The sequence below is a fragment of the Akebia trifoliata genome, chromosome 13 (assembly GCF_017979445.1).
Source record: "Akebia trifoliata isolate Shusen 1 chromosome 13, ASM1797944v1, whole genome shotgun sequence".
NCBI lineage: Eukaryota > Viridiplantae > Streptophyta > Magnoliopsida > Ranunculales > Lardizabalaceae > Akebia > Akebia trifoliata.
This window is the reverse complement of record NC_141387.1, coordinates 18,108,963-18,253,141: the sequence shown is the minus strand read 5'-3', so window position 1 is coordinate 18,253,141 and position 144,179 is coordinate 18,108,963. Positions and strand designations below refer to the sequence as shown.

The 144,179-nt window shown below is 34.5% G+C and overlaps 1 protein-coding gene across 3 annotated transcripts; it reads left to right on the top strand.

The window, feature by feature from the left end:
• The first annotated feature begins 51,571 nt into the window (after positions 1-51,571).
• On the top strand, positions 51,572-118,010 carry CCC1 (cation-chloride co-transporter 1). 3 transcript variants are annotated; one of them, XM_086420185.1, is made up of 13 exons: positions 51,572-51,916; positions 55,646-55,795; positions 56,036-56,114; positions 62,960-63,051; positions 66,468-66,582; positions 88,512-88,612; positions 88,799-88,860; positions 89,109-89,339; positions 93,632-93,743; positions 94,891-95,085; positions 105,945-106,345; positions 114,925-115,086; positions 116,651-118,010. In XM_086420185.1, the coding sequence occupies exons 1-13, from the start codon at positions 51,750-51,752 to the stop codon at positions 117,739-117,741; spliced, it is 2,958 nt and encodes a 985-aa protein (XP_086276311.1). In that variant the 5' UTR covers positions 51,572-51,749; the 3' UTR covers positions 117,742-118,010. The 3 variants fall into 3 exon arrangements, with proteins under 3 accessions (XP_086276311.1, XP_086276310.1, XP_086276312.1); XM_086420184.1 differs by having other exon boundaries at positions 51,574-51,916; positions 93,629-93,743; XM_086420186.1 differs by lacking the exons at positions 51,572-51,916; positions 66,468-66,582 and having other exon boundaries at positions 55,733-55,795; positions 93,629-93,743.
• The last annotated feature ends 26,169 nt before the right edge of the window (positions 118,011-144,179 follow it).

Below are 144,179 nucleotides of genomic sequence, written 5' to 3'. Positions count from 1 at the left end.
TTTATCTGGCTACCCTTGCCCAAGCACACCTATATACCTCTCGATACGTGGTGACTTGGTTTAATATACCGTATAGGTGATAATCTAAAACCTCAACTCACTTCTCTGAAGCCAAAAACAGCCCGTTTGATCTCCAGTTGAGAAGTGGCGCACAATGCTGAGCAAGGGCCCACTTAAATACCTCTCGTCTAGAATAGACGTAGTCTATCCCCCTCGTACAGTAGGGTACAGCGGGGCAAGATCTTGCTTAGGCACCGGTTTTGACCAAGAAGTGCAATTGATATACTCATATTATCTTTTACATACTTATGGGTACGAGTCAAGAGTTGTAGCTTTCATAAATGGTTTGGCATCCCACGAGGGGACCGACCACGTAGTAGTACTACGTTGGCAATCGGGACGTGTGACTGTGTGGCTTACAATAGGTCAAAGGCTCAGGTCGCTCCAGCCTGGGTGCATCAATATACCTCTCAGAATCACTTGATCAGACGGTGTTGATGCCCCAGTTTGATATACCCTAAGGTACGTGACTGGAGTTGTGGTTTTCATGAATGACGTCGCATCTCCGAGGAGACTGGACCACGCACTAGTGCCACGTTGGCTATATGGGACGTGTAAGTGGGTAAAACAGTAAACGTGCATGTGGTTTGTGCAAAACAAGGTGGGGTGTGCCCGGGGCCTTTTTTTTTAAACACATGGGCCGATGGGCCCAATCAATCCAATCATTATAACTTGAGTTGCATGAATATTTAATTGAAATAAACACTATCCCAATCATAATCAAGATCAACACCATTCAAATCACATGAATATTTAATCAAAATCAATACCATTCCGATCTCATAAGTAAAGATAAACACATTAAGCATATACCGATATTAGAAACAAGCATTTAATCCAACATTATTTCCTTATGTATTCCAATCAAGGGTTATTTCGAGTGATTCTAAAACAATTCGAGACTTCTCAAACATTGAGCCGATGATAAGTTATGGAATAATAGTTATTGGAGTATGGGGCGATGTACCCTTTTATTTTTATCTTAAAAAAAACAAATTGATTTTTATTTTTCTAAAACATCAAGATCTTTATTTAATCAATTGATGTAAAAAAAAACTAAAAAAAAACTTATTACTAAAATAAATCAAAAAAACACAACCCAACACGATTGGTATGCCAATAAATAAAACCCCAAAAACTCTTACAATCAAACTCAAGACTGTCCGTCAATTATCATTTTTTTTTATTCTCTTTATATTTCTGATTTTGTTTTGAGAAAAAAAAAATTAAATAAACCAAACTATACATCTGAACACACAGAAAACCCCTTTTCATCATTCAAACCCTCTTGACTCATTTGACAGTTGTGACAATTCACAATCAGCTTCACTATAATAAGCCCGAACTTAAGATCTCAAAGCGAAATAATAGTGATAAATTTCGTTCTGATTCCTAACCGTAGGACTGTTTCCTAGTCTTGGTTACATGTAAAAAACAATTCATTGTCAGCGATCCATTCATGCTGGAGGTTTTACCAAAATAGCTAGATCGAGAAAAAAAAACAAGTTTATTCTGATAGATCAGAACGAACAGAGAGAAACGTCTCATAGTCCATTCGAAGAACAGATGGGTTTTGAAAATCGTAAAAAAAACAAAATCTCTCCTTGAAACGAGTTCCTCGTTTCTTTGATGTGCGTTTCGGCAACACGGCACTGCAGCCTTCAAGATCTTTCTTTTCCCTTTTTTTTTTAAAAGAAACGATGAGATTTAAGATCCCAAAAGGGGTTCCTTCGGTAAAAAACTCCCCCCATTCCCTCGATTGATCGAAGATTCTTGTAGCAAAGGGGGTGTAAGGTTATAAATCTGTTGAAATAGAGCTTTCAAATCAATAGGGCTGGAGAGACTAAGTCGACCGATTTCTGATTAGAACCAGTCGGTTCTTGTTGAAGACGACGAAGTCCGAGCGACTTTGTGGAGGAGCCATCGAGTTGACGCTCCATACCACTCCATTGGAGGAAATCGATTGAGTTGATTAGTGTTGACTGGGTTGGGAGACCAAAATCGATCGGTCTCTGCTTTGGTTCGGTTGAAGAAGATGAATTTAACAGAAGAGAAATGAAAGAGAAAAAGATTCATTTTAAAATAATGGGTTTAAGATAAAAACAAACTTTTTACTCGATGCACACCATTCCCATTATTTATCATTACTGTTACCAATAGCACACCCATGCTTTTTTTTTTAAAAACGCATAATAAAAAACTCCCATGTTAAAACTTCTTTTTATGTATATTTTCTTTGGTAAGCACAGTCTCTTTATCAAAACAAAACGATAATAAAAAAAGATAAAAAAAAATAAATAGAAAGAAAAAAAAAACAGAAATTCTCACACACCTGCAAAAATTAATCAAAGGATTTTCCCACCTAATCAACATTAATCAAAAAACGTCCAAGCTTAACCAACGTGTGCCCAATTAAAAATTAAAAAAAATCGCGATCCCCCCGCTTCAAGCACCATTAATCCATTAATAACCTTTTTAGAATTTTGCATTATTTAGGATCACCCTAAACAACCCTCAATTGGATAAAAATAATTAAATTTGCCCGATTTGAATCATAACAGTGATATGCTAAAATACCAAATATTCAAAGTCCAAACGCATAATTAGTAATCGAACCAAGATAACAACAAATAGATAAAATAAACAGTTGAACAAACTAAATAAAACATTCTAGGTTGATTTAACAATGCTCCCATACTTGGGGTTTTTCAAGTTTCATCCTCAATGTCCCCAGTGGAGTCGCCACTGAAAGCGCCCTCGATCCGCGGGGTGCGCGGATCCGCTTTTGACCCTTGAGGTTTGAGAGTTGCCACCTAGTTATTATGGTCTAGGAACCGATCAATGACTCTAAACGGATAAAGAACTAATCTAGAACAGAAAAAAAAAACTGAATTCGGGGATCATGTTACGGGGTTGTAAGGTGTTAAGCACCAACCCCGCCCGACCAAAGCCGGTCTCTACTAATTTTTCAAATAAGTTACATTGCTAAAAAAAAATCAAGATAATTAAAAAAAAGGAAAAACTTATACCTTTCCGATAGCAAAGACCTTGTTCCCTCAGATCCGACAAAAACTACTCCTTGTACCATATTCCTTGCTTCGTTCTGTCTCCGGATTTGATTTCTGATCTCCGAGGCAAGGTATCTCCTTTTTTGATCTGGATTCTTCGAGTTTATTATGGCTTTTGGGGTGTTTTGGAAGGACTTTTAAGTGTTTTTTAGGCTAAAATCGAAAAAGGGGTGTTAGGTAAGGAGTTGGGACTCCAAAACTAGGGTTTATGGGAGGCTAGGGGGGCTTTTAGACCTACTTCTATTAGGGTTTATAATTTGATACGAAAATAGGGTGTGAGGACCTCTATTTATAGATTTTTTTAAGGGTTGATTTAGATAGCATTAGTGTTTGATTAGAATTCTTTTAGTTAGAGTTGTATTTTAGTTAGAATTATTTTAGGCAGAGTTGTTTTTTAATTAGAATTGTTTTAGGTAGAGTTGTATTTTAGTTATAACTCTATTAAATAGAGTTATTATTTAATTAGAACTCTATTAGGATTTTAACTTTTGGTCTTATTTGATTGAATTTTAATATTTTGACTTTAGTCTTACTTGATTGACTTTTAATATATTGACTTTAGTCTTGTTTAATTGACTTTAATTTTGACTTTAGTCTTACTTGATTGACTTTTAATATCTTGACTTTAGTCTTGCTTGATTGACTTTAAATTTTTGGAGAACCCCCCTCTATTATATCTTTAATTATTTGGACCCCCAAATGGAGGGGTCCTTAAAGAAATATCTCACGAACCCTCAACAATTTTTCATGAGAGCCCGATTGATCGATTTTTTTTTAGTTCAAAATTTTAAATTAATTTCATTAATGTTTCACTTTTAATTATTTAATATTTTATTTATTAATTTCAAATTTTTTAATTATGAAAATTGTGAAATTACCGTTTGACCCCTAGAGAGGATTTTTTACGTTTTAAGTCGGTTTTTAATGTTCTATGATGTTTTAGAATCGATTTTTCGTAAGGAATTCAATGAAAATATAGTTTGTGTCATTTATGAAATTTTTTGTGTGAAATGGTCATGAACTTTATGAGGAGCATATTCGTAATTTTGTCGAATTCTGTTAAAATTGGTGAAATGATTTATTTGGTTTCGCTTTGTTGTTTTATGTATTCGAAAGGGTTTTCCTAAACCTAACGTAGGCTTTAGGGTTATTTTGATGTTAGGGGTATTTTGGTAATTTGGTCAATTTTTAGTGATTTTTATCGTTAAACTTCTTTTTGGGTCTGCAAGATGATGATTGTTATATTTCTGGAGTCGTATTTTCCTAGCGTAGCGTGATTTCTAAGGTTTTGTCAATTCAAAATACCTCATCCGAATTTCTGAAACATTTCTGGTAACAAAATAAAGCAATGGAATAAACATCCATCATTGGAAATCATTGCGATCGGGTTGACGAGTTGATTAATCAGGGGAGTGCAAAAATGAGGTGTCTACAGTATCTATTCCATGTCAGATAACACCCAAGCTTGCACTTAACATATCCTCATCGGATCACGTGAATAGGTCTTTTGAAATTTCTAAGTAAATTCATTATCCTCTCGTGTTCCTTTAGGGATAGGATAATTTCTATATGAATTTCTCTAGGAATTATTTTCTATTCCGAAGTCAATGACATTTTCTTCCTCGATTAAATGTTGAGCCCGACTCTTATCTTTTTGTTCAAAAGAGAAATTTATCCTTGAAGCCAGATCAGTAGTTAATCCAATAATGTGTTCGAGATATTCAAAATTTCATTTATCCAATCAAATTCATATGGGGTGACAAATACCTCTATAGACTCGACAAACTAACTCGACTCAACAGAAAAAAAAAGTAGACTCGATCTAAAGAAGAGATGACCTTATTGGAAAAAAAAAGAACTTGAACTATCCCAAATGACTCATGAAAACTCAAGAAAACTACCCACAACGGGCTTGATTAGGATTGAGGATTGAGACATTTCTTACGACCGGAGGGAATAAGGTACTGTGATCTTCAAGGCACAACTGTGTAATTTTGAGGTCATTTCTGACGATTCATTTGGTGTTGACACTTGTTCTAACTGACCAGACTAGCGACCCAAACAAAATGGTAAACGATTGAGCTTAGGTGTAATGATTACCTTATAACCCTATTGAAGGTAAATTTAATCAATTTCAGTGTTACCTCTTTGATAACATTTTAAATGAACCCTAAGATTTTATTGAATTATGTGTACCAATCCATTAAACAATTCATCCATTCACTGATTATTCAGAAGGAAAATAATTTTATTGCACTCTTGAAAATTATTGGAAAATAATGTTTTAATTATATAAAATTTTTTACAAATCTGATTATTTTTTGCAATCATTTTCTTTAAAAAAAACATATTTTAGTAATTTTTCGAGGTCCATGCAAAAAATAATTTTTTTGAAAAAACATATTTCAAAAATTTTCCGTGCAGAAATAAATCTTTTGTAAATCATTTTCCTTCATTTTCTTTTCTTTTGGAAAATATTTTTTCTGAAAAATATTCTTCTTTCAAATTTTTTTTTTCTTCTTTTAAAATGGATTGAAACCCGAATTAGTAAAGAATTTGAATTCCATTTTGATTTAAATGATCTGGCCCATCATGATCATTGGATCGAGATGGACTGGATCATTATGAACTATTGCCAAGTTTTAAAATAAATTCTTTATTGGGTTGGTGCACCCAGTGATATGATAACCTAGAGTTAAATTAAACAAAAATTTGACTTGAGGAAAAAATCAAAATTTCCTGATCTCAATATTTGAAAAGTTCATTTCCGCAAAGCAACCCGGGAATACCCATGTTAAGTTCGAGTTGTGACCTATAGGGAGGTTTCTAGACTTTTGGTTTATTACGTGTAATGCAATTTATCCGGCCACCCTTGCCCAAGTACACCTATATACTTCTCGAACGTACGCAATCAGATGGTACGTGGTGACTTTGTTTGATATACCGTATAGGTGATAATTTAAGACTCCAACTCAAATCCCTGAAGTCAAAAGCAGCCAGTGTAATCCCAGTTGAGAGGTAGCGCACGATGCTGAGTAAGGGCACTCTTAAGTCTCCTCTCTTCTAGAATAGACGTAGTCTATCCCCCTTGTACCGGGGATATGATCTCGTTTAGGCACTGATTTTAACCAAGAAGTGTAGTTGGTGAACTTAGATTAATTTTGATGTACCGTATATGTACGAGTCTAGGGTTGGCGATTGGGACATGTGACTGTGCGGCTTATAATAGGACAAAAGGTTCAGGTCACCCCAGCATGGTGCATCAATATACATTTTAATGTCTTCTAATTAAACGGCACTGATGCCCCAGTTTAATATACCCTAAGGTACATGGATAGAGTTGTGGTTTTCATTAATGACTCCGCATCTCCGAGGAGACCGGGCCATACACTAGTGCCACGTTGGCTATAAGGGACATGCAAGCGTGCAATGCAATAAAATAAACGTGCTAGTGGTGTATGCAATATAGGGTAGGGTGTGTCTGGGGCATTTTTAAACAAATGGGCCCATGGGCCTGATCATACTATTACGATATTGATATCACATGAATGTTAATCATGAAAAATACCAACCCAATCCCATCACATTAACATTATGATAAAAATAAACACATCAAACACATATCTCAATAAAGATTATGGCACGTCGAATAGGAAAAATTATGGCACAAAAATAATCGATCATAGGCCAATCGATGAAATAGGCACAAGAAAATTTTATTTTTTTTTCAAAACGAACTAAAAACAAAATGACTCTTTCTCTATGGTCCAATCAAGGGTTACTTTGGATGATCCAAAATAAATTGAGATTTTATTGAATATTGAATCAAGGATAGGATAATAATCATTGAGATAAGGGGTGATGATTTTTTTCTTTTTTTTTTTTGCGATTTTTTTTTGGAATCCTTTCCTGATCACGAACATTAAAAAAAAAACAGTTTATTTGTTTCTTAGCGCATCACTCACAAATAATTTATTTAACAATAGGATGAAAAATAAAAAATCGTTTTCTACTAACAGCACAAACCGCATAATTTTTTTTTTTTTTGCTATTTTTTATTAGAATCCTCTCCTCATCACGGACAACATTAAAAAAAGTAATTTTTTTGTTTCTTAGAGCATCACTCACAAATAATTTATTTGAGAAGAAGATGAAAAATAAAAAATCGTTTTCTACTAACGTCAAACCACACATAAAAATAATTTTTTTTGTGATTTTTTATTTGAATCTTCTTCTCATCACGAACAACATTAAAAAAAAATTTGTTTCATAGCATATCACTCACAAATAATTTATTTGAGAAGAAGATGAAAAATAAAAAATCATTTTCTACTAATGGCACACCACTCATAAAAATAAAGTTTTTTTTTGAATTTTTGTTTGTGATTTTTTATTGGAATATTCTCCTCATCACGAACAATATTTAAAAAATAATAATTTTTTTCTTAGTGCATCACTCACAAATAATTTATTTGAGAAGAAGATGAAAAATAAAAAATTATTTTCTACTAACGGCACATCAATCATAAAAATAATTTTTTTTTTAATTTTTTTGATTTTTTTATTGGAATCCTTTCCTCATCACAAACATTAAAAAATAATTTTTTTATTTCTTAGCACATCACTCACAAATAATTTATTTTCACAACTTATCACCCATGCATATTAACATACTAAAAAAAAAATTCATCCAAAAATAAATTCCTTTTAAAAGTCTATGGCTCCTCGTCCCAACCACCATCATTTCATCCTCAATTCATATGTCAATTTAAATATTTCATTGTTTAGAGTCATCCCAAAATGATCCTAGATTGAATCATAGAAAGTGATACTCCAAAATAACATACCCAAAATCAATCCAAATAATGCCAAGAGAAGATAATACAAACTAAAAATATAAAATAAACTAGATAAAAGAAAATGGGTCAACAATCAATATTTCATATCATTACCCTATTGAAATCCTGTATTATTTAGGATTATTCCGAGTGACCCTAGATTGAACCATAGAAAATGTGCTAAAACAAAATATTCACTATTCAAACAAGTAATCAATAATCGAGCAAAAAAGAATGATAAAAAACAAAAATAAACAAAGAAACAAATAACTAAAAATAAAATAAAAAATTAGGTCATTCTGGTAATGCTTCCCATACTTGGGGATTTTCAAGTCTGATCCTTAATAATCCCCAATGGAGTCGCCACTGAAAGCGCACTCAATCCGTTGGGTGTGCGGATCCGTTTTTGATTTTTGAGGTTTGGGAGTTACCATCTAGTTATTACGGTATAGGAACCGAACATTGACTCTAACAGATAAAAACAACTAATCTACGAAAGAAACTATGGTCTGGGGATCACTTTACGAGGTTGGAAGGTGTTAGGCACCAGCCCCGCCCGACAAACGCCAATCTCTACTATTTCTCAAAAAGGGTTACATTGCTCGCAGACCTAAAATAAGTAAATAAAACAAATAGAATAAAAAAATATACCTATACGACGATAGCAACAATTTGGTCCCTCAGAATTGGTAGAATGGTTCATCGTAAAATACTCCTCGCTTTGTTTCCGTCACTCGATTTACTTCGGATTTCCAAGATGAAGTACCTTCTTCTTAAATATGAGTATTTCCTAAATTTTCTTAAGGGATTTCTGAGTTTTTTTAGAGAGTTTTTGGAAGTTTTTCTATAAAACTTAGGGTTTGGATGATAAGTAGTCAGTTAGGACTTCAAAATCAAGGTTTGGGGAAGGCTATGGGGACTTTTTGACCTATTTTTTCTAGGATTTATTTTGACCTGTGAAATTAGGTTGTGGAGGCTCTATATTTATAGAGTCGTTTGGAAGAATTAGGATTTAACTAGGTTTCCTTTTAGATAAGGTGAATTAGGATTTTCACTTAAGTTTTATTTGATTGACTAGGTTTTTTTAGATTAGAGTTTTAGTTAGGGTTTTGACTTAAGTCAATTGACTTGATCTTTTAAATTAGGTTTTTAAATCTTGCGTACCATGAAAGAATATATTTTATAGTTTTTTGGGGAACTCCCTAATTATATATTTAATTATTTGTACCTCAGATGGAAGGGTCTTTTAATAAATATCAGGGGGCTCCACGTAAATAAGTGGGCAACCATCAACAATTTTGCCTGAGAGCTTGATTGATTAAATTTCTTGATTCAGATTTTTAGATTAATTTTATTAAGGTTTCACTTTACGTTAATTACTGATTTATTTATTAATTTCAAAATTTGAAATTATTAAAATTAGAATATTACTGTTTTACCCTCGAAGAGAACTTTTGCGTTTCAAGTCGTTTTTCGATGTTCCGGGATGTTCTGGAATCGATTTTTCGTAAGAAATTCAATGGAATTATGGGTTTGTATCATTTATGGATTTTTTGTTTGAAATGATCATGGACCCTATGAAGGGCATTTTTGTAATTTTGTCAAATTTGGTGAAAATTGGCATAATGATTTATTTGATTTCAATTTGTTATTTTATGGGTTTGAAAGGATTTTCTTAAGCAAAATGTAGGCTCCAAGGATGTTTTGATGTTAGGGGTATTTTGGTAATTTAGTCTTTTTTTGTGATTTTTATCGTAAAGCTTCTTTTTATTTGCAAAATGATGATTTTTATCTTTTTAGGTTTGTATTTTCCTAGCGTAACGTGGTTTCTACAGTTTGGTTAGTTTGAGATACCTTATCCGAATTTCTGAAATATATCTAGTAACAAAATAGAGCATTGGAATAATCATCCATCATTGAGAACCATCGCAATCGAGTTGACGAGTTGATTAATCAGGTGAGTGCAAAAATGGGGTGTCTATAGTTGTAGACACCATTTTTCGACCGATTGATTTGACAACTCCTCACCTGGTTATTGTGGATCCCTATTAATGAGTAAATGATAACTGCAAGAACCAAAAGCTCGGGAAAGGACTTTTCTCATTTCATTTTCCGATCCTTCCCTATTTTCTCTTTTCTCGAAACATGTAACTTAGAAATTATCAATGCTTAAGATCATTGCACATTTACACTCGACGTATAAAATATATATGCTTAGATTTTTTATACGTTTTGATGACCTAAGGACCTCATATTATTAGGAAAATGAGATTTTAAAACTTAAAAAGAATCACATTGTGACTAAACGAAACCATTCTTTAAATTTCATAAAATTAACAAAATGATAAAAATACCCCTCGTAGTTCCCTCACCTCCAGAATGTCTCGAAAGTACCTTTATTAGTTTCGAAATGAGATTTTGAGAATAATGAGACTAAAATCATTGAAAATGGAGAAGTTTATAAAAAAATTACAAAATAATGAAAATACCCATTTACGTTCGACTTTTAATTAGAAATCTCTATTCATATGAAAAAATGATTGAAAATAAATTTTTTACAATCTTCACGTACATTGAGAAAATTTAAAGATCCTCTACTTAGAAAAACCTAAAATTTTCTCATAAAATAATATTTTCACATAAAATGACAACTTTTTTACAAGAAATAATTAATTTTTTCAGATAAAATGTTGAACCTTTGCACATAAAATGATGATTTTCACTATGTGGAATGACACCTCTCAAAGAATGATCCCCGTCACATGAAATAACGATGTTGTAATATGAAATAACGAATTTCATCGCATGAAATAAAAATAATTATCTCAAATAAAATATTTAAATTTTCACATGAAATGACAAATTTTGACAAATGAAATAACCAATTCCGATAAATTAAAATTTTAAGTCAAAATTTTTAAAGCTCGAAATTAAGTTTTGGACCCTTGTCATTCGAAATTTAAATTTTTACTTATTGCATCCCACTTTTCCAATGGAATGATGAATTGAGTAAAACATAAGGTGGCCAATAGCATTTCTTTGAATTAGAAAATCAGGACTCATTATTTGAAAATCATAATTGTCTGTTAAATTTAATCAATAACCAATCAATTAATAAATTTCATAAATAAACTCGAATATTTGACAAAAAAGATTGGACCCCAAAATTTTAATTGAATCAATAGATATCCTTTAGACTTTAACCAATTAAATTGTTTAAATCGATTAGAATCCATCAACAAATTCAATTTTGACCAATTCAATCAATCATCGTTTTCAATTGAAATTAAATTTCATAAAATATCGAGCGACAACTTAAAATCGACCTTAGCAAATTAATAATTTCAATTTCGATTGAATCATCGTCAATCAATCGACCAACTAATGACAAAATTAAAACATTAAACCTGATTATCAACCAATTAATTATCCATCGTACCAATCAAATCAGGGGAGGAAGTGATGCAAAGTGGATGAAATTCGTGGCATCATCATCCACACAATAGAAATGTGCATGGAGCCTCATACATGTTTAGCCAAAAATCAAATTTTGAGAGTAGAGGGAGTCTCATAGGGACTCAACCTCTATGAAGTTCAGCTAAGAGAGGAGTCCCAATGGGAATCTACCTTACCTTCACCTCCTCTCTATAAAATTAGCCCATTCACCCCCTCATAAGAAGAGTAAAAAAAATTGGCAACATGTGCTTCATCAAAAAAATTCCAAACAAAAAACGCGAAGAATAGAGAAAGAGAATAGGAAGACTCACTTCATCAAACCATTGTAGTTTTCTTCTTCTCATCTTCATCCATTTCATCGCTTCATCTTAATTTTTCCTCCTCTTGATCGAACCACCATTAACACTCTTCTTTTTCTCTTTACTAGCCCAATATTATCACCACTATCGTTCTCTTATGATTATCTCTCTTACTATCAGCAACAGATGTAGACATGGATGTTTCATTTTCGAAGATCTCTACTACTAAGATTTGGAGTCGTCGCCATTCTTTTTAGAAAAAGGGTATGCATAAGCATTGATGTCGTCATTGTCATCTCATCAAAAATTAATATTCATACTTTTCGTAGCTTGTAGGTAAGTGAGGGATCAAACCCAAGAGAAAGAGGTAATGTTGCCAACTTACCTAGAAATGAAATTAATCTAAATTATAATTCAAACCTATTTTTGTATTTTTTGTATAACAAAATAGAGAGTAAAATGTTGTTGGAAATTAAAATAATAGTTGAGAAAATTATACCAAATAAACAAAAGATAAAACACCCATTAGTGATTATAATAGCCTAGCATTCAGCAGAAAAAGTTGTATTTGAGTTTATTCTTCTTTGCACTTAACCATATGGGCTTGGTGTGAGCTCCTTGAGTTGAAAGATATTATATAAAGCTTTTTGAGAAAACACTATAGTAATGACTCCTTCACTCATTAATGTATGAAGTCCCTACCACCAAATATCTAGTTTAAGCATGTTATATTTTGATTATATCTAAGAATAAAATATCTAAGTTAAGCATATGAGGTATATAGATTCAACTAAAGCTTTGATCCATTAGAGTTGGATAAAACCTTGAAGTGAATCTTATAAATATTATAAAAAAACATAGAAGGATAAAGAAATAATACAAAATTAAAGCTTGCTCCTATGCTTCATCCTCTTACTAATGGAGGGAGTCTAGCCTATGGTCATGGTAAGGATACAAGAAGAAGTAAAAGAAACAACACTTGTATCATGAAAACCAAGATATACTATTTTCTTAAGAAATTATAGAAGTAGTTGAAATAAAACTTAACTACTAAATAAAAATTAAAAAAAAAATACCAAGGGCATTAGGGGAGAAGAAGAGAAGGGACAAGAGCCTAAATACTCTTTAATAATTAGAAAAATAATCAATTTATAGACTTAGGGTATTCTAGAAGGATCCAAATATAATTGCCATCACTCTTGCATATAATCTCATGTGCAAAGCAAACAGAAGAAATTCTAGGGTGATCCAACTAATGTGGACTCACATTAAGGGGGGTTGACTGCGTCACATTACTCTAAAGACCTCTAGATCTCAATTTTTCACTGATTGCTTAATCTGACATCTTGATTGCAGTGTATTCTCGCTTAAATTATGTGGTATTTATCTGGATGAGTTGATTATTGACCTGTACAGTGGACACATGGAGTTAGTTTTCCAAAATTTACAATTATTTTATGCAATGAAGCCTAATTAATATGGTATAATATAAAATATGATAATTTGAGGGTTAATATACTTATTTATCTAATATAACGAAATAAGGACGGAAATTGAGATAAATGCTTGGGAAAAGTATGGATAAATCTGTGTTTTGAGATACTGATCACACCCTCAAATTTATCTTTTTCTAGTCCATTAGAAAATAAAATTGTCACTTTCGCTGGCACCTCGATTGCATTTAGCTAATACAACAAGTCTTTAAACTGCTAGTTTACCCCTAATGGATGAGTTTGACTTGTGAGGATTTTAGAGAATACACCTAAAAAATTTGTAATAACTTTTAAAGTAATAATGGTTAAAATCAACACTTATATCTAAAAGTACAAGTTATTTTAAGATTTGTCAATCATTTGAAAGTAATACTTGGTATGGAGTCTCAACTCTTATTTCTTTATGACAAAACTTAAATTCAGGTTGACCTTTAGATATAGTGATTCTAACTTATAAACTTTCGAGATTCGATTTCCTAAAGTGAGTTTTAACCTCTAATTAATTCGGAATAATTGAATTAACTTAGGGCTTAAATTTAAACTTACTATCTTGTCTAGGATAGTGAGAAGTGTAAATGTTCACTTTAATACCTCTAAGGGGCTTTATCTGTGATATTCCAATGTACTCACATTTTTACACTTGATGGCTTTCACCTTACTGAAACTATAAATTTTTCTACTTTAAATCTTTTAAATCTTCTTTTTCGTCTCGAGGGTTCTTTTTTTTTCTTTTTCTTGTTCTTTTGATTTTTCTTTTTCTTTTGTAAAACTCTGAGTTTTCGATTTGTATCTCGAAGAAAGATAAATAGGAGAATTTTAAGAAAATCCTAAAAGTGGGACTTAGGATAAAATTGTAGGATTTTGTTTTGATCATTTTTAATAAAATCTGACCTCATCATTAGAATAAAAATGGTCGAAAAACATACTTTAGCCTGTAAGCACCCTCAAATGCGAGTCCGAACAGAAAAGTTTCAAAACCTCGATTACCGAGTCGGACTAGGCTAAAGTAATGACTTTTTACTAGAGCAAGAAATTTTAAAATTCAATTACACCATTGGGTTCATTACAAAAAATTATAGAAAATAGACTATTTATTTATCATTTTTGAAGCACAGAAAGTCGAATTATCGTAAAAAATGAAAACGATGTCAATTTTAGGGTCCCATTGGGCCAAAAAAATAAATTTTTACTAGAGACAAAATTTGTCAAATTAGACCACACCATTAGATCTGGAATGAAAAATTAGACAAAATAGAGTATTCACTTGTTACTTTTGGAGTCTGGACAGTCAAGTTATCGTCAAACGAAACAATATGTAAAATATCGATTTCGTCCAAAAAAATTATATAAATAAATTTAAATTTTTTTCACTATTAATCTTCCGAAGTCATCCAAAAACTAGCCAAAGAGTTTTAAAAAAAATTGATTTTCTTCCCAATTTTCAAACTCCGATTCGCCGCAAACGGTCTGTCTTCGACTACCGACGCAAAAGGGAGAAACGTCTGCAACCTCATCCTCTAAAACACTTACCTAAGTTCCTTCCGTTTTCTCGCCTTTTCACCCCGTATAGTAAAAAATAAGTCGTATATATATACGAGGGTTTCGTAACTTCGACCTCGGATTTCAGCTGTTTCGAGGTCAAATCGTCATCCGTTGCAAAAAGGAGAAAGACAACAGCGTCGAGATCTTCGAAACCACCGGGTCAAACTAAAAAATAACTCACCTCGATGTTTAATCCACCTCGATTTTCACGCTAATCGTCTCGATTTTCATGCACGCACTTCAATCCTTTTGCATAGAGATAGTAAGGACTCTCAATCTCTATCGTAACCGCAGATTTATGAAAATTGCATTTATGATTTTATCGAAAATTTATTATATATTTCAGAAATATAAAATTCTTTTTCGTTATTTCAAATTCACGTCAAAACTTGTATATTTAATATGTTTAATTGTATTTTATAACAAATTATACATGGGTAGGATATTTCACCGGCTTATTTCCATCAGCTGAGTCCTGTGCATTGTTCGGACCCCGTTTTGATCTAAGTTTTGTCATTTTTCATTATTATTGATAAAAATGAATTTCATAGTTGAAAAAATGATTTAATATTCAATGAACTCATATTCAGTTGATGAATATCATAAAGTGGATATTTTGTTTGAGAGATTGAATACTGTAAAAATCAGAAAAAGGGAAAAAAGGTATGAAACGGTAAAATATCAGTCACACCCGAAGGGTGGTGTCTGCATTTTACATTGTTGTATTGTGTGTAGGTTGATGAATGGATATCCAGGGATAATGTTATTAGTTGCATGTTTATTTACTTTTTCTTAACGCGAAGCATTGTTTACTTTTCCGTTCTGTTTTTTATTTTAGGCTGGGTGGCTACAGTTGCATGGTAGGAAACTGGATATCTATTATCAACCTTGTATTATTAATTTCTCTTTTGTTTTCAAATGAAAATAATATATATATATATATATATATATATATATATATATATATATAGCTATTTTGTTAGTTGTTAAAGAGTCTGTGAATGCCTGAAAGGATAGTGTGTCAGATCATCCGGAGTGGTGTACTATCTTGGGATGTACGGTTGAGGCCACCAAGCTCATACGTGGTATGAGACGCGTTGAGAGTGGAGTCACAACTGGAATCTGGGTTTATTCTTCTCTATCTTTACCAGTGAACTTGTAATCTAAAGGTGGTCGTATACGAATGGATTATATATTTGGGAATCACATGCACGCCTGATGGGCATAAACAAAGTTGATTAATCAGTGATCACTAACAATTTATAGTAGTCGAATGTTCTGACACATCGAAAAGAGACCCATTTCTTACGGTCAAGTCAAACGACCAGTCTGAGCTGGATAAATGATCCCGCAAGTGTGGTAAATAGCGACTAGTCACAAAATCAGGAACTAATACTTTATTATATCATGTCCCGACTGGGAGTGATGTTGTCGTGAATCCTAACTCTCTAATTCCACTACTCCACCATTGTGTATGTATTTGTTGCCTTATTTTGATATATAAAATGAAATGCATGTTTAATATTTTCATTTGGTCAATTAGATTTGTATAAAAAGAAAATGTTATAGTGAGTACTGCTGATGATGTAATGTGAGTTTTAAAATATTTAGTTGCTCATCCCTGGCTATATATACCAGTTAATCGTAATTTCTTTTGTAAAACTTTGCATATGTTAAAATGTTTTAGTATGTTTATTCATTCATCTTAGGAGAGGTTATTGGCAGAAATTATTTGCTTCCCTACTGGATAACAATTGTTACTCACCGTTTCCTTTTCCATTTTTTTAATTTCAAATTCAGAGTTTGGCGAGGCAGGTATAGAGTACAAGTAAGGATCATCTGGTGGGTTAGATAGTCAACCAGAGTCCGTCACCTGATAAGTATTGGGGTTATACTCAATTTGTCCAGGAGTATTACAGATTTGTACTGAGCGTTATGACTTTTTTTAGAGTGAGAACTTTTTGTATAATCCCGTATATAAATTTCTTCTTCTACACTCTGATCTATCGTATATTATTAGATGTATATAGGCCTCCGCTAATATTATATTTTGTCTGTATATATGGAAGATAGTGTATGTGATTTATCAGGTGCAGGTTGATCGCCTTGGAATGCTAACATAAATAGATGAGACCATGCCGAAATTTCAAGGTGCCTCCTACTGCGTCGAGATCTAACATGGGGCTTTGTGTTAGCGTTTGGCAGGGCGCCACATCTTTTATTTTTTTCTTTTCTATTCTTCTTTCTAAGAAAAGTAAAAAACCTTTTCAAGGTACTCAGTCTAATTCAATGGTTTCTACTCAAGACATATTCAACCATGTTCTGTTTTTCTTCTAATCAGCCAACCAAATGAAAGAAAAAAGTCAAAGTTCATCAAACCTCGATTTTTCCTTATATTTTAGGTAGAAAGAAGCTAACAAGATCACTCCATTCAACCTAGACTCGTGGTAACCTTATTAGTAGTAACTATAAACAAAATGTAAGTTTGTTATAACTCTTGCCTAAGAGAAACACGAATGAAAACTCCAGATTAAAGCTTTCAACCAAAAACTGATTTAGTATTTTTAACTAAGTGTTTAAAAGACACAAGTTAAGATTTTGAACAAAATACAATAAAGTTTCCAAATTTTATATTTTTTAAAATTTTTAAATTTTTATGAGTTTTTAATAGAAAAAAAGAAAATAGGTGGAAATTCGACCCTACACCCTCAAACGTAAACATAATATTCACCTTAATATTTTAGTATGCACATGCAAATGCAAAATTGAAATTGATAAAAGGAAATAAAATGGGTTAGATAGCACCGAAAAAATGATCCTACAGTCATGTGATATTAACACATTGTCTCTTGAAATGAGACAACATACCACTCACCACTGTCACAACGTCGATTGCATCCGTCGTATTAATTGTGATCATGTTGTATGATGCTAGAAGCACCACGAAAGATATTGTCATCATATTTTAGGTAATTGATTCCTAAGTTATGTCGAAAAAACACATACCAGTATTTTCAACCTACATTATGTAAACTAGCACAAAACAAAATAATTACAAAAAAAAAAAAAAAAAATTCTGAAAAATACTACAAGTAGAAACTATTTTTGAATAAAACATGGTTAGTACAACATTCAGATAACACAAAAAACAACTACTTAATAAGGCAAAGTAAACCTAATAGCATAAAAAACTAATAAAACCTCATAATGAAAATATAAAATCAAGCGTCTAATCCCTTTGAGATCTGCCTTTAACAATGGCTATCTTGAACTCTTTCACTCTCGCATTATTCAGTTGCATCGAGTCGCTACTCTAAAGTCTTATGTCCTTTGTACAGCTTACCCGTTCCATTGAAAATTTTTGTAAACGTTTTTTTGCTAGGGACGTGGTTTGACATCATCCAAGAAGGATGTGTCCTCAAAATTTGGACTAGATGACCTAGCTTCGCTCACTCCAGCCTTGTTAAATTCTTATCCTAGCCTCTAATAACCATAAGAGTTTTTATGCTCTTCAAAGTGTTCTGGTATCGGTTGTCATAAACCCAGTGCACACTCTTCAAAAGACCATACATCCTTGAATTTCAAAAGTTGGACCATCTCCCCTTGGGGTGCTAGCACTATCATTGGCACTCCCATTCACTTCTCAAGAATCTGATAGACTTAGTATGGGAAAATTAACGAATGACCCTTCTTCGACTTGACATAAGCATCAATTAGAGTTTTTTAATATGAGACGGGATACGCAAAAAATCGAATCAATCGTTTGGATCACGTGCATGATGTACATGTGCTTTGTGAAAAGCAACGTATTGTTCTGCGTCCCCAAGATGTTAGATGCCAGCCACCACCAATAGAAATATTGATTAGCTTGAAAGCTTTTTGATAATAATCCTACACTCCTCTTGCTAATGCATTGTGACTCAAAACCCAATTGTGTGAAAGAATTCAAATAGATGACATGTCTGAAAAGTTTCATCCTCGACCTCCACAATTCCCAAGATTACATTGATGTCTTCAAAACCAATGCCAAGCATGATGCCACAAAACTTAATTGTAAGGAACGAAACGATGGGATTGCCTGAAACTACGAAAGCATAAAATTTTCTCACCAACTCCTTGTAATAAACTTTGGAACCGGTGCAGATCAAATTGTTCCATCTTTGATCGATGATAGTCTTGCGAAACAATTTTTTACGAATGTGCTTATCGAGATATAATTTTGTATTTTCTTTGTATTTTTTAGCACAATAATAAGAGTCATTTCTTATCTCTTCTAATTCATCAATTTGTAATTTGTGATGTTCATCGACTTTGTTGAGATCAAAGTTGAGGCGCTTGATCGCCCAATATGTTCGATGCTCAAGTTTTACAATGTGACGCCCCGCCAAACGCTAACAAAATCCCAAGGCCACCTTGAGGCACTAAGTAGCGCCTCAAAATTTCGGCATGGTCTCCTCTGTTTATGTTAGCATTCAACGGAACACAAACCCTGATAATCCAAGTTATAACAGAATCTGTATATAAAGATGTAAATACAGGAAAATAACAGCGGAAGACTAATTACATCTAATATGTCAATAGATCAGAGTGCGGAAGTTTAGCGATATACATGATTACAAAAATTTAACCTCACTCTAACACAAGCCTAACACTCAACTTCAAAATATGTATACACCTGGACAAACTAACTACACAAAAGGGGTATGGCCCTAGTGCTCATCGTGCAACAAATTTTGGTCGTCGATCTGACCAAACAGGTACTCCTCACTTATCGACTCTGTGCCTGCTTCCGTAACTACAAGTGCTAAAGCTAAAAAAAATAGGAAGAAAAGGGTGAGTAACAATGGTTATCCAGTAGGTCCACAAACAATTCCTACTAATAACCTCACCTAACGTGATCGAATAATCATGCTGCATCGTTTCAAAACATGCAAGTTTTACAATTGAAACTACGATTAACTAGTAAATACGGCAAGGGATAAGCAACTAAACAGTTTAAAAGTTACACATAACATCAATCATTCATACTCATTATACATTTGTCCTTTTATGCAGATACAGTTGACAACATTGAAATAATAGACATGCTTTGCAATTTATAATTCGAAATATAACAACAGATACATAATACAAGTGGTGAAGTAATGGAATTTGAGCGTTGGGATTCACGACTGGATCGATTTCTAGTCGAAGCATGATGTTACTATGTAAATTTGTCTTTTAGTTCCTGATTTTGTGGCTGGTCGTGTCTACCACGCTTGCGAGACCATTTATCCGGCTCAAGTTGGCCGTTTGATGTGATCGTAAGCAATGGGTCTCTTTTCGATGTATCAAAATGTTCGATTACTACTAGAGTATTAGTGATCACTGAGCAATCATCTTCGTCTATGCCTATAAGGCGTGCATGTGATACCCAAAATAACACTTCACTCGTATACGACCACCTTAACAATACACGTTCATTGGTAAGATAAGAAAGGAATGAACCCAGATTCCAGTTGTGACTCCACTTTCATACGCGTCTTATACCATGTATGAGCTTGGTGGTCCCTGCCATACATCCCAGGATAGTGCACCACCCCTCCGGATGATGTGACGCATTATCCCTTCAGGCATTCACAAACCCTTTAACAGCTCACAAAATAACTACGTATATATATGATTTTTCATTTAAAATAAAATGGGAATTAACAGAACAGGGTTGAGAATGGATATCCAGTTCCTACCATACAACCCTTTCATTAATAACCTGGATATCCTTTCACCAACCTACACACAACATACAATGTAAAATATAGACATCACCCCTCGTGTGTAATTCTGGCATTTTACCGTTCGTCCCTTTTTTCATTCTCTCGACATTCTCACTTTTCGTCTTTTCAAATCAAATCATTCATTTCCAATCTTTTAAAGTCATTTTGGGTCTTTCCATCGAAAAACATCAGGGTTTATTCTAAACAAGGTCCCGGCGATATACGGAACCAAGGCTGTTAAAAATAAAGAAAACTGGTGAAAATTTGTCTAAGTGTCGGAAACTCAATTTTTCAAAATTCTCAAAATTGAAAATGGGTTTTTGAAAATGAAAGCCTCGATCACGAGATTCGACACCATATAATTTTTGAAATCTAATTCAAAGTAATGCGAAAGTTATTACATTTTGAAAATTTGCCGAAAACGTCGAAATTTAGGTTTTATTTTTGAAATCAAAATTCAAATTTTGATCCTTTGAGATTTGGATCTTGAAACCATTCCCATTATTCCGAAATAGGGGGTAAAACATTAATTTCATTAAAGAACATAAAGTAAATGAAGGGTGGGAAATCAAGTATAGGCAATGGGGAAGTCAAGCCAAGAGTCAGAGTCTATTTTTGACTCAAAAAGATGCTATCGGCGGTAGAAGCTTGTTCTGTCGGTGGAACTCACAGTTCCTGCAGACAGAAGATACTTATCGGCGGCAGAAGCTTCATTCTGTCGATGGAACCGACAGAATGGTCATCGGTGGGTATTGGTGGGACCGACGGTCCTACCGACAGTACTGAACTTCCTCGCGATTTTTGGGTTTTTCGATCCCTTCTTTGGATCTTTGTTCCGTTCTTTAAACCCCTCATCCCACCAACGAATTCAACATTAAAAGCATAGATAAAACACATCAAATCCTTATTTCTAGCATGAATTTCAATTCAAATAAGGATTTCTATGATTTAAAACAAACAATAAGTTTTGTTAAAACAACCTAAATGCACATTTTTCAGAAATCTAAAGTTACCAATAGGAATTGGAAGTCCCCTACTTGTTTGTGGCTGTCAATGGTAATGAATCAATACTAAGGATTAATATTTGGCAGCTCGAAGTTTTGAAAGTGGTTGAACTCGGGTGCCAACGGTGTGGTTGGTTGTGAAACCCTCTTTGAAGGTGTTCTTCCCCTTCCTAATGACCAACAATGACCCTCCTATGATTTGGATGAGGTTCCAAGTAATTATAAACAAACCCACTTGCTAATTCTTGTGGGAGACCAAGAGAAAAGAAAAGCAAATGGAGGTTGCATGGGGTGAGGACGTAGAGCTCGACAACGCCGACAATATTGCCCTCTTCGTCGAGGTTCAACTCGGCTTCGTTTGCATTAGAACTTGATGGAAATGGGTTGAAACCCTTGGGTTGAAAAGTGGCTGTCATTTTGGATTTCTTAGAAAAGAAGATAAATGAATGTAATAAAAGAAAATCAGATTTCTTTTATAACAAATCTGAGGGCATACTTGTAATTTTCCCATCATTTCCAGTTTCGATTGTAACTTAACTATTCGGACTCGAAAATTGACAAGTGAGTATACCATTTCGGATAATTTTTCGTTGCGGACCTAACGGTGTCATCAAATCTTTTCGACTCTCACTCTAACAAAATTTTACTGTTTTGGATCCCACTTAACACAAAATTCGAGGATTTTATAACTTTTTCATCTGAACTCGAATTCGAACTTGCTTACAGGCTAATGTATATATTTCGATCCTTTTAAATCTAATGGCGAAGTCGATTTTCCTTAAAATTAATCATAGCAATCTTTGAGTATTTTACTCTAAGTCTTTCCTTCGATACTTTCCTCCAAATCTCACCATTTAATTTTCTCGAGATATGAGTTGAAAATCGGGGGTATTACATACAAGGAGATGACAAGCCTTGCCAAAAACTAATCAGTAAGGAGATAACCCTATTGGTGTTTTGAAAGCAATTCAATAAGTCCATAATGCATCATTTAATCTCTAAGACCAATCTTTCCATAAAGGATTGTCCATTTTTTTTTAAATGGTCATGATTTCCCTATTATAAATCTCTACCTATTCACATGTTTGTGGATGGTAAGGTATTGAAATTTTATGAGTTACGAGGTATTTCATCATCACTTATGCAAAGATTTTATTGTAGAAATGCAAGCTACCATCACTTATGATAGCTCACGGAGTACTGAATCTTGCTAAGATGGTTTCTTTGGAAAAGTTAATCACTACCTTGTGATCATTTGTTTTACATGCCATAGCTTCTACCCATTTGGATATGTAATCAACTGCAAAAAAGATATACTGAAAATCCTAAGAGATAGGAAAGGGTCCCATAAAATTTATGCCCCAAACGTCAAAAATCTTAATGGTCAGAATAGGATTCTGAGGTATTTCATTTCTCTTAGAAAATTTTTCTAGTTTTTGACATCAACTACAGGATTTGCTAAAATCATGGGCATCTCGAAAAATGGTTGGCTAGAAGAACTTGCATTGTTAGATTTTTGCAACGGCCTTTTTACCATTGAAGTGCCCTCCGCAGACATGATTATAGCAAAACTCTAAGATATTGGATTGTTCACAGGTTGGAACACAACGTCTAATAATCTGATCGGGACAATATTTGAATAAGTATGGATAATCCTATAAATATCATTTGGCTTTAAAAAAGAAACATAATTTCTCTTGCCTAATCATTGAGATTGGCAATTAACCTGTAACTAAGTAGTTGACAATGTCAGCATACCACAAAATGTTAAAATTGAAGATTTGCATAAGTTACTCATCAAAAAACGACTTAGAAATGGGTAAAGATTCCTCAGATGACTAAGTAACAATCCTCGATATGTGATCAATTACGATTTTCCTGCACCATTTTTGTCTTGCATTTCAAGATCAAACTCTTGTAAGAGAAGAATCCAACGGATTAACCTTGGTTTAATATCCTTCTTAGATAAAAGGTACTTCAAAGTAGCATGGTCTGTGCAGACCATGAATTTCGATCCTTTTAGATAGGGGTAAAATTTATCAACAACATAGACCACTGTTAGCATTTCCTTTTTTGATGTAGAGTAGTTAAGTTGAGCATCACTAGGGATTTTATTAGCGTATTGTACATACCCCATTTTGATACTAACTCGATTAATCCACTCATCAACCTGATTGTAATGGTTCCTAATGATAAATGAATATTTTAATGTTTTTTGTTGTTACTAGATATGTTTCAGAAATTCGGATAAGGTATTTTAAGAAAGAAAAACTTTTGAAATTATGCTACGTTAGGAAAATAAGACCCAAAACATAGAAATCATCATTTCAAACAAAAAAAAACTTTCTGAGAAAAATCATCGAAATATCCCTGACATCAAAACATCCCTAGAGCCAACATTATGCTTAGGAAAATCTATTTAAATACATAAAACTAAAATCAAATAAACTGTTTCGCCAATTTTCACAAAATTTGACAAAATTACGAAAATGCCCTCATAAGACATACAATCATTTCATGCCAAAAACCCGTAAGTGACACAAACTGATACTCTCATTGAATTCTTTACGAAAAATCGATTCCTAAATATCAAAAATTAACATCTCTTCTCAAAAGCTCTTTTTGAGGGCAAAATAATAATTTTCTGACCCTTAAATTCAAAATCTTGAAATTAATAATTAAAAAATTCATTAACATAAAGTGAAATATTAATAAATCAAATTAAAAATTTTTAAACAAATAAAACCAATCAATTAAGCCTATGAGACAAGTTTCAAGTAGTAGCCCATTTATTTAAGTGGGGCCCACATGATATTTATAAAAAATCCCTTCACCGGGGGTCCCAAAGAATTAATAATATAATTGGGGGGTTCTCCAAAAAACTAAAAAGTAATTTCATTCTACGTAAGATTCAAAACCCTAATTAAACAACTTAAAGAGACCAAGTAAAACTGAAAACCTCTATAAAAAGGAGCTTCCACAACCTAAATTCGGAGGTAAAAAAAAACCTTAGGAAAGAGAGGCCAAAAACTCTCTCAAGCCTTCCCAAAATCCTAAATCTGAAACCATAAGTCCTTACCTTATCTAGATCTAGGAGGAGAATACCTTATCCTAGAGATCGGAATCGGATCTAATGAAGGAGACAAAACAAGAAGATTCACACAGGGAACGCTAGTTCTAAGGGAATCAATCGTTGTTATCACCTAGGTAAAAAAATATTTTTATTTTTATTTTTATTTTTTAGATTATTTTTGCAATGTAATTATTTTTGAGAATAGTAGAAACTGGTGTTCGTAGGGCGGGTTGGTGCCTAACACCTTCCAATTCAGTAACGTAATCCTCGGGCCCATTTTCTTTTGTAATTTAATATCATTTATCTGTTTAGAGTCATGTTTCGGTTCCTAAACCGTAAAACTAGGTGGCGATTCCCAAAACACCAAAAAGTGGATCCGCACCAACGGATCGAGGGTGCTTTCAGTGGCGACTCCTCTTGGGATAGTATTGAGGATCAAACTTGAAAATCCCAAATATTGGTGCATTGCCCAATCGACCTAGTTTTTCTTTTATTTATTTATTTATTTATTATTCTTTTGGCTTGAATGTTTATCATTTGATTGGATTTTTAGTATTTTATTTTTGATTTTTTTAATGATCCAATCAAGGGTCACTTTTGATGATCCTAAATAATTGAAAAGTTCAAAAAAAAAGTTAATGAATTGAGGAAGAAATGAGGGTTGTTGAGCGATGAAAATTTTTGGAATTTTTTTTGGGGTACGTGCGGCTGTCTTTTGGTAGTAAAAATTAAAAAAAAAATCGAGAGAGTGAGATGTAGTGTGCTTCTAAATAAAAGGTTTTTATTACAAACATTTTTTTATCTGTGTGAAGAAGGGGCAGTAAAGAGAGAGACGTCTCTCTCTCTTGCCCTACTTATCAAAGCCAAGTTTTTCAAAAGTCTCAAGAAATATTGTATTATTCTTGTAAAAGTTTAATACTCAATGGTATAAATCTACTTATTTAAATTCCAATTATTTTCACTTTTGTAAAGTCAAAGGTAGATAACACAGGGCTCCATCACCGTTGGACCGAAGTTGGCTTTCATCGATTATCTATATGATAATCTGTCGAAGCCTCCTGGTTTATCCTTTTGATTCTATATCGGAATAATTCTGTATTCTTGTATTTGTTATTGCTTACTGTATTTTCTTTTATTGTTTTACTTACGGTTTCATTAAAATCAAAAGTCGATTTTAAAAAAAAATTAGATCTAGGTTCGAGGCTTATTAGCCGAGTAGTAAAACTTGCAATTTGAGTTCAGTAAGACGAGTAATAAATCCTTGACTAGCCGCTATAAATAAAATATTTTAAAATCCTTATTTGGTTTAAATGGCAATGATTTTAAAATCTTTTAAAAGAAAAATACAAATAGAGAATACTTCTTCTCAAATAGGACCAATAAGAATAATATATGTTAAACAAAATGATGAAGTCTCACATGAAAATATAGAACAATCTATAAAAAAACTGGACTATTCCAAAAGTACCTATAAAAGAAATTTATAAAAATAAATTAAAATTAAAAAATGATTATATCATAAATACAATAAAACAATCCATGCCTATTTCTACAAAATTAGAAAATATATATAATTACGTCATCATGATCTAATAGAAAAACTTCAAAATAAAAATTATAATTATATTCATTTTGGCCTAATTCAGGTAGCAAGCGTTCCTTTAACAAGAATAGGCTTAAATACCTCCACTCTAGCTCATGTTAGAGATAGAAGATATCTCAAATTTTTTGATCAGTTACAAGCACCATTAAATGATGGTCTTGTATTCTTTAACTGTTTTCTAAACATTTCTATCTCTTTGACAGACCCAACGATATCAAATCTTTAATTTTAGGAGTACAGACAAAATGATTAAATATGTCAAACTTAGAAAATATTACCATAATTTATAAAATTTACTATAAATTTATGATGTCCTTAATACCAAATATACATAATCAAAGTCAAACAAAAGGTTTAACCACTCTATTCTTGACAAATTTTAGAAATACGGTCATAACATCAAAATAAATTCAATGGGATACCATTGATTTAAACAATTCTTGAAAAATAGAAGAAGCCAAAGAATCAGTACCAAAAGAAGAAGATCAAATAGAAAGCATAGTAGAATACTCTGATGGCACTATTGAAATTAATTTCAACACTGTTAGTCAAAAAAATTATATGATCTGTAGACCGTCTACGAGTTTATCCAGAAAATCATTTGATCAAATGACAAATAAAACTTATAATACTGTGCCAACTCATATATCTTATCCAATTTATATAAAATAAAAACAACTCGAAACATAATACAATCCTATTGAATCTGACTTCAGAAGTCCACCTACAGAAGTTAATATAATAAGTCTAGAAAATAATAATTTTACTATAAATAGGGAACTACTAAAACAAGACATCTTAAAAAATCCTTTAAATAAATGTTTTTTTAAGAATTTTTCTAATACAGAACAAAAAATAATCAAGGAAAAATGATTTGAAGAGATGAATAAGAAACAAACCCATATTCTTTTATTTATATGGTTAGAAACAAAGACAAATTCAAATCAAAAGTTTTCGGTAAATATATTAAAACAAAAAATACAAATATGAGAGACCACAAAAAATGAAAAATTGAATCAATATTTTCCCCTTTAGAGCAATAAAAACCATGAGATCTGTTGTAACTCCTTTTAAATCAGAAATACAATTTCAAAAAGAAGTTCCATATATGCAAAAGGATTTTTCTCATGTGATAAAGCAAAATAATTATACAAACACTTATCTTAACCAATTAGGACAATAGATAAGATCAGTATCTGATAAGTTAAAAATATATGCAAAAAGACCAACATCAATAGGATCATCATTTTCCACGACTACAAAAGTAAAAAATCCTTTATACAACACGGATTACCTTATGTAGAAACAATATCTTCTTTTTTAAAAGTGAAAGCGCTCTCGATCCGCGGGGTGCGCGGATCCGCTTTTGACCCTTGAGGTTTGTGAGTCGCCACCTAGTTATTACGGTCTAGGAACCGAATACTGACTTTAAACGGATAAAAAACTAATCTACTAAAGAAAAACTGAATCCGAGGATCACATTACGGGGTTGGAAGGTGTTAGGCACCAACCTCGCCCGGCCAATGCCGATCTCTACTTATCCCAAATAAGATTACATTGCTAAAAATAAAACCTAGATAGTAAAATAACAGAAATTTTACCTTTGATATGTAAAAATCTTGTTTCCTCAGATCCGACAAAAACTGCTCCTTGTACCGTACTCCTTGCTTCGTTCTATTTCCGGATCTGATTTCTGATCTCCGAGGTAAGGTATCTCTTTCTTGGATCTGAATTCTTCGAATTCGTTATAGATTTTGGGGTGTTTTTGAAGGGCTTCTACGTGTTTTTCAAGCTAAAATTGAAGTATGGGTGTTAGATAAGGAGTTGGGACTCCAAAACTAGGGTTTATGGGAGGCTAGGGAGGCTTCTTGACCTACTTCTCTTAGGGTTTATGATTTGATATGAAAATAGGGTGTGTGGACCCCTATTTATAGATTTTTTTAAGGATTGATTTAGATAGAATTAGTGTTTAGTTAGAATTCTTTTAGTTAGAGTGGTATTTTAGTTAGAATTATTTTACGTAGAGTTGTATTTTTATTAGAATTGTTTTAGGTAGAGTTATATTTTAGTTAGAACTCTATTAAATAGAGTTATCATTTAATTGGAATTCTATTAGGATTTTAACTTTTGGTCTTATTTGATTGACTTTAAGATTTTGACTTTAGTCTTAATTGATTGACTTTAATATCTTGACTTTAGTCTTACTTAATTGACTTTAATTTTGACTTTAGTCTTATTTGATTGACTTTAATATCTTGACTTTAGTCTTGCTTGATTGACTTTAATTTTTTGGAGAACCTCCCTTTATTATATCTTTAATTCTTTGGACTTCCAAATGGAGGGGTCCGAACCCTCGACAATTTTGCCTAAGAGCCTGATTGATCGATTTTTTTAGTTCAAAATTTTAAATTAATTTCATTAATGTTTCACTTTAATTATTTAATATTTTATTTATTAATTTTAAAATTTTTAATTATTAAAATTGTGAAATTACCGTTTTGCCCTTAGAGAGGAGTTTTCGCGTTTTAAATCGATTTTTAATGTTCTAAGATGTTTTAGAATCGATTTTTCGTAAGGAATTCAATGGAAATATTGGTTTGTATCATTTATAAAGTTTTTTATGTGAAATGGTTGTGAACTTTATGAGGGGCATTTTTATAATTTTGTCAAATTCTGTAAAAAATGGCGAAATGATTTATTTGGTTTCGATTTGTTGTTTTACGTATTTGAAGGGATTTTTCTAAGCGTAATGTAGGCTCTAAGGATATTTTGATGTTAGGGGTATTTTGGTAATTTGATAATTTTTTAGTGATTTTTATCGTGAAACTTCTTTTTGTCTGTAAAATGATGATTTCTATGTTTCTGGAGTCGTATTTTCCTAGCGTAACGTGGTTTCTACAGTTTTATCAGTTCAAGATACCTCATCCGGATTTTTGAAATATTTCTAGTAACAAAATAAAGCAATGGAAATAACATCCATCATTGGGAATCATTGCGATCGGGTTGACAAGTTGATTAATCAGGCGGATGCAAAAATGGGGTGTCTACAAAAAGAAATAACAAAAAGACTACAAGGAAATCTAAAAATAAATGTCTTAATAGAAAATCCAAACACATGAGACATAGAAGAAATAATTGAAAAAGAAGAAGAATTTTTTGAAACATCTTCAAATAGTGCAATAGAGAAAATAGAATCGCAATTTTTAAATCAAGAAAATCCTCAAATAAATAAAATCAAAAGATCTAAATATCCAAGAATAAATTATTTTAGACCAAATTATTATAATAAAATAAAAAATTATTATAGAGGATCAATACAAGTTGATGTCCAATTTGAAGAAAGGATAAATCCAACTAAATATTATAATGAAAACGAAATATATGAATGGAATATTGATGAACAAACATACTATCAAATTATGAATACTCTATCTCAAATGATTGTATTTGGAAATGCTTGTACTCGATATAATCTATTAATAGAACATATGACCAAAGCTATGGTTGGTGGTTTCACCGGTCAATTATACGATTGGTGGTATAATATGTTAAGTAATACTGACCGAAATGATATATTAACACATGTCAAGCTAAACGAACATGGCGAACTAGAATTAGATAAAGATGGAAAAAAACAACCAAGTAGTTTTATAACCTTAATATCAACAATTTACCTCTATTTTAATGAAAAATTAGATGAATTAAGACAAAAAGATAGAGAAATATTAATGAATTTGAAATGTCTAACATTAACTGATTTTAGATGGTATAAAAATGTATATTTGTCAAAATTATATTAATTAACCAACGGATGTAATGATATGTTTTGGAAAGAAACATTTATATCTGGATTGCCAAAACTATTCGCAGACAAAGTAAGAAAAAGTCTCAAAGGTAATGAAGATAGTATAAACTATTATCAATATTCATTTAGAATACTTATACAAAAAGTCAGTATAACAGGATTAAAACTTTGCTCGAAGTTAAAACTTAAAAAACAACTAGAAAAACAAAAATCTCAAAAAGAATTAGAAAAGTTCTGTTATCAATTTGGAAAAGAAATGTTCAGAGCACCTTCATAACAAAAAAAAAATAGAAGACCTAAGAAACTTAAAAGAACCTCAACAAGAGATCCTCTAAGATTTCAAATAAAATTTTTAAAATGAAAAAGAGATTGAAATACTAAAGTAAAAAATAGAAAAGGAATTTAAACCATTAATCTGTTACAAATGTGGAAACCTGGACATACAACAAATAGATGTCATCTAAAATTTTTTAAGAAAAAAGTAAATGAATTACAAATATCCTCTTCAGAAAATGATTGTGGATGTCCAGGGCATCTAGACTCTGTCTTTTCCGCATCATCTTCCATAATTATGCTTCAATTAAATATGCTATCAGAAAATGAAAAATTAATGTTAAAAATACCTGATGAAATACCAGACAAAGATCAACGAAATCAACATCTAATTCAAATAATGGAAAATATAAAAAATCAAGACCAAAACAATAAACTTGAAAAAGAAAAAGCTCAAAAAAATTTAACATCTACCCAGTTATATTCCTTAAAAGATGTTTATTCAAGAGTAAATAAAATTTATTCCAAAGAATCTACTTCTTTAATAACCCTTTCAAGTTTACAACAACAAATTAACTAATTAAAAGAATAAATTAAAGACTTGAAAGAACAAATATTTGAGTTACAAATATATTCAAATCTTCTACAAGAATTAAAAAAAAATTCTGACATAGAAGAACAAACTAATCAATTCCTTAATACAATTACTCACTATAAGTATTAAAAGTGATATACTACAATAAGTATAAAAAATAAAAAATTCTCTAAAAATTTATAGTCTCATTAGATTCAGGTGCTGATCTAAATTGTGTACAAGAATGATTAATTATTATATTTTATTGTGAAGCAACTCAAGCTTCTCTAATGACAGCAAACGAAAAAAGTATGTATATAAAATACAAATTAACAGACGCTTTTGTTTGTAAAGAAAAAGTCTGTATTCATGTTCCCTTCTTTGTTGTACCTAATCTTTAACAAGAAATAATATTAAGAAATCATTTTCTAAATCAAATACAACCATTCATAATGACTCTAGAAGGAATCCTCTACAAAATAGGAGATACTGAAGTACTCTTTAACTTCATATCACCTCCCATTTTTGGACAAGTCGAATCACTAATAAACCTAAGTCAATATAAAGAAAAACAATTTGATTTTGTAAATAAATAAAAATAATTTCAAAAGATAAAACAAGATGTTAATAACCTGAAACTACAAACAAAAATAAAAAAATTTTAGGAAGCATTAATAAAAAAAAATTGTTTTTCAGACGTTCCTAATACTTTTTAGCATAGGAAATTTCACCATTAGATATGGAACGAAAAATTAGACAAAATAGAGTATTCATTCGTCGTTTTTGGAGTCCGGACGGTTAAGTTATCGTCGAACAAAACAATAAGAAAAATGTTGATTTCGTCTTGTATTTATATAAATTATTTTTTTAATAAAAAAACTATTCATCATCACTTTAAATCGTTAAAAACCAATAGAAAGATTTAACGAAAATAAATTTATTTTTTTCAAATCTTCAAACTCTAATTCATCGCGAATGGTTCGTCTTCGACCTCCGACACAAAAGGAAAAAATGTCCGCAGCCTCGTCCTCTATAAAATCCACCCAGTTTCATTTCATTTCCTCTTCTTTTCATCCTATATCATTAAAAATCAATTGTATATGATACGGCATCGAGATCTTCGAAACCACCCGATTTGATTAAAAAATTAGCCATCTCAACATTAAATCAGCCTCGATTTCCATGTCAATCATCGTAATTTTCACGCACGTGCTTCAATTCTATCGCCTAGAGATTTGTAAGGACTCTCAATTTATATTAATAACTATAGATTATGAAAACTGTATTTTGAATTTTTATCAAAAACTTATATTGGGATTAAAAATTGTAGAATTCTTTTTGTTATTTCAAGTTCATACCAGAACTTGCATATTTGATATGTTTAATTGTATTTTATAACAAATTATAGGTAGGTATGATATTTCACCGGGTTATTTTCGTCAGTTGGGTCTTGTGCACCGCTCGAACCCCATTTTCATTTAAGTTTTGTATTTTTTCAATGTTATTGAAAAAATGAATTGAATAGTTAAAAAAATGATTCAATATTCATTGAACTCATATTGAGTTAATAAATATAAAAAAGTAAATATTTTTTTTTTAAGATTGGGAGCTACGAAAGTTAGAAAAAAGCCAAAAGCAGATGAAACGGTAAAATGTCAGAATCACACCCGAGGGGTGATGTCTGCCTTTTACATCCAAAAAAATGGGATGTCAAACCCCATGCATGCACCAAATTAGGCCTATGATCAGTTGGGATAGCGATGTGGTAGCAGTGCTACACATGGCAGGCATCATGAGCTGACACGTAGTTGCGGGTAGAAAATACAGATAATGAGTAATGACTGCATTTTACATTGTTGTGTTGTGTGTAGGTTGGTGAACGAATATCCAGGGATAATGTTATTGGTTGTTTGTTTATTCACTTTCTATGAGTGCGAGGCGCTGTTTACTTTTTTGTTATTTTATTTATTTTAGGTCGGGTGGCCACAGTTGCATGGTAGGAAACTGGATATCCATTCTCAACCTTTTATTATTAATTTCTCTTTTGTTTTCAAATGAAAATAATATATATATATATATATGGAAAATGTTCAGCAACAAACATTTTGGCAAAACATTTTTCAAAACATGGGTTAGAGATCTTAGAATGGGCTAATTTTTGGTGAGGATGATCTCTACGGTGAGGAGATCATCATCACCAAAAATCAGCCCATTCCAAAACTTCTAACCACATCACAAATGGTTTACAAAAAATGGACGGTCCACGATTTTTCAACTTGTAAACTGGGGCTAGAAGTTTTAGAATGGGCTGATTTTTGGTGAGGATGATCTCCTCACCGTAGAGATCAACCTCACTAAAAATCAGCCCATTCCAAAACCTCTAACTCATGTTTTGAAAAATGTTTTGCCAAAATGTTTGTTGTTGAACGGGACCCTATATATATATATAGCTATTTTATTACTGTTAAAGAATCTGTGAATGCTTGAAGGGATAGTGCGTCATATCATTCGGAGTGGTGTATTATCTTGGGATGTATGGTAGGAACTACTAAACTTATATGTAGTATGAGAGTAAAGTCACAATTGGAATCCAGATTTATTCTTCTCTATCTTTACTAGTGAATTTGTAATGTAAAGGTGGTCATATACAAATGGATTGTATATTTGGGATTCACATGCACGCCTGATAGGCATAGACAAAAATGATTAATCATTGATCACTAGCAATCTATAGTAATCGAATGTTCTGACACATCCAAAAGAGACCCATTGCTTACAATCACGTTAAATGGCCAGCATGAGCCGGATAAATGATCCCGCAAGTGTGGTAAATAGTGACCAGCAACAAAATCAGGAACTAATATTTTATTATGAAACATCATGTCTCAACTGGGAACGATCTAGTCGTGAATCTCAACTCTCTAATTCCATTACTCCACCATTGTATAATATGTATATGTTGCCTTATTTTGATATATAAAATGAAATGCATATTTAATGTTTCTATTTGACAAAGTAAATTTGTATAAAAAAATGTTATAGTAAGTACTACTGATCGATGTAACGTGAGTTTTAAAATATTTAATTTCTCATCCCTGCCTATATGTACCAGTTAATCGTAGTTTCTTCTACAAAATTTTACATATTTTAAAATGATTTAGTATGTTTATTCGTTCATGTTAGGAAAGGTTATTGGTAGAAATTGTTTGTTTCCCTACTAGGTAACCATTATTACTCACCCTTTCCTTATCCATTTTTTAATTTCAGATTCGGAGCTTGGTGAGGCAGATGTAGAAACTGAGTGAGGACTATCTGGTAGGTCAGATAGACAACCAGAGTCCGTTACCTAGTGAGTATTGAGGTTATACCCCCTAGTAGTGTTAGTTCGTTCAAGTACTATTATGGGTCTTATATTGAGTATTTGGACTTTTGTTAGAGTGATGAATATTTGTATAATTTTGTATTTTATTTATCCTTCGGCACTCTGATATATCGTACGTTATTAGATGTATATACGCTTCCACTTGTATTATATTTTGTATATATATATATGCAAGATAATGTATGTTGTTTATCAGGTATAGGTTGAATGCCTTGGAATGCTAATATAAACAGAGGAGACCATGTCGAATATTTTGAAACGCCACCTAGTGCCTCGAGATTTGACATAGGACTTTGTGTTAACATTTGGCAGGTGCAACATGAGGTTTCTCTCAAATTTTTCTTAGACCCGTCGAGATTGAGATTCTTTTCGGATTTTGCTTAGACTCGTCGAGATTTTTCTCGAATTTTGCTCAGACCCGCTGAGGCTCTTCTCGGATTTTGCTCAAACCTGCCGAGGTTCTTTCCGCTGAGATATCTCTCGGATTTTGCTCAACCCTTCTGAGATTTTTCTTAGACCTTTATCAAATTTTGCTTAGATTTACTCAGACCTTACTTAGATTTATCATACTCAGTTTTTCATTTTGAAATTCATCATTCTCTTATCATGAATGCCAAAATGGAGGAGCACCTTTTTAAAACAATCATTACACTATTGCACACACGTGTACATTCATTACATTTATATTAGTTAGGGAGAATTTTCTAAAATTCAAGGATTTGACACCGTTAGTGAGAGTTTAGGCTCGAGGACCTGACAATTTTTAGTTCGGGAGAGTTTTACCTTCAAATATCCAAACGGCCCGACAAATTGCTAAATTAGACTGTAAAATGAACTGTCAATAACTTTGGCATTCGGATATCACATTATTTACCAAAGTAGATTTGCTATCTAGTTTCCTTCAACCCTCTACAAAAGAGCGACATCTGTAGACACCCCATTTTCACACTTGCTTGATTAATCAACTCGTCAACTTAATGATGATGGTTCCCAATGATGGATGAATATTCCAATGCTTTTTATTGTTAGTAGATATGTTTCAGAAATTCGAATGAGGTATTTCAAGCAAGCAAAACTTTAGAAACCACGCTACACTAGGAAAATATGAATCAAAACATAAAAATCATCATTTTAGACAAAAAGAAGTTTTACGAGAAAAATCATCAAAAAATTATCAAATTATCAAAATATCCCTGACATCAAAACATCCCTATAGCTTACATTATACTTAGGAAAATCTTTTCGAATACATAAAACAACAAACTAAAATCAAATAAACTATTTTGCTAGTTTTTGTAAAATTTAACAAAATTACGAAAATGCCTTCATAATGCACACAATCATTTCATGCCAAAAATATGTAAATGATACAAACAAATACTCTCATTGCATTCCTTACAAAAAATCGATTTCAAAATATTTCAAAAGGTTGAAAATCAACCTCTCAACTCAAAAGTTTTCTTTGAGGGCAAAACAATAATTTTCTGACCCTAAAATTCAAAATTTTGAAATTAATAATTAAAACATTAATTAACGTAAAGTGAAATATTAATAAATAATATTAAAAAAATTTAAATAAATAAAATCAATTAATTAAGCTTACGGGACAAATTTCAAGTGATGGCCAATTTATTTAAGTGGGGCCCACATGATATTTATAAAAGACCCTTCTACCGGAGGTCCCAAAGAATTGAAAATATAATTTGGGGGTACTGAAAAAAATTAAAAAATATTTTCATTCTACGTAACATTTAAAACCCTAATTAAACAACTTAAAGAGACCTAGTCAAATTGAAAAACTCCCAAAAAGCTCTATAAAAAGGAGCCTCCACAACCTAAATTTGGAGGTCAAGAAAAATCTTAGGAAAGAGTGGCTAAAAAATCTCCCAAGTCTTCTCAAAACTTTAAATCTGAAGCTCCAAGTCCCTACCTAACACCCAAGCCTCATTTTTTATTCAAAAAACACCCATAAATCTTCAAAAATACTTAGAAACCATCTAAAACACCTCAAAAAGTCAAAAAATATTCAGATGTAGGAAGAGAATACTTTATCTTGGAGATCGGAAGGGGATCTAGTGACAGAGACAAAAATATGAAGATTTACACGAGGAATACTCTCCGCTAGTTCTGAAAGAATCAACCGTTGCTATCACCTAGGTAAAAAATGTATATTTTTATTTTAATTTTTTTAGGATATTTTTGCAATGTAATTATTTTTGGGAATAATAGAGGCCGGCGTTTGCCGGGCGGGGTTGGTACCTAACACCTTCCAATCCCATAACGTGTTCCTTGGACCTATTTTCTTTTGTAGTTCAGTATTTTTTATCTGTTTAGAGTAATGTTTTAGTTCCTAGACCGTAAAACTAGGCAGCGACTCCCAAAACATCAAAAAACAGATTCGTACCCGCGGACGAGGGCACTTTCATGTACTAGATAATGTGATGATGTTTATCAATTTACTAACCCAAAATAGCGCATATCGCATAATCTGAAGCGTTGCACATAACCTCAAATGGAACATTTCAATTTAAAGGTTAAATGATTGGTACCGAGGTTAATTCGGACTTATGCTTGTTAAACACAAAAATGCATGATTTTGAGAAGTTGAAAAGAACATTATTGTCTAAGAGTTCACATAAAGACTTCAAGATCTTTTTGAAATCTTTAATAAATCTAAGGTAGAAACCTGTATGGCCTAAGAATGACCTAATTTCTTTAATAGTCTTAGGAGGTGGTAACTTTTCAATTAAACCTACCTTTGTTTTATCTCCTTCAATCCTTTTTGCAGACACAATGTGCCCTGACACAATTCTAGATATTATCATAAATTTACATTTTTCCTAATTAAGTACTTTGACTTTTTTACAACACACGAGGACCAAAGTCAAGTGATGGAGACAATCTTCAAAACTTGAATCGAATACTGAAAAATCGTCTATGAACACTTCGAGATATTTTTCTATTATGTTTGAAAATATACTCATCATACACTAATGAAAAGTAGTTGGTACATTGTATAACCCAAAGGGCTTGCGACGATACGCGAAAGTTCCGAAGAGACAAGTAAAATTATTTTCTCCTGATTGGTAGGAGCAATGGGTATTTTGTTGTACCTGAAGTAACTATTTAAGAAGCAATAATGAAAATGTCTTGTTAGGACTCTAACATTTGGCCAATGAAAGGTATCGAAAAGTGATATTTAGGAGTCATTAAATTGAGTTTCCTATAATTGATACATACTCTCCATCCGGTTTGGATTTGAGTGAAAATTAATTCGTTGTTTTGGTTCACTACCATAGTGATACCAGACTTTTTATGAACAACCTAAATGGGACTCACCCAACAACTATCAAAAATAGGATACATGATACTCGCATCTAATAATTTTATTACTTCACTCTGAACTACATCATTTATGATAAGATTTAGCCGTTTCTAAGGTTCTAAGGAAGGCTTAGCGAAATTCTCTAAACGAATGTGGTGCATTACCACAGATGGACTAATTATCTTAATGTCAACTATAGTCCAACCAATAGCTTCTTGATGTTCTACAAAAAAATTTAATAACTTTTCCTCTTGGACTACATTGAGGTGAAAGGAAATTATAATAAGCAAAGTTTTATTTTTTCCAATAAATGCGTATCTCAAAGTCACTAGAAGTACTTTGAGTTCTAATGTAGAAGGCTCGATTTGGGAAGGAATGAGAGTGGGAGTACAAACAAGAAGATTTTTTATTTTTGTGTGCAAATGCGTAAAGTTTATGTAAAGACTGATTTAAGTAAAACATTGATTTTGCTTATGAACTCATCTTTGTCAAAATCTTATCCAAAATGGATCAAACATCTTTCTAGGGGATCAAAATACTTTAAATCTTGACTCGTTTAATTGACTAGTGTATCTAACATGTTCACTTATTCCACATCATCATCTATATCAATTCCTTGAAAATTGTGGAAGACGTTAAATTTGACTTTCATATCCCCAAATGTTTGGGCTGCCATGATGTGCACATTTTGAAAAACTTTGAGGACACCCTCGAATTGTTTACTCTTCTTATTGTCTCTAAAACGATGGGGAAATTGAGCTTTAGGAATTGGTGGAATGATGAAAAATTTCTCTAAATCTTTCTCCTTTTCCTTAGGAGATTTTCTATGATTTCTCTACTTGAACTTTGTTATTCTCTAGGATATCATCTTCCTCGTTGTAGACACCCCATTTTTGCATCCGCCTGATTAATCAATTCGTCAACCCGATCGCAAGGATTCCCAATGATGGATGTGTATTCCATTGCTTTACTTTGTTACCAGATTTGTTTCAGAAATCCAGATGAGGTATCTCGAATTGACAAAACCTTAGAAATCATGCTACGCTAGGAAAACACAATCCCAGAAACATAGAAATCATCATCTTGCGGACCAAAAAGAAGCTTCACGATAAAAATCACTAAAAATTGATCAAATTACCAAAATACCCCTGACATCAAAACAATCCTAGAGCCTACGTTACGCTTAGGAAAACTCTCTCGAACACATAAAATAACAAATCGAAATCAAATAGATCATTTCACCAATTTTAACAGAATTTGACAAAATTACGAAAATGCCCCTCATAAAGTTCACAATCATTTCACATAAAAATTTTCATAAATGATACAAACCAACATTTCCATTAAATTCCTTACGAAAAACTGATTCTAAAACATCCTAGAACATCAAAAACTGACTTAAAATGTGAAAAGTCCTCTCCGGGGGCAAAACGGTAATTTCACAATTTTCATAATTAAAAAATTCGAAATTAATAAATAAAATATTAAATAATTAAAGTAAAACATTAATGAAATTAATTTAAACTTTTGAACCTAAAAAATTGATTAATCGGACTCTCAGGCAAAATTGTTGAGGTTCGTGGGATATTTCTTTAAGGACCCCTCCATTTGGGGGTCCAAAGAATTAAAGATATTTTAGAGGGGGGTTCTCCAAAAATTAAAAGTAAATCAAGCAAGACTGAAGTCAAGGTATTAAAGTCAATCAAGTGAGACTGATGTCAAAATTAAAGTCAATTAAGCAAGACTAAAGTCAAGATATTAAAAGTCAATCAATTAAGACTAAAGTCAAAACATTAAAAGTCAATCAAATAAGACCAAAAGTCATAATAGAATTATAATTGATTAATAACTCTATCTAATAGAGTTCTAACTTAAAAACAATTCTACCTAAAACAATTTGAATTAGAACACAATTCTACCTAAAACAATTCTAATTAAAACACAATTCTACCTAAAACAAGTCAAACTAAAACACAACTCTAATTAAAAAATCTCTAATTAAACACTAACTCTATCCAAATCAACCCCTAAAAACATCTATAAATAGAGGTGCTCACACCCTATTTTCGTATCAAATTATAAACCCTAAGAGAAGTAGGTCTAGAAGCTTCCCTAGCCCCCCATAAACCCTAGTTTTGAAGCCCCAACTCCTTAGCTAACATCCCTCCTTCAATTTTAGTCTAGAAAACACCCAAAAGCCTTCTAAAAACATCCCCAAATCCGCAACGAACTTGAAGAGTTCAGATTCAAAAAACAAGGAGATACCTTGCCTCGGAGATCCGAAGTCAAATCCGAAGCAGAACGAAGCAAGGGAGCACGGTACAAGGAGTTCTTTTTGTCAGATCTGAGGGAACCAAGTCCTTGCCATTGGAAAGGTAAACCTTTTATTTTTATTTATTTTCTTATCTAGGTTTTAGCAATGTAATTTACTTGGGAATTTAGTAGAGACCGGCTTTGGCCGGGCGGGGTTGGTGCCTAACACCTTCCAACCCCGTAACTTGATCCCCGAATTCAGTTTTTTTTGGTTTTAGATTAGTTTTTATCCGTTTAGAGTCATTGATCGGTTCCTAGACCGTAATAACTAGGTGGCGACTCCCAAACCTCAAGGGTCAAAAGCGGATCCGCGCACTCCGCGGATCGAGGGCGCTTTCAGTGGCGACTCCACTGGGGACTATTGAGGATCAGACTTGAAAAACCCCAAGTATGGGGACATTGCCAATGACCTAGTTTTATTTGTTTTACTTATTTTATTTAATTTTTAGTTAGTTTCATGTTATTGTTTCTTTATTATTTTTATTCTTGTTGGTACGTCATTGATTGTTTGATTCTACTTGGAGCACTTTGATTTAACATATCATCTCTATGGTTTAATCAAGGGCCATTCGGAATGATCCTAAATAATATGAGATTTCAAAGGAATAATCTTATTGAGGATGGGATAAGGTTTTTAGACCATGATTTTTTTTTACACGTGTAAGTATATTTCGATTAAAATTTAGGTGTGTGCTTGATTCGGTATTTGACCGGTTTCCTTAAAAAAAAAAAAAAAAAAAAAAAAAAATTAGGTGCGGCCGACAGAAACAGCATGCTGTTTGTGAAGTGTGCCACGAGTAATTATGTTATTTTGTTTGTCTCACACTGCTTTGACTGCCACAACGCTGATATTTGATAAGTGTGTCATACACAAAGTAAGTACATTCCTTTTTACACACCATCTTCTTGAAAAAAATAAGAAACAAAAAAATCAGTTTTGCTTCAGCGTTTTCTAACAGAGAAACCGAACCAATCTCTCCATTCGATCGGCTGGAATCTCAGCCCCACCGATTTGTAACTCTTGGTTGAAATAGCCGATTCTTCTTGATCAAGAGTTTGGAACAAATAGTTCCTGTCGAAACCAACTCAAGTGATGAGATTTCATCGATCTCCCTTCCTTCGGTTGAATAAAAATTCAGAGATGTCGTTTCAGATTAACAGGAAATCGTTGATCCAAAGTGGGGAATAGATCTCGTACGGAACAAAAATCAGATTTTGTTGGATCGAAGAATTTAATCAAGTTGTTAAAGTTTGGTTTTGGACGATCAAAATCAGGGAAGATCTGATTTCAGATCCGCTCATTCGATGCCACTGAGGAATAACGAGAGGTTGAATCTGTCGAAATTTAAGAGGAAAACTCTTTGTTTTCATCGGTAAGATTTCTATATAAAAAAGGGGGGCGGGTTCTTATACGACTTTTCCTCTCTTTTTCTTCCGATTTGAATTCTAACCCACTGTTGCGGATGTTCATCTCGACGATGAGCTCAACGGATCTTTGATGTTTTGTTCTCATTCTTAATGTTTTTCATTCAACAAAAAAGGCAGGGGAAGAAAGAATCTAATCTCGAGCTGCAATGGCAGCACCGGTTGAACGTTAATCCATATAAAAATCAGATTTTTTGGTGTTCTGTTTCTTTTATTACCTTGTGTGATTTCAAATCGAATGCTGTAATAACAACGCGAATCAAACGGACACAAATTAATGTGGTTAGAAATAAAGAGATTCGGGGATTTGATTCGGGTTGTATCCAAGCTTGATGAACATAACCATGCATATTTGCCTTTTGGCTGGGTTAAGATCATAGAGTAAAGGCTGCGTTCAAATGCAATTTTTAAGCAAACCAGTACATTTTCTTTTGAATTCCAGTGAATGTAATTTTTTAAGCAAAGCAGCACACATTGTTTTGAACTCCAGTAAAGGAAATGTGTTGTTTTTTGTTAAAAAAAAAAAAGGAAAAGCTAGCATCACTAGCATGGTAAGATAATGCTTACTAAAAGACTTTGGGCTCACCATGTGACACCCCAAACCATGGTCCAAGTCCATAGGCTCGTGGAGAACGAAATTCTTAGTCTTTTTCAACAAAAAAAACTTTTTCATGTCTTTGATCTCAAATAGATAACCCATTGGGTATTAGTTCTATTTGGAGATCACTCGAACGGGAGGTTTTGGGTTTAAACCATTTCAGAAATTTTTCTAAATTATTTTGGAGGTAAAAAAATATCGTGGATCCAACAAGAAACCATGGTTGAATGATTTTTTTTATTTATTATGGAGAAATTGTGGTTGCATGGTTGATCTCATCTTGGGCAAACCTTGACTCACCAATTGTTCTAAGGCCTCCTTAATGATTTACATGGAAATCGGGGTGACGCTAGTAAAAGTTGGTTTGTCAACAACGATCCACTTGTTGGTTAGTTTTTTTTTAGGATTTTGTTTTTGTTTTATTTTAAAGAGGGCATTTGATTTTAAAATCTCTATCCTAACGTATATCCAGTCATCCTCAAGTCATTATGTTTTGAAATTCTGAATTATTTCGGGCCATCCGAAATAACCCTTGATCGAAATACATAAGGAAGTAATGTCAGATTAAATATTTGCTTCTAACATGGATATATGTGCTTGATATGCTTAATGTGCTTATGCGATTTGGAATAGTGTTGATTTTGATTCATATGATTTGAATGATTTTTTAATATTCATGTATGATGGTATGATCAGGGCCATGGGCCCATTTACTTGAAAAAGGCCCTGGGCACACCCCACCCTGTTTTGCACACACCACATGCACGTTTACCGCTTTACTCACTTACACGTCCCATTTAGCCAACGTGGCACTAGTGCGTGGCCCGGTCTCTTCGGAGATGCGACGTCATTCATGAAACCCACAACTCCAGTCACGTGCCTTAGGGTATATCGAACTGAGGCATCAATACCGTCTGATCAGGTGATTCTGAGAGATGTATTGATGCACCCAGGCTGGAGCGACCTGAGCCTTTGACCTATTGTAAGCCACACAGTCACATGTCCCAATTGCCAACGTAGTACTAGTACGTGGTCGGTCCCCTCGTAGGATGCCAAACCATTTATGAAAGCTACAACTCTTGACTCGTACCCGTAGGTATAAAAGATAGTCTAAGTATATCAATTGCACTTCTTGGTCAAAACCGGTGCCTAAGCAAGATCTTGCCCCGCTGTACCCTACTGTACGAGGGGGATAGACTACGTCTATTCTAGACGAGAGGTATTTAAGTGGGCCCTTGCTCAGCATTGTGCGCCACCTCTCAACTGGAGATCAAACTGGCTGTTTTGGCTTCAGAGAAGTGAATTGAGATTTTAGATTATCACCTACACGGTATATCAAACCAAGTCACCACGTATCGAACGGTATATAGGTGTGCTTGGGCAAGGGTGGCCAGATAAAAATGCATTGCACGTAGCAAGCCTAGAGTCTAGAAACCTTCCCCATAGGTCACGACTCGAACTTATCGTGGGTGTTCCCGGGTTGTTTATTGAATGAATGTCTGTTGTTGGATGAATGTATGTGAGTGATGTGAATGATGAGATCAAAGTGCATGATTGTCCTCAAGGATCAAAGAAATTTTATTTTTGAAAATTAAAATGGGTGCACCGACCCAGTAAAAAATCCATTCTTTTACAATAATGACCCAGTCCATCCCGATCCAACAATCATGATGGACCAGGCCATTTAAATCAAAATGAAAATCGAATTTTTAAAGAAGAAAAAGAAAGTATTTTCTAGGAAAAAATGTTTTCTAAAAGAAGTGTTTTCCAGAAAAAGTGTTATTCTCTAGAAAAAAATATTTTCTAAGAAAAAAATGTTTTCTAGAAAATGTTTTCCATAAGAACAAGATTTTCCAAGAAAAAATATTTTCCAAATAAAAACTATTTTTCAAAGAAAAAATATTTTCCAAAAGAAAAGAAAATGAAGGAAAAATGATTTACAAAAGATATATATTTGCATGAAAAATTATTGAAATATGTTTGAAGTTGTTATTCAATGAAAACATTATTTGTCAATATCTTTCAAGAGTGCAGTAAATTATTTTTCTTCTGAATAATCATTAAATGGATGAATTTTTTAACGGATTGGTGCACAAAATTCTATAAAATCTCAGGGTTCATTTAAAATGTTATCAAGGGGGTGACACTGAAATTGGTTAAATTCACCTTCAAAGAGGTTTTAAGGGTTATCATTGTATCTAAGCTCAATCGTCTATCGTCTAGCTAGGGTTGTAAATCCGGTCAGTTAGAGTAAACGTCAATATCAAGTCAACAGTCAGAAATGACCTCAAAATTTCTCAACATCATCCAATTGTTATTTGAAAATCATAGTGCTTCAATCCTACCGGTTGTAAGCAATGTCTCAGTTATCATCAAGCCCGTTTTGGGTAGTCTTGAGTTTTCATGGGTCATTTGGGTTAGCTCGAGTCTTTTTTTTTTCTTCTAGCAAGGTCATGTCTTCCTTAGATTGAGCCTACTCTTTCTTATTGAGTCAAGTTAGTTCGTCGAGTTATAGAGGTGTCTGTCGCTCCTTCTGAATTGATCGTACAAAAGAAATTTTTGAATATCTCGAGCGCATTAGCGAATTAACTAATAATCTAGCTTCAAAGACAAGAAGATAAGAGTCGGGCTCAAGAAAGCAAAGGTCATTGACCTCGGAACAGAAATAAATTCCTAAAGAGATTCAAATAGAAACCATCTTATCTCTAGAGGAACACAATGGGATAATGAATTTTCTCAGAAATTTCAAAAGACTTGTTCGTGTGATCATATGAGGGTATGTTAGGTACAAGCTTGAGTGTTGTTCAACATGGACTAGATACTCGTCTATATCAATGGAATCAAATGAGATGTTATAAAATGTATCAGTATTATCCTCACTACATCTTAAGTTGCAAATCATATATTATCAGTCGATATGGGGATACCTTTTGAATCGATATCTGATAATGGGTCGTACTTCAAAGCATAAATCACTACTCTGTGTTTAAAGTTGAAGATCCAGAATCACAAATCATCCCCCTACCGTCCTCAGATCGATGGAACGGTTGAAGCAGTTAGTAAGAGTCTCAAGACTATCATCAGGAAAATGTGTCAATCACATCGAGATTGGTCAGAAAAATTATCATTCACGCTATGGACATATCGAACCTCAATTCGATACTTCACCGGAGCTACTCCCTACTCCTTAGTGTATGGCATAGAAGCAGTCTTGCCAGTTGAAATGGAGATTTTGTCTCTCACGGTTCTGTTAGAAAGTCAGTTGTCAGAAGCAGACTGGGTTCGTCAGCAGTAGGAAGAATTAAACTTGATCGAAGAAAACGAGTTAAAGCCCTGTACCATGTGCAAGCTTATCTAAGAAAAATCATTCGTGCATTTGACAAAAAGGTCAAAGCTCATCATTTACAAGTCAAGGATTTAACTATCAGACTTCAAAGAAAATTGAACACTCCTCCTCGACTATAAGAGAAAGTCTGAACCCAATTGGAGAAATTCATTCATTAAGGAAATACTGTCTGGAAAAGTCGTCAGACTTCAAGATCATGATGGAAGTGAACTATCAGAGTCAACCAACCTTGACCAGATCAAATGGTACTACATTTAAGGAGGCCATCTTTGGCCGAATTAATTTTCCTGCTATCCAGTTCATTATCTCCTTTCTCAGCTCTTTGCAGCCTTTTTAGAAAAAACATGATGCCTTTTTCTTTCTCAGCCCGATCACCTAACCTAGGGGAGGGAAGATTCGAACTACGTTTTGGTCTGATCCCAAAATTCTGGGGTACGTAGGCAACCTGAGAAATTACTTCAGGCCCGACCACATCAATAAAAAAAAAAGTCTATATTCCCTGACAAGGAAAAAATCAAGAAAAAAATTCAAAAGAAAAGAAATATCATCCAAAATGAGGAATAAAATTTAAAGAAAAATGAATAATTTAAAAGGAAATGCCACACAAGGGGCATTTGGGTTTTTGAGCCTCAAAATTCCTTTATTTTTATACCCAGTCCCAAGCCTACCTATAAAAGTCCTCCTAAGTACCGTACGAGAAGTCAAGGAAGATAACAAAGCATGATTAGACAGCGACTCCAGAAGTTCAGAAGAGAAGAAAAAGATAAAAAATGATGAAGCCTGCTAAGTTGAAAACCCGAAAAGGGCGACTTAGGCCAAAATTAAGGCAAGCTCGCAAGGTTGAAAATCTGAAAGGACAACTTTGGCAACAATTAGAACAAAGAAAAAGAGAAGAGCTCGCTAGATCGAAAACCTGAAAAAGCGATCTAGGCAAAAGCTAGAGCAAGCTCGCTAGATTGAAAACCTGAAAAGGCGATCTAGGCAAAAGTTAGAGCAACAAAGAAAAATAGAAGAAAATCCCAAGCTGAGAGCGGTCCGAGCTGAAACATCAGAAGTCCGAATAATCAAGCTCAATACTTAGCTTAAACCAGGCATAGACTCAGAAGCCACAAGTATCTTGTCTACGATCGATCTGAAAATGTTTACTACCCCAAGTGAACCAAGGGAGATAAGGGTGAATTCTATGATGAGTCTCGAAAGGAAATAATTTTGTACTCTTGAGCCTGACTCAAAACCTTCAATAAAATTAATCAAAATTAAAAGTTGAGTCTTTATTGCGCTTGTGGTAATCAATTATTTCAAACCTTCATACAAGGGGCATTTTCTTTCTTTTGTTAATGTAACTTTTCCCCCTTATACTAGGGGCATTTTTTTTTATGTGTTCAATTATCTTCAATGTCACATATATTGTCAAACTAGAGGCATTTTGTCTTCGAGCAATGTTAATCCTATAAAAATAATAGGAACCCCAAACTTAAGGTTACCCTCTTGATAACAGTTCTTTTTCGAAAAACTTTTTGAGGTTCAAAAGAAATAAAAACTCATGTTTTAAATTCATAAAACTTTTTGATACATCCTTGAGGTTCAAACAAAAGCATTTTGGATCTCACATAGGAGATATGGCATTCTTTCATTCTCCAGATTCTTTTCAGATCCAATCATTCTTGGAATCGATCATTTCTCTTCCAGATTCATTGTCTTCCAGATTTATTCGTTCTCCGGTTCGTTCCAATCAGTTTTTTCCAAATTCATTCATTCCTCTGTCAGTTTTGCTCAGATGCCGCCAAGGGTTGACTTGGATTTTGTTCAGATGCCGCCAAGGGTTATCTTGGATTGTACTCAATTTCCGCCAAGGGTTATCTTGGATTTTGCTCAGTCCCCACCAAGGGTTATCTTGGATTCCGCCAAGGGTTATCTTGGATTTTGCTCAGTCTCCGCCAAGGGTTATCTTGGATTTTGCTCAGTTGCCGCCAAGGGTTATCTTGGATTTTGCTCAGTTTCCGCCAAGGGTTATCTTGGATTATGCTCAGATACCGCCGAGGTTTTCTCGGAACTATGCTCAGATACCGCCGAGGGTTTTCTCGGAATTATGCTCAGATACCGCCGGGGGTTTTCTCGGAATTATGCTCAGATACGCCGAGGGTTTTCTCGGAACTATGCTCAGATACCGCCGAGGGTTTTCTCGGAATTATGCTCAGATACCGCCGAGGGTTTTCTCGGAACTATGCTCAGATACCGCCGAGGGTTTTCTCGGAATTATGCTCAGATACCGCCGAGGGTTTTCTCGGAACTATGCTCAGATACCGCCGAGGGTTTTCTCGGAATTATGCTCAGATACCGCCGAGGGTTTTCTCGGAACTATGCTCAGATACCGCCGAGGGTTTTCTCGGAATTATGCTCAGATACCGCCGAGGGTTTTCTCGGAACTATGCTCAGATACCGCCGAGGGTTTTCTCGGAACTATGCTCAGATTATATTCAAATTATGCTCAGTTTATATTCAAATTATGCTCAGTTTATACTCAGATTATGCTAAATTTATGCTCAGGTTTTACTCAGTTTCACACAGTGCACACACTTGCACATTTGCAATTTTTAGTCAGGGAGAATTCTCTAAAATTCAAGGATCTGACACTGTTAGTGAGAGTTTGCGCTCAAGGACCTGACAATCTTTTAATTCGGGGAGTGCTTTACCCTCAAGGATCCGAACACCCCGACGAATTGCTAAATCAGGCTGCAAAATGAACTGTCACTAGCTTTGGCATTCAGATATCGCACTATCTACCAAAATAGATTTGCTATCTAGTTTGCTTCAACCCTCTGCCAAAGAGGGGCATCTGTAGACACCCCATTTTTGCATCCGCCTGATTAATCAATTCGTCAACCCGATCGCAAGGATTCCCAATGATGAATGTGTATTCCATTGCTTTACTTTGTTACCAGATTTGTTTTAGAAATCCAGATGAGGTATCTCGAATTGACAAAACCTTAGAAATCACGCTACGCTAGGAAAACACAACCCCAGAAACATAGAAATCATCATCTTGCAGACCAAAAAGAAGCTTCACGATAAAAATCACTAAAATTGATCAAATTACCAAAATACCCCTGACATCAAAACAACCCTAGAGCCTACGTTACGCTTAGGAAAACTCTCTCGAACACATAAAATAAAAAATCGAAACCAAATAGATCATTTCACCAATTTTAACAGAATTTGACAAAATTACGAAAATGCCCCTCATAAAGTTCACAATCATTTCACATAAAAATTTCATAAATGATACAAACCAACATTTCCATTGAATTCCTTACGAAAAACTGATTCTAAAACATCCTAGAACATTAAAAACTGACTTAAAATGTGAAAAGTCCTCTCGGGGGCAAAACGGTAATTTCACAATTTTCATAATTAAAAAATTCGAAATTAATAAATAAAATATTAAATAATTAAAGTAAAACATTAATGAAATTAATTTAAAATTTTGAACCTAAAAAATCGATTAATCGGACTCTCAGGCAAAATTGTTGAGGGTTCGTGGGATATTTCTTTAAGGACCCCTCCATTTGGGGGTCCAAAGAATTAAAGATATATTTAGAGGGGGGTTCTCCAAAAATTAAAAGTAAATCAAGCAAGACTGAAGTCAAGGTATTAAAGTCAATCAAGTGAGACTGAAGTCAAAATTAAAGTCAATTAAGCAAGACTAAAGTCAAGATATTAAAAGTCAATCAATTAAGACTAAAGTCAAAACATTAAAAGTCAATCAAATAAGACCAAAAGTCATAATAGAATTATAATTGATTAATAACTCTATCTAATAGAGTTCTAACTTAAAAACAATTCTACCTAAAACAATTTGAATTAAAACACAATTCTACTTAAAACAATTCTAATTAAAACACAATTCTACCTAAACAAGTCAAACTAAAACACAACTCTAATTAAAAAATCTCTAATTAAACACTAACTCTATCCAAATCAACCCCTAAAAACATCTATAAATAGAGGTGCTCACACCCTATTTTCGTATCAAATTATAAACCCTAAGAGAAGTAGGTCTAGAAGCTCCCCTAGCCCCCCATAAACCCTAGTTTTGGAGCCCCAACTCCTTAGCTAACATCCCTCCTTCATTTTAGTCTAGAAAACACCCAAAAGCCTTCTAAAAACATCCAAATCCGCAACGAACTTGAAGAGTTCAGATTCAAAAAACAAGGAGATACCTTGCCTCGGAGATCCGAAGTCAAATCCGGAAGCAGAACGAAACAAGGGAGCACGGTACAAGGAGCTCTTTTTGTCAGATCTGAGGGAACCAAGTCCTTGCCATCGGAAAGGTAAACCTTTTATTTTTATTTATTTTCTTATCTAGGTTTTAGCAATGTAATTTACTTGGGAATTTAGTAGAGACCGGCTTTGGCCGGGCGGGGTTGGTGCCTAACACCTTCCAACCCCGTAACTTGATCCCCGAATTCAGTTTTTTTTTGTTTTAGATTAGTTTTTATCCGTTTAGAGTCATTGATCGGTTCCTAGACCGTAATAACTAGGTGGCGACTCCCAAACCTCAAGGGTCAAAAGTGGATCCGCGCACCCCGCGGATCGAGGGCGCTTTCACTCGTCAATAAGCTGGACTTTGTTGTCCACCTTCTTTTATAACCTTAAGGTGTGGATAGCTTGGACAGAGTCCTGTTGATCTCCAAAATGACTTCCTACCTCATATTGACCTTTCGATCCATTGGGAACTGTAGGTTGACCTTTAGGTTTGGGAATAGTTTGACTGGGGAATTGTCATTTTTCTCTCCCTCTAAGAAAAAGAGCTAATTGACCCAACTGAAGTTCCATCTTAGTCATGGATTGAACAGTGACCTGATTAATCTGAGTTTGATTTTGATTGGTCTGTTGTTGAGTTTGGATGAGCTGCTATTGTTACTTTATCAACTTTGCCATCATAGATTTAAAAGATAACTATTGTTGGCCAGATGAATTGTAATTGGGCATGAAATCTGGAATTATGGCTCTACAGTCAGTAGATTGTTGAGATTGATACAGGACTTGTGGAATAATGGCTTAATTCATAGAAGGACCGACTTATTTAAGATAACTTCTATTGTAACCTGGTGGACCATTAAATTGAATAGGTTTGTTTTATTTGTATGAAATTTTTTGATGGAACCTATCATCTGGATGATACGGTTGGTTATAAGAATTCTGAGTATGCTTCTTAAAAGCACTATAGCTATTAATAGCATTGGCCTATTCAGCCTAAATATATGGCAAGTTGGGACAACTTTTAACAAATTGTCATTGTAGTCGCATAAGACATATAAAGAAATTTACTCGACTAAAACTTATGAAAGTAAACGAGAATCATAGTGAAGAATAGATGTTGAGATGTTGAAAGTATCTAACTTTTTTGTAAGACTGTACATATTACTCACTAAATTGGACATAATATTTTTGAGATCAGGGTTTACCTTCATCTTGTACATTCTTACCTTCTTAACAGGATCTTCTCTATCAAATTCTTCGTTATTAATACTCCAATTTTGAGCACTCTCAACTAGTTTAACTAGAAAATCATATGCTTAGTTGGGAGTTTAATTCATGAATTGACTTTTATGCATAGACTCAACTAAGGTATGTTGATTCATTATTAATTCTCAATAGAAGTATTACATCAACTGTGTTTTGTCAATATCATGGTGTGGGCAACTGAGTGATAAGCCGATCTAAGCATTTTAACACTAAGTTAATTGGAGACAAATTACGATGTATGATTATAAATTGATAGTGAATGGATATTTTAACCGTAAGCAATTCGATTAGTTCACATTAGAGTCAGCGACATAGTTTTTAAACTCATTCGAGACTGAGACGTATTGCCCGAGTTAACTCAGTATCGGAGCCTAACGAGACGAACTCACAAAGTGTTTTGAGACGACCGCGTATCGTGAGATAAGTGAGTCATCTCAGATGATATTTTCCAATATCTCGGGCGATACGAATGAGACAGTGCAGAAAATATATAACTTGTGAGTTAAACGAGACGTATCAGACAAGATTTTAAAAATCTAGTTTGAGTTAACGGAGACAAACGAGTTAAAGCCTCAACTCTCTATTATTTTTCACCTAAATTGATTTTTTTTTATTTTTTAATAGGAATCATTTCTGAATTTTTTGAGAAATTTTCAGATTTTTTAAATAGTTAAAAATCATTGTCTCAATGTTCTAACGAGACGAGACATATTATCCGAATCAACTCGGTATTAGAGCTGACCGAGACGAGAAGCGATACCGAGTTGAAAAACCATGTTCAGCGAGGGAGCGAGACGCCAAGACCAGTCGAATTACCGAGTTTTAAAAATCCTGACATTTTAACTTTTTGAGATCCTCGGAGAGATATGTGACATCGACTTTTTCGATCCTCTTATACTAAGATACGTCTGAAATCTGAATCTTTTCTTTTTCTTCTTCTCTCTCTAATCTTCTCTTCTTCGTTAATTATCTTTATCTCTTCAGTTAAAAATGGAGGATAGAAAGATTGAAACCCAGGACGAGGAACTCCACTCGTATGGTGGACGAGAACAATACAGACCAGTCGTTCCTCATGATCGAGCTGTTCTTCAGATGTCTTCAATGGAGCCTGGATCGTCTTCTTCCCTTCAAGTCCCCGATTTCAACACTTCCTTGAAGTAAGCTCCAATACTCTTCTTCTTATTTTCTTCAAAATTTGAACAAGAATTTTTCAATTTGTGGAGTTTCAATTCTCAATGAATTGGATCACAAAATTTCCCTTTTAATTATGTCCTCCAACGATTTTACTTTATCGTGCTGTGAATTTGTGTATAGGTTTTGATATTTCTGTTTAAAAATTTCTCCTCTTTTAATTAGTTTGATTTTCATAGAAACAAGAACATAGATTATTCAACAAGTAAACTCCTCCAATGGCCAAACTCTTGACCACTTCACAATCATCGAAAGTTGACGGCACCTGGCACACTATCAATTGCAAGATATTGGTCTCGTCACATTACGTCTTTCCTTCAACATCTGCCTCAAGAATTTAGAATCTTGACTCAATCTAAGAACATGAAAAATAAAATCCCCCATTTTTTTCGAATGAAAGAGGCAATGTGAGATTTATTTATGAGAAAAGTGTATTTAAGAAAAATCTAATAATTTTTTTTTTTCTTTTGATGGGTAAGAAAAATTTAGTAAGAAAAGAGGAGATCGATTGGACCTACCACAATAGCTCAATGCAGGGAAAAAATTACAAACAAATCAAGTCCAATTATGGTTATAGACAAACCCAATCCCATCCAAAGAATAATCTTTGAAGAAAACCCTTGAGATGTTCTTAAAAGCCTTGCAACAAAAAAATCAAATCATAAATGTCTAAAATAACTTCTTGAATAGAGCGACCCTTCCCTTTGAAGAAACGGTTATTCCTTTCATTCCAAATCCCCAACCCATGACAAAGGAGATCAGTCTCCACAAAATCCTTTCTCTAGAAACAAATGCATTGGTATGCCAACTTAGAGAAACACATTTCACAGATGCAAGAACGATGAAAGCACCGAGAAATATGCAAAAGGGGGTAGGAAGTGAGATCACACCTCACACAACTTTTTTTTTTTTGATACGTACCTCACATACAAAACTACCATGGATAAGCAAATAGTTCGCATATTCACCCCTTGCTTTGCATAAATAGTAGACATCGGCCATGATGAAACCTATAGATATGATATGATTAGTGGTGAGAATCTTTTCCAAAAAGTTTACTATTTAGAGAATGCAACCTTGGAAGGAACTATAGGATCCCAACTACAAAGACTAGAAGGATCAAGGAAGAAACTAGCTCAAGGGAACAAAAATGATTTAATAGATAATTTTCCATCCCGATCACAAGCTCATAACGGACAATCCTTAACATCGGAAGACAAGGGGGGAAAACAAGATTGCTGAGTTTAGGAATCGCTTGAATCCCCCCAATCATGAATATTTTTCCTAAAGTCAAAATGGTACGACACTTCCTCCCAATTGATAAATAAAGAATGGGATTGCACCTCATACAAATGCTTCAATATGAGATGACAGGCGCCGCTCTAAGGTCAGAATCATCCAAGCTAACCAGCTTTACTTTCACGATTGGCTAGGTAGACCACATGTTTGCATTACATGCCAAAACGCTACATGCATTTGACCATAGAATTATCAAGTACTCAAAGGTTACTTATGCACAAGACACCCGACATACTCGAATCCTTGATATACCACTTTCTTTTTTTCCCACACCCTTTTAAACTTCACGATCCGAATCCCCAAAATACAATGCACCATACTCGATTCCACATGGGCAAAAGACAGATAAAATCTGGGTATGGTTGTCCACTCAGTTTCTCAAACAAATATAAGTTTGGAACAAATATCAATGTTTGAGAGAGATGGCTTGGGTTTCCAAATACATCATGGGTAGTGAATTTTGTGCTACTTTTCTATGGAAAAGTGTATATGAAATCCTAGATATGAAAGTTTAATTTATAGGGAAAAAATTCGAAGCTTTAAAAAAATAAAACACTGTTGACCGACTAATCGCACATAAGTAGTCGATTGATCGGTTTGCACTTCTTATTGATCGATTAGACAACTAATTTCGATTGATCAGTTTGAAACTTCGATTGATCGAATATATATAGTTGATCGATTGGAATCTGTAAAAAATCGAATTTTTTATTTTTTGAAAATAAAACAATTTATTAAACTTCTAAGTGTTAATTCATTTCTAATCTCCTATGATTGGTCTCTAGGTTACTTACTATCCTAATCATGGAATTGAATGGTTTGAATTCCTCGAGCAATGTGCTTGAACCTTCAACTTTGATCTTCACCAAATTAGACGACTAGACAATGACTCATTAAGGCTTAAAATGGGACGAATTTTATCTGAAATCCGAGTTCATCGAATCCGAATTTAGTAGGTTTGGTTCCATCAAGTATATCCGAATTAAAAATATGGTTCAGATATGGGTTGATGTCCCTTGATCCGAGTCAGATCCGGATTGGATATGGATCCATTCCTATATCTGCAAAGATCTGAATGATACATTACTTTGCAAGTTATATTTTTTTATATTTTTCAAGTTATCTTCCATCAACAAACAATAGTTGGGTGTAGTGGTCAAGACCTTTCTTCAAAATAAAGAGGTCTTGAGTTCAAGTCACCATTTGACTACATTTTAACAATTTTATTTGAAATAACTTTGAATGGTTTGACATTATTCGACCCGAATCAATTAATTCGATCAATCGGACTTGGATATGGATTTGATGAAAGTAAAATGGTTCAGATATGGTTTAGCTATTAGGATCCGGATATGAATTCGAATAAAAAATTTGGATATGGATATGGACATACTTATATCTGGACCGTATCCGACCCATTTTAAGCTCTATGACCCATGTTTTGGAAACAGAACAATGCCAACAAATAATTTCCTAACACAATTCACACATGATCCTAAATAACTGATTATGATGAATCGCATTAGCCATGCACATATGATCAACTTCAGTGGCAGACACTTTCAACTCTACCATTCACATCTCATCAATCTTGATTGGTCAAGTACATGTCTTAGATCCCTAATGACCTTTGATTACACCTGACATCTTTTGATTGGCCCCAAGGCATGATTGTTGCGGAGATACTTGCACTCAACTGATAATGATGCATGTCCTTGACCTCAAACAATGTTAAAGCCATCATGCACATTTGATTGGATGAATGTTTCACTATATGCATCAGAGATATCTACCGTTTTTCATGTAATGCAAGGGATTAGATGTAGATATTTCACTAATAATGATTGTTTTTTTTTTTGGGTAAATACTCAACTGATAATGATGCATGTCCCATATCTCAAACACAACATTAAAACCATCATGCACATTTAATCCATTTTATTGTTTCTCTTTCGAAACTTCCAAAAAGTTCAAAGGGTAATAATCTACACCAAAATACGGACGAAAGCTTTTAAAGGGCTGGGTGACCATGCTTGGATTAACTGTAATAATCCTTTATTTACGACCCATTCGATGTAGAAGAGAGTGAATAAGTGCATCCAAATCTTTGGTAATTGGTATGACTTAGCAGCATTAAAATATATGCCATTGCCTTTACAATGCAAGCATACCCTGATCTTACACTAGCTAATTAAGTGGTTAACCTTACGAAACTTATCAAGTGATTTCAAGCATAGGAAAAAAGCTACCTTTAGACATGTAAAGTTTAGCAAATGCGTATGCCCGTTGTAACTTATAATCCATTGATATAATTAGATGTATGCATGTATTGAACCATCTTGTTTGGAAGTTCTCTTCGCTTGTATTGAGAAAATACTATTCTTGTGCTATGGCAGGAAAATTAAAGTAGACCCTCAATCAGATTTGGAGTCCGATATAGGAGAAGGGTCATCTCCTTCTCACCCAGGTTTCAATGGGTCGCGGAAGGAATCCAAATTGGAATTGTTTGGTTTTGATTCTCTTGTCAATATTCTTGGTCTTAAGAGGTAACTGATTCAATTCCCTTTCTCATGTTTATGTGGCTTCTGATGTTGCGTCCTGCCCTCAAGCACGCTTACCAGTTTCTTTGTTAGCTTAGTCAAGTGACAAATGTGCTTTTTTGCTTTCTATGATTAAGTTGTAAGAATCTACTTATGCATACAACAAAATCTATTTGTACATGCGAAGTTGTTTAACAATGGTGGGATTGAGTCACCATTATATCCTAATTCGATGTACTATTCCAGTATGACAGGAGAACAGATTCCAGCACCTTCTAGTCCCAGAGATGGGGAAGATGTTCCCATCACCCTTGGACGGATTAAGGTACATTAATTTTTTTTATCATGTTACAATTACAATATAGCATCATGATATCGCCTCATTTCTACTGTGTTGCAAAACTGGGCTCCATAGAAATATTTAAACTGAAAGTATAAACTCATGGATTAGTATGAACTCCTTGTAGTGTCTTAAAGTTCCAATCTCTTTTGACAATTCTTTATCTAGGCCGTCTTTTGTTTTATGTGGTTTCAAGAGTTTTTGAATGTGTTTGTGTTGCTAATATCTTTAGTCCTACGCGCACTAAACTTGACCCTAAGGCTTTGAAGTGTGTTTCTTTGCTACTCTAGTTTTCAAAAGGGCTATAAGTATTATCATTTGTCTATCCGTTGTTGGTTTGTCACCATGGGTATCACATTCGTTGAGGATCAACATTATTTCTCTAGTTCTAATCGGCATCTTATTTAGGGGGAGTGGTTTCTTCCATCCACTAATCATGAGTCTCTTCTAGAGTCGTCTTCTTCAGTTTCACTCCTTTTGCCCCACTATTCTAGACTCTATTGTGGAGATTGTGCAATCAATTATTTGTTGGTGCCTAACTTATTTGGACGTATCTACACCACGAAGGGAAAACAAACCATATTTGATACACCATGGCGCACCCTCGAGGAGCTAAGCCATGTCTCCATAAGTACTACACCCCCAGTATCTACAACTCCCAATGGCAATGCCCCTATTGCTCATTGTAAAGGTAAATGTACTTGTATAGTTTGTTTATGTCTTATCGTTCCCTTGTAGCTACTATGTCTTTTATTTCCATCACCTTTAGCGTGAAAGAAACTCTCTCCAATACCAAGTGGAAACAGACTATGAACGAGGGAATGAGAGCATTAGACAAGAACAATACTTGGGATTTGGTACCATTATCACATGAGAAGAAATATGTTGGTTGCAAATGTGTCTTTACAGTGAAGTAAGTCAGATGACTTGATTGGCAGTACAAGGCTAGGTTGGTTGCAAAAGACTATACACAGACTTTGACATAGACTATCAAGACACCTTTACCCTAGTCTTGAAGATGTATACAATTTGTGTTCTCCTTTATTTGGCTGCAAATTTCTTCTGGGAGCTTCATCAACTAAATGTGAAAAATGCTTTCTTGCATGGTGATTTGCAGGAATAAGTATATATAGATACTCCTTTGGAGTTTGATTTCCCAATACTAGTGGGAAAGTGTGTAGGTTAAAGAAGTCCTTATATGTTCTTAAACAATCGTCGCAAATATGGTTTGAGCAATTTCGATCTGTTATGCAGGATGTGGGCTACGAACAAATATCAAATTGGTCATACATTATTTGTATAACACATTGGAGATCGGACTACAGTTCTCATTATATACGTTGATGGTATTGTCATTATAGGGAATTTGTAATGCGGAACGCAATTGATGATGAGAATTACTACAATCTTATTTCGCCAATGGTGAAATCTTCCCAGTCAAGGAGCATTGATGGGGACATCAAATATTGAAGAGTAGATTTTAATTTTTATTTAGTTTTCTTTTTTAGGATTTTAATTTTATGTTTTTTGAATTTATTTTGATGTTTTATTAGCATATGATGTTAGTATAGATGTTAGGGGGCAATTTGGTAACTTTATATTGATTTTTTAATGAGTTTTTATAAATTGAAAATTCAAGGGAAATAAAGTTACGAGATTGGGACATAGATGGTATTTCTGCTTTTGTTTTATTTAAGTTGTTTAAGTTTATTTACAACCATTGGTTCTCCTTATTTTAGTTGGATGATTGAGATTAGATTTAGGGTTTAGAGAACATTATAAATACTTGCTTCTTGTTGTAATTTTCTTTAATGATGAATAAATTAAGATTAGAGATTTGATATTCTCATTAATGGTTTGGTTTGATGCCATTTTGGAGTGAGTACAATATAACATTATTTTCTTCTAATCTTTATTTTTTCTTTTCTATTCTTTTATTTTCTTGATTCTTGATTCTTGAAATCCCTTTCTTGATTATTGATTATTGATTATTGATTATTGATTCTTGAATCCTTTATCTTTTCTCTTAACCTTTAACCATTCTTTAACCCTTTTCATCTATTCTATTGAAATTGCCGTAATTGTGAGAAAAATATATATTTTACTTTCGGGTTTACCTATCTTAATCCAAATCGTAAATCCAATCTCAAATCTATCCTATACCCAAATACCCTCAACCTTGTAATTTCAAAATGTTTTAATTGGAAATGTTTAACAATTGTTGCTCAAATCGTTAATCTTTACCCAAAATCCTAAACAAAATTCCATTTTCTTATTTTTTCTCATCGTCCTGCATCAGATTTGGCATTAGAGCCTAGGTCCAGGTAACACAAATTTGTAGATTGCGTTGATGGGAGATTTACTCAACAAAGATATTCTTAGAGGAGTTGAAATATATGTTGTCAAAATTACGTTGAACGTGCCAGTTTCAAGCATATTTTTAGATTGTTTGTGACCGTATTATAAAGGAAATGAAAAGCACAGGCAATTACATGATACATGGTATGAAAAATGCAGACAACAAAACTTGTGTTTGAAGTGCAATCATTTTGGACACTTTAAATTAGAGTGCTCGACAGGGATAATGAAGCAAATGTGACGAAAGTCCATCCTTCTAAACTCAAGGCGAGTAATGAAGAAATCTATGAACTTGATCTAAGTGATAGTGAGATTGAGGAGTGTGAGGCATCATTATTGGATCTTGAAGAAGATCATGAAGTAGAAATTACGTCAAAAGAGCCTAAAGAAATTTTTTTGGAGATATTTACAAGTTTTGTTCATGATTTAATTGTTCCATCACTACCTCAAACCGACCTAATTATCTTAGACGGGTATAATGGAGACTTTGCCAAGATAGAAGATCGCGATTTGAAGTTAATAGCTCAACACAAGTTCAAGACACGATGACGAATCTTCTCCAAAAGGGATGAATCACAAATTGTCATGATTATTCTCAAGCATTTAAAAACTCGATGACGAGTTTTCTTTAACAGAGGAGAATAATGCGGAATGCAACTGATGATGAGAATTACTACAATTTTATTTCGCCAATGAAAAAATCTTCCCAGTCGAGGAAAATTGACGGGAACATCAAATATGAAAGAGTAGATATTAATTTTTATTTAATTTTCTATTTTAAGACTTTAATTTTATGTTTTTTGAGCTTATTTTGATGTTTTATTAGCCTATGATGTTAGTATAGGTGTTAGGGGGTAATTTGGTAACTTTATATTGATTTTTTAATAAGTTTTCATAGGTTGAAAATTCAAGGGAAATAAAGATAGGGGATTGGGACATAGATGGTATTTCTGTTTTTATTTTATTTAAGTTGTTTTAAGTTTATTTACAACCATTGAATCTCCTTATTTTAGTTGGATGGTTGAGATTAGGGTTTAGAAAACATTATAAATACTTGCTTCTTGTTGTAATTTTCTTCAATGATGAATAAAATTGAGATTAGAACTTTGATATTCCCATCAATGGTGTTGTGTGAGGTCGTTTTGAAGTGAGTCCAATATAACATTATTTTCTTCTAATCTTTATTTTTTCTTTTCTATTATTTTATTTTCTTGATTTTTGATTCTTGAAACCACTTTCTTGATTTTTGATTCTTGAATTCTTTATCCTTTCTCTTAACTTTTAACCATTCTTTAACCTTTTTCATCTATTCTATTGAAATTGTCGTAATTGCGAGAAAGAAAAAATATTTTACTTTTGGGTTTACTTATCCTAACCGAAATCGTAAACCCAATCTTAAATCTAATTTATACCCAAATACCCTAAATCTTCCCTTAATCCAAATACCCTCAACCTTGTTATTTCAAAATGTTTTAATTGTCGCTCAAAATCTTAATCTTTACCCAAAATCCTAAACCAAATTCCATTTTCTTATCTCCCCTTATCGTCCTGCATCAATTTTCCTATCAAGATCCAAAATTTGAAGAATCTTTGAAGTTAAAGACCTTGAACTTTTGAAATAATTTTTGGGTATTGAGGTTGTTCGATCTAAGACAAACATTTTTATCTCCTAATAGAAGTTTGTGTTGGATTTACTCCAAAAAGCTGGAAAACTTGAAGTCAAACTAATTGACACTCCAATCGAGCTACATCACTGATTGAGAGAGAGAGTGATGGCGAAGCTTTGGAGGATATTGGTCATTACCTTAGCAAACTGATATTCTTAACTTATGAGACCAAACATTGCCTATACGGTGAGTGTTGTCAATTAGTTCATGCATGGTCCTCGTATGACTCATCTTGATGTAGTCATATGCATCCCTCGATATCTAAAAGGGTCCCTAGGGAAGGGTCTACTATTCTGGTTGTATGGCCACATGAGAGTGGAGGCATGGATAGATGTTGATTGGGCAGGTTATATTATTGATTGTTGCTTGACTTGTGGGTATTGCATTATGGTGGGTGACAATTTCATAACTTGGCAAGCAAAAAACAGGCCATGGTTGCTTGCTCAAATGCAAAAGTTGAGTTTTGGACAATGGCCCTTGGCATATGGGAGTTGCTTTGGTTATGATTGTTACTTCGTGAAGTAGGATGCTCACTCCTCAGCCTTTCCAATTGTATTGTGAGAACAAGGCTGCCATTAACATAACTCATAATCTAGTTCAGCACGATCGTACTAAGCATGTTGAAGTAGATCGTTATTTCATTGAAGAGAAGGTTACCTCTAGTGAAATATACACTATAGTATGTCTTCACTAAAGTCTTGGGTCATGTTAATTTTGATCATCTTATTAGCAAGTTATGCATGTGTGATTTCTTTGCACAAACTTGAGGGGGAGTGTTATCATATATGATGTGATTTTTATGTTTAAGTTGATGTCCTTTTTCATCTTTTCCTTTGTTTATATCCCTAATATAAATAGAAATGCAAGAAATAAAGGGAGTACTTATTTGGCAAAATTTTTCTTCTCTTCCCTTTCCTCTCTCTTCCTAAACCATAATAACAAAAAAACGATGTTTGTTTTTGGAAAAGAAACGTGACTTTTTGAAAAAGTAACATTTTTTTTTGTTTTAAACGCATTTTTTACGGTTTAAACAAGTTTTTTTTTCACCTTTAAAAAAAAACCCTAAACTAAACACTTTCTTTTTTTAGTTTGGGATTTGATACATAATAGAATTTGATGATTTATAAATGTAGAAAAATGGGATTTGATGATAATATATATTAATGTTTTGGTTTTTCATGTTTTCAATAATGTATTATTTTTTTTATTTTTTATTTTTTTGGCATCATAACTTGTGTAATTATGTTTGAGAACATCTTATGTTGGAAACATAGAATAAATTAAAATAAACGGCTTATATATTATTATACATTTTTCATAATTTTTAATATATTTTGTTATCTTTTATGTTTCATTTTTTTTTCACGGTTCTTCCTCGTTTTTTCCGAAGTTTTCCCTTGCCATTTTGAACCCATACTCTGACTTTGTGATTATGCTCTAAACCTTATATCAATTTTGTTCATGGTATACACCCAACAAGATCAAACAAATCTAGGAAATGATTTCATACTTTTTACACAAACTTGCAATGAATAAGTATGTGACTTGTTGACATATTATTAGGACTTGAATGTGAAAGTCGAACTGAAAACTTCATTTTATAAAACAATCGTGATGGCTAATTTTCTACTTTCTTTTTTTTACAATAATAATATCGTAATAGTAAACAAATATATAGATGCTTACAAAAAATGCTTTCCAGGAAAAAAAACAATAAAGAAACAGAATGTTCGGTTCCTAGCAAATACAATATTTGTTGGTTGGATCTCCCGGAATAACACAATTCCGGTTGTAATACTATCAATACAGTTTCGTTGTGTTGAGTGTTGTGTTATCCGCCTCTGTTTCTGGGTGTCACGTGCTCATGTATCATGCCTCAGTTCGACCCTTGACCTTCTTATATACATAGTTGTGTCTTCTCTTAACACCAATTGGTTTTAGGTAGAGTGGCTTGCAACATGGTATTAAAGCGCTAGGTTTGTATAAGTCACGGGTTCGAATCTCCTTGAAGGAATTTTTCACCCTTATGGATGAGGAGAGTGTTGAGTGTTGTGTTATCCTTGGTTTAAAGTTTCATTTCGTTTTGTAATGTTTCGTGCGAAACATTTCGGAATTTCAGTTTGCCGAGACGAAACAACCTTTCAAAAAAAAAAAAACAAAGTTTCGATAGTTTTCTTCTGATTTTTCTTGATCTTCAAGAGAGATCTGGGGGAGAGAGAGAGAGAGAGGTACCTGGCCGGATGCATGCCAATGTTGGAGGTTTCTTCCTTGTTCTTCTTCTACTTCCCTCTTCCTCTTCTTCTTCTTCTTCTCCTAGTTTTGGTTTTCTGGGTTTTCTTTTTCATCTAAAAAATTCGAAACTTTCTTGTTTTTATTGAATGTCACGCCCTTGACCTTGGTCTTCTCTAAAAGACTTGGTTATTAGATGATATCCTCTTATTTTTCGTAAATATTTGAGATAACCTTGTGTTTCAAACTGATGATATACCCCTTGACCATAGTCTCATTTGAAAGATTTTTTTGTAAAATATTAATACAATGTATCGAATGTTTGGGGATTGTTTCGATTTTTGAAAAAAATCAAAACACTAGATCGATACGAGATTTTAAACCATGGTGTTATCTACCTCCGCTCCTGGGTGTTACCTGCTCACGTATCAAGCCCCAGTTGGACCCGTGATTCTCTTATGTACATAGTTGTGCTTTCTCTTAACACCAATTGGGTTTAGGTAGAGTGGTTTGTAACACGTTGCATGTTAGAAAAGTTACTGTGCTTTTGATGGATGGATTTGTTTTATTTTGCAGCCTACCGGTGTTAAACTGGGGACAATGATGGGTGTATTTGTTCCATGCTTGCAAAACATAATGGGTATTATTTACTTCATCCGATTTTCTTGGTAAGTAACCTTTCTTATTAGTTTTTTTATGAGTAGGTGGATGACGTCTTTCCTTTTGTTTATTCTTTGTATTGATGCCTTGAAATGTACACACATATATCATATTTATTTATTTCTTGCATCTGTAACTTTATATTTTTGGAATTGAGAAGAATTATTTTGATTGCTAGAGCTCTTGTTGAAGAAATTTAAATTCTTAGCGAAATATTACTAAAGACTTTTTGAAATATTTTTCTTTGGTCTGCTATTAATAAAAATTTATTGTATTTTTTTTTCTCTTTTTCTGATTATGAAAATTTAGATCACAAGTTCAATTCCATCAACAATTGATCGTAAGAGATGCTTGACTTGAGCAAAAAGAGGACACATTTCGTGATTAATGCTGCTTTTCCGCTAAGTCTTCTATCCAAATCTCCATTGCCACTTGCTTGAAAGGCCTCTATTTGTCACCATCAACATTTTCAAATCTCTTCCCCCAGATCTTTTTAGTCTTGGCACCAAGTTACATTTGACTAAGTGGAACCATATTTTTAAACCTTTCCCACTCCTACTAGAATCTGTCCAATTCTTCCTTTAGTGCTTGGCTATAGATGTTGACACTAAGAATAGGAACATAATAAATAGGGAGGCTTTTAGCATACTTCTAGTCAAAATTATCCCACTCCCAAAAGAGAGAAACTTTCTTCCAGCACGTCAACTTCCTTTCCATCCTCTCAATCACTGGATCCTAAATGACCCTTATAATGGAGTAAACGCTCACCCGAAAGAAAAAAAAAAAAAAAAATACTATAATGCTGTATTGCCTAGGCAGCAACCCAAACATCTGGCACACTCTTCAAAGTGACCATCGTCCCCTTCCCCTAATCTGATAAGAGCACACATCTTAAAGTTGATACAAAACCATAAAGCGGCTTCAAAGCATCTTAAAATCTCCCTTAAGCTTATAGCCTACCTTTTGGAAGCTTCCAAGAAGATAAGTGTGTCATCAACAAACTGAAGATGGCATGTAACTGACCCTCCTGTCAGAACTTTGAATCTCGAAATAAGACCCAGGCTTTCTATTTTGTGAAGAAGCTATCTTAGTGCATCTTCTGCAATGATAAAAAGCAAATGGGAGAAAGGCTCACCTTGCCAAATACCTGAAGAGGTTCCTAAATAGTCATTTATCCCAATTTTCAAAATAGAAAAAAGTGATGCACCCTAAAATCCTCTGTCTCCACTTCAAAGCGAAGCCCATCAGACCCAACATATTTCAAGGAAGCATGTTCATATGTTTTTTCTACTTAGACACCGCTCTGTCCTTCCTCCCTATCCCTTGGAATCTTTGCATTCACTGGTATCTATGCATTGGAAAATGAGATTCCCATCCAACATCCAAGATACGTCTACCGACCCTTGATAAGCTCCCCCCTCCTTATCAATTAATGGTCTAAACTGAGTAGTAACCAATTTAAACGGTTTGAAATTCCTAAGCTCCTCCACTCCTTCGATCTGTGGAATTCATGTATCATCTAATAAAAGTGGCATTCGAACCTATGTTCCATTATCCCTTTCATGGACTTCGTCAACACGTTCATGAGATTATCCTTTAAAGTACCCCAAGAGGCCTTAAAGAAGGCCATGGGGGTTTTGTCTCCCTCAAGAGACTTTAGAGCCTTAAAGAAGGCCATAGGGGCTTTGTCTCCCTCAAGAGACTTTAGGGAAGCCAAGACTTTTGGATACTTCTTTAAAGAAGACGATAGAGAAGCCAAGAAACATTCTAAAGTCTACATTTTGATATAACCAATTCATTAATATATGGGTTTACATGGCTCATTGAATCTCCTGCCCTAGATAATCTTTATTAATGAAAAAAAATGCTGGTGTGGCGTTAACCAAAGTTGGTGTGGAAATAGCAACTCTCTTTAAAATCCTTGGGAAATTGCCCTTCTGTGCCTTGCTCAGTTATAAGTTTCAAGTTTCTTAATTTTGTTGAATGGATAATTGGATATACTTCACACTTCAAGAAAGGCACCACGCATTCAACCCCCCCACCTCCTCTCCCCCGACGCGCCCCCCCCCCCCCCCCCCCAACCCATAAAAAAAAAGGTTCTAGAGATTAAAAAAAACCACATGAATATTTGAACAAAAAACCTTCAACACTAAGCTCGATGTTGAGTTTAGTCCCACATCGGACACTCATTTTGGTATTTATTACAATTAGTTTGGAAATGAAAATATTTTGATCATAGTATTAATTAATACAATTTTTAGGGATAGTGGTGGAAATATTATGGAAATGATGGGAACATTGAGGAGCTTTTCATTAAAAATGTAGGAAATGATAAGCAATACATGAAAACACACGTCATCAAATTACACTAAACAACAATAAGGATTGTGGAATTTAGATTCATGTTGGTGCAGGAATGTGAGAGCTTAACAGACAAAAACAACTATAGTGCCCATGGAAATGATAATAATCATGTCACATTGCCTATGTTTACCTTAATATGTACAACATTTTCTTAGATGAACATAATTTTAAGTATTGAATTCATGCATTATAATAATTTTGTTTTGAAATATGTATGAATAAATTTCTAACATCTGCCAAATAGAAATGAAAGATTGCTTGTGCGTTCTTGTATGTACGTGCAAGGTTTAAAATATTGTCTTCAGGTCATATTTCAATTAGGGGAAAAAACAAGGTCGCCTTGATTCTAGCATTCAGACATTCTGAAACATTCAATGTTGCATTTCAATGTCTGACGAAACCAAAATGTTGTGCCAAAAGTTCTGAAATTGAAAGAGATTTGATCTGTTTATGTACATATTAGTATGCTTATAATACATCAAATATAAGATGGTATTTAGATATGTGAGACTAAGTAAGGAATATCATTTGTATTTTGCAAGTCCTCTCTACAAGCAATTTATAATTTTTTCTATTTTTTTTCCAAATTTTATCAATAGTTTAGGATTACTATTTTGAAATAAATACCTTTTGGCAAATTTACTATTTAACAAAATATTTCCTATGAAATCTTGCAATTTTATACTTGAAGTTGATTATTTCGGTTGAAATTTATTGTTCACCAAAATATTTTATGAAATAAACAAAGGTTTCCTCAGAAATATTTATAAAACTAGAAATATTTTGGTAAATTTTTGGAAAATACATTGAGCATAACACCATAGTTCCTACCCAACTTGTATGTGTATACGATCTAGATTCTTCATTTTTATTATGTCAAATCCAAATGTTTAAGGATTACTCAAAAACGGATTTTAATCAAAGGCATGTAAAATAACCCACATTATCCATGGAGGTAAGTTTATTTTAAATTACTTTTATCAGCCATTTTAGTTTAGTGTTAAAATGACTATTTTAAATGCTTGACAGTGTTTAGCAATGGTGAATTTTGTTTGTTTAGGATTATTGGGATGGCAGGCATAGGTGAATCATTGCTTTTGGTCTTTTTATGTGGCTTGTGCACTTTCTTGACTGGGATATCATTGAGTGCGATTGCTACTAATGGTGCAATGAAGGTATAATAAACATTAGTTGTACACCAGTTGGCACATTGCGTTTCTTAATTCCATCCCCTTTCATGTTATTGATGTTAAAGTTTCAATTAAGACTAAAGAAAAGTAACTCAATAGTCCCATATAGGGTTTTATTGCTAAAAGCCCCTTAATTTTTGGGCAGTAGCTTAACAATCCAATTAGTGAGGTTTTTTCAACTAAATAGCCCCTCACCTTATGTAAAAATTTGAAATACCCAAAATATCCTCTTAACTAAAGGTCCCCTCTCACATGACCATTTTTCTAACCAAACCCGAGATTTCCAATGACTATTGCAGTAACAACCTAACTATTTTTATCAATGAACGAATGTTGAAAGGAAAACGATGTTGAAGCACAATGTTTGAAGAAAAGTTAAATTATTTATCATAAATTTTTTTTCCGAAAAACAAGATCTCATTTTAATTGTGAAAAAACCAGCGGTGGATTCACTTTTTTTTTTTTTTTTCTTCTAAAAAACATTGGAACACAATTTTTGAAAGCAAGGAATTCTCTGCTTGAAGCAAAGAATGTAGTAAATTTATTGCTTTGAAAAAAATCAAAATAGTGACTTTATTGCTACGAAACAAATAAAGCAGTGAATTCACCACTTGGGAGAAGCAAGTGGCATATTTGTTACTTTTTTTGCTACTTTCAAAAGCATTGGATTTGTTGCTATCAGACAAAGCACATCTGTAGGCTGGTATAATATCTTTTTGGGAGTTAGTGCACACCCTTAAGATTGGAATAGATAATAGGGTCTGCTTTTGGGAGGATTGGTGGTGTGGTGAGTGTCTGCTCAGACCAATTTCCTGATCTTTTAGATTAATCATTGAAGAAAGAGTAATCTGTCTCATTCTTTCTTTGAAGGGAAAGGTGAGTGATGTTTTAAGATTTCGGTATTAGAAGAGCCTTTAATGATTGGGAGTTGGAAAGCTTGGAAAGGTTAATAGATTATATAGAGCCTATCGCGATTAATACTAATGTTGAGGATAGCTGAGTTTGGGAAGGTGCTAAGAATGGTCGATTCACAATGAGTTCTTTGTACCATATAGGGGTGTTGATTACGGATACATGATTCCCTCATACATATATTTGGAATCGAAAGGTTCCCTCTTAGACCTCTTTTTATTTGGTCGGCTGCTTTAGGAAAATCTTGACCATGGATTAGTTTATAAGAAGGGGCTTCGTGTCTCCCAATTTCTTTGCCATTGTACCGTTGCTTGTGAGGTTCAGTTGCACTATCTATCATTATTTAGAGTGCAAGGTTGTCTTTATCTATTCGTGATCTTTTTGGATCCTGATTATTTTGGGCCAATTCTTTTTCTAAGTCTAAGCGATTGTTATGGGGTTTGATTTCCTTTGTCAGTAGTTGGAGCCTTTGGAAGGAAAGAAGTGGTCACATCTTTGAAGGAAAGGAGCTCTCTTTGCAGGATCTCATTGTTTCATCGGTGGCTTTGTTGTAATTTTGGTGTAACCCTTCAAGGAGTTTCATGGTGTTTTCTTTGAAGATTTTCTTGTTAGATGGGATAGGGCGATGCAATGGGATTTGGAAATTTAGACTAATTTGTGTGAAAACTTCAAGAGATTTGAGAAATTTAGTTGGGAGAGAAAACTCTCTCCCGAATCTATTTCATTCAACTAAAATCTGATTTATAACTACATTCGATGGCCTATTTATTGGTAAAACAGAAACATAACAGCCCAAGTGAAATAACTACATTACCCTTCCATGAACACTTAAAGTAACAAAAGAAAACTAAAGAGAATCTAACAATACTAACTAACTTCAACTACTAACTCACTCCAACAACTAACTATTGCAGGTTGTTAGTTACCGAAATAACAAACAACTAACTAACTAATTAACTAACTTGGACTACATCATTCTCCCATCCTTAAAAGAACTTGATCACGAGTTAGGTGACATAATAGGGCAGCAAATGTAATACATTAAGCACATTAAATGTGTTTAAATGCGGATGAAGCTCCATGGTGGTATTATCGTTGTTCTTCCCACCGGAGTTAATATTAATCTTACTTTTACCTTACTTGTGGGGCAAGTAGGGGATCGAACCCAAGAGAAAGGGGGAGTAGAGTTAAGTTAAGAGGATAAAATTCGAATTAACCAAAAGGAATTAAAATTGTTTTTCTTTGTATTTTTGAACTTATCAAGAAGATTTAAAGTTGCTAGAAAATGAGCCAAAGTAAATGAAGTTAAAAGCAAGTAAACTTATGAAATTAAAACACCATTGGAGGTGGATCTACCTAGAACATGTTTATGAGCAATTCCTAGTCTCTAACCTTTTTATAACTCAATCGTAAGGGCTTGGTGTTAGCTCCTTAGATTGGAAAGTTTAGCAAATGAAAGCAAATGAGGGAACATAAACAAAGTAGAATTCCTTGAACTTCCTACTACCAACTATCTATTTTAAGCATACTTTATCTTGATCTAATCTAAGCATGAAGTATCTATATTAAGAATAAAAGGTGCAAGAAATCTTAAAAAGAACTCTGAGTATTTTAGATAAAAGAAAGGCATGAAACTAGAAACAACACAAGAACTTGCTCTATGCTTTTCCACTCTCCAATGGAGGGGAACTTAGCCTAATGTCATTGCAAGAGAGGGAAGATAAGAGATGAAAGAACTTTTCTTCATTTCATGGAGAAACTTACAAATTCTTCTTCTTCTACTTCTTACAAGATTATTTAGCCAAAAAGAAAACAACTAGAAGATAAAAATACAAAAATATAAGAGAAGAGACTAAGAGTCTTAAATTAAAGGAGTCTTGGATAAGAAAACTAAGAGGGAGGGTTTCTTTAGAGATTGAAGCTCTATTTATAGAGAAAAATGTGTGTAGAAGAGTTCAAAAGTAGCCTCTACTTATCTTTGCACAAAAGACAAAATATGAGAACATGAGTTAAGGATTAGGGCATTCCAAAGTGGGCCCAAATGCTTTTGCCTTGAGATTTTTATTCCAAAATGTTGATTTTTTGCACAAGAAACATACGTAATTAGATTTATCTAGTAAATGAATTTATTTATGTATAATTAAGCCTAATTAACGTGCAACATGGTGTTTCGAGGTTTATCATGATTATTACCTTAATACGGAGAAATAGAGACAAAAATCAAGATAAATATTCGGGAAACGTGCGTATAATTTAGTGTTTCGAGACACTCATCACTCCACCCTTTAAACATTATCATTAATACACTCAAATATCTTGCAAGGTCCCACTTTGCGAGCTCTAAGTTTGGTGTATATGCCATTCGACTACCTATCTTTGCTTAAAACCACCCAAACCAAGTCACTTAGATTGTACATAACTCACTTCTTGTGAAGATCAACAGATTCCTTAAATTTTTTTATTCGAATTGTCAATTTGAAATTTGATTTGTTCATGAAGATCCTTAATAAATGCTACCATATCTTGCTCATAGATTTCATGCATACTCTTCACCATTTCTTCCATATCTTTGCTTGCTTTATCCAAATTCGGTATAGGAACCAAATCTCGTTGATTTCTAGAAAGTCCCAATGCAAAGTCCATGCCAACATCGACTAGTAGAGGCTTAGGAATCGATAATGGTTTGTTAAGTATCATGTTTTGTGCTTGATCCTTTCAAACTTGACAAATTTGACATCTCTCAACATACTTAGTTACATTCCACCACAATTTTTGCCAAAAGTATTTTTTCGCTACTAGGTCCATTGTTTTGTCTTCCCCAAAATGACCAACAAGTTCTCCATAATGAGGCTCCACAATAAATCTTGCTGAAGTGAGCAATCCAAAATACATAGTTGAGGTCCTTTGAAATAGGAATCCATCATTCAATACACAGTCATCACACACCCCAATCTTGCAATTCTTCACAATTGGGCGGAAGTAGGCATTGTCCTCATACACATCCTTGACGCAATCAAGCCCAATAACTTTTGAAGCCAAAGTGTATAAACATGATGCACATTTGGTGGAAATATTTGCAATGTCATTGTTGATAGTAAGAGTGTGATGTAGGACATCTACAATTCTAAGTACTTTCCTAATTCTAGTAGGATTTATTTCTATTTCTATTTCTAGTTCTAGTAGGATTTCTATTTCATCGTTATGTTAGGAATACAATTCCTTGTTCGTTTCTAATTTGTTTTTATTATTTAGGCTATAATTAGAAGTACTTAGAGGTGTCTAATTTGAGTTCTAATAGAATTAGTAAGTTAGTATTATGTTATAGATAGGTTATGAATGTTAATTTTTAGTATTTAGTAGGATTCTAAGTTGTTATGATGGAGTTATCTATATAAAGAGTCTCAAATCTGAAAATTCAATAATCAATAATCAATTCAATAATCTTTTCTCTGTTAATTACTTTTTAGCTTTATGCTTTATTTTCTTTGAAGTTATTGCTTGTTTATCAATTGAATCTATTGATTCAAATTGATTTTGAGTGTTCCATTGAAGACAACCTATCGAATTTATTGATTCACACACTTCTACTACGTCAGAGTGGCCAAAACCTTATGAATGACAAAACTTTCACCTTCATCCGGTTTGTTAATTTCATCAAACACATCATAGGCTTCTTCATCATAAATTGGTTCATCGTCGTAATTCACATGTTCCCCACTTCTTCACCTTCATCCGGTTAAGTAATTTCATCATACGCATGATAGGTAGTAGAAAAGATATTGGTTCTCAACCAATCTTTTTCATTTTCATGCTTGGGAGTAAGAAGAGTCTTCTTCATCATGAGTGTTAGTCCTCTTCTTCATCAAGATCTTCACCAATGTTCTCATTGGAAGGTTGATCATATATGGGTAGCTCTTCATTTGGTTATGATACCACCATTTTATCCAATAAAAGTGCCTTATTGCTAGGATCATTTGCCTTCCTACATACCAAAGACTTGCGTTCAGGCTCACCACATTTATAGCACTTGAAGTTGCCACCTTGGAATTGCTTTCCAGCCCCAAATTGATTTGTATTGGACTGATTAGGTGTAATAGTAATAGACTTTGTTTGCTGTCCAACCTCGGCAGCATCACTCTTACTCATACTCGACGAGTTGCCAACCTGTGCATCAACTTGAAATGGTTGTCCGGCCCTAGAGTTACCTTGGGACTGCTGTCCAGACCTTGGTAGTATCCTACTTTGTTGCTTTTCCACCAACAAAGCTCAATTATAGGCCTTCGAAATAGCTCAAAAATTTTGTAAATTAAGGATATCTTGTATAGAAGGCTTCAAGCCACTAAGATACCTTGCAACCATTTGTTCTTCGATTTCGTTCAAATCAACTCTTGCTACGAATTGATAGAAATTCTCGGTGTATTCAGCCACACTCCGATGCTGTCGAAGATTGTGTTAGGCTTTATGCATGTTTTGCATGTAATTGAAAGGAATAAATTTCTCATTGAGCTTCTTCTTCATCTTGCACCAATCCTTGATTTACTCTTTACCTCTCCAAACTCAACTCACTTGCAATTGTTCCCACCATGCGGAGGTTCTTCCCTTGAGCTTGATGGCAACTAATTTCACCTTCCGCTCCCTCCCTGGAAATCTCATAATGCTCAAAAACTTGTTCAAGAGTATTAAGCCAATAAGAAAATTCTTCTTGATTGAGGTTACCTTGAAATTCTGGTACATTTACCTTGATACTATTCTCCAATAGAAAATTACCATTCGGATATATCCCAAAAGGATTTTCGAATCCGAAAAACCTTGAGTTAGAACTATCATGGTCTCTGGACATAGAACGAGGAGTTTGAGGCCTTTGTGGTTGCTCCATTGGAGGTTGAAGGAAACATTTTAGTTAAAGCCTTAACTTGCCTCCGAAGGTGATCCATCTCATCTTGCGGATTTGGATGTTTTGCTGCCACATTTCCTTTCGGATTAATAGCGCCATTGGTGCGCCCCCAAGCACGCTGATTTCTTCCTCGTGGTTGTCATTTCGAACCACCAAACTTTAACAGATTTGAAAATTTGCAATTTCAACAGATTTGAAAATTCACATTCTTCAACAATCTGAAATTGAAAATAGTTCTGAAAATTTGCAATCTGCAACAGATCTGAAAATTAAAAGATATTTGAAAATCTACGACTTCAACAGATTTAAAAATCTGCGATCTTCAACAGATTTGGAGTTAGAAACAATCTGAAAACTTGCAATATTTAACTGATTTACAATCTGAAATAGATCTTAAAATCTGCAATATTCATGAGATTTGAAATTGAATATAGATTTGAAAAATCTTTAACTTCAATAGATCTGAAATTGGATTGAACTTCTGTACAAATTAGATTGAATTCCTTTGCTCTGATACCAAATGATGGAATAAGATCTGGAAATTTAGACTAATTTTTGTGAAAACTTCAAGAGAAGTTGAGAAGTTAAGTTGGAAGAGGAAACTTTCTCTCGAATCTATTTCATTCAACTAAAAAAAGGATTTACAACTAAATTCGATGGCCTATTTATAGGCAAAACATAAACATAACAGCCCAAGTGAAATGACTACATTACCCTTTCATGAACACTTAAAAGTAATAAAAGGAAACTAAAGAGAAACTAACAATACTAACTAACTTCAACAACTAATGAACTCCAAGAACTAATTATTTCAGGTTGTTACTAACCGAAATAACAACTAGCTAACTAACTTGGACTGCATCATAGGTTGTGTAATCTTGAGATGGGCTAATGTAGTGAAGCTTTGAAGTCGATGTTCCTTATAAAAAAACATCGAATTCACTGCTTATAAACCAATAAAGTGGTGAATTCGCTTCTTTGAAAAATACCAAACAAGGAATAATTTTCATAGCATTGGATGCAAATAAATTTTTTCATTTGAATAGAGTCACTTAGATGCAAAGGCAAAATTATTATTAGAAAAAAATTACTAACTTACAAGCAACCACTTATGTTGTACAAAAGGATTAACAAGTTTGACCGATCCTAAGTCTTCATTGTAGATTCCTCTGAACCTCTTCCAACTACCCTAGGCCTTGCTTTGAATTCTCCATTTCATCCTTTTCTTGTACGAACTTCTTTTATACAAGGGAAAGATGAATGGGAATATGTGAAAGGAGGCACACCTTTTCACCATGCATGAATCTAGTAGGTTGTACATCCTCCTTTAGCTTGAAGGAAAGACCAACTATTCCTATAAAAGGACCTATAAATTCATAATGTGCTAATGGAGATTGCTTATTCTGGTTTCGCATTTCATTCTACCAATATCATATGAGATTTCAACCTTGTGTTGTCCACTTTTACCACCATCATCGACGCAAATATAGAGTGCTTTATTCTGAGCCTCTTTACATATACAATTTGCAGTCATTATTGAGGACACTTCCCAAGATATAAAAAGAATCGAAAAGATGGTTTCTTCTTTCATTGATTGTTGTTTTGAGAGAACTTAGTGGCTTTATTGGTTTCAAAGAGCAATAAATCCACTGTTGGTTTATCACGGTTAAAATGACACCTTTTTTAAAAATGACTGGGCTGTTATCACAATAACGTTGGAAATCTCAAGTATGATTAAACAAATGGTTGTGGAAGAGGCTTTTAGTTTAAAGGGTATCTCAAATCTTTCATAAGGTGAGGGAGCATTTAGTTGAAAAATATCAACTGGATTTTTAAGGTACACCCCAAAATTGGAGGGCATTTATCAAGAAAACCCTATATTAGGGTCTATTAAGTAATTTTATCAAGACAACATCTTGGTATTATAGTTCTAAATGTCAAATTATATTTATGGAAACATTACTTTTGCATGGAGGTTTAACTTAGAAAATGAACTTCTTGTTATTCAAATTGCATATGATACGAAAGTTGGAGATGTCAAGATATATTTTCATTCATTTTGTCAACTCCACTGCTCTTTTTCGGGTATTTTCCTTTAGTCAAGGATATTATGCTCCAACTTCTTTATAATTTTTGTCTATATGAAAAAGGAATTAAATTGAAGAAATTTAGGGAAGTTCAAAGAATTTATGGGGAATTCCGCTAGATTAGTGAGATTTGTTGATTATTAGAAGAATGTAGAAAACACACAGTGAACAAACATTATGTCACAGCAAAAAACACTTGGAGTGACAAATGCAAGATTGCATATAAGCATTCGCACACCAAGTGTTTTGAGTTAAGGATAAAATATGCATCAATAGTCACTCATAATTCTTTTTTTTTTGTGTGTGCTTATTGTGGGTATTCCCAACCCTTTAGGTGAGACTAATCCCAAGCTCACATGCACCGCCCCCTTGGAAAGTCCTACGCAACTGGCTGACCTACCCTTCCTAAGGAGCTTATCAAGGCCCAACTTACCTCTAGGCCAACCCCTTCGGATTATAGTCACTCATTACTCATTGTAACACAAAATTAACCATTTGGTGGAGTAACAAATGCAATATAAATTGTGTATTGATGAAGGCATTTGGTAATTTGGTGAAGTCTATTATAGGTAATGCGAAAGACCTAGGTTCAAAACCTGCATTTTGCCATTTGTCTACCAATAAAAAAATGTGTATTAACGTTCACAGACTAACTCAAGTATTTGAAATGTTGAGGCTCCGTGTAAAAATTTTATAGGTAATTGCTCAAAAATCAAAATTATGTATCAGAGTACACACAAAGGAAGAACAACTTACTTGTGAGTTGAAGAGATCACAAGCTCATGGATCTAGGACCCTCCACCTGATTGCCACTTTGGCAATGGAGCTTGATAAACTATAGTGCAAGTTAAACTTATATAATTTCTTATGCATTTTATTTTTATTGCTAATATTAAATTATATTTCAAAAATAAAAAATATTTGTGCTTATAGTTTAAATTGTAAATGATTATATATACATTTTTGTATGCCTAGTATCATCAATCATGCATTGTTTACCTATTTATTCATAACTTTAAACTAATTATTTTTTTTTTTTTTGAATTTTATTATTTGTATATTCTCAAAATATGGTTTACTTGTTATTAGTCTCATATTTACTATCATGAGGCATGAATTTTGTAGGTCTATGGGATTCCTACTTAGAATTATTTATAAGTTTTGAACATATTTTGTTAAAAATATTAATGTTCAATGATGAAGTTAATATTATAAAACATCAATTAATCCATCATCTTCTTAATCCACACTAATTACCAAGATATAAGGTAGAATACCCTTTAAATGACATTTATATTAATAAGATTTATGGTAATTTAATAATTCTTTTGTAAAATATGTTTGGCTTCAGAAGGTTCATGGTGAGATGTTTACGATCTTATATGCCAAGATATTAATTTTTTGGTTATTTGTAGTTGTATTTTTGATAGCCATGTCAGTACATATGAAACATTATGGATTTTGATTTGCTACCTTGATTTAAAGTTTCATCTTATCTCAGAATGTTTTAGACCCATGACATTCAAGTTTTAGTTAAAGATCTGAGCGAAACATTGAATGTTTTGTCTCAGATTGTTCCGATTGATCAATCTCGATTTTTTATGTTATCATCTCAGAATGTTCCTACCGAATCAATCACCATTTTTCTCTTAACAGAAACATTGCCTTGGGACAAGATTATAAACCTTGTTTGTAACTCTGGTTATCTCACCAAAATTAGGTTTGATCAGATCAAGTATCTTGACCACTTTGTATATTTTTTTCTTTAATAAATTTTCCTTACTTGTCAAAAGATTAATGTGGGAAGGAGAGGAAAAATTGAGTGACTAGTTTTCTATCCCTTTTCCTTGCTTATTCTAATAGTTAATTAATTTATCAATTTGGGTGAGTTCTCTCTTTTTGCCTTAAGCTACACAGTATACAAAATAAAAAGATTTGTACAATGTGATGGGAGCGTATAAATACCATACTTTTATTGGAAATAATCTAGTTATTTCAGTATATTTCAGTACTAGTTGTTTTAGTAATAGCTTTTATTTTTTGTTTCTTATGTGTAAGGGCATTTATGTCTATTAACTCTTTTATTAATATAAATATCTGCCAAGCTCTCAAAAAGAGACTTGACAATTTACTTTCCTCAATACTTCTTGGTATCAGAGCCTTAGATTTTTGTCCCTCCTTGGTTCCCTTCTTCGATTTTCACCCCTTCTCCCTTTTTCTTCTCTCCTTTATTCTCTAGATCTTGAGACATACTAACCTAGAGCAGCTTCGTTAAACGTTCTCCCCTTTGGGGACCTTTTTTTTTTTTTTTCTCCTTTTGTTTCTTATTTCCTTTATCGCATGTTGCGATAGGGATTTGATCACATGTTGCGATAGTTTTCTGCGCTGTGTTTCTTACCCTACGATAGGGTTTCTGCCTTGTATAGGCTTTGTCGGTCGTTTTATGCCCTACGTTAGGGTTTCTCCCCATGATTAGCCTTGGGTTGTACTTTTGGGTTCCTTGAAGACCTGCGACAGCCTCAATAGAGCTTTTGGAGGCTTGCGACAACACTTGGGATGCCTTTGAAGACTTGTGACAGCGACTGTGGAGAGTTGCGACAACCTCAGTAGAGCTTGTGGAGGCTTGTGACAGCACCTGAGGTGCTTTTGAAGACCTACGACAACAACAAGGTTTCTGAGGGCATGCGACATCCCTTGTAGGGACTGTGAAAAGTTGCAGCAGCAATTGTAGTACCATTGAAGGCCTACGACAGCACTTGGGGTGCTTTTGAAGACCTGCGACAGCAACAACAAGGTTTGTGGGGGCTTGCGACACCCCCTTAAGGGAATAGTTGCGACAACAACTGTAGCACCATTGAAGGCCTGTGACAGCAGGAGTAGGGCTTGAAGTGTTATGGGATTTGGCTACTCCGAGATCTAGATTTGTTTTTTAGGTCTAGATTTTTTTTGGGTTATAGCCATTCATTGCTTTGTGGCTTATTCCCTCTTGGGTTTCAGAATCCACGTAGACCTCCCTTCAAGCCAAATTAATGACTTCGGAGCAAGTTACCACGACTTCCAACACTATTCTTGGGGCTAATTCTTCAGCCCAATGTATTACCAGAACCCCTTCTTGATGGTCAGAACTTTCAGTCATGGTTTCGATTTATGCGACTTTATTTGAGCAGTAGAGGAAAATCTAGATGGCTTTCGGGCACCGTTACTAAACCAGTCCTTACTAATCCCAAATTTGAACCATGTGAGATTGAAAATTGCACTATCCTTAAGCGGTTATTAAATTCTATAAAGCAGTGCATCTGTATCATGTTCATGTACCATGAGCTTGTCTTATCTTTGTGGTCAGCACTCAGTCAGACATATGCTCATGCCAGGAATGACTCGAGGATTTATGAGTTTTATTGAGACATTGCCCAGGCTACCCAAGGGACTCAGAGTGTAGCCGATTACTTTGGATTTCGTCAGTCACGTTGGGAGGAACTTTCTCATTATGAGTCTATGATTGAGTTGTCTGCATAGGCATCCAGGTATGTGGTTAAGACGATTGCTCGACATCAAACCTACCAGTTTTTCATAGGTTTACATCTTGAGTTTGAGGCATTTCGAACTTTGGTTCTCAACACCATTCCTTTACCTTCTTTATTTGAGATATTTGTGACCGTTGACAGTGATAAGCGTTGTCGTCATATTATTCCTTCTCAGACTTAGGTCTCTAGTATTCTTTTTGCTCTAACTACATATCGCATGGTTCTAGAAACCAATTCGAGTTTCTTCGACTTTCGTACCCCGAGATTTGGGAATCGTGGCCATGGCGGCCATGGTCGTTGTAAAGAGAGTGGTTTTACTTGTAGTCATTGTTGGAAGAATAGCCATGAGAAGGCTCGCTTATTTTAATTCTATCCCCATCTATTGCGATCTCCTGCCACTCCTTTGGGACATTTTGCTCTCCGTGCCGCTACAGTGGAGTTGTCATCCATTTCTCTCATTGATCCTTATTCTTTACTTGGCACTATTGGTTTGCAACTGCTACAGACTCAGATTACCACTATTGTTCGAGATCAGATTAATGCTCATACTTGTCTTCAACTGTGGCCTCAGTTATTACACCTCCAAGTACATCTTCTGCTTTTCATGTCACTTAGTCTAGTTCTACTCCTCTAACATGGGTAATTGATTCTGGTGCTTCTGATCACATGACCGATGAGTCCAACCATTTTACTTCTATTTTTCCTACCATTCATATGGAGGTTCGCTTTGCTGATAGATCTTACACCTATCTACAACAAGGGTATTATATCTTTATCCTTTTGGATTTTCCTAGATTTTGTGCTTCATGTCCCTCATTTATATCTTAATTTTTTGTCTGTGAGTAGTATTACTAAATCTCTAAATTGCTTAGTTACCTTTTTTCCTGCTCATTATATTTTTCTAGACCTGACTTTGAAGAGGATTTTTGGCAAGGGGTATGAGAGGGATGGACTGTACTTGTTTGGATCTTAGTTTATTGCTCTTCCAGCTTCTGTGTTTTCGTCCTCTAGCAGCCACACGTTTTCATCTCAGTTTCTAGATTTATGGTATGCTTGCTTAGAGAAGAATTTTAGAAGAGAAAAGTCAAGTCTCATAATGAGAGCTTGGCATATATTTATAACCCAAAATAAGGGAATTAACATAAATGCCCTTAAAAAGAAATAATAGAAATAAACTGATATTAGTCAAACTAGAACTAGAACTAGAACTAACTATTATAATATTTTCAATACTCCCCCCCAAGTTGGGGCAAACATATCAACTATACCTAGCTTGGCAAGATGAGAGTTAGTGACAGGAGATCCAATAGACTTCGTAAGCATATCAGCCAGTTGATCTGAAGAAGAAATAAAGATTGTTTCTATTGCACTATATCGAACTTTCTCCTTGAGAAAATGAACATCAACCTCGATGTACTTAGCAGCCTTGTTGTCATAGAACATCGATGAGGAACCAACAGTAGGAAATCCCAACTCTGTCAGGAAAGATCTAAGCCAAAGAAGTTCACATGTGCCAAGAGCCATAACACAATACTCAAATTCAGCAGAGAAACGAGAAACCACACTCTATTTCTTATTTTTCCATGAGATAAGATTACTATCATAAAAAGTATATAAATCAGATGTAGATCTCCAATCTGTAAGAGAACCCGCATAATCAGCATCAGTGAAACATGACAGATGTGGCTAAGCAGTAGATGAATAAAATAGGCCTAGACCAGGACGAGACTTAAAGTTGCGAAGGATACGATACACGACATCAAGATGAGAGGTACGCGGAGTATGCATAAATTGACTGACTACACTAACCGCGAATGTCAAATCCGGTCTAGTGTTAGTCAGATAAATGAAACGGCCTACGAGTCTCTAGTAAGAAGAATGATTAGATAAAAGTTCTCCAGATTCAGCATGAAGACGATGATTTTGATCCATTGGGGAAGAGGCATGATGAAAACCATGCATACTAGTGTCTTGAAGAAGATTCAATGTGTATTTGCGTTGAGATAAAGAAATACCACGATGTGAGCGGGCTACCTCTTACCCCAAAAAGTACTTGAGGGGACCTAAGTCTTAACCTCAAAAGCACTACCCAATTGCCTTTTAACTCTGTCAATTCACTGTGCATCATCTCCAGTTACTATAATATCATCCATATAAACTAAGATAATGGTATTGCGGCCATCTACTCCTCGTTGAATAAAACAAGTATGGTCATAGTGGCATCTGGAAAATCCCATAGATAGAATGACCTCAGATAAACGCTGGAACTAGGCTCGCGGAGACTTCTTTAGGCGATAAAGAGATTTGAGAAGGCGACATACTTTTTCAGAATACTCCCCCTGAAGATGAAACCCAGGAGGGGGATCCATATAAATGACCTATGTTAGATCACCGTTTAGAAATGCATTTTTCACATTAAACTGGTGAAAAGGCCATGAATGACATGTCGTTAAAGAGATAAGAAGACGGATAGTAGGCAGTTTGGCTACAAGGGAAAATGTGGTACCCAAGTCCTTTATCTGAATTTGCATAAATCCCTTAGTGACGAGGTGGGCCTTGTAGCGATCAATAGTACCATCTGCGAGATACTTGACCGTGAAAATCCATTTACAACCAACAGTCCGCTCCCCAGAGGGAAGATAAACAAGTTCCCATGTATGATTCTTTTGAAATGCATCCATCTCAGTAGTTATGGCTCTAGTCCACATAGGATCACGTAAAGCCTTAGATACAGACCGAGGAACCCGAATGGAGTTTGTGGTGGAAAGATAGGCTCGATAAGAAGGACAAAAACCCTGATAAAAAACAAACTGGGCGATAGGGTGATCAGTAACACACCCTCGCTTACCTTTGCGAAGTGCAATAGGTAAGTGAGAGTCAGAAATAAAAGAAACAAGAGTAAATGTAGAAGGAATACCTGAGTCCAAGGAGGAGGTTGGCAAAGTTTGAGAGGAGGGAGGGCGACGACAGTAAACCTGTAGCGGCGGCAAAGATGAAGATGGAGAGAAAATTAGAGATGGTAGTACTATAGGAGAAGAATCCTACAAAAGAAAAGAGTCTTGCAAAGAAGATGAAACACGAAAATATGGAACATTTTAATAAAATGTGATATCTGGGGAATGAATAATACGATGAGAGAGGGGATCATAACATTGATACCCCTTTGACATAGATGAGTAACCCAAGAAAACATAACAAATAACTTTGTTATCTAATTTGGTGCGATGGGGAGTTCTATCCTGCACAAGGCAGGTACACCTAAAAACTCTCGGTGTAATAGGGAAGAGAGTGCTATCAGGTCGAAGAACATGAAGAGGCACCTGTCTTCCTAAGGTGCGGTTTGGAACACGATTCAGGAGGAAAACAACAATAAGAACTGCCATTTTCCAATATGACTTATGAACATGCATCCCTCGCAGAAGGCAACGGACGATGTTCATGAGGTGGCGATTCTTGCGTTCCGCCACCCCGTTTTGCTCAGGAGTGTATGGGCAAGTTAACTGATGAAGCATACCACGCTCATGGAGATGAGACCGAATCCCATCAGAAATATATTCCCCTCTATTAACTGTTCTAAGAGATTTGACAATAATGTTGTATTGAGTCTGAATCATTTTAAGGAAATTAACAAAAATAGGGAGTACCTTAGAGCGAGAACGCATTAAAACCCAAGTACAAGGAGAATAGTAATTAATAAATGTAACATAATATCTATGACCATTAAAGCAGTAACAGGGGAAGATCCCCACACATCAAAATGAATTAAATAAAAAATAACATTAAATCTATGTATGCGAGAAGTATAAGAGGTACGTGTGTGTTTAAAAAGCTCACACACAGAGCACTGAAATTTTTGTCCACTACAAGAAATTTTCAAAGTAGGAAATAATGAACATAAGTGCTGAAAATTAGCATGTCCTAAGCGAGCATGCCATAAGTTTAAAGTCTGGGAAGAAAAAGTATGATTCCCAGTGAGTGGGAAGCTGGAGCAGCAGTAAGTGGAGCTTCAAACAAGTACAGCCCATCCCTCTCACACCCTTTGCCAAAAATCTTCTTTGAAGTCAGGTCCTGAAAGACAGTGACTCACAGACATAAGGTTAAGAGATAAGTGTGGAACTTGGTGAACAAAATCAAGAGGAAAACCAAGGGATTGGGAGATAGTATCTTTACTGTGAATAAGGGTAAGAGATCCATCAGCAAGGCAAACCTCCTTATGAGTAGTAGGAAAAATGGAAGAAATAAAATAATTGGACTCATCGATTATGTGATCATAGGTATTAGAATCAATGACTCAGGTCAGAGGAGCAAAGCCAGACTCAGTGACATGAAATGCATAAGAGGTATTTGGAGGAGTGGTAACAGATGCGACTGTCGAGGATGAGGGAGTTTGAGCCTGGAGCTGATCTTGTACAATAGCTGTAATCTGTGTCTTGAGATGTTGCAAATCAATAGTTCCAAGGGAAGCATGATCAACGGAGGTAGATTCCACAACAGTAGCACGGGGCTGCCCTTTAGAAGATCTAAATAGGTGGGGATAGAGCTGAAAGCAGCGGGCCTTCTCATTGCCAATCTTCCCACAGTGGCTACACGTAAGACCACTTCCTTTACCACGTCCACGGTTCCCACGGCTTCGATTCTCATATCCTTGAGTACGGGAGTTAGAAAAATCCGAATTGGCTTCAAGAGCCATCTGATCTGTTTTTGGAGTAGAGATAATGACAGGAGACTGAGTCTGAGAGGGAACTACACGACGACGACGGTCATCGTTATCAATGGTCGTAAATGTCTCAAATAAGGAAGGTAGATGAGTGGTATTAAGGATTTGGATCTGCAGTGCCTCAAACTCAGGGCGTAGACCCATGAAGAACTGGTATGTCTGATGTCGAGCAATCCTCTTGACCACATACCCGGCTACATCAGTAGATAACTCCGCCATAGAGTTATAGTGCGAGAACTCCTTCCAACGGGACTGAAGGAATCCAACGTAATCTGCAACACTTTGATTTCCTTGGGTAGCTTGAGCAATATTCCGGTAAAGTTTATAAATTGTCGAGTCATTTCAAATATGTGCATATGTTTGAGTGAGAACTAACCACAAAGAGGAGATAGTCTCATGATACATAAATATATTGTAGATGCGTTGCTCCATGGAATTGAATAACTATCCAAGAATGGTGCAATTATCGATTTCCCATTGTTCAACTTTGGGATCAGTAAGGGGTGGCTTATGAATAACGCCTGATAACCAACCAGATTTTCTTCTACTACCCAAATAAAGTCGTTTAGACCGGGACTAGCTCTGAAAGTTACGACCATCTAGTAGGGCATTGGTTATACGTTGGACTGAGAAATTAGCCCCAAGGGTTGTGGTGGAGTCCTTAGTCTTGTGAGTTGTCGTCATTGCACACTATGAATAGGAAGAAACTTTGGATTAAAGGGAGATCTCCCGTATAAATACTGTCGAAGGCCAAATAATACTACTGATTGTTGTCGGCAACACTAGAAACAACCTCTATTGTTGTCGTTTAGTTAAACCAACCAAAGTAGAGATGTCATAGGTCACAGAAACGGACTCTACTACTGTAGTAGGTTTTTGCATAACCTTAGGGGTGTTGTAGGATTGATTGCCAGACACCCAACAACTATTTGCTGCTGTTGCAGGGTAGTTTAGATCCTGTAGGCTGATTGGAAGGCACATAAGAACTAGCTGCTGTTGTCGCTGGGCAGTTTAGAGGCTATATGGCTGATTGCAAGGCATCCAATAATTATTTGCTACTGTTGTAGAGCAGTTCAGGCCCTATGGGGCTGATCGAAGTGTATACAACAGTTGGCTGCTGCTGTATGTTGTTGTCGCAAGTCGTATTGGGCTAGTAGATCTGATCGCAACGCAAGTAGGGGCTTGCTGTTGCTGTCGTAGGGAAGTGTAGAGCCAATAGACTGATCGCAAGTTAGATTGGGACCTGTAGGGGTTTGCTGCTGTTGTCGCAGGGAAGTGTAGAGTCAGTAGATCTGATTGCAAGTTAAATTGGGGCTTGTAGAGGTCTGCTGTTGCTATCACAGGGAAGTGTATAAGCTTGGAGGCTGATCGCAAGTTAGATTGGGACATGTAGGGGTTTGCTGCTGTTGTCGCAGGGAAGTGTAGAGTCAGTAGATCTGATCGCAAGTTAAATTGGGGCTTGTAGAGGTCTGTTGTTGCTGTCGCAGGGAAGTGTATAAGCTTGGAGGCTGATCGCAAGTTAGATTGGGACCTTTAGTGCTGATTGACGTGCACCCAATAGCTCAATGGTTGATTGCAAAGAGAAACCCTAACGTAGGGTAAAAAACACAGCGCAAATATCTATTGCAGCATGTGAAGAGCTAAGAAAGTCTCTATCGCAACATGTGATTAAGAGAATATGAATCAAAAAAGAAGAAAAGGGCCCCGAAGGGGAGAAACTCCGGATGAGGCTACTGCTAGGTGATTGGGGTTAAAGTGTAGTGGGATTAGTGAGAGAAGAAAGAAGGGAGGAGAAGAAACGAAAAGGGGTTGTGTTTAGGTTTTTTTTTTGGCTTTGATATCAAGAAGAATTTTAGAAGAAAAAGTCAAGTCTCATAATGAGAGCTAAGCATATATTTATAACCCATAATATGGGAATGGACATGAATGCCCTTACAAAGAAATAATATAAATAAACTGATATTAGTCAAACTAGAACTAAAACTAACTATTTTAATATTTCCTATATTTAGGACATTCCAATTTTCAGTACTTATGTTCTTTATTTTTTGCTTCAAAAATTACTTGTAGTGGACATAAATTTCAGTGCTCTGTGTGTGAACTTTCTAAGCACACACGTACTTCTTATAGTCCTCGTAGGCATCTATATAATGCAATATTTGATTTAGTTCATTTTGATTTGTGGGGGCCTTCCTTTATTGCTGTTTTTAATTCTCATAGATATTATGTTATATTTGTAGATGATTATTCTTGTTGTACTTGGGTTTATTTGATGCGTTCTCGTTCTGAGGTGCTTCATATTTATATTAATTTTCTTAAAATGATTCAAACTCAGTACAACATCGCTGTTAAATCTCTTAGGTCTGATAAGGGGGGGGGGATATATTTTTGATAGGATTCGTTCCCATCTTCATGTTCATGGTATGCTTCACCAGTTGATTTGTCCTTATACTCCTGAGCAGGACAGGGTGGCGAAACACAAGAATCGCCACCTCATGAACATTGTTCGCTGTCTTCTTCGAGGAATGCATATTCTTAAGGCATATTAGAATATGACAGTCCTCATTACGACTTTTCTTCTTAACCGTGGTCCGAGTCGCACTTTAGAAGGACAGGTGCCCCTTCTTGTCATTCAACCTGATAGCATTCTCTTCCTTATTACACCTAGAGTCTTTGGGTGCCCGTGCTTTGTTCAGGACAGGACTCCCAATCATACAAAATTTGATGACAAAGCCATTCGATGTGTTTTCTTGGATTACTCCTTTATGTTAAAAGGGTATCGATGTTATGATCCTGTTTCTCATCATGTCATACATTCTCTTGAAGTTAATTTTTTTGAAAATATTCCCTACTTTCGTGCCACGTCAATTTTGCAGGACTCTTTTACTTTGCAAGACCCTTCTCCTATGGTGTTGCCTTCTCTAGTCTATTCTCCATCTTCACCGATGCTTAACGTCTACACTCATCGCCTTCGCCCTTGTCCACCTTTGTCAATCTCCTCCTTGAACTCAGGTATATCATCTCCTACCTCTACACTTATATGTGTTATTATCCCTTCTATTCTGACTCTTACTTATTGCCATTTGCAAAGGTAAGCGAGGGTGTGTGATTGATCATCCTATTGTCTAGTTTGTTTCCTATCAGGGTCTTTCTTCTTCTTATCAAGCCTACCTTGCAGCCATTAATTTTATTCGAGTTCATCGATCTATATCAGAGGCTCTGCAAGATCCTCAGTAAACTAAAGTTATGACTGCTGAAATGGATGCTTTGCAGAAAAATAATACCTGGGAGCTCGTTAACCTTCCATTTGGGGAGCGGACCGTTGGTTGTAAATGGATCTTCATTGTGAAATATCTCATCAATGACACTGTTGATTGGTTTAAGGCACGTCTAGTTGCTAAGGGGTTTAGCAGACTCCAGGAAAAGATTTTGGTGCCATATTTGCTCTTGTAACCAATCTTTCCACTGTTCGACTTCGTGTCACTCCTTGCTCCTTCACCAACTCAATGTGAATAACGCCTTTCTGAATGGTGATTTGACTGAGGTTATTTGTAGGGATCCTCTTCTTGGGTTTCATTTCAAGGGGAGTATTTTGAGAAGGTATGCTGCCTTCTCAAATTTCTGTATGACCTAAAGCAGTCTCTGCGAGTTTGGTTTCAGTGTTTTTCTAATGTTATTTTTTCTATATAGTTTTCTAGATGCCACTCAGATCATACTTGCTTTGTTTGTCGGGGAGTAGATGGTCCTTGCATCATTGATTTAATTTATGTGGATGACATTATCATGACTTGCAATGATGCATAGTGGATTGATAGAGCTAAGGTGCTATTGGGTCGTGTTTTTGAAGTCAAGGACTTGGGTCCCTCAAGTACTTTTTGGGGACAGAAGTGGCCCGCTCTTGTTGTGGTATTTCGTTCTCTCAACGCAAATACACATTGGATCTTCTTCAAGATACGAGGATGCTTGGTCAGTTCCGCGTACTTCTCATCTTGATGCCGTTTATCGTATTTTTTGTTACTTGAAGTTGCGTCATGGCATTGGACTTTTCTACTCTTCCATTGCTCAACCACATTTGTCTTGTTTCACTGATGCTGATTATGCTGGTTCTCTTACAATTAGAAGATCTACCTCTGGTTTCTGTACTTTCCACAGTGTTAACCTTATCTTGTGGAAAAGTAAGAAACAAAGTGTGGTTTCTCGTTCTTTTGCGGAAGCTGGGTATCATGTTATGGCCCTTGACGCATGTAAACTTATTGGGCTTCGATCTTTGCTGACAGAGTTGGGTTCTTGTTTTTGGTTCCTCCACTTTGTTTTGTGATAACAAGTCTGCTATCATTCTTGCTTTTGACTCAGTTCTTCACGAAAAAACTAAGCATATTGGGGTTGATGTTCACTTTCTCAGGGAGAAAGTTCGATCTGGTGCTCTTCAGACAGTTTTTGTACTTTCTTCAGATCAACTTGCCGACATGCTCTGTTGGTCATTTTGTCACTAATTCTCATATTGAGCTGGGTATAGTTGATATATTTGCCCCAGTTTGAAGGGGAGTATTGGAAATAATCTAGTTATTTTAGTATATTTAAGCTCTAATAGTTTTTATTTTTTGTTTCTTATGTGTAAGGGCATTTATGTCCATTAACTCTTTTATTAATATAAATATTTGCCAACTCTCAAAAACAGACTTGATAATTTACTTTCTTCAATTCTTCTACTCCCACACACCCAGATTAAGGAAAACGAAATAAACATGAAATTAACTTATATCAAATTGTAAATCCTTTGTTTTCTACACTTCCCTTTGACCTAGAGCATAGGTATTGGATATGCCCAGCTTGCCAAGATTGTTCGGATGATTAGCTTTAACTATTGTTTTAGTAAAGATATTGGCTAATTGAGCCTCAAATAATGAAAAAAGAGAGTCAAGATAATTAGATGATACTTTCTCTCATATAAAATGATTGTAATCATCTTGGTGCTTAGTCCTCTCATGAAAGATTGGGTTAGAGGCAATATAAGTGGCAGCTTGCTTCACAATGGAGCCATAGTGGTCACGAACTTGGCTTGCCTACTTGTGACCTGGTCACAATTTGATCGTGGGCAATACATTGTTGGACTTCGCTTAGGCACAACCTAGGATGACTAGGCCGAGTCATTGCTTGGCACTACTTGGCTTGGGCATGACATGTAGAACTTGTCTGGTTTTAAAACAATTGTGATGGATAAATTTTTATTGCACTAGAGACACAATAATACAATCTGAAACTTACCAAAATATATACAAAAATTTCATGCATTTTAAACAACTATATTTGTTCGTTTCGCTATCTCAAAATACTGATTCTTCTCAAACAAACATACCAAATGAATGATATTTTGAAAAATATTGTATTTTTATTTTATTCAATCTCTAAATTCATATGCCATAAAAAATTTAAGGATCGCATGTTGTAAATGCCAATGGCCTAAATATACATTTGAAATTATACGTGATTTACTTTGACTAAGACACTATACCAAAAGTCAAATCTCTTGTTAAAGTTGGGTATTTTTATTGAGTGTTACAAGAATTGTATACTCTTATCCCTTACTGTGAAATGACTTGTACAGTTTGTTATTAGTTTGATGATGTAATGCATATGATAATAGTGTGGAGCTGTGATAGCAAATAGTATACTCTCTTGGTGCCATGTCATGAAAATTGTGTTGTTTCTCAATGGATGAGTTTAATAATGGAATTTGCCTTTGAAACCATTAAATTCGGTCTAATTTATTTTTTTTCCAGGGTGGTGGACCATATTTTCTAATTGGTCGAGCACTTGGTCCAGAGGTTGGTGTTAGTATTGGGTTGTGTTTCTTCCTTGGAAATGCAGTTGCGGGATCTTTGTAAGTGTGGAGTATTTCATCTTTTTTGCTATGTATTTGTTGGGCCATCTTAAGTGGGTAAGGTCCATCAGGATGATAGGTCTCAGATCGATTATGTTTGTTGTCTTCTCCTAGTATTGGACTTTATAATTACTACTGCACTCATATTTTCTTTCTTTTATGATTTGTGGTTTACATCTGATTTAGATATGTTTTGGGAGCTGTGGAAACCTTCTTAGATGCTGTGCCAGGTGCTGGAATTTTTAGAGGTATCCCTTGAGTTTGTGTAAATTGAGCCCCAATCTACTTCTGTGCAAGTTTTTTTTTTTCTATTTCAGTGTAGGGTTTGCCAACTCAGCTTACATTTGGAAAAAAGTAGCTTCTACATCATTTTCTATCTTACACCATAATGAATGTACTGCTTGCTTCCTTTGAAATATTATTAAAATTTTTATGATGCCCATTCTGTGGGATGTAACCTGCTAAAAGTTTTTAATCCTTGATGTTGCCAATGCAGAGAGTGTAACAAGTATTAATGCCACTTTGGGAGTTCCAGAACCTATACACACTCCTAGTTTACATGATCTGCAAGTTTACGGCATCGTTGTTGTTGTCCTTCTGTGCTTCATCGTTTTTGGTGGGGTGAAAATTATCAATCGGGTTGCACCTGCTTTCCTCATACCCGTTTTATTTTCACTGTTTTGCATATTTGTTGGAATCGCTGTTGCAAAAAAAGAAGACCCTTCGAGTGAGTTACCCTTTTCATTTTTTTAATCTTTTAATTATTCAAGGTTTTAAAATTTCAATTTCGATGTCTTTCAGTTATCCTAGAAATAGAAATATTTTGTGGCAATATTTCAACCAGTGTGGAAATCAATACAATTTTCAAAGAAATGATGGAAATATTATGAAATGAATAGAAATGTTGGGGAAGTTTTCATTGAAAGGGTGAAAATGGCAAAATAAACATGAAAAATATATTGTAAGTCATCGAACTACAATAAATGACCATATGAATTTTGGAAATGAAGATTACTAGTTCTGTGCTATCAGTCTTTTCAAATAGCATATGTGATGTGCTGCATGCATATGCGATCATATGATGATCACTCAATAGCATATGTGGTCCCATATCATCCATTTTTTGTGTGCTTTTGTTAATAAAAATATAAAAAGAAAGAAAAAAAAATGGGAAAATCCTGCAATTATTACAATAATTTAGAAAATAATTTTTTGTAATGTTTTTATTTTCAATTTCATTATCATTTATTATATTTGTAGGTTTAAAAAAGTTTGTTATAATACAAATACACAAGAAAATTAGAAAAAAATATGAAATCTTACTTCGTGAATGTTGGACAAATCTTTAGACTCTACATTCCTTCATTTTGAATGTTGAATCTTGATTCTTAAGCTTGACATACATGATTTAAGGCGTAGAAGATGTAGAGAATTAGAAAAGAAACAAATATATTGATAGGAGTTCAGAAAATAACTAATTGTACAATAAGAAATGAGATAATTGTGAAGTAGAAGTCTCCATGCAGTGTTTGTTAAACGGCGTCAGTGTTATATCATGTGGATACAAGTATTTTATTTTTGGATAGGCAAACAGAATTTATTAGAAGAAAAGGAGAATTTACAAAAGGGAGGATGAGCTATCCAGCCTAAAACAAAAACAAGAATAAAAGAAAGTAAAAATGACAGCAAACACCCGTCCAACATAGCTTAGTCCTCCTCCATATTACAAACCTCATCCCATCTTACAAGATAATCTACAAAAAACACCCTAAAGAGCTTACCCCAGTAGAACAAGAGAGCTAGACCAGAAATTACAGTACCATGAACAAGTCTCCTTTCCATCAAAGATCTTTCTATTACGTTCTTTCCATATAGCACAACAAATGGCAAACGGCATGATGCTCCATGAAATCCTCTTAGCCTTAATAAAAGGAGGAACCCCAATGCGGCCAAGTTTCGAACAAGGATTTAGTCGAGCGAGGGAAACTCCCGTAAATCCCGAACAAGGAAATGAAGTGATTCCATAATTGTTGGCAAAGCTACAATGAAGAATGATATGGCTTGCAGATTCCCCATCTGCGTTGCATAAACAACAAAAGTTAGGCGTCACCATACCTCTTCTGATGAGCTGATCCATAGTAGGAAGACTTTCCAAGGTTTCCAGCCATATAAAAATAGAGTTTTTGGTAGGAACTTTAGGGCCCCATATAACTATAGCTGGGAAAGCAGCCTCATTGGAAAGAACATTGAGTGAGTACAAAGGGTGATTTGAAAAAGACCTGTCCTTAGAAGCCACCCAAAACCTCTTATCCTCATTAGGAGAAGAATGAGATTCCTCCAAGCATCTCAGTTCTCAGAAGCCTCCCCATCTCCTCCATTTCCCAGTTGTTAAACCCCCTCCTGAACCCCATGTCCTAAGCAACTGAGTCTTCATCTCCTGATCTAAAGCAAGAGAAAGTTTTACCTTTTTTCAAAGATAACGCAAGGAGCGGTGGGAGTCTTTCCATAAGCGGTGTATTACCACACCAACAATCCTCCCAAAGACAAATTAGGTTTCCCCTTCCCATTTTAAATCTCACATTTCTCCTAAACCTTGGCAATCTTTTGAGAACTCCTTTCCAAACCCTGCACCCGTAAGGGTCCTTTGCTGCTTCTTTACTCTCCCACCCATGATCCTTTTCCCCATATATTTACTCCTTATTACCTTCCTCCACAGCCAACTCCTCCTCACCAAACCTCCACAACCACTTACCAAGAAGAGTCAAATTCATCCCACCAAAGGTTCACAAACCGAGAACCCCTTGCTTCTTAGACTTGCACATCTTTTTCCAACTTACCATATGATACTTCCTCCAACCATCACTGTTGTTCCAATAGAAATCTGTACAACACAACGTGGTATGGAGAGCAAAGAAAGGAAATAGTTTGGGATGCTCGCAATTGAGGTCTTGATGAGCATTAATTTGCCTCCCTTGGATAAAAATCTGGATTTACAAGAGCTTAGCTTCCTCCCAACTCTTTCAATGACTGGATCCCAAATACCTTTACTATTATAAGGGCCCCCCAAAGGTAATCTTAAATAAGAAGTAGGAAGGGTTCCAATCTGAAAACCAAAAGATGCTGCTGAGATCTCTAGCCAAGGAATGTCACCAATTGGAGAAATCTTACTCCTTCGAAAATTAACTGTGATGCCCGAGATAGCTTCAAAATAGCACAAAATTCCACTCAAGAACCTTAACTGGGGAGCCAAATCATCTAGAAAAAACAAAAGTATCATCTGCAAATTGGAAATGAGAAATCTTGCTTCAAACACTATTTTACGTTTTCACATAAACTTTCCTTTAAGGAATCACCCACTATAGAAACATCCAGATCTGACACATCAGCTCCCATAAATTGTTCTCCTATTTCCACGTGCTTAGGAGGTTGCGAAGTATCCGAATGAAACCCACACGAAAAGACCCCCATCTAAACTAAATGCATATTTCTCTTTATGGTAACCATGTGTTGAAACAGTTGCCACACACTGATTAAATTGTTGACGTACTAAAGAACACACATCAGAATCCCCTTGATTCTCACCCACCAAATCACATCGTGTCACTGAATTTGAAGTTTGAAAATCAGTAACTTGATTCGATATTCCCACACCACCATTGTTAACAGCACACCCTTCTTCTTTGATTAATCATTTCCCTTTAGATTGCATCGACTGGATCGAAACCGGCGGGAGTCCCTTTCCAAACACCAGTTCTTTCTCATGAGGACGCTCAATCACAATATGTTCTCTTGCTTCCCCTAAACTGTGATCTCTCTAGACTACCACCACCACCGTGAAGTGAAAGCCATCTCTGGAGACCTTTAAACTTCTATTGATTTTCTACCAATCAAAGCCCACCTTCAGTTAACTTTCTCCAGGTTTTCCTCTTCTTTGTGTCCTAGTCCAGTTCCAACAGACCACCCAGTTGTCCACCTATAACGTCGTAAACTTGTTTTGACCACATATGAAATGGCAGCCCGCAAATTTTGACCAAAAAACCTTTCTTCTCCGACGTAGAGGTAACCTGATTGACACTAGCGTACCAATGTTTGAAGACAATATCCAAACCTCCACTGGAAATATCTTTAAATCTTCAAATCGAATCGGCCAATCCCGCCTTACCTGTTAACAGGACACACTTATTGCAACCCCATTGATACGTTGGCCAAGAATAACACCCTTTGACCTTATCTTCCAAGGTTCTCCACCATTCGGCCCTTGGCTGAAAAGGTTGAGCAGCTTCACGCACAATCGCCCATCTCCAATTCCCTGCTCTGCACACCAGCAACAGGAGTCTTCTTCCCTTGGTGCTAAAACCCTTGCAAAGTTTCAATAGAGAACAAATCCACAATGGTGCTAGATCTGACCTTAGATTCAACCAACCCTCACTCTCTTCCCCCTCCGGCATCATTAAAGGATTCATCCACCCTTTTGCTGAATAATCTTGGATTCTGATGTGCAGACAAGCTTCGTTTTCATCACCCAATGCTAGAAGAATTCTACCTTCAACCACACTCTTGGACCACACAAAGGTTTTACTTTTGTAGTTAACTTTGCATGTTCCAGCGCCTTGCACAGCCACAGGCATTCCTCCTTCAACACTAGTGACAAGACTCCTTTACCTCTTCTATCACTTTGTTGGATTTTCTGTTCTTTAGCCAAATCTTCTTCAACTCAAAAACCTTCTGGTCGACCTGAACGAGCTTCATTTCATCTTAGAGGTGTTTAAGCCCTAATCTGCAACCATTAAATCACTAATAGAATGTGGATACAGGTATGCTGGCATACTGGAGTATTTGTGTATCAGAGTGTGTACTACTATGCTTTTATTAGATTGTAATCATGGTCACTAGAAAGCCCCTTGGATGTTTTTCAGTTTCTTTTCATCATCATCAATTCATTGCTACCATCATTATTTTAGCTAACCTTAGAATGTGACTTTTTGTTTTTTTTTTCTGTTGGTATTCTTGTCACAGAAGGAATCACCGGGTTGAGCTTGAAGACATTTAAAGATAACTGGAGTTCAGATTACCAACGCACCAATAGTGCTGGACTTCCTGATCCCACTGGAACAATTTACTGGAACTTCAAGTAAGCCATTATAATTTCTAGATTAGTGCCTAATTTTGGTTTATGATTTGGTGATGGTTCTTTATGATCATATACTGATCCTTTAGTTATTTTTAAGTATTTATTGGATCACATTGTAATATTTAAGCATCACTTATTATTACTTACAATAGTATCTTTACAAATTATTGGTATCTTTGGATGTCTGGGGTGGTGGTTTTACGAACTTATGGCTGTACAGTCCAAAATATCTCAACAGAACCATGACTTCAAACTGTATATTAGCTCGAACTACTTTATGGTCTCATGATGCAAGCTTGGTGGGGACAGTAAATAAGAATCTTGATTGACAGATAATTGTGGAGAAGTCTGCAGAAGCCAAAGAACCTTGTTCGAGGGCTGACCATGCACCCAATCCAACCAATCGACTCGGTAGCTCTCGACTTTGATAAATGAATTGAATATCAGAGCTACCATTATGGAATGAAAAAAAAAAGTTCAACAATTTGATTTCTACGAATGACCATTTACACCAAGCCAGACAACTTATCATTGGATGTGATTCCATGGATGCGTAGTTATGAAGAGGGGAGACAGTGCTACTACTCATACTAGCTTGAGCTTTAGAATCCTAACACCTTGGTCTGACAAGAGGCCTTTAGAATGAATGATTGAGAAGAATACAAAGATGCACAGACCAACAAAGCAGATAATGAACTGTCAAACAGATTTACCACAAATGTAAAGAAACGTGGGAGTGTGACGTTTTGGCCTCATGCATCTCAATATCTGAACACTTTGCCTCATGCCTCTGCCTTTTTAAATATACCGAGTTATATTGATGGCATTGCCAAACTTCCATGAAACGTCAGCATTCACCATGCTTTACTTTGTCAAAACTTGTGTATCTGTAAATTTGTTGGGATATTTTATTTTTCTCACTTTTTCATTTCTCCATTTTCTGTTTTGTTTGTTTCTTTTTCAACATATGGTTTTGTGTATCATGATGACCAGAGCTACAAAAATGGGAACCTTCATGGGCATTCTTCCAATTATTGTCTGTCTATTACACCTCTGGAGCTTGTTAGCCATTGATTTCATAGATGGTTTTATTAAATGGATTTAGTTTTTTAAATTTTCTAACAATTAGATTGTTCACTATTCTCAGTGCACTGGTAGGTCTCTTCTTTCCTGCTGTAACGGGTATTATGGCTGGTTCTAATCGCTCTGCATCACTAAAAGACACTCAGCGTTCGATACCCATTGGAACATTGGCTGCAACTCTGACAACCTCTTCTCTCTATCTAATATCTGTATTATTATTTGGAGCTCTTGCAACACGGGAGGAACTTCTGACAAATAGGTAATCATTCTTTCGATTAAGCTGTTACTTCAGATGGAAATAAATGACCTGTTCATTTTCTTTTAACTGTAATATGGATCCCTGCATCTATTTCCATTGAAACATCTCTTTATTCGTTTCAACCTAGTCATTTTCTATTGTTGGAGCATGTTTTTCCTTTCGTACTTGGTTAACCTTTCTTATCGGCACTTTTGTACGGATCTGGCCAAAATACTTCCAGAAGCAAGTGTATGACCTACATGACAAAGAGACTATTTAGGATTTATTGAGTACTCACGCTTGGACCATTGACCATGGTTGGAATCAATATTCAAAATAATTGTGTCCAGAATTCCCTATTTTATCGAAGAGTCGGACTTCTAAATTCTCAAAAGAAAGTAAGTCAACCTGTTGCTTGACAAAGTTTTTAGGAATGGCTAAATTATATATTGTGTTTTAGTTAGACGAGTTATAACTAGATAATTAGTAGTAGTTTGTAATTTTGAAAAGTTAATATATAAATAATGAGGGTGCAGCTGATTAAACCCTAATCTCGTCTTATTCTCTCTAATCTCCTCTCTTTTCTCTTTGGTTTCTCTCTTGACCCGATGTACAAATTGGTATCAGAGCACGATCTACTCAAGCAACTCCCGGGTTTTTTTTTTGTCGAAGAGTATTGCGATTGCTGATGTCGGCAGCATGATCGCTGATATCAGTAGATTGAGGTTGAAAAAAAATCATGGCTGAATCGTCATGATTTATAGGGGTTTTAAAATTTTTTGTAGAGTTATCTTGGAAGTGTTTCACCAATATTTCAGAAAAAAGGAAAAAAAAATTCAGATTTTGAACTTTTGGTTCATTTGATCTTCAGGGGTTTTTTGAACCGTTTTATTTGATGGATCTGATCAAGATGACAATTCTCTACACACCGGAAGTGGTTTTGCTCAATTCTCAATTCAGAGCTGTATTGGAAATTCAGTGAAGAAATCATCTCCACTTTTTTCTATTTTTGACTTCTTAAAGTGATTTCGTTCAATTCCTACGACAATCTGGCCTTGATTTGTGTTGAATATTTCACTTGGAAGTAGTTCTAATGTTAGTGGCTCCGATTTTGGTACTCAAGTACCTATTTATTTAGTGATGGGTTATAGGGATTTGTACACACCCCATTTTTGCAATTGTTTGATTGATCAACTTGTCAACTTGATTGTTGCGGTTCCCATTGATGGACGGATATTCTAGAGGTTTTTATTTGTCACTAGATATGTTTCTAGAACTGATATGAGATATTCCACGTTAACAAACCTTATAAACCACACTACGCTAGGAAAATATGACTTGGAATACAGAAATCATCATTTTGGAACTAAAAGAACTTTTAAAGAAAAATGATAAAAAATGACCAAATTACCGAAATATCCCTGGAGCCAAAACACCCTTAGAGACCATATTAAACTTTGGAGAACTCTTTTGAATGCATAAAATGACAACTTGGAACCTAATAAACTGTTTTGCCAATTTCCACAAAATTTGACAAAATTACAAAAATAACCATTGTGGTGTCCATACTAATTTCACGTTCAAAAATCATAAATGACAATATTTTCAATGAATTCCTCGTAAAAACCCGATTCCAAAACATTCCAAAAATGACATTTGAAAACAAAATCCCTCTTTAAGTGTAAAACAATTTTCCAATTCTAAAATTCGAAATTTGAAATTAATAATTAAAAATCTTAATAAATGTAAAGTGGAATTTTAATAAAAAAATTTTAAAAAATTTAAATGTAAAGTGCAAATTAAAAAGATTTAATCTAATAAATGCAATTAATTAAGCCTATGGGCCAAATTCCAAGAGGCGGCCCATTTATTCAAGTGGGGCCCACCTAACATTTAATTAAAGAACCCTCCAATTAAATATAGTACCCTCCAGGGGTGTCCAAAATTTAGAGATTATATTCTCTGTAAGTCAAATAAGTCAAATCTAAACTAGAATCACTTGAAATCTTATCTAAAATCACCTGAAGTTATGTTAGATGGAGTTTATCTAAAAGAAACCTAATTTAACATAAACGTTATAAAAAACTTCTTTAAAAAGGCAAGCTTACCACAAAATCTCAGATGCCCTTATTAACCCTAAGAAAAATAGGTCAAAAGTTCCCCAAAACTCTCCCAAGACCCTAAAGTTGAAGCCCTAACTCAATACCCATATCGCAAGCCTTGATTTTCAACCCAAAATAACACCTAGAAAACTTGAAAAATACTCAAATTTAGCCAAAAAACACCTAGAAATTCTCATCTTAGAGTTTAAGAGTAGATCTAGAAGCGGATATAGACTGAAGAAATTTGCAAGAGGCGCTCATCACCAGTGGCTCAGGAAACGCACTGCCAACAATCAATTGTCAATCGCATCCAAAGGTAATCACTCTTAATACTAGAAATTGGTATTTTTCCAATGTAGGTTTTTGGTATTAGACCATAGGCGGGATTGGGGCCTAAAGTCAATTTCAGTTCCTAGATTGTAAAACTAGGTGGAGACTTTGTAAATCCCCTGAAAAAAAATCCTTAAAGTGTATGATCCACCCTACTACAACCCAATGACTTGTTTAACAAATCAGCAAGTCGATATCCAGACTTCACATAGAGAGTAGCAATTTTACCATTCAGGAGTTTGTCATGTGCAAAGTGACAATTAACTTCAGTATGCTTCAGCTTCTCGTGAAACTAAGAGTTTGTTTTGTCTTAGCAATTTCACCATTCAATAGTTTTTCATGAACAAAGAAATGTGTATGGATGCCTGGCTATCACAAAAGAGACTTTTATGTAATTCTACTGTAAAGCCTATCTCTTGAAGAAAGCGTCTCAACCAGGTTGGCTCACAAGATGTGTGTGACATAGCTCTATACTCAGTCTCAACACTAGATGTAGCAACTATTGTTTGTTTCTTGTTTTTCCATGTCACAAGATTATCACCCAAGAATGTACAATACCCTGTGATGGATCTTCTATCTAGAGGAGAACCTGTCTAGTCTGCATCCGTATATCCTTCGATGCGAGGATGACCATTTGACTTGTATAATAATCCATGTCCTGAGGAACCCTTCAAGTACCTAATAATATGCTGCAATGTTACTTAATGAGGTACTTTAGGAGCTTCCATAAATTGACTCACAATACTCACAACAAATGGAATGTCCGACTTGATAATGGTGAGGAAATTCAACTTCCCAATTAGTTTTCTATACCTACCAGTATCATAAAAAAGATCTACCTGATCAATAGTTAACTTCTGTTTTGGATCCATGGGAGAATGATGCAGGACGATGAGGGGATATAAGAAAATAGATGAGTTTAGAAAATTCTGGTTGGGGATTGGGTAAAGGATTTGGGCTAGGAAAGGGTAAACTCAAAAGTAGATTTTTTTTTTTTTTGTTGCAATTACGACAATTTCAGTTCAGTAGGCTAGATGAAAAGGGTTAAAGAATGGTTAAAAGGTTAAGAGAAAAGATAAAGGGTTAAAGAAAATGGGGAAATGATTATTGTTTGAGGTTTGTAGGTTTGAAGAATCAAGAAAGGGGTTTCAAGAATCAAGAAAGTTAAAAGGAAAAAAAAAAAAAACAAGAGAAGGGATAAAAAGATAAAATCTTGGAATCACACCAAGAATGATGGAGAACTCACTTCACTTCATGAAAGAAACGCATTGTGTTAAACCATCAACTTCAAATTATGGTCTTTTATCTTAGCAAAGTCCCCATTGTACTTGTTTGAGACGATCAGGTCGGTTTGTGGTAGTGATGGAACAACTGCATCACAGACAAAAACTGTAGATGTCTCCAAAAGATCTTCCTTACGCTCTTTTGATGTATTTTCCACTTCATGATCTTGTTCCTGCGTTGATTCTAGAGTTGTAGGCACAACATCTTTTGAAGTTGATGCTTGATCCGTCTTTTCTTCAATCTGCTCTTGGATTGATGGTACCGCATGAGTTGACTTTTATGGACATACCTTGAGTAGATATTGTTTGTCTGAAGTAACACGTAAAATATTTCGCTCCGCATCGAACGTAGCTTGTACATGTGAGATCCAACCTCGACCCAACAAACTATGACATTCTTTTAGTGGAACCACCTTGCTCTCAACACCATGGATAAAATTTCCCTAGTAGAATTGAACGACATAGCTGTAATCACGATAACCACAATAAGTCTTATTTTCAACATTCTGCAAAATATTATCAGAAAAATTGTTGAAATCAAAGTTTTCTTCATATTCATCACTGCACAATATCCTGAATGAATTCTTGGAAGGTAAAACAAATCTGATTTTGACTTCTAATACGATATCTATTTATTCTAGGTTTAATTTTGATACCAAAGTTGATGCAAGATGATGAGGGGAAATAAGAAAGTGGAATTTGATTTAGGTAAAATAAGGGATTTAGGAACATCTGGTTGTAGATTGGGTAAAGATTTGGGTAGGATAGGATAATTTAATTTTGGATTTTGGGCAAGTAAGACCACAATCTTAATGAAAATGGTTAAAGGTTAAGGTTTAGAGGGTAATGAAGGGATTAAAGGTTAAGGTTATTGCGTAATGATTAAGGGTTAAGGTTTGTAGGTTTCAAGAATCAAGAATTAAGAAAGGGGTTTCAAAATCAAGAATAAAGAAAAACAAAAGAATAAAAAAAAAAAAAAAAGATTAAAAGAAAAAAAGAGAATGATAGAAAGATAGAATCTTGTAATCACACCAAGGGTTTCTTGGAATCACACAAAGAATTGTGGAGAATTCACTTCATTCCATGAAATAAACACATTCTTTATTAAATCTTCATTCATTCATTATAAAAAAAAACTTTAATACAATATATATAAAGAAAATAAATCAAGAATCCTAGTCAAATTAAAACACCAAATGAATAACCAAATTTTCATAACTTTCTCTCTCCTAATTTTCAAACCCTAATAATCTTAAATAAAAGACAAATTAAAGTTATTAAACTGCCCTAAATATTATACTAAGACCATGGGCCAATAAAACATCAAAATAAGACCCAAAAACATAAAAATAAAGCTCTAAAACAGAAATCTAAATAAAAATTAAAATCTACTCTTTAAGATTTGATGCCTCCATCAAAGAATCTCTAGGTTTAGGCTCAAGTAAATCAGTTTAGTCTAATAAATCTAAGGTATACTTTCTCTGTGAGAGACTAATACCACCAGCTGAATGTGCAACCTCAATATCAAGAAAGTATCTGAGTTTTACTCAAATCCTTAGTATTAAACTTTTGCTAAAAAAATGACTTTAACTTCTCAATCCCAACAACATTATTGCCTGTCAATGTAATATCATCCACATATACAACTAGAAGAATATACGTAATATTGGAGTGAATGAAAAATGGTGTGATTTGTTTAACACCTTGACATTTTGGATGCAATAACCGCATTGTTGAATTTTCTAAACCATGCTCGCAGGGACTATTTCAAACCTTAGAGTGCCTTTCTGGACTTACATACTGTACCAACCTGCCCTTAAGCAACAAACTCAAGTAGTTGCTCTATAAACACCTCTTCTTGCAAATCACCATGTAAAAATGCATTTTTTATATCAAGTTGGTACAAGGGCCACCTGGACATAGTAGTTAAAGAGATAATAACATGAACAGACGCGATTTTAACCATTGGGGAAAAGGTCTCAACATAATCAATTCCATACGTCTGTGTATAGCCCTTTGCAACTAGTCTTGCCTTTAATCTATCAATTGTGCCATCAAGGTGGAATTTAACAACATAAACCCATCAACACCCCACCACCTTCTTTCCAAGAGGAAAAGAGACAAGATTCCACATCTCATTGCAATGAAGGCAGCCATTTCTTCTTCCATTGCTGTCCTCTAACCTAGATGTGATAAGGCATCCTGAAGACAGTTAGGAACAAAAATAGAGGACACTGACAAAATAAAATCGGACAAAAAAGGAGATAATGAAGTATATGACACAAAGTTAGCGATGGGATATCTAGTAACACAGGAACAAATACCTTTACTTTGAATAATAGGTAAATCATCTGGAAGTGGAGCTGGAGAAAGAACTGGATTTGGGGAGGGAACTAGACTTGTAGATGAAGAAGATGTTATTATTGTTAGTGTTGTAGTGGTCCTCATGTAGTATACTTTAAGAGGTACATCAGTAGGTATAGAAATAGGAATAGTCAATGTAACAAGAGTACTACCAATGTTATTAGAAGATGTGTTAGAAAAATATGGGACAGACTCAAAGAATGTAACATCAGCACATATAAAATGTTTACGCAAAGTAGGATTATAACATTTATAGTCCTTTTGTGTACGAGAATAGCCAAGGAATACGCATTTTAAATTTTTTAAGTCTAACTTATCTTGACCAGTTCCTAGAAAATGAACAAAATAGACACATCCAATGACATATGGAGTAAGCTGAAAAGACCGATTATCAAGAAATGATACCTTGCGTGGAGATTTACCCTCGAGAATAGGAGTAGGCACGCTATTGATAAGATAGCAAGTAGTGAGAACAACTTCACTCTAATACGTTTCAGGAACTTTCATATGGAACATTAAAGCATGGGCAACTTCTAATAGATGTCGATTTTTGCATTCAACAATCTCATTTTGTTCAGGGCTATGCACACAAGAAGTTTGATTAATAATTCCATGGAAGTGAAGATATGTATCATAATGACAAAGAAAATACTTCTTAGCATTATCAGAGCGCAAAAGGCAAATAGGCATACCAAGCTGAGTTTTTATTTTCATATGAAATTTTTTAAAGATTGTAAACAATTATGATCGATCTTTCATTAAAAACAACCAAGTTATTTTTGAGAAATCATCCACAAAACTAACAAAATATTTAAAATCAAGGTACGACGAAACTCTTGTAGGCCCTTACATGGCAGAATAAACTCAACAAAAAGAACTAGACACTCAACCACTCACACTAGGTGGAAAAGAAACATGATGATGTTTACTTAGTTAACACGCTTCACAATCAAATAAAGATTCACGACTCAAACTAGGAATTAAACTTAGGTAGAATCTGAGAAGATGGGTGTCTGAGCCTACAATGACACTGAAAAGAGTTGAAAGATGAATGAAGTACTGTACTAGCAAGAGCATGATCAAGATAATATAGACCACTTATTTCATGGCTGCCACTAATTGTCTTTCGATCTTGAAAAACACATCTGTCGGTGAAAAATGTTACTAAGCATTGTAATTTCTTTGTTAGTTGACTAGCAAATAAAAGCTAAAAGGAATTTAAGGACAAAGAATACAAGAGACAGATAAATCTTAGGATGGGGTTGAGATGCATCCAATCCAACAACTTTTGAAAATGAACTATCAGCCAATTTAACCTTTTGACAGGTAGAGGAATGAAAAGATGACAGCAGACTAGAGTTACTTGTCATATGGTCTGATGTACTAGAGTCAATGATCCAAGGACTAGATGTGAACAATAATATTATAAACTTAGAATATAGATGAAGATGTGAGCGAATATTACCTAAATGTCGAGAATGAAGAAGATAACGATTGTAATTGGGTTGGACAAGAAATACAAATCTTAAACTTATAGTGATATATATATATATGTGTGTGTGTGTGTGTGTGTGTGTGTGTGTTGTTTGAGGTAGGGATAATAGGCAATAAAGGTCTGATAAGTATAATATTTAAGCTAAGTAAAGAAAAAGATAGTTATTTTGAGCAATATGCATATACATTTACAGTATAAAGCACGTGGAGTAAGTTTAGAAAAGAGATTGGACAAAATTTTGGAAGTTATTGTTGTGATAAGCAAGAAGTGGATATGAATATCAAAAATAGGAGATATAGGAGAATACAAATTTAGTTTATAGAAGATTAATTTGAGGAAAAAAATTGATTGTTCGAAAGAATCAATTAAAATGATGGTTTATTGTATATTATCAATGATGAGAATTGGGACATATAAAAAGATAATCTCCAAAAATATCTTAGCATATGAAAAATACAACGTGAAACTAGAGAATCGGTGAGTCAGAATTTGCTGTCGATTCAACAATGTTAGATCATATTAGACATAGCTAAGAATAGATAATAGATAGATTAATGACTTAAGGACAATGTTTTAAATCGGTTGAGGAGCAAATGGGAATAATAATAATAATAATAAGATTAATCTAATATCAACACAGATAATTTATTTTGGATGTGGTGTCAGATTATGTGTTAGGATTGAGTTAAAAAAAAAAAGAAAGGATTATACAAGCCATGGATGACTTAGTTCATAAGCAGATAAAATATTAAAAAGATATAAAATGTTGAGACAATTTTACATGACGAGTCAAATAATAAGTTTGTTGAATAAAATAACATTTTAGGAGTTAGTTCTATATATATATATAAAGATCTCATAAAAGATAGAGAATGGTCTAGCATAGTGGTAAAGAATAGAAAAACTCACAATAGTTAAAATAATTATATTTAAACAACTATAAAAAAAATATTAAAATATTTTAAGTGTGAAGTGGGACATTTTAAAAGATAGTAATGAACTCTAGATACAAGACATGATAAAATTAGTGTTACATTGAAAAGTGTGTTTAATTGCATAAATAGTTATAGTATTATCGGATTTGAAGTTAATCAATGTTTAAAGTTTATCGAATCCAATAACAGATAACTTAATTTAAAAAAGAAAAAATCTAGATAGTAAATGATAAAATAAAACAATTAGAAAAATGTGAAATTGATATTCATAATTGATCGGGATGGAGGTGTATATTTTAAGGACAAAATTTCTGTAAGGAGGGTAGGTTGTAACGTCATGAAATTTATTACGTATATCAAGAATTCAGTCAACTATATTGACCTATTTTTCTATGAAGATTTAAAATAAAAATTATTAAAAACAAATTGTGATATTATCTATCTAAAGTAACAATTTCTAGAAGGTGAATTTGTTAAATGAAATGTACAATATGGAGAACTTTATCATGAATATGATCGAAGAATTAGAACATTTAGTCGAAGTAGATAAAATTCAAAATTTTATAAGAAATTTTTTAGGTCAAACAGACATTACTGTTGAATTCAAAAGCATTGAAAAACATAGTTTAAATTGTCAGCATGCTTAAATCCGAGTTTAATATGATAAGTTATGAAAATATTAATTTTATCAAGAAAACTTAGGGCGTAAAGGATATTTTGGTCAATATAGGAAAATCAACGAGGAATTTCGAAAATTCGACATACACAGTTCAAATTGGTCTAATGTAATGGACATAACGGAGAAAAGAAAAATATATGGAAAAAATAATATTATTTAATTATCTTTATATTATTAAAATATTAAAATAAATTATTTTATTAAAATTAGGTTTAATTATAATTATTAATATAAAAAGGATAGATTTGAAATTATTGAAATATTAAAGGAGTAGAATGTAATTAAAATATTATTATATTATATTACATTATATAATATATTATAAGTTAAAATGTGTTAAAAGATGTGACACACAATTGTATTCGTTTATATATTATAATATAAAATTGGTGGAAGCTCTTATCAAGTTGGGCATGATTGATATCTATACCCTCTTGAGGGGGAGTGTAGGAATGGCTAAGTTATATATTGTGTTAAAGTTAGAGGAGTTATAATGAAATAATTACTAGGAGTAGTTTGTAATTTTGAAAAGTTAATATATAACTAATGAGAGAGAGAGGCTGATTAAACCCTAATCTTATCTTATTCTCTCTAATCTCTTCTCCCTTTCCTCTGTAGTTTCTCTCCACTTCACCTTTCTAGATCTGATCTACAACTATGTTGAACCATCTTTTTAGGAATACCAAGTGCAAGAGTTTTCTTGCTTGATAAATTATGATATGTTATTTAAAAGCAACATGCTAAATATGTAAACATGGCAAAAGGAATTCTGATAGCCAGAGTCCTATTTCCTGGCTTATGCGTCAGCATACCTCACTAATGTACGTCACAGAGCTAATGAATAAGATGTTTAAATAATCCGTTATATCTAAATTTTTTCTAATAGTTAAACACAAATCTTCGTTGCTGACCCCAAAGTTTTGGGATAAGGCTTTGATGGTGATGACTTACACAACTCTTCATGGACTAAAAACTCACTTAGTGGAGTCTTATCTAATATCATTAAGTGAATCTTTTTCAATTACCAGGGGACTTACACAACTCTTCTTGGACTAAAAAAACACACTTGGTGGAATCCTATCTAAAATCACTAAGAGAATTTTTTCAATTACTAAGGGGACTGGACAATCATTTACAGAAGTTCCCAAGTTTTTCTAAGTGCTAAATTCACAGTATTTAGAAGGTTATTCTATGTTTTCCAAAGTTGGTGGGCTAGTTAATGGAGAGAGTAGATTTTTACTACTATGTTACCTGGGTAGAGGTTTTGATTATGTGTATTAGCCTGGGTAACTGACTGAATATATCCCTATAGTTGGGGTTCAAGGAACAAATGTAATATTGATTGTTTAACCAATTTCTTAAAAAAATAAATTTTGGATATAAGGGAAACACAAACATGAGTACATACATACATATGTCGGGATAATCTTACACAATTTTGTTCGCAACAGACCCAACTTAGATGTCAGTCAAAAGATGGTTTTTCATGAGGATGATCTCCTCAAGATGAAGATCGTCCTTACAAAAAGTAAGGGACCATTCTGAATTGCATAACCCATTCACATTGGGTTGAAATTGATAAACTGGATGATTGTGAGATCTTTGGCGTTTACAAATGTGTCAACTTATATACTTAGATATATTTTATTTTTGTTAGTTAGGATTTTGTGCAAATCTAATCTTCTTATGCAGGCTCCTTACGGCAACAGTGGCTTGGCCCATTCCTGCAATCATTTATGTTGGAATTATTCTCTCGACATTAGGTGCAGCACTTCAAAGCCTGACTGGAGCTCCCCGCTTGCTTGCAGCGATAGCTAATGATGACATCCTCCCAGTTCTTAACTACTTCAAGGTTTTAGATGGAAGTGAACCCCACCTTGCTACCCTCTTTACAGCTTTTATATGTATTGGATGCGTCGTGATTGGAAACCTGGATCTTATCTCACCAACCATAACCATGTTTTTCCTTTTGTGTTATGGGGGAGTGAACTTATCTTGCTTCCTTCTAGACCTTCTAGATGCTCCTAGTTGGCGACCTCGTTGGAAGTTTCACCACTGGAGCCTATCTCTTCTTGGAGCATCGCTTTGCATTGGTATGTTGCTTTGTTTTTTCATTCCATTCATTTAGAGTTTTGTCTGTGCTATTGTTTCTCCTTGTTGGATTTGGAAAAGGTAATAAAAAGTATCGTCATTTCATTTCCTTAGTGAAACCATTTAAAAACTTTAAACTTCTTTTTGTCCTCATTGGTACTATCCAAATATGTCCTAATTTAGGGGAAACCTGATATGCCTATTGGGTACCATAGTTTGGGTGTCCAACATATCTATGAAGTGTCAAACACACTCTACTCCCAACAATCCAATGGGAGAACAATGGATAAAAGAGGGTCACGGGGCTTGACTGGGGTATGACACACCCGAGAGTGGAGGAAAATATACACTCAACACTCCCCCTCACCCATAACACACCTATGCGAACCTAGTGCTCTGATACCATGATAAATTTGGGGGTCCAACTCAAAACCAATTGGCAATGAGTGGAGAGACTCAGGATCTTCTAAGGAGAGAGACAAGGCAATTTGTGCTTGATGTGGGACTAAACTCAACACTTCATACCTTTGAGGATATATAATTTTATCACCAAAAATAGTTAAAATACTTTATTTCAGGTTGAGTGAAAAAGGTACTATGAATGTGATCTTATAAGATGATATGCATTTAGATCATATCAATAAGCCATGACAATAGAGAATAAATTGATCTTTTTGGCAATTTTTTTTTCAAAGCTTCATAATCAGAATAGAGAATAAATTGACATTGAATTAAGAAGTACCGCCAATGCCGCAACTTGAACCACCATATAGAATTCCATGTCATAAGTAGAATACCATGGGCTTAGATCCATAGATCAGTTGGTTTGACACATTGCAAAGCAACTTTGAGGTCATGGGTTCAAGTCCAGCTTACCCATCAAAAAAAAAAAAAAAACAGAATACCACTTCTCGGCATCACTTAATTTATAGCTAATACAGGCAACGAGACAACTCTTATGATTTAGGACTGCTCGTATCCCAACGCCTGAAGCATCACATCCCACCTCAAAAATCTTCTCAAAATTGGTACGTGCAGGTATGGGAACTTCTATCATTCTTTTCTTAATAAGTTGAAAGCTTCAACTTTAGGGATCCAAATGAACTGTCCAGCCTTCATGCAATCAGTCACAGTTGGTATAAGGATGCTGAAATTACGAATAAAATGGCGATAAAATATAAAATATTGCTAAAGCTTAGAAACTCTATATATTTGTGATATTGCGAGGTAATGGCCACTCAATAATTGATTTCACCTTCTCTTAATCTATCTTTACCCCTTTTGAAGACACTACATAATGCAAAAATGCTTTGGTATCTTGAAGGAATAAACAGTTGTTTTAGGTTTACATAAAACTGCTCTTCACGTGGAACATGCAAAACTTGGAGCAAATGCTCAACATGCTCATGTGGTGGTACTAAGCATAAGGATATCACCAAAATAAACAACAACAAACTTTCCCATAAAGGAACGAAGTACCTAGGTCATCATTCTAATGAATGTGCTAGGTGTGTTGGAAAGTCTGAATTGTATAACCAACCATTCATAGAATCCATCCTTTTTTTTCTTCAAAGGTCGAATTCGAATATGATGGTACCCGCTTTATAAATCGTTCTTGGAAAATATGTTAGCCCCAAATAGCATTCCTAGCACATCATCTAGTTATGGAATAGGGTAGTGGTACTTGATGATAATCTTATTGATGATTCTTCTATCGACACAAATATGCCAACTTCCATCTTTTTTTGCGTACAGAGGGCTGGGACGACGATGGGCTCTTGCTCTCCCTAATCTTTCCCTTCTTCAACAAATTGGACACTTGGCAATGTAGTTTCTCATGCTCTTTAGGGCTCATATGACAGTGTGCCAAATTTGGCAAACTAAAACCTAGTATGAGATTAAAATGATGTTGAACTTGTCACATGAGAGGAAGGACTTGGGGTAACTCTTCAGGTGTGAGATCTCTCTTTTAAAAGGGGAAAAAATAGGCTTGGGAATTAGGATTAGGTCCGCACTTTCTTTAGCTACCAAAGTGAAAATCAACACAGTTTCTTTGTTGCCCTCTATGAATTTCTGCATGTTTGAGGACACTTTTAGACCCCTCTCTATGAAATTTGGGTGAAGAATCTTCCCCAAGTAGTAGTAGTTCCACTTTTCTATCATCTTTGACAAAATATTAAGTGTTTTCCTTTCCTTTATGAGTGGCATCACGATCATATGGCCACGGTCAGCCATGTAAGATATGACATGCATCCATGGTAGGGTTGGCCACGAATCGGTTTGGTATTGGATCAGTGTCACTCCAATACTGATCCGAAAATTTCTAAAGATGTACTTGATCTGATCCAATCCGGACGGATTGATGAATATGTGAACTGAATCCAATCCTTTTCATTTCATTCTTAATCCGAAACCAATATGGTTCGATCCGATCACATGCCTTATTTTCAAATTATCAATGTTCAAATAATTTAAAAAATATAAAATTTTTTAAAAAAATTTAATTTCCTACTACAATAGAAGGGAAATCAAAAAGACTAAAATGTTTTATCTATATGTATTTATAAGAAATTAAGAATAATAATAAAATTTATTGAAATATATTCGGATTGGATTTTTTTTTTTTTTTTTTGGATTGGATTGGATTGGGGTACATTTGAATCCAATCTGAAAATCCGATTTTCCATGTTTTTTCGAATCGGTTCGGACATCGGGTATATTTAAGATCATTGCCAACCCTAATCCATAGGAACCGCTTTGCACCAAAGTTTAGAAGAATTTGAGAAGAATAATTATCAAGTCTCTTTGTGAGAGCTTGATAGGGATTTATATTAATAAAATAGTCAAAAGCCAAAATTGTAGTCAAAAGACAAAAATGCCCTTACAAATCATAAATAAATAAAAGCTAAATAAAAGATATATCTAAATAACAACTAAAGCTAAAATAACTAGATTATTTCCAATACTGCCCCTCAAGCTGGGATAAATATATCAACTAGACCCAGCTTGACAATATGAGAATTAGTGATAGAGGGACCAACAAACTTCGTAAGCATGTTGATAAGTTGATTTGAAAAAGGTACGAAGACTGTCTGAAGATCACTAGATCGAACTTTCTCCTTGAAAAAGTGAATGTCAACCTCAATATGCTTAGTTCTTTTGTGAAGAACTTAGTCAGAATGAAGCATGATAGCAGATTTGTTGTTAAAGAACAAAGTAGAAAAATCAGAGACAAGAAATCCCAACTTTGTCAGCAAAGATCGAAGCCAAGTTAGCTCACATGTGCTAAGGACCATAACACGATACTTAGCTTCAGCAGAAGAATAAGAAACCACATTTTGTTTCATACTTTTCCACAAGATAAGGTTATCATCATAAAAAGTACAAAAACTAGAGTTAGATCTCCTATCTGTGAGAGAACCAGCATAATCAGTATATGTAAAACAAGACAAATGCGGCTGAGCAGTGGAAGAGTAGAAAATCCAAGACCAGGATGCGACTTCAAGTAGCAAAGGATACGATAAACGACATCAAGGTGAGTGGAGTATACATGAACTGATTGACCACACTAACCGTAAAAGACAACTCTGGTCTAGTGTTAGTCAGATAAATCAGACAACCTACAAGTCTCTGATAAGAAGGATTCGATAAATGATCATCAGAGTCAACATGAAGATGATGATTTTGATCCATAGGGGAGGAAGCAGGACGACAACCAAGCATCCTAGTGCCTTGAAAAAGATCCAATGTGTATTTACGCTGAGATAGCGAAATACCACGGCGAGAACGGACTACTTTTATCCCCAAGAAGTACTTGAGTGGACCCAATTCCTTAACTTCAAAAACACGACCCAATAGCTCTTTAACTTAGTTAATCTACTGTGCATCATCTTCAGTCACAATAATGTGATCCATATAGACCAAAACAATGTTGCAACAATCATCCACTCCTCGATGAACAAAGCAAGTATGATCTGAGTGGCGTTTAGAAAATTTCATAGATAAAATAACCTCAGAAAAATGTTGAAACCAAACTCGTGGGGATTGCTTCAGGCCATACAGAGATTTAGGAAGGTAAGATACCTTCCTAGAATACTCCCCTTGAAGACGAAACCCTGGAGGAGGGTCGATATAAATAACCTCAGTCAAATCACTATTCGGAAAGGCATTCACATCAAGTTCGTGAAGTGGCTTGGAGTTACACACAGTTAGAGAGATAAGAAGTCAAATAGTAGAGAGTTTAGTGGCAGGAGCAAACGTGGCACCAAAATATTTCCCTGGAGTCTGTGTAAACCCATTAGCAACTAGGCGTGCCTTATACCGATTGACAATACAATCTGTGAGATATTTCATAGTGAAGACCCATTTACAACCAACTGTCCGCTCCCTACATGAGAGAGTAGCAAGCTCCCAGGTACTATTTTTCTGCAAAGCATCCATCTTAGCAGTCATAGTTTTAATCCACTGAGGGTCTCGCAAAGCCTTTGATATAGATTGAGGAACTCAAATAGAATTAGTGGTTGCAAGGTAGGCCTGATAAGAGGAAAAAAGATCCTGATGGAAAACAAACTGGATAATAAGATGATTAGTAACACACCCCCGCTTATCTTTGTGAAGGGCAATAGTTAAGTGAGAGTTAGAAATAGAAGGGATAAGAGTAGGTATATGTGTGGAGGTAGGAGACGATATACCTAAATCCAATGAGGAGGTTAGCAGGTATATATGTGGGGACCTGCCCTCCCAAACTTTTTGTGGATGACTATTGATTTTCATTGCATTTTTGGATGATTTTTCTCAGTTTAAACTAGGGAAAAATGAGTTAGGTCATTATCCTTTTTTTTTTTTTGAATTTGCTTTTTCCAAAGTTTTTTTGTCGACTTTGGGTTCTTAACTTCAGTGTGAGGTTTATTAGTTGTCTAAACATTGTTCAAAAAGTTTCATCAACTTATGAATAAAAGTTATTTTTTGTGTTCCATATTGTTCTTTTTATGTTGGGACCTGCCCTCCTAAACTTTTTGTGGATGACTATTGATTTTCATTCCATTTCTGGGTGATTTTTCTCTCTGCACATGGTTGCATCTCATAGAGACTCACAATGAAGTACCTCATAAAAATTCACGGGATGGAACTTACTTGATTTGATAAACATATTTTAATATTTCAGTCAGACAATGCTTGTGAATACTTAAAAGCATATTGAGCAGTTACTAGGAATATCATGGTATGATTTATCAAAGTACCTGCCTGACTACTCGTAGAATGACATGGCAGAACAAAAGAATCGTCATTTTGTTGAAGTTGCTCAAAGCATTCTAACTAGGATGCATTTTTTGAAGTATTTTTGGGCTTATGTGGTGCTTACAACCGCCTACCTAATCACTTGGATGTCATCTCGCATATTACAAATGAAATTTCCAATCAAGTTCTATGTCTAGGTCAGCCTCCTTTAGTAGCTCCTCATATTTGGGGTGTGTCTGTGTATATGTTTCATTCATGTTTAGGCCCGAATTGCACCAAATTGAATTCCAAAGCTACTTGAGGCGTCTTCTTGAACTAACCTTCTACTCAAAAAGGAAACATTCGTGTTGGTCCTATTGTGGAAAAATGTTTTGTTTGAATCCTAGGGGGAACATAAACAACCAGAAGAAAGGTTTCATTTCCAATTTGTCTTCTCATCTTCAAATTTCTTCCATTGACACACAAGCAAAAGATCAATTTAAAGTATACACAAGCACCAAGGACCGATCACCGTGATACACCTACCCTCTAATTTAGATTCCTTTGGGATTGGGTATGACTACTTCTGCTCCTTCTGTTTTGATGCAGCTGGTGCAAACTTACCTAGAATGATGAATAGGAAATCTCGAATAAATTACTAAGGACAAATAAAAAGTATAGAATAAGATAAATCTACCATAGAATTTAACAAAAATCTAATAGAAAATTAAATTATGATCCTAGGCTAAGTTAAAACATGACTCCAGAAATCTTAATTAATATGGGACAGAACCTAAATAAAATCAAACTAAAATTAATCTTAATCATTAAGAAAATCTACAGTTAAGATTAAAATATAAAATTTCATCGAATAAATAAAATACCTAAACTATCCAAAATATTCCTAGATAAGAAAAAATAACAAAAAAACTTCTAACTAATAGGCTGGTCGTCCAATCCCTTATTGGGCTAAATATGTGCAATAAAAGTGGCTCAAATGACTCCAATGATATCCTCATCAGGTTCCTTATTCTTCTAAGCATATTGTTCCCGTTGCCCTACTCATTTTTGTTATTTGTCTTCTGTTTCCTTACCTTCGAGGTTCCGAAAGGCAATTTCTAATCCAAAGTATTTTGAGGATATGGAACAAGAAGTTGGATTGCAGTGAGGGGAAGTAACTCCCAAACAAAGAGATGTACCAAAGACTATTTGGAGGACTTACGCTACCTGTCTCTTACAATATCTAATATATGTTATGTGATTATTGTGGTGAGTTAGTTTATGGAGGCTCCTTACCTGGTAAGAATCTTCAGAAATTTAAAATGTTTGCAGTTGGCCAAATCATGTGGAGATGTTGGTGGCATCCATGGGGTGTCAGGCGTGCTTTCTTCCCTCATCTATTTGGGTTTATCGTTGGGTGCACCTTGTCGAGGGTTGTCTTATCCGCCTCCGCTCTTGGGTGTCACGTGCTCATGTATCGTGTGACCCGGGACCCTCTTATATTCATAGTTGCGCCTTTCCCCATCAGACCGGTCTTTTGGGGTTAATGGTTTGTCAACACACACCTTATAATAGTAAGGTAATTTGGATCCAGTTACCTAGAGGGTGAGCAATAGGTTGAGTTCTTGGAAGGCAGTATTTTTATTTGAAGCGCGTAAGATGACCTTTGATCAAGAGTTCATTGGGATGCATCCTAGTCTATTTTTTTTTTTTTTTTTTCAGCATATAAGTGAAGTTGGGTAAGCATTTTAGGGATTTTTTTTGGTAGGGGAAGGAGACAAGGAAACTCCATCATGTGATGTAAATGCATATTTGTGAGGAAAAGAAATTTAGGGAGTTGGGATTCTGCAGGTTGAGGCAAATGAATACTGTATTGCTAAGGAGAGCTTTCAACAACTGGGAGATGGAATTAATTTTTGACTTGGTTAGCAGTATTTCTCAAGTCTCCTTATTCTTGAAGGAGAACGATCGATGGTTGTGGGCCACTGGAAGAGATGGGCTATTTCTGTCAAGTCATTCTATCAAGCTGCAGCTCAGTTGCCTATATCTCGTGTTTCTTTTCCCTATATTATGGCGTGGGGTTCCAAATTCCCCTTAAAAAATCACTCGTGTAGTTGGCACTTCCAAACATATTCCTTACTACAAATAATGTGATTCACAGTGTTTTTGAGTGCCAAATTTCTACTAGTGTAAATGTGATGCGGAGTCCGTCCATCACCTTCTTTCTTATTCATTGTAAGGTGGCTATTGAGTTTTGGGCACACTTTCCACACTCTTTGGCACTGCATTGTGTTTTCCATTCTCAATTGGGTCGTTGTTTAGGAGTTGGATATTTTTAGGTGTAGGTCTTTTTTGGATGCCAAGAGAATTCTATGAAGCTTTGTACTATTTTCCATCTTTTGGGCATTTGGAAGAAGAGAAATAGTCGTTTGTATGAGAACCCAGAGTAGTCTCTTGAGGAAAACATAATTTCAATCATGAGCTTTCTCTTCTAATGGTGTTTTTATTTAAGGAATTTAGGGGGGTCTATTTTTTGAAGAGTTTTTGGGTAGATGGGATTGAGTTTGTAGCATTTATGTTGAATATTGCTGGGGGGGTGTTTTGCGTATTTTTTCCTTTTATCTTTGGTTGGTTTATTCGACCTCTTTTTTATTTTTTTAAAATTAAGTTATACTTATCAAAAACACCAAAGTTCCCTGAAACCTCATCTCCTAATTATATGATCAGTAGCTTTTTTTTTTATATTTGATATAAAGACCATCAATTGAGTCTCCACTGACAATCCTCCCAAAATTGCATCATATTAACTTTGCCTACTTTGAACCTTACCCCTTACTAACATTTGATAACCCATTCTAAATATCTTCCCATACCTCGCACCTATCCGACAATCTAATCACACGACTTTGCCATCCAAACTTTTTGCCTGTATATAGCCATGTATCATTCTTCTCCAGAAGCTATGAGGTTCCACTCTGAATACATTTGCGCGATATGGATATTCAAAAGGTTTAAATTTCTAGGCCCTAACCTACCACATTTCTTGGGGAGCAGACAAACTTCCAATATGCTAAAGTGAAATTTAGGAGTGCCTTCTTTGTCATTCCACAATAATTCCTTCACCAATTTCTCTATATGCTTAACCACCATATTCGGGATGGAAGACTGTAAACTCTTTGCTTGCATGTTTGACTCTAACAACAATGATTTAATCTGATATGGGCTTGTTCATCAAATTGTGGGATTGCAATGGACGATTTGGATGGTCCCTCATGTGCCATTAATATTCAAGCTTAATTGTGGTATTGTAAATGTAAGTGCTCTCTTAGAGCATATATTAATGCTTGTTATATGTTTGGTGCAGTTATTATGTTCTTGATCTCATGGTCATTCACTATGGTGTCTCTAGCCCTGGTCAGCCTTATATATTATTATGTGAGCCTAAAAGGGAAGGCTGGAGACTGGGGTGATGGTTTCAAGAGTGCATATTTCCAGCTGGCCCTCCGCAGTCTTCGATCATTAGGAGGTACTTATTCTCATTTCTCAAAAATACTTCAAATGGTCATTGCATTATTTAGTATTCCTCTTTCAGTTGCACCTCCAACTTTTGGAAACCTCAGTGAATTTGTGTTGTCAAGATGGAAGGCTTTCTATGCTTGATTTTGAAATGTCTCATTTAATTCTCTGATTGGGGGTGGCACCACAGCACTGTTGGTAGTTCTACGTCACCATCATCCACTATACAATTAGAACGTGATGTGGTTGACAGTGAAGTGGAATGTCAGTTTTTCATTAATTAAGGTACAGTATTGAATTTAGAAACAAGATTCGTCCTACTGAGCCCAAGTTGCAGCACTTCAGCTAAGTTGGTAAGACGTGTGGACTGTGGAGTGTTGTCCCCATGCCCTAGGTTCAAATCCCCTTGAACCCAACTTCACCTTGCTAGCCACTAACCCTTTACCCATCTCCAAAAAATGGATGGTTCTACCGAATTATGGGCCTACTCCTTTATGTTATTCCCTATTGGGGCTACTACTTATGCCACACCCAATTTTTGGTACAAAACATAGACATTAGTGATTGAGGCAATTCCTAGATTTGCCATATGTGCTCATTTTGTATTTTTGTTCAATCTGTGCAACATTTATTCTTTGAACATGTTATATCCTGGTTGCCAAACATTTATGCTCCATATTGTAGGCAGTGTGAATTAGACAGTAAAAAATACAACACCCCGATACCACCTTTAAAGTGAAATTGATATCCCTTGTCATTCACTTCGTACAAAATTGAATGCATCATCATTTATGCATTGTCCCTTGTTGGGTCTCCTTTAAGACCCATGGGGGCCAGCACACCTAATAGACATGCATGTTGATCCAAATTGTCCAATCAATGGTGCCATCTTATTTCTTGAAACCAAAACATCTACAACAATTTGATCATATTATCGTAATTAGTTTTCTGTTGAGCACTACTTTTACTGTATTGATTACTTGCAAGGAGGTAAATTATAATGTATTTTAGAAAACCCCCCTGTAAATTGGTGATGTTAGGCTTGCCCCCTAGCAAAATGCAAGATTTGGCTTAACGTTGCGTTTTCTTGATGATTTAACAGTGGAATTTTGATTTTTTTTTTTCAAAATGCTCTTTAAATACTTAAATTACCACATCAAAATTTGGAAACGATTAAAATTTCGCTGTTAAATCATCAAGAAAAAGCAACCTTGACTTACAGTCATTGTAAACCTAAACTTGCATTATGCAGGCTGATAAACTTAATATCACCGATTTTACAGGGGGGTGTTTCTAAAATACCCTAAATTATATCATTGGAAGCATACTATCAATATTGGACTATGCCCAACCCAAGTGCTGATCCTGGATCTCTGTATGTGTTAAGCTACACAATTGAGGCTATCAAATGAATGGTGAAATAGGATTCATGTTGCAGACTGCTCAATAATAGGGATAATTTGTAGACGATGATGATGATAAATTCTGGGTATTAATTGACTTCTAAATAATTTGGATCCGAGGAAAAAATATTTTGTGCTTCTGGAATCTAACTTCCTTTGATCTACTTGCAGCAAACCAAGTCCACCCAAAGAATTGGTACCCGATCCCTCTCATATTCTGCAGGCCATGGGGGAATCTACCAGGGAACATTCCTTGCCATCCAAAACTTGCAGACTTTGCCAACTGTATGAAGAAGAAGGGTCGTGGTATGTCCATCTTCGTTTCAATTCTCGAAGGGGACTATCATGACTGTGCCGAGGAAGCCAAGGCTGCCTGCCGCCAACTCAGCACCTACATCGACTACAAGCGCTGTGAAGGTGTTGCAGAGATTGTAGTGGCCCCCAGCACGTCTGCTGGCTTTCGTGGGATTGTCCAAACCATGGGCCTTGGCAATCTCAAGCCCAACATCGTGGTTATGCGGTACCCAGAGATATGGCGTCGGGAGAACCTGACACATATCCCATCCACCTTTGTTGGCATAATCAACGATTGTATCGTAGCAAACAAAGCAGTGGTGATTATCAAGGGCCTCGATGAGTGGCCCAACGAGTACCAAAGGCAATATGGTACCATTGACTTGTACTGGATCGTGAGGGATGGTGGTCTCATGCTTCTCCTCTCCCAACTTTTGCTTACGAAGGATAGCTTCGAGAGTTGCAAGATTCAAGTGTTTTGCATTGCCGAGGAAGACACGGAGGCAGAAGAGCTCAGAGCTGACGTGAAAAAGTTTCTTTATGATCTTAGGATGCAAGCTGAGGTGATTGTTGTTACAATGAAGTCATGGGAGGCCAATGTGGAGGGTGGGACCCAACAAGATGACTCGGTCGAAGCATTCACGGGGGCCCAGAGACGGATCACTGAATACTTAAGCGAGATGAAGACGGTGGCTCAGAGGGAAGGGACTCCACTAATGGCTGATGGAAAGCCCGTTGTTGTGAATGAGCAACAAGTGAAGAAGTTCCTCTACACGACTCTGAAGCTGAACTCGACTATACTGAGGTATTCAAGGATGGCCACTGTGGTACTTGTTAGCCTTCCGCCGCCTCCAGTCAATCACCCACCCTACTTTTACATGGAGTACATGGATATGTTGGTGGAAAATGTTCCAAGGTTGTTGATGGTTAGGGGTTATAGGAGAGATGTAGTCACTCTTTTCACATAGTTTTTCATTTTCGGATGGTAATTGATGTAATTTTTTTCTGTATATGCTTATGCATGTACATTTATACATTTTTTTCCTTATTTTTTTGTAGTTTACTTATTTGAACAAATTCATCCGGAGAGCTTTTATTTTTCTTCATTTTTTCAGCCCTCTGGGGATGATTTCTGCTGAGTTTTATAAGGGAAAAGTAGAATAGGGATTTTTTGTAATAATATAATGTGCTTTGATAAATTTGGGGATGTTGGGGATAAGTGTTAATTTCAGTTGCAGAGCTCTGTTTATTTTCTTCATTTGGTTGGTCCCGGCCTTTCTAGACATTGGGCTTTCCTGGCCCTCGAGGTTTGGTGGTGCCAGGTGGCCAACATGGGCACCAACCAATGTTTAAAAAATATCAAGTTGGTTGGACTACAACCAAACCCTTTATTTGTATTTATTAGAACTCAAAATATTGGTGAAATAATTTTGTGCTTGAAGGTCTTTTTCTTGGAGCATGCAAATCATTTGCAATTGCAAAAACTATTTCTTGAAATGGAGAAATTTATAGAAGAGGGTGGTGAGGATGGGGGATTAGAGAAGTGGGGTTGTAGTAGAACTTCTCCTACCTTGTTCTTCTTTCTTTTATTTGGGTTTTTCTTCTTGAGATAATTTGGATAGAATTTTGGAAAGGCTTAGGAGTTTTGACAAAGGATTTTGATAGAATTTTGAAATTCTAATTCTTTCTCCTTTTTTATCTTGAATGGGTCTCATATTTATAGGATTTTGAGAGACCCTTGGGGGTAAACTTGTCCTAAAATCTTGATACCTAAAATATTCTAGAAAAAACCTTTATGAAAAGCATCAATTTCACCTTCTAACCTTGGTCTTAATGGTTTTTAATCTCTTGTAGAGTCACACTAATCTTGATGATAAAGGGATAATAAGATAGTCTTTGCACCAAAAATTCTAGAGAATTCTTAGTAGGGGTAGAATGTTCCTAGACCTTATGATTTGGGTTAATTGTGAGAGATCTATGTCAAATGACATATAATTTGATGAATACTTTTTATCCCTTTTAGTAATTTCCTTAGGTTAGTTCTCTAACAAATTAGGGATACAAAAGTCTTTGAGCACAAATTCTAGAGATTTCGAGAGGTTGGATAAGATGGTCATAAGATTTGGAAAGTTGTCAATTTACTTTGAATGTCATAGAATCCTTTAGATATTTAAAAAAGATTAGAAAGGTAGAAAAGGATTTTGATTATAATGTGCCTTAAAAAATCAAGGTTAGAGGAGTTAATTATGTTTGAGTAGGGATTAAGCAAGAGCTTTGGTCAAGTTTAAGAGAATAAAAAGACTACCATAAGGTCCTTGGTGGGGGAGATTTGGAAATTTAAAGCCTAGGTAGAAAGGGGATTATAAAGGATTTTCTTGGAGAATAAGTGTCACTAAGAAAATGATTTAGAGAGTCATTTCCTATAAAGAATCTCGTGCACACATGGACTCCCTAACTGCCTAATTGAATTGGATGTACCCTAAGTACAGTCAGAAGAAATTATGCATGGCCATACTTGAGGTATGTCCAGTGCAATTTTAAGATTGTACATCACAAAGATAAGGTCAGTACAAAAAATGGCTTTGACCATATGATCTGTATGACCATACAAAGCTATGTTTAGTCATACAGGCTATATGGCTAAGCAAAATTTCATTTTTAATGATCAAAATTAAATTATTGGCAGAAATCCTTTGAGATTTTAAATTATTAGTTCATTACTCTTTCACCCTGGGCAGGTAGAGTATGACTCCCAAAAAGCTTAGTTCATTACTCTTTCATTCCGAGTAGGTATAGTAGAACTTCAAAAAAAAAAAAAAAATTAGTTCATTACTCTTTCACCCTAGGCAAGTAGAGTAAGACTCAAAAAAATTAGTTCATTACTCTTTTACTCCGAGTAGGTAGAGTAGAACTTCAAAAAAAAAAAAAAAAATTAGTTCATTACTCTTTTACCCTGAGTAAATAGAGTAGAACTTCCCCAAAAAAATTAGTTCATTACTCTTTTACCTTGGGCAGGTAGAGTAGGACTCTCAAAAAGCTTAGTTCATTACTCTTACACCCCGAGTAGGTAGAGTAGGATTCCTAAAAAAATTAGTTTATTACTCTTTCACTCCGAGTAGATAGAGTAGAATTTTCGAAAAAAATTGGTTCATTACTCTTTCACCCCAAGTAGGTAGAGTAGGACTCCAAAAGAATTTTCATTACTCTTTTACCCAGGGTAGGTAGAGTAAGACATTCAAATTTTGCTCAGATTATGCTCAGTTTATGTTCAATTTTTTCTCAATTTTTACTTAGTACACACACTCACACTTGCACTTTTTAGTCAGGGAAAATTCTCTAAAATTCAAGGATCTGACACCGTTAGTGAGAGTTCGCGTTCAAGGACCTGACACCTTTTAGTTCGGGGAGAGTTTTACGCTCAAGGATCTGAACATCCCGACGAATTGCTAAATCAGGCTGCAAAACGAACTGTCACTAGCTATGGCATTTGGATATCGCATTATCTACCAAAATAGATTTGCTATCTAGTTTGCTTCAACCCTCTGCCAAAGAGGGGCATCTGTAGACACCCCATTTTTGCATCCGCCTGATTAATCAACTCATCAACCCGATCGCAATGGTTCCCAATGATGGATGTTTATTCCAATGCTTTATTTTGTTACTAGATATATTTCAAAAATCTGGATGAGGTATTTCGAACTGACAAAAATTATAGAAACCACGCTACGCTAGAAAAATATAACCTCAAAAGCTTATAAATCATCATTTTTCAGACAAAAAGAAGCTTCACGATAAAAATCACTAAAAAATGACTAAATTATCAAAATACCCCTAACTTTATAACATCCCTAGAGCCTACGTTACGCTTAGAAAAACCATTTCAAACACATAAAACAATAAATCAAAACCAAATAAATCATTTCGCCAATTTTCACAAAATTTGACAAAATTACGAAAATACCCCTCATAAAGTTCACGACCATTTCGCACAAATTTTTTTATAAAAGACACAAACCAATATTCCCATTGAATTCCTTATGAAAAATTGATTCTAAAACATCCTGGAACATCAAAACCCGACTTGAAATGCAAAAGTTCTCTTAAGGGGGCAAAACAGTAATTTCCAATTAAAAAAATTTTAAATTTCGAAATTAATAAATAAAATATAAATTAATGTAAAGTGAAACATTAATAAAATTAATTTAAAATTTTGAACCTATAAAATCGATTAATCAGGCTCTCAGGCAAAATTGTTGATGGTTGCCAATATATATTTATTCAAGGACCCCTTCATCTGGGAGCCCAAAGAATTAAAGATATAATAAAGGGGGTTCTCCAAAAAATTAAAGTCAATCAAGTAAGATTAAAGTCAATCTTAAAGTCAATCAAGTAAAACTAAAGTCAAGATCTTAAAGTCACTCAAGTAAGACTAAAGTCAAGATATTAAAGTTAACCAAATAAGATCAAAGTCAAAATCTTAAAGTTAATCAAATGAGACTAAAAGTCAAAACCCAAATAGAGTTTTAATTAAATAACAATTCTATTTAAAACAATCATAATTAAATAATAACTCTATTTAATAGAATTCTAACTAAATAATAACTCTATATAAATAATTATAATTAAATAATAACTCTAACTAAAAGAATTATAATTAAACGTTAATTCTATCTAAACAAACACTTAGAAAAATCTATAAATAGGGGTCCTCACACCCTATTTTCGTATCAAATAATAAACCCTAAGAGAAGTAGGTCAAAAAGCTTCCCATAAACCCTAATTTTGAAGCCCCAACTCCTTACCTAACACCCATACTTCGATTTTAGCTCGAAAAACACCTAGAAACCTTTCAAAAACACCCAGAAATCCATAAAATAAATTCGAAGAATCCAGATCTAAGAAAGAGATACCTTGTCTCGAAGATTAGAAATCAAATTCGGAGACAAAACGATGCGAAGAGTACTGTACAAGGAGCTGCTCTATCAGATCTGAGGGAACAAGACCGTTGTCTTCGGAAAGGTATAAATTTCTTTTTTTTTGTTTTATTAGGTCTTTTAGCAATGTAGTTTACTTGGAAATTAGTAAAGACCGGCGTTTGCCGGGCGGGGTTGGTGCCTAACACCTTCCAACTCCGTAATGTGATCCCCGGATTCAGTATTTTTTAGTGGATTAGTCGTTTTTATCCGTTTCGAGTCTATATTCGGTTCCTAGACCGTAATAACTAGGTGGCAACTCCCAAACCTCAAAGGTCAAAAGCGGATCCGCGCACCCTGCGGATCGAGGGCGCTTTCAGGATGAAAGAGTAATGAACTATTTTTTCTAGGAGTCCTACTCTACTACTCGAGGTGAAAGAGTAATGAAATTTTTTTTTGGGAGTTCTACTCTACCTACTTGGGGTGAAAGAGTAATGAACTATTTTTTCTAGGAGTCATACTCTACCTACTTGGGGTGAAAAAGTAATAAACTATCTGAGTAAAATCTGAGCAAAATTTGAGAAAACCCTTGGCGGTATCTGACTAAGCATAATCCGAGAAAGCCCTAGGTGGCAACTGGCTGAGCATAATCTAAGAAAACCCTCGACGGCAACTGGCTGAGCATAATCCAAGAAAACCTTCGGTGGCAACTGGCTGAGCATAATCCGAGCAAACCCTCGGCGGCAACTGGTTGAGCATAATTCGAGCAAACCCTCGGTGGCATCTGGCTGAGCATAGTCCGAGTAAACCCTCAGTGGCATCTGGCTGAGCATAATCCGAGCAAACCATCGACGACAACTGGCTGAGCATAATTCCAAAAAAACTTTCGACGACATCTGAGCATAATTCCGAGAAAATCCTGGACGGCATCTGAGCATAATTCCGAGAAACCCTCGGCGATATCTGAGCATAATTCTGAGAAAGCCCTCGACGGCATCTGAGCATAATTCCGAGAAAACCCTCGGCAGCATCTGAGTATAATTCCGAGAAACCCTTGGTGGTATTTGAGCATAATTCTGAGAAAACCCTCGACGGCATATGAGTATAATTCCGAGAAACCCTCGGCGATATCTAAGCATAATTTCAAGAAAACCCTCGACGGCATCTGAGCATAATTCCGAGAAACCCTCGGCGGTATCTGAGCATAATTCTGAGAAAACCCTCGCGGCATCTGACTGAGTAAAACTGGGAAAGAAGGAATGAATCTAAGAAAGAATGATTGAAAATGAATCTGGAAAAGAGTGATTGAATATGAGAATGAATAGATCTGGAAAATAATGATTGAAAATGGGAAAGAAAGAAGGCTCTATCTCCTATTCTAGGTGAAAGGGTAATGAGTTAATCTCTGGGTACAACCAAATGTGAGATCCGAAACGCTTCTGTTTGAACCTCAAGGTTTTTCAAAAAAATTATAATTTTTTTAATTTCTTTGTACCTCTGGGATTTTCAAAAAAAAAAAAAAATTGCTATCAAGAGGGTGACGTTAAATCCGAGGTTCCCATTATCCTTTAGGATTAACATCGATCAACCTCGAAAATAAAATGCTCCTAGTTTAACAGAAAACATTGTATTGGATATAGTGTAAAATTAAAAAAATGCACCTAGTATAAGAGAGAAGTTACATATTAGAGGAAAGAGAAAATGCCCCTTGTATGAAGGTTTGAAATATTTGATTACCACAAGCGCAATAAAGATCCAACTTTTAATTTTGATTAATTTTATTAAAGATTTTGAGTCAGGTTCAAGAGAACAAAATATTTCCTTTTGAGACTCTTCATATAATTTACCCTTCTCCCCCTTAGTTCACTTGGGAAAGCAAAAATTTTCAGATCGATCCTAGACAAGACACTTGTGGCTTCTGAATCTGTGCCTGGTTTAAGCTAGGTATTGAACTTGATTGTACAGACTTCTGATGTTTTAGCACGAACTACTCTTAGCTTCCCAACTCAGTGGATATTTTCTTCTATTTTTTTTGTTGCTCTAACTTTTGCTTAGACTGCCCTTTTAGGTTTTCAATCTAGCGAGCATGCTCTAACTTTTGCTTAGATCATCTTTTCAGGTTTTCAATCTAGCGAACTTTTTTCTTTTTTTTCTTTGCTCTGATTGTTGTCAAGACCGTCTTTTCAGATTTTCATCCTTGCGAGCTTACCTTAATTTTTGCCTAAGTCGCCATTTTCGAGTTTTCAACCTAGCAGGCATTTTTTTTCTTTTTTAAACTTATGGAATTGCTGTCTGATCATGCTTTGCTATCTTCCTTGACTTTTCGCACAGTACTTAGGAGGACTTTTATGGGTAAGCATAGGACTGGGTATAAAAAGAAAGGGATTTTGAGGCTCAAAAACCCGAATGCCCCTTGTGTGGCATTTTTTTTATTTTACTTTGAATTTTCTTTCCCATTTTGAAGATATTTCTTTTTTTTTTTTGAATTTTTTCTGGATTTTTTTGTGTGGGGAAATATATTGTTTTATTTTGATGTGGTCGGGTTTGAAGTAACTTCTCAGGTTACCTACGTATCCTAGAATTTTGGGATCATACCAAAACGTAGTTCGAATCTTCCCTCCCCAGGTTAAGTGATCTTGCTGAGAAATAAAAAGGCATAATTTATTTTGAAAAGGCTGCAAAGGGCTGAGAAAGGAGATATTGAACTGGGTAGCAGGAAAATTGATTTGGTCAAAGATGGCCTCCTTAAATGTAGTACCACTTGATCTGGTCAAGGTTGGTTGAATCTGGTAGTTCAATTCTATCATGATCTTAAAATCTGATGGTTTTTTTAGGTAGTATGAATCTCTTCAATTGAATTCAGGCTTCCTCCTGTGGTCGATGACGAGTGCTCAATTTTCTTTGAAGTCTGATGGTTAAATTCTTGACTTGTAAGTGGCGAATTTTGATTTTCTTGTCAAACGTGCGAGCGATTCTTTTTTAATAAGTTTGCACGTGGCACAAAGCTCTAAGTTGTTTTTCTTCAATCAAGTTTAGCTCTTCGAACTTTAACCTAGTCTATTTCTAGCAATTGATTTTCCATCAAGACCTTGAGATACGGGATTTCCATTTCAACTGGTAAAACTGCTTCCATATCATATACTAGAGAGTAGGGAATAGTTCTAGTGGAAGACTGTATTTGAAGTACGACACCCCCATAGTGTGAATGGTAGCTTTTCTGACCAATCTTGGTGTGGTTGACACATTTTCACGATAATTATCTTGAGATTCTTACGAGCTGCTTCAACCGTTCCATTAATCTGAAGACGGTAGGGAGATAATCTGTGATGCCGAATCTTGAACTTTGAACACAGAATAATGACTTAAGCTTTGAAGTACGACCCATTATCAGAGGTCAGTTCAAATGGTACCCCATATCGACTGATAATATGTGATTTGCAACTCAAGATGCAGTGAGGATAACACTAATACATTCTATAACATCTCTATCGATATTTTCATTTCATCGGACTAGTATCTATTCCGTGTTGAACAACACCCAAGCTTGCACCTAACATATCCTCATCAGACCACGCGAACAAGTCCTTCAAAATTTTCGAGTAAATTTATTATCATCTCCTCGTGTTCCTCTAGGGATAGAATTGTTTCTATTTGAATCTCTTGGGAATTTTTTGTTCCGAGGTCAATGACCTTTGTTTTTTCAATTAAAGGTTGAGCCCAACCATTATCTTCTCGTTTAGGAAGGAAATCTATCCTTGAAACTAGATTATTAGTTAATCCGTTAACGCGCTCGAGGTATTCAAAAATTTCTTTACCCAATCAAATTAAAATGGGGCGACAGACACCTTTAACCCAACTCAACGGAAAAGGAGAGGACTCGATCTAAAGAAAATATGATCTTACTGAATTGAAAAAAAACTTGATTCAAAACTCATCAAAGATAATTACCCACACACAACGGACTTGACTATAGGCTGAGGACTCTGGATATTGCTTACAACCAACAGGATTGAGGCAATGTGATCTTCAGGGAACAACTGTAAATTTGAGAGATTCTAAGGCCATTTTTGATTGTTGACTTGGTACTAACGTTAGTTCTAACTGATCAGATTTACAACCCTAGCTAGACGATGGACGATTGAGCTTAGGTACAATGATAACCTTGAAACATTATCAAAGGTGGAGTAAGCTTTTAGCAATTAGAAATAGAGATCCCTTTTGATAACATTGGTTAACCCCATAGATTCAAAAACTCTAACCGATGAAATATTCCGATCACGAAACATTACATGAAGATGATTTACCGATTGATCATGAATCTTAAAAAATTTTGAATCACGATTAAGGGTTGTATGATTTTCTAAAAGTAAGATCCAGATTGTACTAATCAGTACATCCCTTAATATGATTTTTTTTTATTGATTCTGATCATGTTAAATATGAAATATTCAGTCTATTGAATTAAATTGGCTGATACAAGGTGATTGGGACCATGTACCCATTTGAATTTGGGCCGGCTTAACCCAATAGATCTAAATATTCTACTTGAATCACTTCATCAATTATTTTTTTAAGCTAATTAATCCAATCGATCCATGTGTTGATCTATAAGATCTATTTACCAATTGGGCTAACTAGTTTAATTTGATATTGATTGGTATGTCTCATCAATTAAATTTACTGGGTTGGACCGGTATTGCAGGTTGGATTGAAGTAGTGTGGACCGGTCCACCTACTTACCTTTGGGTTGGATTAAATAGAGCAACCCGAGAACACCCATCGTCAGTTCGGGTCGTGACTTATAGGAAGGCTCCTAGACTCTAGGTTTACTACGTGCAATGCAATTTATCTAGCCACCCTTGCCCAAGTACACCTATATACCTCTCGAGCCTACTCAATCAGACGGTACGTGGTGACTTGGTTTGATATACCGTATAGGTGATAATCTAAAACTTCAACCTACTTCTCTTAAGTCAAAAGCAGCCAATTTAATCCCCAGATTAGAGGTGGCGCGCGATGCTTGAGTAAAAACACTCTTAAATCACCTCTTTTCTAGAATAAACGTAGTCTATCATCCTAGTACCGTAGTACATCGGAGCAGAATCTCGTTTAGCACTGGTTTTAACCAAGAAGTGCAACTGATGTACTTGGATCATCTTTGATATCCTATGGGTACGAGTCAAGAGTTGTAGCTTTTATAAATGGTTTGGCATCCCACAAGGGGACCGACCACATATTAGTACTACGTTGGCAAACGGGGCATGTGACCGTGTGGCTCATAGTAGGTCAAAGGCTCAGGTCACTCCAGCTTAGGTGCATCAATATACCTTTCAGAGTCACCTGATCAGACGGTACTGATGCCCTAGTTTGATATACCCTAAGGTACGTGACTGGAGTTGTGATTTTCATGAATGACGTCGCATCTCCGAAAAGATCGGACCACACACTAGTACCACGTTGACTATATTGGGATATGTAAGTGTGCAAAACAGTAAAGTGCAAGTGGTGTGTACAAAATAGGGTAAGGTGTGCCCGGGACCTTTTTCAAACAAATGGGCCCATGGGTCAAATCAAACCAATCAAAATATGGACATCACATAAAATCCATAGCATCGAAATCCATATCAAGACACGCACATCAAAGTGTATAACAATCAGGATCATGACATATCTAATAGCAATCAATCTGGGAAGTGAAACAAAGAGTAATGATGATCAATCAATTAGAATAACATGGAAATAATATCAATCATTGATCTAACATTGAGATAGGCACAAATTTTTTCCTCATGGTCCAATTGGAGATTACTTTGGGTGACTCAAAATAATTTGAGATTTCTATGAACATTAAATTGATGGTAGATTGATAATTGTAGAGATGAGTTATGACTTTTTTTTTAAAAAAAAATGCTTTTTTATTTTCTTTTTTTAACGTTTTTTTTTCTTTTTTCTTTAACGTTTTTATTTTTATTTTTATTTTTTTTTTTTTTTAACATTTTTTGTTTGTTTTGTTTGTTTTGTTTTTGTTTTTTATTTTTTGTTTTTTGATTTTAAATTTTTGTTTTTTTTAACGTTTTTTTTTTAAAATTTTTTTAAACATTTTATTTATTTATTTTTTTAATGTTTTTTTTTCCTTTTTAATAGTTTTTTTTTTTTTTTAATTTTCTTTTTTAAAAAAAATTTTTTTTTGATTTTTTTTTTTAACATTTTTTTTTGTTTGTATGTTTTTTTTTTTTTTAAATTTTCTTTTTGTTTTTTAACACTTTTTTTTTAACGTTTTTATTTTTATTTTTATTTTCTTTTTTAACATTTTTTGTTTGTTTTGTTTGTTTTGTTTTTGTTTTTGTTTTTGTTTTTAAATTTTTGTTTTTTTTAACGTTTTTTTTTTAAAAAATTTTTTTAAACGTTTTATTTATTTATTTTTTTAATGTTTTTTTTTCCTTTTTAACAATTTTTTTTTAATTTTCTTTTTTTTTTTTAAATTTTTTTTAAATTTTAAAATTTTTTTTTTTTATTTTTTTTTTTTACAATTTTTTTTGTTTGTATGTTTTTTTTTTTTTTTTTAATTTTCTTTTTTTTTTTTAACACTTTTTTTTAAAGGTTTTTTTTTACGTTTTTTTTTAACGTTTTTTTTTAAAAAGTTTTTTTTTAAAAAGTTTTTTTTTAACGTTTTTTTTTAACGTTTTTTTTTAAAAAGTTTTTTTTTAACGTTTTTTTATTATTAGTTAAATTTTTTTTTTTTTTGAATTCTCTTATCATCACGAATAACATTAAAAAATGCAATTTTTTTATTTTCTACCACATCAGTTACAAATAATTTATTTTCACAACTTGTCGCCTATGCTTAGTAACGTGCTAAAAAAATTCATCCAAAAAAAAAAAAAAATCCATAACTCACATCCCAACCACCATCATTCCATCCTCAATTTATGTCAATTTAAATATTTCATTATTTAGGGTCATCCTAAAATGACCCTCGATTGAATCATAAAAAGTGATAGTCCAAAATGACATACCCAAAATCAATCCAAATAATTCCAAGAAAAGATAATACAACCAAAAAATATAAAATAAACCAAATAATGAGAATGGTTCAACAACCATTTTTTTCACACTATTATCCTCTTGACATCCTGCATTATTTAGGGTCATTCTGAATGATCATAGATTGACCCATAAAAATGTGCCAAAACAAAGTATTCGGAATCCAAACAAATGATCCATAATTAAGCCAAAAAGAATGATAAAAAAATAAACAAATAACTCAAAATAAAAAAAAAGTCCTACTAGCAATGCATCTTACACTTGGGACGGTTTTCAAGTTTGATCCTCAATAATCCCCAGCGGAGTCGCCACTAAAAGTGCCCTCGATCCGCGAGGCGTGCGGATCCGCTATTGATTTTTGAGATTTGGGAGTCGCCACCTAGTTATTACGGTCTAAGAACTGAACATTGACTCTAAAAGGTAAATAACACTAATCTACGAAAGAAAAATACGGGTCTGGGGATCACATTATGGGGTTGGTAGGTGTTAGGCATCAACCCCGCCCGAGAAACGCCGGTCTTTACTATTCTTCAAAAAAGATTACATTGCTAAAGGACCTAAAAAAAATAAATAAACTAATAAAAAAAATAAAAAAGTTTACTTTGATGATTGCAACAATGGTTCTCTCAGAACTAGCGGAGAGATTTTTTGCTTGTGATTCCTTGCTTCGTTTCCGTCACTGGATCTACTTCTGATTTTCTAAGATGAAGTATCTTCTTCCTAGATCTAAGTGTTTTTTATTTTTTGATGGATTTTTTGATATTTTTAGAAGGGTTTTTGGGTATTTTTTAGCTAAAATTGAGGTATGGATGTTAGGTAAGGAATTAAGGCTTCAAAATTAAGATTTTGGAAAGGTTTGGGAGGCTTCTTGACCTATTTTTTCTAGGATTTTCTCTTGGATATGAAAATAAGTTGTAGAAACCCCTATTTAAAGATTTTTTAGGTGCATTTTAAATAGAGTTAGTGTTTAATTAGAATTACATACGATAGTTTTAGAGTTTAATTAGAATTCTATTAGGGTTAGGGTTTGACTTTAGTCTTATTAGATTGATTAGGGTTTTGACTTAAGTTTCACTTGATTGACTTGACTTAAGGATTTTGACTTAAGTTTTACTTAATTGACTTGACTTTAGATTTTGACTTTATATTAATTAATGTTGTAAATATTAATTTTAAAAATTTTAATTATTAAAATTATTAAATTACCGTTTTGCCCTCAAATAAGACTTTTTGCGTTTTAAGTAATTTTTCAATGTTTCAGGATGTTTTGGAATCGATTTTTCATAAGAAATTCGATGGGAATATTGGTTTGTGTCATTTATGAAATTTTTTGTGCGAAATGATTGTGAACTTATGAGGGGTATTTTCGTAATTTTGTAAAATTTTGTGAAAATTGGTGAAATGGTTTATTTGATTTTGATTTATTTTTTATGTATTTGAATGGATTTTCTTAAGCGTAAGGGGGCTTTAGGGATGTTTTGAGGTTAGGGTTATTTTGGTAATTTGGTCATTTTTTAGTTATTTTTATCGTAAAGCTTATTTTTGTCTGCAAGATGATGATTTCTATTTTTTTTGGGATTATATTTTCCTAGCGTAGCGTGATTTCTACAGTTTTGTCAGTTTGAGATACCTCATCTAAATTTCTGAAACATATCTAGTAACAAATAAAGCATTGAAATAATCATCCATCATTGGGAACAGTTGTAATCGGATTGACGAATTGATTAATCAGGCGAGTACAAAAATGGGGTGTCTACAATAACTTTAAGACAAGAATCAACTCACATTATATCAATTCCTCACAAGACACATTTTCCTGTATAATGTTCTTGTATACCCTACTATATTGTGCATATTTCATCAACATTCTTTACCTTATACTAATCAACAACTTTTTATCAATCATAGTCTCCATGTATTGCAGATAATTTAATTGCTCGACTCGTCTCAATAGTTTTTAACTCTAGCAAGTGTGCGGAATCTCAATAAAATTATAGAATCTAGATGAATCAGTATTGAATAGAACTCCATTTTTTAATATTATAATTAAAAATCGTACCTTCTAAAATTTCGTCGGAGACAAGTATTTTCTCCTGGGTTACAACCCTTGCTTGTGACTCTAATAGAAGGCACTCTCTTCAAATATGTCCCACTTAACCACAAACATAATATGTCAATGATCTTATCTTTGTAGGTTTATGTAGAGTGGACAGTTAGTAAACTAGAGCCTGTATGCTCTGAACCTGCCTAGTTGGTTCCTTTGGCCTTGTTGACATCATTGGTGTCTCAATTGTTCTATGACTTAGTGAGGAAAAAATCATGTAACTCGATAGTGAAATAGCTCTATACTATGGGTTCATTAAGCCGGGGGAAATTGGCCTCTAATACATCATCCTCTTGGCCGAGTCAGATCTGGAAGGAAAAAAGGTTTGGGGTTGACTGGTTTGTCGCCGGGATATCTATAATACCATTCCCTCTTGTTTTCGATTGCTAGTTCGATCTGTTTACGGAGGTTTAAGTATGTCATCAATCTTGTTAAAATCCAGTAGCCTTATTGTTCTTTGAGCTGGCCCATCTAACATTTTTTTGAGTCACACATCTTTAATTGGTTGACGTCGACCCGAACATTGCTCCCCCTTATGTCCTAACTTACCACATTCAATACAAGCCACTACTCTTTCTTTCGACTGATTTAATATTGTATGTTGTTATTTCTTGTAAAACTCTTCCATCTCTTGAGCGGGTATTTCTATAGTCTTGTTTCTTATGCATGGTTATTTTCCCCGTGACTTTACTAATTTAGTAATTGTTTGCCTCTTATTGGATCCTAACAGCCTTTCTTTGACTAGGCTTTGAGGCAGTGATTGTATTATCCATATTTCCTCTCATAGTCCTCCCTGTGGTGGGATATTTACTCATTGGTCATTTTGAGATTTATCTTTAAAATGGTGGATGAGCCTTTGTTCTATCCTCTCTAATTTTTTTATTGATTGACTTACTATGATCATTTGAGCTTCAAACATCTCCGATTGTCTTCTTTCCATGCGAGTATGACTCTGGAATAACTCAGAGACTGCTTTTATCAACCATTCTATCTTGGTGAGTTTACTAAATCCAAGTAGATCTTCTCCACTAGTTTGACTCCTAGTCACAGGTCCAATTCCACCTTTATTTACTTGCATTTTTCCAGTCGTTAAGTTCAGTAAATTTTTTTTTGATCAGAAACAAGGAACTTCTCAAAACCATGCCAACATCCTTCTCATGGAAGCATTAATTACTATTATAATAAATAATCTAGTAATGAACACCATTTTCATTACTAACAGAATGAACCTAGAGTCTTATCTTACGCTTGCTAGGCTCTAAGGATATCTAGACACAAAAGAGCTCACAATCCTTGTACGGAACTACTAATTAACTCAAATATCAGATTTCTAGTGACATTCTAAGATTATCTCTAATGTCTGTGGTATCAACCTATTCTCCAAAATATAAAAGATCTGTATCTCATACGCATCTAATGCTATATTCTCATACCATCTGTGAAACCCCCTGAAACACTAACACAAAGCCCCATATCAGATCTCGAGGCACTAGGTGGCACCTCAAAATTTCAGCATTGTCTCATCTGTTTATGTTAGTATTCCAAGGCGTTTAACCTGTTCCACCTAATAAACAAAATCCATAATACCATGTATATACATACAAAATATAATAATTAGCAAAAGCCAATATACATCTAATAATATACAATAGATCAGAGTGCTGAAGGATAAATAAAATATAGGATTATACAAACATTTTTCACTTTAACAAAAGTCCTAACACTCAGTACAAGACCCATAATACTCCATGAACGAACTAACACGACTAAGGGGTATAGCCCTAGTACTCACCAGGTAACCGACTCTGGTATTCTATTTGACCTTCCAAATAGTCCTCACTCATATTTTACACCTGCATCATCAAGCTCCGGATCTAAAACTAAAAAATGGAGAAAGAAAAGGTGAGTAACAATGGTTACCCAATAGGAAAGTCAGAAATGAGCAACTAAACATTTTTAAACTCACCTTACATCATCAATAGTACTAACTATAACATTTTTTTATACAAATCTAATCGACTAATGGAAACATTAAACATGCATTTCATTTTATATATCAAAATAAGACAACATATATATAATACACAATGGTGGAGTAGTGGAAAATAGAGAGTTGGGATTCACGACTAGATCGCTCTCAACAGAGACATGATGTTTCATAATAAATCATTAGTTTCTGATTTTGTGGTTGTTCACTGTTTACCATACTTGTAGGACCATTTATCCAGTTTAGGCTGGTCGTTTGACGTGACCGTAATCAATGGGTCTCTTTTCGATGTGTTAGAATGTTCGACTACTATAGATTGTTAGTGATCACTGACTAATCATCTTTATCTATGCCTATCAGGCGTGCATGTGATTCTCAAATATACAATCTAATTCATATACGACACATTCACATTACAAGTTCACTAATAAAGATAGAGAAGACTAAATTCGGATTCCAGTTGTGACTCCACTCTCATATGCGTCCCATACCACGTATAAGTTTGGTTGTCCCTACCATACATCCAAGGATAGTAAATTACTTCAGATGATATGATAGACTATCCCTTTAGGTATTCGCAAGCTCTTTAACAGTTCACAATATATATATATATATATATATATATATATATATATTATATATATATATATATATATATATATATATATATATATATATATATATATATATCTATATATATATATATATATATATATATATCATTTCTTTTCTTTGAAAATAAATAGGAATTTTATTTGAAAACAAATAAGAAATTAATATTTCAAAGTTAAGAATGGATATCTAGTTTCCTACCATGCAACTGTGGCCACGTAGCCTAAAATAAATAATAGAACAGAAACATAAACTGTGCCTCGCATTATAGAAAATAAATAACATGCAACCAATATTATTATCCCTGGATATTCATTCATCAATTTACACACAGTATTACAATGTAAAATGCAGAAATCATCCCTCAGTTGTGATTATTATATTTTACCGTTTCATCCCCTTGTCCCTTTTGTTTCGATTCTTGCACTTTTTATGTTTTCAAACACATCATTCATTTTTCGAATTCATTCACTCAAATATTTATTTTCTAATATCAAATCTTTTTTCACACTTTTAAATTTATCTTTATCATTTAAATTGAAACTTTACAAAATTTATATCAAAATGGGTTCTAAGTAGTGCACAAAACCTAACTAGCGGAAATAACCCGATAAAATATCCTACCCACGTATAATTTGTTATCAAATACAATTAAACACATAAAAAAACGAAGGTTCGAGCATTAATTTGAAATAAAAAAAAGAATTCTACATTTTTTAAACTCATTACAAACTTTTGATAAAGACCTTAAATGCAATTTTTATAATCTATGGTTACCAATAGAAATTGAGAGTCCTTACAAATCTCTTTACGAGAGAATTGAAGCACGTGCATAGAAATCGAGATGATCAGTATGGAAATTGAGAATGATCGAACGTTGAGGCGGCTGATTTTTGAATTTGACCCGGTGATTTTGAAGATCTCCATGTCGTCCTTTCTCCTGTCTACGACGGAGAATGGTTTGGCCTCAAAATAGATGAAATCTGAGGTTTAAAAATTAAAACCCTTGTATCACATACGGCTGATTTTTGATGAAATAGGATGAGAGAGAGAAGAAAATGAAAAACAATTTGGTGGGTTTTGTAGAGGTTGATATTGCGGATGTTTTTCCCTTCTACGTCGGAAATCAACGATGACCCGTTCGTGACGAATCTAAGGTTGAATTTGGGAAAAAAAAATCAAATTTTCATTTTAAAACCTTCGGCTAGTTGTGGACGCATATAAGAGATGATGAATAGTGCTTTTGTTTAAAAACTTATTTATATAAGTTTTGGAACAAAATCGATATTTTATATATTGTTTTGTTTGACGATAACTTGACTGTTTAGACTCCAAAATGACGAATGAATACTCCATTTTGTATAATTTTTTATTCTGGATCTAATGGTGTGGTCAAATTCTACAAATTTTTATCTCTAATAGAAGTTTACTTTTTTGACCCGATGGGACCTTAAGATTGACGTCATTTCCATTTTTTATAATAATTCAACTTTCTAGGCTCTAAAAATGACAAGTAGATAGTTCATTTTCTATAATTTTTCGTTAAGAACCCAATTGTGTAATTGAATTTTAAAAATTCTTACTTTAACAAAAAGTCATTATTTTAGTTTAATCTAACTCGAAAATTGAGGATTTTGTAACTTTTCTGTTCGGACTCGCATTTGAGTATGCTTATAGGCTAAAATAAGTTTTTTAACCATTTTGAATTCAATGGTGAGGTCAGATTTTATTAAAAGTGATCATAACAAAATCCTAAAATTTTACCCTAAGTCCCATTTTCAAGATTTTCTCAAACTTTCACTATTTGTTATTTTTTTTGATATACGAATAAAAAATTTCAGATTTTACAATTGAAGCTAAAAAGAAAACTCAAAGTAGGGATATCATTCTGAATGAAGGGACATATTGCTAAGATCTAAGCTATTTTGGATATTTTCAATGGGTGACTTGAACTTCTCTGCTTTCACTATCTTTTCATATTCTAATTTGAGCATGTTAGATGCAGAACAACCCGTTGCATCAATAATCTCTTTCTTCTTTAATTCCTTTACTATCTTATGGTAGATATGCTCATTTTGGCATAGTGAAGAGACATTGTTAGGATCGATCGAGTAAATGAAGGAAATTGGATTAATTGAATCGAGTTTGGATAGGGATATTAAGTTCAAAGTGGGTGGAAGTTGATTTTGAAAGATAGGTAAAAGATTAATTTTAACATTGGACGTGATCGGAGGGGTATGGCTCACTTTCCTTGTTCAATCTGGTCTTGAATAGCATGGTAGAGAGTAATAAATCGATAAAAAATATGACCACGCATCTGATATAATTCATAGATTGCCCATTATCCAAGTTTGGAGGGAGAGGATTAGGCAAAGGCTTAGGTTGCAATGGTGTCAATAATCCCATTTTCAATAATTTTTGAAAAGATACTGAGGAACATTCCAAGATTGGTGAATTGTCTCCTAGGTTTAGTTTATGAGGACTGAGTGGCTTGAGGAGCTTGTACAAAAGAATTGTTGGCCACTTGTAAAGAATTGGCACTGGATTTGAAACTTAGATGAGTTACCAAAAAGACTTAAAGAGTAGGCATCCTCAACTTTATTTTTAGTCTCAAAAAGGGACTAAAAAATGCGTAGGTACTGAAGCATCAAATACTTGGCATAATTTGGAGTGAGATTCCTGAGGATGATCTTGACTTGTTTCTTTTCTTGAGGTCGGTCCCACAATTAAACAGCTTTAGCTCTCCATCGAGCAATAGACTCAGTGAAAGTTTTCTCAGGCTTCTACTTGGTTGTTTCTAAAATCTCTTCTTGTGAGTTCAATGTCTGTGTTGAATGAATATTGCCCTATAAACTCCTTCATTAATTCGTGCCATGTTCTTACACGAGATGAGTCCAATGACATTAGCCAGCGTAAGGCAGATCTTGTAAGAGCTCTTTGAAAAAGTTAAGTCATATGTTCTTCACTTAGATCCTGAGAATGCATGATGCCGACACATACTTTCAAGTGAATCCTAGGGCATCCAATCCCGTCAAACTTATCCATATCTAGCATAGTGAATTTTTTTTACATACAAATAGTAGGGAGTAACGACATTGGCCCTAATCCAAGGATAAGATCTTCAGGGTCCTTCATATTCTTCACGGCAGTTTCAGCTTGAGTTATTCGATGAGTTTAGATAGGGTCGACAGGTAATTGATCATCTTCTAAGTCTTCGACGAGGTCAAACATAACCTAAGGTTCTATAGTTTTATCTTTTTTCTTTTCAGTCTTCAGGGCTTCAATTTGTGTTCAAACAGAAGCAATAGTCTTTGCTTGAAAAGATTCTAAAATTTGATGGAGCGCTGCTTCATCCATGGTACTTGTTTCTTTTTGTGGTAATGAAAGTGCCCTCGATCCGCGGGGTGCGCGGATCCACTTTTGATTTTTAAGGTTTGGAAGTCGTCACCTAGTTATTACGGTCTAGGAACCGAACATTGACTCTAAAAGGTAAATAACACTAATCTACGAAAGAAAATACGGGTCCAGGGATCACGTTACGGGGTTGGAAGGTGCCAACCCCTCCCAGCAAACGTCGATTTCTACTATTCTCCAAAGAAGATTACATTGCTAAAGGACCTAAAATAAATAAATAAAATTAAAAAAAATAAAAAAGTTTACCTTGATGATCACAACAATGGTTCCCTCAGAACTGGCGGAGAGAGTCCTTACTTGTGATTTCTTGCTTCGTTTCCGTCACTGGATCTGTTTCTGATCTTCTAAGATGAAGTATATTCTTCCTAAATCTGAGTGTTTTTTATTTTTTGATGGATTTTTTGATATTTTTAGAAGGATTTTTGGGTGTTTTTTGAGCTAAAGTTGGGGCATGGATATTAGGTAAGGAGTTTGGGCTTCAAAATTAGGATTTTGAAAAGGTTGATGAGGCTTGTTGACCTACTTTTTTTAGGATTTTTTCTTAAATACGAAAATAGGTTGTCGGGACCCCTATTTGTAGATTTTTTAAGTGTTTTTTTAGATAGAGTTAGCGTTTAATTAGAATTATTTAAAATAGAGTTAGTGTTTAATTAAAATTATTTTTAAATAGAGTTAGAGTTTAATTAAAATTACATTAGATAGTTTTAGAGTTTAATTAGAATTCTATTAGATAATTTTGACTTTGGTCTTATTAGATTGATCAGGATTTTGACTTAAGTCACACTTGATTGAATTTTTAGGGTGACTTAAGTCTCACTTGATTGACTTTATTTTGGATTTTGACTTAAGCCTTACTTGATTGACTTGAATTAGGATTTCACTTTACATTAACTAATGTTTTAATTGTTAATTTAGTAATTTTTAATTATTAAAATTATAAAATTATCGTTTTGCCATCGGAAAGGACTTTTTGAATTTTAAGTCATTTTTTAATGTTCCAAGATGTTTTGGAATCGATTTTTCATAAGGAATTCAATGGGAGTATTGGTTTTTATCATTTATGAAATTTTTTGTGCGAAATGGTCGTGAACTTTATGAGGGGCATTTTCATAATTTTGTTGAATTTTGTGAAAATTGGCGAAATGGTTTATTTGGTTTGATTTGTTGTTTTATGTGATTGAAAGGGTTTTCTTAAGCGTAATGTAGGCTCTAGGGATGTTTTGAGGTTATGGGTATTTTGGTAATTTGATCATTTTTAAGTGATTTTTACCGTAAAATTTCTTTTTGTCTGCAAGATGATGATTTCTATGTTTTTGGAGTTATATCTTCCTATCGTAGCGTGATTTCTACAGTTTTGTTAGTTTGAGATACCTCATCTGGATTTCTGAAACATATCTAGTAACAAATAAAGTAGTTAAATAATCATCCATAATCGGGAATCGTCGTAATTAGGTTGACAAGTTGATTAATTAGGTGATTGCAAAAATGGGGTGTCTACAGATGCCCCTCTTTGGCAGAGGGTTGAAGCAAACTAGATAGCAAATTTATTTTGGTTGATAGTGCGATATCCGAATGCCAAAGCTAGTGATAGTTCATTTTGCAGCCTGATTTTGCAATTCATCGGGAAGTTTGGATCCTTAAGGGTAAAACTCTCCCCGAACTAAAAAATGTTAGGTCCTCAAGCGCAAACTCTCATTAACGACGTCAGATCCTTGAATTTTAGAGAATTCTCCCTGACTAAAAAGTGCAAGTGTGAGTGTGTGTACTGTGTGAAACTAAGTAAAAATTAAGCAAAAACAGAGTATCATATGTGTAAAATCTAAGCATAATTTGAGCAAAAGTGAGTATAATCTGAGTAAAATTTGAATTTCTTACTCTATCTACCCTAGGTGAAAAAGTAATGAATTTTTTTTGGAGTCCTATTCTACCTACTTGGGGTGAAAGAGTAATGAACTATTTTTTTTTATATTAAAAGAACTACTCTACCTACTCGATGTGAAAGAGTAATGGACTAATTTTCTATGAGTTCTACTCTACATACTCGGGGTGAAAGAGTAATGATCTATTTTTTTCTCGAAGTCTTACTCTACCTACTCGCAGTGAAAGAGTAATGAACTTTTTTTTTTGGGAGTTCTACTCTACCTACTCGGGGTGTAAGAGTAATGAACTATTTTTTTCTGGGAGTCCTACTCTACCTACTCGGGGTGAAAAAGTAATGGACTTATTTTCTAGGAGTTATACTCTACATACTCGGGGTGAAAGAATAATGAACTATTTTTCTGGGAGTCCTACTCTACATACTCGGGGTGAAAGAGTAATGAACTATCTGAGTAAAATCTGAGCAAAATTCGAGAAAACCCTCGACGGTATCTGACTGAGCATAATCCGAGAAAGCCCTCGGTGGCAACTGGTTGAGCATAATCCGGGAAAACCCTCGGTGGAAACTGGCTGAGCATAATCCGAGCAAACCCTTTGCGAAAACTGGCTAAGCATAATCCAAGCAAACCCTCGGCGGCAACTAAGCATAATCCAAGATGACCCTTTGTGGCATCTGAGCAAAATCCAAGATAACCCTTGGTGGCAACTGAGCAAAATCCAAGATAACCCTTGGTGACATCTGAGCAAAGTTTAGAGAAAATCCTCGACGGTATCTGAGCATAATTCCGAGAAACCCTCGGTAGTATCTGAGCATAATTTCGAGAAAACCCTCGACGGCATCTGGCTGAGTAAAACTGGGAAGGAAAGGATGAATCTGGGAAAGAATGATTGAAAATGAATCTAGGAAATAGTGATTGAATCTGGGAATGAATAGCTCTGGGAAAGAATGATTGAAAATGAATCTGAAAAAGAATGATTGAATCTGGGAATGAATAGTTCTGGGAAAGAATGATTGAATCTAGGAAAGAAAGAATGCCTTATCTCCTATTCTAGGTGAAAGGGTAATGAGTTAATCTCTGGGCACAACCGAATGTGAGATCGAAAACACTTCTGTTTGAACCACAAGGTTTTTCCAAAATTTTATGAATTTTAATTTCTTTTTAACCTCAAGGATTTTTTTAAAAAATATGCTATCAAGAGGATAACCTTAAATTTGGGGTTCCCATTTTAGGATTAACATTGATAAAAAAATGCGCCTTGTTTGACAGGAACATTACACTGGAGATAATTGAACACATCTTGTAACAAAAAAAAGCTCCTAGTATAAGGGGGAAACTACATATCAGAGAAAAAAGAAAATGCCCCTTGTATGAAAGTTTGAAATATTTGATTACCACAAACGCAATAAAGATTCAACTTTTAATTTTGATTGATTTTATTGAAGATTTTGAGTCAGGCTCAAGGAAACAAAACATTTCCTTTTAAGACTCATCATAGAATTCACCCTTCTCCCCTTTGGTTCACTTGGAGAAGCAAAAAATTTTAGATCAATCGTAGACAAGATACTTGTGGCTTTTGAGTCTTTGCCTGGTTTAAGCTGGGTGTTGAACTTGATTATTCGTACTTCAGATGTCTCGGCTCGAACCTCTTAAGATTTTCTTCTATTTTTATTTATTGCTAAAACTTTTACCTAGATTGCCCTTTCAGATTTTCAACTAGCGAGCTTTTTTTTTTTTTTTTTACTCTGATTGTTGTCAAGACCGTCCTTTCAGATTTTCAACCTTGCGAGCTTGCCTTAATTTTGACCTAAGTCACCATTTTCAGGTTTTCAACTTAGAGACTTCATTTTTTTTATTTTCTTCCTTTCTAAACTTCTAGAATTGTTGTCTGATCATACTTTGGAATCTTCCTTGACTTTTCGTATGGTACTTAAGAGGACTTTTATGGGTAGGCTTAGGACTGGGTACAAAAAGAAAGAAATTTTGAGGATCAAAAATCCAAGTGCCCCTTGTGTGGCATTTCTTTTAAAAAAATTTCTTTTTCTTTGAATTTTCTTCCCCACTTTGACAATATTTCTTTTTGAATATTTTTTTGTGGGGAATCTATTTTTTTTTTTGATGTGGTTGGGCCTGAAGTAACTTGTCAGGTTGCCTACGTACCCCAAAATTTTGGGATCAGACCAAGACGTAGTTCGAATTTTTCCCTCTCCTAGGTTAGGTAATCGGGCTGAGAAAGAAAAATGTATATTTTTTTTGGAAAAGACTGCAAAGGGCTGAGAAAGGATATGTTGAACTTGGTAGTAGGAAAATTGATTCGGCCAAAGGTGGCCTCCTTAAATGTAGTATGTTTGATTTGGTCAAGGTTGGTTGGTTCTTGTAGTTCAACTCCATCACAGTCTTGAAATCTGACAATATTTTCTTAATAAATTAATTCTCCAATTGGGTTCAGACTTCTTCCTATAATCGAGGAAGAGTGCTTAATTTTCTTTGAAGTCTGATGGTTAAATCCTTGACTTGTAAGTGGCAAACTTTGATTTTCTTGTCAAATGTGCGAGTGACTTTTTTTTGATAAGTTTGCAAGTGGTACAAAACTTATGAGTGGTTTTTCTTCAATCAAGTTTAGCTCTTCGCACCCAATGATGAGCTTAGTCTGTTTCTAGCAATTGACTTTCCATCAAGACCTTGAGATATGAAATTTCCCTTTTAACTGGTAAAACTATTTCTGTACCCCTGTAGTGTGAATGGTAACTTCTCTAACTAATCCCGGTATGATTGATACATTTTCTTGATGATTGTTTTGAGATTTTTTATTGACTGCTTCAACCTTTCCATTAGTCTGAGAACGTAGGGGAATGATTTGTGATGCCAGATCCTAGACTTTGAACACAAAGTAATGACTTAAGCTTTGAAGTACGACCCATTATCAGAGATCAATTCAAAAGGTACCCCTATATCGGCTGATAATATGTTATTTGCAACTCAAGATGTAGTGAGGATAGTACTGATACATTTTATAACATCTTTATCGATATTTTGATCTCATCGAGCGAGTATCTATTTTGCGTTGAACAACACCCAAGCTTGCACCTAACATATCATCATCAGACCATGCAAACAAGTCTTTTGAAATTTTTGAGTAAATTCATTATCCTCTCGTGTTCCTCTAGGGATAGGAGGGTTTCTATTTGAATATCTTTAGGAATTATTTTCTGTTCCGAAGTCAATAACATTTGTTTTCTCGATTAAAGGTTGAGCCTGACTCTTATCTTCTTGCTGAGGAAAGAAATCTATCCTTGAAGTCAGATTAGTAGTTAATTCATTAATGCGCTCGAGGTATTCAAAAATTTCTTTTATTCAAATGGGGTGACAGACGTCGTTCTAGACTTGGCAAACGAACTCGACTCATAGAAATAAAAGGGGTAGACTCAACCTAAAGAAGACATGACCTTGTTGAAAAAAGAACTCGAGCTAACCCAAATGACTCATGAAAACTCTAGACAAGTACCCACACGAGCTTGATTAGGATTGAGGACTGAGATATTGCTTACAACCGGTAAGATTGAAACACTATGATCTTTAAGGAACAATTGGGTGATGTTGAGAAATTCTAAGGTCATTTCTGACTGTTGACTTGATATTGACGTTTGTTCTAACTGATCAGACTTACAACCCTAGCTAGATGATGGACGATTGAGCTTAGGTACAATGATAACCCTTAAACCTCATTGAAGGTGAATTTAATCAATTCCAGTAGTACCCCCTTGATAACATTTTAAATGAACCCTGAAATTTTATTAAATTCTGTGCACCAATCATTAAACAATTCATTCTGCAATGATTATTCAGAAGGAAAATGATTCTATTGCAATCTTGAAAATAATGTTTTCATTAAATAAAAACTTTCACAAATCTGATTATTTTTTTTGCAAGTCATTTTCTTTCTAGAAAATATATTTTAGTAATTTTTCAAAATTCATGTAAAATATATTTGTAAGTCATTTTCCATGAAAAAAAAATCATTTTGTCTCTTATTTTTTCCTTGAGAAACATTTTTCTTTAAAGTACATTTTCCTGGAAAAACCTTTTTTTTTAGAAAACTCTTTCTTTTGGAAGACATTTTCTTGGAAACATTTTTCCCGAAAGAGTTTGAATTCTATTTTGATTTAATCATGATGGTTGGATTGAGATGGATTGGGTAATTATGAATTATTGCAAAAAATGGATTCTTTATTGGGTCGGTGCACCCATTTTAATCAAGTAAAACAGAAAACTTTAATCCTTAAAGACAACCATACATTCTGATCTCATCATTCACATACATTCTGATATCATCATTCACATACATTCATCATTCACAAGGTCCCATTCAATAAACAACCCGGGAACACCCACGATAAGTTCAAGTCGTGACCTACATGGAAGGTTCTAGACTCTAAGCTTATTATGTGCAATGTATTTTTTATCTGGCCACCCTTGTCCAAGTACACCTATATACCTTTCGAGCGTATTCAATTAGACGGTACGTGGTGACTTGGTTTGATATACTATATAGGTGATTATCTAAAACTTCAACTCACTTCTCTGAAGCCAAAAGCAGCCAGTTGAATCCCCAGATCAGAGGTGGCGCGCGATGCTTGAGAAAAGGCACTCTTAAATCACCTCTTTTCTAGAATAGACGTAGTCTATCCTCCTAATACCGTAGTACATCAAAACAGGATCTCGCTTAGGCACTGGTTTTGACCAAGAAGTGGAATTGATGTACTTATATTATCTTCGATATACCTATAGGTATGAGTCAAGAGTTGTATATTTCATAAATGGTTTGGCATCTCACAAGAGAACCGATCACGTACTAGTACTACGTTGGCAAACAGGACATGTGACTATGCGGCTTACAATAGGTCAAAGGCTCAGGTCGCTCCAGCCTGGGTGTATCGATATACCTTTCAGAGTCACCTGATTAGACGGTACTGATGCCCCAATTTGGTATACCCTAAGGTATGTGACTGGAATTGTGGTTTTCATGAATGATGTTGCATCTCCGAAGAGACCAAGCTACGCACTAGTGCCACGTTGGCTATATTAGGACATGCAAGCGTGCAAAACAGTAAACGTGCATGTGGTGTGTACAAAACAGGGTGGGGTGTGCCCGGGGCCTTTTTCAAACAAATTAGCCCATGGGCCAGATCAAACCAATCAAAATATGGACATCACATAAAATTCATAACATCGAGATCCAGGTTTTGACTTAAGTCTTACTTGATTGACTTTTTAGGATTTTGACTAAAGTCTCACTTGATTGACTTTAATTAGGATTTTACTTTACATTAATTAATGTTTTAATTATTAATTTCAGAATTTTTAGTTATTAAAATTATAAAATTATTGTTTTACCCTCGGAAAGAACTTTTTGCGTTTTAAGTCATTTTTTAATGTTCCAGGATGTTTTGGAATC

What these genes read in the sequence shown, in the direction of transcription:
- CCC1 (XM_086420184.1), top strand. Translation starts at nt 51,750, where the DNA reads ATGGAGGATAGAAAGATTGAAACCCAGGACGAGGAACTCCACTCGTAT. An exon ending in AATATTCTTGGTCTTAAGAG is followed by an intron (nt 55,796 to 56,035) that starts GTAACTGATTCA and finishes GTACTATTCCAG; the next exon opens with TATGACAGGAGAACAGATTC. An exon ending in TGGAGCATCGCTTTGCATTG is followed by an intron (nt 106,346 to 114,924) that starts GTATGTTGCTTT and finishes TGTTTGGTGCAG; the next exon opens with TTATTATGTTCTTGATCTCA.